This window comes from Equus caballus, chromosome 25, assembly GCF_041296265.1.
Source record: "Equus caballus isolate H_3958 breed thoroughbred chromosome 25, TB-T2T, whole genome shotgun sequence".
NCBI lineage: Eukaryota > Metazoa > Chordata > Mammalia > Perissodactyla > Equidae > Equus > Equus caballus.
Window position 1 is genome coordinate 11,680,666 of NC_091708.1, and position 102,359 is coordinate 11,783,024.

Here is a 102,359-nt window from a genome sequence, read left to right on the forward strand (position 1 = left end):
AAAACAAATGGCCTTAAGATAAAGGTGCAATTTCCCCCACATTAGCATTTCCTTGGGGATAAGCATCTCTCCCTAAGCCAGGAACAACTGCTGTGCTCACCTGTGACCACCCAGCTGGAGACAACAGACCTGCTTCCTGCTGTGCCCATAGAAACAGCAGACCTACTACCTGCTGTGTCCATCAATTGCTGTGCCAACAAGCAACCTTGTGAGTATTTCAATCGTGTGATACATGCTCTTTGATGCTATATAACCACCCTGTACACCCCAACTTTGGAGTGCTCTGTTCCTTTGTGGAAGGTCTCTCCTGGGCTATATGATCCTCACATTTTGGCTCAGAATAAACTCACTCTAATTTTGATTTATAGATTGTTTATAGATTATTTGCATTGACACAGTTATGATAAGAGCTCTCACAATTTTTTTTTCTAATTTAGAAGTTTTTCCAATTTAAACCATCCATTGTCTAGTCACATTGACTAGTAGGATCTTAACAGCAATTCATACTGATAAGCTTAACCATGGATTCAAGAAGCATCCCCAAAATAGATCCAGAAAGTTCATTCCCAAAAATAGTCTAAGAAAGCAAAGGCCATCGTATCATGGGAGAGACCTGGAAAAACTGAGTAACTCCTTTGTTCTTTTTTCTGTGAGCCATGGAGAAGATGCATGATGGCCTGTGAAAGAGGAAGGAAAAGGACGAGTTTCAAGTAAAGAGACATTTGCAAGGTGAAGACTGAGGGGGAAGATATGATGTTGAGGTGCAGGAAGAAGAGGTCAAATGCTTGGCTTCACTCGTTGCATTCCAGGTTTCTCAACTCCTGCCCATCAAGAGGTGGACTGACCAGGTGATCTCTAGCTGGTTAGTCTTTCCAACTATGACACTCTAGAGTTGGGAGGGCAATACAAATGTCATGAAACAGCCAAAAACAAATTTCCACATTTGATCAAAACTCAAACACAAAGACTCAGAAACTTGGAAGTTAAGGGAGGTAAATTCTCAGTGGTGAGATTATGGGTTATTTTTATCTTCTCCACTAAATTTTCTTTCTATTTTATATAATGTGTCACTCAGAACAAAACACCATACATGATATACCCATGCGTACATATTTCTATCCATGTATTTAAAAAAAAAACTTCAAAATTATAGATGTGTCAGAAACTAGAACCCACCAAGCATCTCGGCATGGAAAACACTGTTTCTGATGTAGAAGTGCCAAGCCAGCAGGGCATCCTGCGACAAGACAGATACATTAATGACTGTAAATAATTCCTGGACAATTCCTTTTTTTTTTTTTTGTATTTTACTTCAGTTATCTACACTTTTTCATTTTCCAGATAAAGTTAGTCCAATCTTTCGTTACAATATTTCACCTTGTTAATAAAACCCAGGACCAAAGAAGGAGAATAACAGGGTTTTCTAATCACCGTATCTTAATCTCTGAATCTAGTCTGGACAGAATGATCACTTCCTGGAGCAAGTTGTCATAGGGAGCATTTACCAGCCACTGGAACAGGGACCCCTGCCGAGGGGAGGGATTCTCTGAGGAGTCAGGTACCCCACATACATAGGAAACCCTCACCCAGGTTCCGCCTCCACCCAGGTGCTGCGGGGAGCATTTACCAGCCAGTGGAACAGGGACCCCTGCCGAGGGGAGGGATTCTATGAGGAGTCAGTTACCCCACATACATAGGAAACCCTCACCCAGGTTCAGCATCACCCACAAACATTTTCAGCTCTGCCCATGAGGACTCTGGCTGGGTGTGTGGGAAAGAGCCAAACTCTGGGAGAGTCAGACCAGGACACTCCGGGTATTGACGTATTTACCCAGGGAGCACTCACTGGGTCTGAATTTTGTGCAAGACACTGTGCTAAGGACAACTGAAGTTGAATAAAAGTAAGGCATACTTGACCTTCAGGAAACACCTTCCATGGGGGCTGTGAACTCCTGCATTTGACAGCAACCAACGTACAAGCTGGTTCAGAGAGGAGAGGTGATGGCACATGAGAGGAGGGGTCAACTGAGAGGATGGACACTTGTCACTGGTAGGGACTGGAAGTATGGGCGAGTTTGGGATGTGTGGAGACAGAAGGATCCCAGCAGAAGAGCAGGATGAGGAGGGGCAGGGGCAGGAGGCATATGCAGGGAGAGCGGGGAGTTTGCTGAAGCAGGAGAGTCAGGTGTGAACCAATGTGGGGGTCTCTGGGGTCCTGGAGGGACTGTGGATTGGACCTGGTAGGGGCTGCAGAGTCGGGGAGGGGCTTTTGGGCAGGAGAGTGGCTAGGTCAGAGTTGTATTTGGGGGGGTTATGTGTCAATGGTGGGTTGGATGAATGCAGCTCATTGTTATAACTCCATTCAAGCCTTGAGGCCTGAACTGAGCCCTTCAACCTCTTTTCATCTGAGGAAGAGACAGCTTCCAGCTTCTCACTCCTCGATATCCTGACGGATCCTAACTCCACAGGGTAGAGAAGGCATTCAATGTTGCAGCAGATCAGAACTAGACATCTCCCTCTCCCCTTGCTTCTCGGTGGGTGGCTGGGTTTTGGGTTTCCCTCTCCATACCTGCTCAAAGATTTCACGAACATAGAAATGTTGGCTGAGGGTGGAGCTGTAGGAGTTGAGCTCTTTCAGTATGATCACCGCGTACTCCATCACTTCCTTTGTCAGGAGGACGTGAAAACATTCATACCTGGGAGGTAGGCAGGGGAGACCACTGTCTAAGGGGGCTCTGCTGAGCGTGGGAGACCCCAGGCAAGAGCCGCACCCCAGACCCCTGGAGGTGGGCTGGAATCTGCATTTAGCTCTGCACAGAGCTGCTGTGTACATTTCTTTTCACAACAGTCCTTGGTTTGTTTTGCTATTTCATCTGAGGAAGATTTGGCCTCTTTTAGAGACGCTGTCTGCTCCTTTCTACAGCCAGGCACTACTCTGTGCTACTTCCAGCAGAGGTTGGTTTTAACCCAGGCAAAGAGAGGATGGATTTTCTCGACCACAGTGGCTCAGAGCTACATCCCCTGTCCCCTCCTAGTTTTCAGAATATTTAGAGCGCTGCTCTGGATGCTTCTGACTCCTGACGTATCCCCTTGCAGAGAGGAGAAACTGCCACCGGGAAAGGGTTGACTAGTTTCGCTGCTCCATGCCCGACCCGGTTGCTCAGGTTGCCAAGGGCAACCCCCTCCCTCCGCGGGAAGGAAGCGAGGGCGGGGCCGCGGGGCTCCCTCCCCTCGAGTTGCCTTGGAGACCAAGTGTGTCCTGTTGCAGTTGAGGCTGGACAGGCCTTGAGTGACTTGCTTGGTGCTTTCGGCAGGTGCGGGCCCGGGCGGTCCCCTGCGCGCAGGGCCTCCCGGCGCTTGACGGGGCTTCGATGGGATGTCCAGCGGCTGTCCCGCTCCTTGGTGGGCTGGGGGAGAGGGCGCACGAGGGAAACTTGCCAGGTCTTCTTAGCACAGAGTAGGTGCCTAATTTGCGTGGCTACAGTCAGTCTTCTCCCTTCCTCTACTTCCCCCTCACTGTGTCCAGTGGCGGGTGGGAGGTGAGGGGGGTCCTTGAACCGTGTTCAGCATCAGATTGGGGGTCCAACGCCGGAGTCGAAATCCCCCCAGCTGACACCTTGGGCGGGTCGGCTTTTCCCAGAAGAGGCTGGGAGAGTGAAGCACAAAACAATAACCATTTATTGTTGTTCACCCCAAAGTCCCTCTCGGATCTGCGTGCGCCCTGCGCGGCTGGCAGAGCCCGCCTTCTCCAGGAGTTCGGTTCTTGCTTCAGGTTTGTTTCTTTTTTGCTTTTTCGTCCTCTCCGTTGTTCTTTTTGTTTAAAATAAAATTCCTGAGGCCAGAGAGGCGCCCCGATGCTTTCTCCCGGAGCAGAGGGTCTCAGCCTGGTTTCTCAACCTCCAGGTCACAACAGAGACCAAACCCAGACATGATTCCTGGACAACGGCTTCCTGGCAGGGGCGTCCAGCCGGCGGCCATGGTGTCCTCAGTGGGGAAGGTGACTCAGGTCCCCAGCGGGAATGTCTACCAGCAGATCTTCGAGGCTGAGGTAGGCCTGCCCCTCTGTCCCCCTCTTTCTGCTTCCCGATTCCCTCTGCTCCCCAAACTTCCCTCCCTCTGAAGGCCCCTTACCTGGGACTCTAATGAAATAGGGCTTTGAAATTGCTTTGATTTTAAAAATAATTCTTACTGGTTCTTAAAATGTAGGAATACAAAATTAGAATGCCTATTCTTGAAAGTTAGACAATTTAAATTAAAATTTTAAATTAAATTAAATTAAAATTACTCAGAAATAGCCAGAATTAACCATCGGATACCTTGGGTCTTTTTCCTATGCATTAAAGCATTTCTAATTTTTCTATTTAAAGCTGAGTTTGATTCTATACTCGTGTTTTGAAACCTGCTTTTTCCCTGTTAACAGTATCTCGTGTCACTGGGCGTTCATGTACTTCTCCACATTTGGTGGCTGCCTGGGACTTCCCATAATGTATTAAAGTGACGCCCTCTTGATAACCATATAGGTTGTTGGAATGGCCTTGTTGTCTGTAAAGAACTGCACAGACAAAATTATGTCTTAAAAGAAACACACACTCAAACCCTTCATTTGAAATTCCGTGCTGCTTATTTAAAAGGGACTTTCATTCCTACTTTGAGCCCTAAATAATGCTCTCTGTAGAAGGCTTGGAAATTATAAAAGCATAAAGAGACCAAAGAAACTGATTACTCATGTGATCCTGCTCCCTGGAAACAACACACCATTCTTAACATTTAGCAGATTTTCTCCTAGTCGTTTTTCTATACATTTTAAATTTTGAGCTCATACTGTATAATTTTAGTTATAATTTTTATTCTGTGCTTTTAATTGATACACGTGATGGTATATCATATCATAAGCATTTTCCCATGTCCTAAAAAAATCCTTCCCAAGCCTCATTTTTAGTAAATGCCTGACATTCCACTGAAGGGACATACCACGTTTACTCAACCAGTCCCCTGTTATTGGACAGTTCCATTTTTACAATTCCTTGTGATTATAAAAAATGCCTGGATGAGCATCTTGGTCTTCATTAAAATTTCTTAAAAGATGCCTTCCTGGGAGCAGCTGAATGACTGTTCTGGGCTGGAGAGCCCTCCCGCAGGGGGTGTGCCCTGGTGTTGAAGGCCTCCCTGCAAAGCGCCTTCCTGCTCGTGGTCCCCATGTGAGCTTCTGAGACTGCACAGTCAGCCTCAGGGTGCAGGGAGCCTGCAGCTCTGACCCCCCCCAACCCACATCTTCCGTGGATTCAGGTGCAGCTGGTCCGCTCCCTGGCAGCCACCAGGAAGCGGGCTCTGGAGTGTTCCATGACCCCGAAGAATGGCAGGAAGCCCTTGATGAAGAAGACGGATATTCCCGAAGGGGAGATGATATCTCCTCGGCAGCGGAAGTGGGTGCACAGCCTACCCAATGACTGGGTCACGGAAAACCCTGTTCTCTACAGGTAGGTCCTGCTGTCCAGACCACGTCCCCACACACTGGGGGTGCGTTAGAGTCTTCAAAAACTCTTAAAGAGCTCATACAAGCTGAGTGCCAGGTAGGAATGAAGTCCCAGTGTCCTCCCCTGAAAGAGGGAGGTCATACACCGACCGTGCAGGACCACGCAGGATCGTCTGCTTCTCCCTCCTGTCCTCCCCTCCCCCCCAGTAGCTATTGACTGAGGGCCTAGAGCCAGCACCGGGCATGGGGATCCCACCCTCCTGGAACTTGAGGCCTTGATAGTAAATAAATAAGCACGTCCCCGCAAAGATGGAAAGGCTCTGACACAGAGGGCGGGGCGGTGGGACAGAAGTCAGGGAAGCTCTCTGAGGAGAGGCCTCAGCTGAGACCAGAGGATGAGGGGAGGGAAGCATGGGCAAGGCTCGGAGGGACAGGCTTGGTCCACTCCAGAAGGCCGAAGAGTCGGTGGGCTTGGGGAGAAGGGCGGGACATGAGGTGAGGAGAAGCTTGCAGGCAATAGGCAGTATTTTGGACTTTATTGAAGTGAAAAGCTGATCCTCGCTTTCAAGGCCTTCAGGCTGCTGAGTATGGGATGTGGGAGCTGCATGGAGGCAGGGAGGCCAGCAAGGAGGCCACTGCAGTCCATGTGAGCTTGGGGGGCTGCAGAGGGAGAGTGAGGGGTTCAGGTGTATTTTGGAGGCAGAAGCCACGAGACTGGGTGACAGATTGGGTGGGAGGAGAGGGCTCCTGAGGGTCCTGGGTCTCTGGTCTGAGCGCTCAGGTGCAGAGCAGAGGCACCCTTCCCTGAGATGGGGCAGATGGGGTGGGGCAGAGAGGTGAGGAATTCCTTCTGACTTCCAAGTTTAGAAGTTAACTTGAGATTCCTGAGCATGCCATTTCAGCTCCCTGAGCTCAGACTCCTCAAGTAGGGAAAAAGGAAAGGAAAGAAAAATGAGGGGTCCCATCCTTTGGAGCGCCTGGGAGAATGGAGCTGGAGCTGGGGTTCCCTTTGGCTCTTTGCGCCCTGCACAAGCCAGGAACCCCTCTCTGGTCCAGGACTCTGGGATGGGGAGTCAGTCCTCCTCTGCCTGCTTTTCCCACCCTTCCTCCTCCTTTGGGGCAGGGATTGACCCCATGCTGGGTAAAGGTCTCTGCCCTGCCCTGCCCTTTGACTTTTCCCAGGGAAAGCTCCCCTGAGACTCTGACCTTCAGTGCCCTTAACTACCTACAGGTGGGAAAACCCACTGGCCACCCTAGCCCAGACTGGAGGTCAGCGTTCTCCAGTCCATGTCCCTGATGCCCGATGCAGGGATCCAAGGGCAGCTGGGGCCTGTCCATGCCACCCCACCGCCCAGGAGGACGGTCTCACAGCCTGGCTGTGGCTCTGGCTCCCACAAGAGTCCCAGCCTCCTCTCAGCTGACCTGTTCTCATTCAGGCCCCTGGTCCCCCGACATCTCCCTGTGCCTCCCGAGGGTCCCCTCTTCCCCAGGGTTTAGCATCTGAGACAGCATCAGCCAGGAGCTCTTGGCACGCACAGCACAGTGTTTTGGGAAAGGCACTTCTCATGGAAGGTTCTGGCATTGTGCTGTGCTGGCTTCCTGGGACAGACAGACAAGGCCAGCTCTGTGCTGGACACAGATCCAGAACATAGCTCCCTATGGCCTGTGGCAGGAACAGAGATGTGTTTGTAACCTGCCAGGCCCTGCCACCCTCAAAATGACTAAGGTCACTAATCAGCATCGGTGTCTCTCTGGGGTACCTTGTCCCCTCTTGAACTTGGCCAGCCAAAGGCAGTCAACTTGCGCATTAATTCAAGCAGGGCAGGGCCTCTGGGTGGAGGAAGAGGAGCCCAGGGCAGGGATGGATCACCACTAGCATAAGCCAAGTCCCCATGTCCCCAGAGCAAGTGGCCGAGAAGCCAGAGCCGACAGCAGCTCCTGTGGTCCGGGCACCTGGGTTCCAGTGGGACTGCCTCTTAGTCCAGGGACATTTGGTTGACAAGGCTGAAGCCCCATGTCTGGAGAGCCAGCCCGGGCCCATCAACTGCAGCCCGGGCCCTGCGGTCTTCCTCGCTGCCAGGTCTGCAGCGAGCACTACATAAGAACATGTCTGGAAAGGGCTGCGCGCCCGGGGGCCCCCAGGAATGGCAGGCGTCCCTGAGAACTGCTGCGTTTCTGCGGTGCTTGCTCTGCAGATGGTGCATTCAGGGATTTTTTCCTCCAAAGCTACGCTCATGCTCACCCACCCTGGTCCTCCCTGCTGAGATAGTTTGGGATCTCTCTCCTCCCACACCCAAACCCCATGGACCGTGCACCTTGGCATCACGTGTGGGTCTGGGAGGCCCTACTCTGCTTTGTACTGTGACTTCTCCAAGCCCCCTTCCCCTGTCCTAGACAATGGGGTGACCCCAGCTGCCTCATAGGATGGGTGGCTGAAGGAGCAAATAAAGAGCATACCGAATGCTTAGCACTGGTCTGGCTTTCCCGGGCTGCTCACGCCCCTTCTGGTCCTCAGTTTCCACATGGGGAAAATGGCTCCTGCTCACATCCACACTTGGTTTGCCGCCAGAGCAGAAGCAAGCTCCCTGAGGCAGCCCCGGGTTCTCCTCTAGGGACCATAGTATCTGCTGGCACCAGACACCTGGGCAGTGTTGGTTGAGAGACAGCCATAGCCTGGGGGCTCTCGGGAATCAGGTGGGCCGGGCTATTGCCAATGCCCAGGGTCCCTCTGGAGACTCCTCCTGTGCCAGAGCTGCCCTGGGGGAGTGAGGGGGCTGGAGGTTTATTGTTTTCCTCTGTGTGTGCCTCAGGGAAAAGGAAAAAACCAAGAAGGAAAAATCTCTAGAGAGTGAGAGCACCATTGCTGCCCGAGAAGTCCGGGGCCTCATGGATGCCATCGGTGAGCCTCCATTCAGCCATGAGGGCAGGCCTGGGCTGGGCCAGAAACTGAGCCCTGGGGACACAATCTGGGAGGTCTGATGTAGGAGCAGCTGAGGCTCCCACTGTGTCCCTATGCTCAGCCACATAGGGGACCCTCTCCCCTTGGCCTTATCCACTCACCCTTTTTGCCAGGACATCTCCCTGGGACCTTCTCCCCTGCGCTTCCCCTCAGCCTTCACCATGGAGCCTTCTCCCCTCGGCTTTCTCGCTCAGCTTTGGCCCATCGGCCTTCTCGCCTTGTCCTTCTCCCCTGGATCTAATCCGCGGGACCTTCTCCCCTGGACCTTCTCCACTTGGCCTTCTCCCCTCGGCCTTCTCCCCTGGAACTTCTCCTTTCAGCCTTATCCCCTCAGCATTGTCCCCTTGGTCTTCTCCCATGAAACTTCTCCCCTGGATCTTCTCCCCTGGCCCTCTTCCCTTGGCCTTCTCCCGTGAACCTTCTCCCCTCGGCCTTCTCCCATTGGCCTTTTCCCCTATGCCTTCTCCCCACAGTTTTCTTTTCAGTGCCTGTTGCTGGAGGAGGAGGAAGGGGCTAACTGCACAGTTGGCATTTACTCAGGAACACCGGTTGATAAAGGATAGAGGATTTCTCAGTGTATATTTTCTTCCTCTCTGTTACATTGTCCTCATTTTTCTTCATCCTAGTACAGACGCTCTTTTTCTTTATGTTAATAAAGTAGAACATGCTCACATAAAGAAATCACGTTAGGAGATAAGCAGAAAGTGATAACTCCCCTCAACAATAGCACCCCTTCTCCTCCCTGGAGTGTCCCCCCGCCCCAGCTTCTCACAGAGATTCAGGGGACGTCAGAGCACAGGGAGAGATCACAGACCCTGGAGCAGAGGGCCCACGTCCACAGCCCTCTCAGCCGCTGACTGCCTTTGCTCCTCAGGCCCCATGCCTGAGTGTCCTCACTTGTAAAAAGGGCCTGAGCACAGAAGCTGCCTCCGGGCCCATCCTGAGGAGGGATGGAGCTAGAACAGCACCTGGTACACGGTCAGTGCTGTGTGAGGGTTGGTTATTCTTATTTGCGCAGGTATTTGCTTCTACAAAACTTAAAAAACCATAAATGGTCCCATTCTATACATTAGCATTTCGGAACCTTTTTCCAGCATTTAACTGTATATGTGAGACTTCGTTCCCTATGGCATTTATGCATCACCTTCATCTTTTCTCTTTTTCCTTAAGCCCCTGACACTGCTGGCCCGCTTTGGGGGTCCATCTCCTGAACCAAGGCACTTTCTGCCTGTTCTGCCTTTTCCCAGGGGCTCCCCTGTCGCCCTGGAGCTCGAGGACACCCTCCTCACCTCTGTTGTTCTCCCCCAGTTCCTGAGAGGACCAGCGCCATCACCCTTCAGGGGCGAAGAGACCATAAGAGGAAGGGCTGGCAGAGCACTGTGGGGAGCTTCAAGGAGGAGATCGCTCAGATTGGCATGGTGAGAATCCTCCTCCTCTCTCCCCTTCTGTTCCTGGGCCATTCTGAAGGTGGGCTCATCACTGCACTGGAGGTCCAGTGGCTCACCAGGGTGTAGACAGAACCGTCGTAGCCATGTTTGGGTGGCTTGTTATGAGTGCCTGTTAGGAGCATAGCCCTGTTACCACCCCCATTTTACAGGTGAGGCCGAGAAAGTCTCGCCTGACTTGGCACATAAGGGGCCAAGTGGGAGCTGGGCTCTGGGTGTGATGCCAAAGCCCAGCCTCTGATCTCCCTGCTCAGTCCTACTCGTGAGGGGCCAAACGGCCTGGCCCTGAGGCACCACCCTCACTTGGCTCCCTGTTTCTCTCCAGAGACCTCATCTCCAACCCCACTGGTCCCTGGAATGTCCCTAAATGAGACCCTTCTTTGACCTTCTGGGTCCTCCCTTAGCCCCAGCTTGCACTCATGGCTTTCTCCAGGGTCTTCTCTGACTCAGCTGGCTCTGGACTCACAGCACCAAGGAGGCACCCCCTGCCAGCTCTCACTGTCCCAAGCCCTCCCAGCTGGACGTGCGCTCTGCTTTCCCCCATGAGCTCTGTGGCTTTGGTCACACAGCCTAACAGAGCCTCCGTCTCCTCTTCTGAAGTAAACTTGGAATTCTTTCATTGGCCACTTCTTTAACGAATATTTGTGGAGCCCCAACCTTGGGCCAGGCCTAATGTCAGCACCTACATCACAGGCTGTGATGAGGACCTAGTGCGTCTGAGGACGAGGCTCAGCAGAGAGCCGAGCGCCCAGCGCATGGCATGTGCCCAAAGTGGTGGCTGCCTGTGTGCTCCAGTTGTGAACTAATTAGTAAATCTTTTTTTTTTTTATTGAGTTAATGATAGGTTACAATATTGTGAAATTTCAGTTGTACATTCTTGTTCGTCAGTTGTGTTGTAGGTGCACCCCTTTACCCTTTGTGCCTATCCCCCACCCCCACTTTCCCCTGGTAGCCACTAATCTGTTCTCTTTGTCTACATTTTTTTTTCCAATTTTTTTTTATTGAGTTATTGATAGGTTACAATCTTGTGAAATTTCAATTGTACATTAATGTTTGTCAGTCATCTTGTAGGTTCACCACTTCACCCTTTGTGCCCACCCCTCACCCCACCTTTCCCCTGGTATCCACTAAACTGTTCTTGGTCCATAGTTTTAAATTCCTCATATGAGTGGAGTCATACACAGATTATCTTTCTCTTGCTGGCTTATTTCACTTAACATAATTCCCTCAAGGTCCATCCATGTTGTTGCAAATGGGACGATTTTGCTCTGTTTTATGGCTGAGTAGTATTCCATTGTATATATATATATATACATACCACGTCTTCTTTATCCAATCATCTGTTGATGGGCACTTAGGTTGCTTCCATGTCTTGGCTATTGTGAATAATGCTGCAATGAACATAGGAGTGCATGAGACTTTTGGAATTGCTGACTTCAAGCTCTTGGGGTAGATACCCAGTAGTAGGATAGCTGGGTTGTATGGTAGTTCTATTTTTAACTTTTTGGGGAATCTCCATACTGTTTTCCATAGTGGCTGCACCAGTTTGCATTCCCACCAGCAGTGGATGAGGGTTCCTTTTTCTCCACAACCTCTCCAACATTTGTTACTATTAGTTTTAGATATTTTTGTCATTCTAATTGGTGTAAGGTGATATCTTAGTGTGGTTATGATTTGCATTTCCCTGATGATCAGCGATGATGAACATCTTTTCATGTGCCTATTGGCCATCCGTATATCTTCTTTTGAGAAATGTCTGTTCATGTCTCCTGCCCATTTTTTGATTGAGTTGTTTGATTTTTTTGTTGTTGAGTTGCGTGAGTTCTTTATATATTATGGATATTAAGCCTTTGTCAGATGTATGACTTGCAAATATTTTTTCCCAGTTAGTGGGTTGTGTTTTTGTTTCAACCCTGTTTTCATTTGCCTTGAAGAAGCTCTTTAGTCTGATGAAGTCCCATTTGTTTATTCTTTCTATTGCTTCCCTTGTCTGAGAAGACATGGTGTCCGAAAATATCCTTTTAATATTGATGTCAAAGAGTGTACTGCCTACGTTTTCTTCTAGAAGCCTTATGGTTTCAGGTCTCAGCTTTAGGTCTTTGATCCATTTTGAGTTTATTTTGGTGAATGGTGAGAAAGAATGGTCAATTTTCATTCTTTTACATGTGGCTTTCCAGTTTTCCCAGCACCATTTGTTGAAAAGACTTTCTTTTCTCCATTGTATGCCCTCAGCTCCTTTGTCAAAGATTAGCTGTCCATAGATGTGTGGTTTTATTTCTGGGCTTTCAATTCTGTTCCATTGATCTGTGTGCCTGTTATTGTACCAGTACCATGCTGTTTTGATTACTGTAGCTTTGTAGTATGTTTTGAAGTCAGGGATTGTGATGCCTCCCATTTTGTTCTTTTTTCTCAGGATTGCTTTAGCAATTCGGGGTCTTTTGTTGCTCCATATGAATTTTAGGATTCTTTGTTCTAATTCTGTAAAGAATGTCAGTCAGATTCTGATTGGGATAGCAGTGAATCTGTAAATTGCTTTAGGTAGAACGGACATTTTAACTGTTTATTCTTCCAATCCATGTACATGGAATGTCTTTCTATCTCCTTATGTCATCGTCCAATTCTCTCAGAAAGGCCTTGTAATTTTCATTCTATAGGTCTTTCACTTCCTTAGTTAAATTCACCCTGAGGTATTTTATTCTTTTTGTAGCGATTGTGAATGGTATTGTGTTCTTGAGTTCTTTTTCTGTTAGTTCGTTATGAGAATATAGAAATGCTACTGATTTATGCAAATTAATTTTATACCCTGCAACTTTGCTGTAGTTATTGATTACTTCTAAGAGTTTTCCAATGGATTCTTTGGGGTGTTCTATATATAAGATCATGTCGTCTGCAAACAGCGAGAGTTTCACTTCTTCCCTCCCTATTTGGATTCCTTTTATTCCTTTTTCTTGCCTGATTGCTCTGGCCAGGACCTCCAGTACTATGTTAAATAAGAGTCATGATAGAGGGCATCCTTGTCTCATTCCTGATTTCAGGGGGATGGCACTCAGTTTTTGGCTATTAGTATGATGTTGGCTGTGGGTTTGTCATATATGGCCTTTATTATGTTGAGGTAGCTCCCTTCTATCCCCATTTTGTTCAGTTTTTATTATAAATGGCTGTTGAATCTTGTCAAATGCTTTCTCTGCATCTTTTGAGATGATCACGTGGTTTTTATTCCTCAGTTTGTTGATGTGGTGTATCACGTTTATTGATTTGCGGAAGTTGAACCATCCCTGTGTCCCTGGTATGAATCTCACTTGATCATAATGTATGATCCTTTTGATGAATTGCTGAATTCTGGTTGCCAAAATTTTGTTTAGAATTTTTGCATCTATGTTCATCAGTGATATTGGCCTATAGTTCTCTTTTTTCATGGTGTCCTTGTCAGGCTTTGGTATCAGAGTGATGTTGGCCTTGTAGAATGTGTTAGGAAGTGTTCCATCCTCCCTAATTTTTTTGGAATAGCTTGAAAAGTATAGATATTAAATCCTCTCTGAAAGTTTGGTAGAATTCCCCGGGAAAGCCATCTGGTCCTGGGGTTTTATTCTTTGGGATGTTTTTGATTGCTCTTTCAATCCCTTTCCTTGTGATTGGTCAGTTCAAATTGTTTGCTTCTTCTTGAGTGAGCTTTGGGAGATTGTAGGAGTCCGAGAATTTATCCATTTCCTGTAGGTTATGCATTTTGTTGGCATGTGATTTTTTGTCGTATTCTCTTATAATCCGTTTTATTTCTGCAGAGTCTGTTATTTCTCCTCTTTCATTTCTGATTTTGTTTATTTGAGCTTTCTCCTTTTTTTTCTTTGTAAGTCTGGCTAGTGGTTTGTCAATTTTATTTATCTTCTCAAAGAACCAGCTCTTGGTTTCATTGATCCTTTCTACTGCCTTTTTCATTTCAGTCACATTTATTTCTGCTCTGATTTTTATTATTTCTCTCCTTCTGCTGACTTTGGGCTTTGTTTGTTCTTCTTTCTCTAATTCGGTTAGGTGTAGTTTAAGATTGCTTATTTGGGATTTTTCTTGTTTGTTATGATGTGTCTGTATTGTGATGAATTTTCCTCTTAATACAGCTTTTGTTGTATCCCATATGAGTTAGTATGGCATGTTATCATTTTCATTTGTCTCCAGGTATTTTTTGATTTCTCCTTTAATTTATTCAATGATCCATTGCTTGTTCAGTAGCGTATTGTTTAGTCTCCACATCTTTGTGCCTGTCTAAGCTTTTTTCTTGTAATTAATTTCTAGCCTTATAGCATTATGATTGGAGAAGATGCTTGTTATTATTTCAATTTTTAAAAATTTGTAGAGGCTTGCCTTGTTTCCTAACATATGGTCTATCCTTGAGAATGTTCCATGCATGCTTGAGAAGAATGTGTATTCTGCTGTTTTTGGATCAAGTGTTCTATATATGTCTATTAAGTCCAACTGTTTTAGTTTTCGTTTAGCTCCACTATTTCCTTGTTGATTTTCTGTCTGGATGATCTGTCCCTAGATGTGAATGGAGTGTTGAGGTCCCCTACTATTATTATGTTGTTTCTAACATCTTCCTTTAGGTCTGTTAATAGTTGCTTTATGAACTTTGGTGCTCCTGTGTTGGGTGCATAGATATTTATAAGCACTATTTCTTCTTGATGAAGTGTCCCTTTGATCATTATATATTGTCCCTCTGTGTCTCTCTTTACCTGCCTTATTTTGAAATCCGTTTTGTCTGATATAAGTACTGCAACACCTTCTTTCTTTTGCTTTCTATTAGCTTGAAATATTGTCTTCCACCCCTTCACTCTGAGCCTGTGTTTGTCCTTGGGGCTTAGCTGTGTTTCCTGGAGGCAACAAATTGTTGAGTCTTGTTCTTTAATCCATTTTGCCACTCTTTGTCTTTTTATTGGAGAGTTCAATCCGTTTACATTGAGGGTGATTATTGATACATGTTGGCTAAATGCTGTCATTCTGTCGCTCGTTATCTGGTTTTTCTGCATTATCTTTGTTTCTCGTCCTGTGTGTTTTAGCCTACCCATGGACTTCTGCAATTTCTTATGCTGAGTTTCTTAGATTTTTCCTTATTTATATTTTGTGGCTCTGTTCTGTTTTTTAGTTTAGTGGCTACCCTGAAATTTGTATTTAGAGTCTCGTGTATAATATAGTCTATTCTCTGGTCGTCTCTTACTTACTTGGCCTAGACTGATTTAGTCCCTTTGCTCTTCCCCTCCTAAATTATTATTTTCATCTCTTATTCCAACTCGTGTTATGTGTTTGTAGTTAGAGTGATAAGATCGTCTTTACTTTGGTGGTTTCCTTACCTTTGTCCTAATGCTATAGTTGAATATTTGCTATCCTAATCTGGTTCTATCTATCTGTCTCCCTACTCTGTGGTTTGTGACCCCTTTCTCCCTTTTTTTCTTTTTTCAGGTATGAGAGCCTTCTTGAGGATTTCTTGTAGTGGAGGACTTTCGGTTACAAATTCCCTTAACTTTTGCTTGTCTGGAAAAGATTTAATTTCTCCCTCATATCTGAAAGATATTTTTGCTGGATAGAGTATTCTTGGCTGAAGATTTTTATCTTTTAAAGTTTTGAATATGTCACTCCATTCTCTCCTAGCTTGTAAGGTTTCTGTAGAGAAATCTGCTGAAAGTCTGATAGGAGTTCCTTTGTAGGTTATTTTCTTCTGTCTTGCTGCCCTGAGTATTCTTTCTTTGTGTTTCATTTTTGCCATTTTTACTACTATAGGCCTTGCAGCAGGTCTTTTTACATTGACAGATCTAGGAGATCTGAAAGCTTCCTCCACACACATTTCTCCCTCAGTCCCTAGATTTGGGAAGTTCTCTTCTATAATTTCATTAAGCACACTTTCTGCTCCATTTTCCTTTTCCACGTTCTCAGGAATTCCTATGATCCTTAAATTCTTTTTCCTCATTGAATCCGCTATTTCTCTGATATTTTCCTCATTCTTTTTAATCCTTAGTTATGTTTCTTCCTCTGTCTGGAGCCATGCAGCCTGTCTATCTTCGATTATGCTAATTTGCTCCTCTATGGTGTCTACACAGGCATTCAGGGAATCCACATTCTGTTTTATCTGGCCCATTGTATTTTTCATCTCTAGTATTTCTGATTGATTCTTCGTTATAATTTCAATCTCTTTTATGAAGTAACTCCAGCACTCATTGACTTGTTTCTCTATCTTTCCCTCTACCTCACTGAGTTTTTTGATGATAGATACTCTGAACTCATTTTCACTTAGTTTACCCATTTCCAAGTCCTCAGGACTTAATTCTGTGTTTTTATTGTTTTCTTTCTGGCCTGGAGCTTTTATAAATTGCTGCATGGTAGAGGAGCGGTTTTTGCGCATGATGGTAGTATTCGGTTGCAGCTACAGCCTGTCGCCACTAGATGGGGGTCGAGAGCCACGCGTTCTGAGCTCTCCACCTTCAGGCAAGATGGCGGCACCCAGCACGGGTTGGGGAGGAGGGGCAGTTTCTCTCACATGCCGATCTGGATTCCGATCAGCTCTCGCTCTCTGGTCTCCTGGGGCCCTGGCTTGATGGGGTCCCCGCACATGGAAGCTTTCCCTCATCAGCGGGTTTCCACTGCACCGCCGGCAGGAGTCCTAGATGATCCCCGGGTCATGCAGCCCCTCCCCAGCTCCTTCCCTCACCTGTGGCAGCAATCCCAGTCTCTAGGGGAGGGAGCGAAGTTCTCTCTTACCCTGTTCCAGCTCCTCCGAGGCTGGCTGCAGCCTCTCCATCCTCCATGGTCTTGTTTCTGTAGTTTTCTGACAGTCTGGCATTAGGATTATTGGCTGAAATTCAGTTTTTCCAATCCTTTCTTGTAGTTTGGAGGGGAGAGAGTCACGGGTCAGCTCACCCCGCCGTTTTGCTCCTGCACCATCCCTTCTAATTAGTAAATCTTAAATAATAATGTTTATTATTTCTGAGACAGGACCACACTGGCACTTCCTCATACAGGGGGGCTCCCTCCTGCCCCAGCAGTGTTCATACCATAGCTGTCGCCCTCCTGGCCTGTTTTAGGAAATGGAACCTCTCATCTTGGAGCCAGGAGCACTTCTTCTTAAACAGCTGGCCGAATCTGACAAAGACATCAACAGTCTCTTCAGAAAGGTGGAAAATGACGACAACCTCGAAGACTACACCATCCAAGTAGGGGCCCCTCGTGGCCAGGCCTGCCCCACCGGGTCCTGCTCCTTCTCTCCCTGCCATCCGTTCTCCCAGCCTGACCCAGGCTTCTCACACAGACCCTGTTGGAGCTGTGGGATCAGGTGGCCGAGAAGTTCCTCCTCCAGAAGCAGGGGATTAAGAAGCTGGATGAGACCCTGCTCTCACTTGAGTTCTCCCGAGCAGGCAAGGCAAGTCGGCCTGCAGATGGGCTGTTGGTGATTTTCACTTGTGCGATTTGTGAGGCCTCATGTGTCTCCTTTTAGTTTTCCAGGAAAAGAGTGAGTCACTCACTACGGTGCCCTCTTATTTCTAGCTAAAAAGCGTGTTGAAGAAATACGTGGAAATCATAGAGAAAACTTCCTGTCTCATGCAGTCCGATGTGTACAGGCTGATAAATAAAGAAGCCATGGTGAGTAGTTTTCATATGCAGTGGATCAGCCCACGGGAGAGGGAGCCTGGACCCCAAGACACCCCAGAGCCTGGTGACTCAGGAATGATGAGCTTTCCACCTGCATCGTCTTGCAGCTGTCGTGGACTCAGGGCAGTTTGCGCCCTCCTAAGTGAGCCCCGCCTGGTCTGTTTGTCTATTTTTCTGGTCGTTCTTGTCTCTGCTCCTGCTGCCTGTCAGTACCTGTTGCTGAACCATGCCTGCCCCTTAGCTCTGTCCCTACTACTTCCCTGTCCACACCCCAGCCTCCCCCAGCTGCTTTCTTTGGGATAAAAACCAAGAAATTCAAGGTTGTTTGTGATGTCTCCAAAGTCAGAGTTAAGCCTGACTCCTCTGTTGCATGAAAGGATGCTTCTTTGGCTCCTCAGAGGCACGTTTTGCTTGCATGGACTTCCAGGTCCTGTGTGGAAAGTTGGGCTTGTCAGACTGTGGGCCTCCTGGCAGCACATGGAGTGAAAGTGGGTCCCGTGTTCAGCACCACAGCTGGGCTCCAGCCCAGGTGTGTGCCTTGGGCTCCTGGACAGAGCACGGACAGGGAGTGAGCACAGACTCCCTCTTCTCTGCCCAGAGAGGAAGCCTCCTGAGCTAACTCAGCCCTGCACCTGGAGCTCCCTGTCCCTGAAGTGGAGACGATGATACTTAGGGGCCAGGACTTGTTGGGAGGATGACAAAAGAGGGCTCAGCAGTGGGAGCTATAAGCTTGAGACAAGCTAGAGTCACTGACTTTTATCCATTTGATCCACTCAGGGACCAGAGTTAGTCGGTGTCCTGTTATGAGTGGTTGGTTGATGTTCCTATGCTTATTTCACCTGTTGTGACAACTGGCACTTGCTACTTGCTCCATGTGCCTTTATCTCATTTCATTTCACAAAATCCATCTGCTGTAAACAGCATTGTCTTCGTCTTATGGCTGCAGAATTGGAGGTTCAGGAAATACTTGCCAATGCCCCCTCACAGCCATGCCAGTCGTGCCCAGGAGAGGACCACTGGGAGGACAGCCAAAGAAAGTTCTAGCTCTGACCTCATTTGGTAATTGGGTCCCAGTTCTCATCACAACCATATGTGGCTGGTCCCTGACAGCATGAGCACCCTGCTTTTGGAACAAATTTATATATATTAAAAAAACAGTTAGCATGATGTCAGCATCATGGCAGAGTGAACTTGCCCGGGACTCTCTCCCCTCTGACATGCAACAAAAAAGGAGCAACCATACTTCAACAGAAAATATCCTAACAACACAAAAACCTTGGAGATACATGCAGCCACACAACAGAGGGCAGAGAGGCTGGAGCCCCGCTCAGAGGAGCTGGAACAGGGTAAGAGAGAACTTCGCTCCCTCACCTAAAGTCTGTGGTCACTGCCGTGGGAGGATCCATGAGGGAAGGAGCAGGGGAGGGGTCACGCATCTGTGGGATCATCCAGGACTCCCATGGGCCCTTGCAGCCTAGAGGGAAGACCTCTAATGAGGCGAAAGCTTTCATGCGGGGTGACCTCATCAAGCCAAGACCCCAGGAGACCAGATAGAGAGAACTGATCGAAAAACCCTAGACTGTGCACAGGAGAAAGTGCCCCTCCCCCGACCCGCTCCTTGCCATACTGGCTGAAGGCAGAGGGCTCGGAATATGTGGCTCTCAACCCCCACCCAGTGGTGATAGGCTGTAACTGCAATCGAACAATATCAGAATGAGGACGAGCTGACTTTCCAACATCAGACACTACATCAAATCTCCAGACCAGAGAGAAAATGACAAGCACCCAGAACTCAGTCCTGAAGACACAGAAATATGTAAGCTAAACAACAATGAATTCAAAATAGCTATCATCAAAAACTCAATGAGGGGCTGGCCTGGTGGCGCAGCGGTTAAGTTCGCATGTTCTGCTTTGGCAGCCCAGGGTTTGTTGGATCAGATCCCAGGTGCGGACATGGCACTGCATGGCAAGCCATGCTGTGGTAGGCATCCTACGTATAAAGTAGAGGAAGATGGGCATGGATGTTAGCTCAAGGCCAGTCTTCCTCAGCAAAAAGAGGAGGATTGGCAGCAGATGTTAGCTCAGGGCTAATCTTCGTCAGAAAAAAAAAAGAACTCAATGAGGTAAAAGAGAATATAGAGAAACAATTCAGAGAATTCAGGAGGTACTTCACAAAATTATAAAGAAGAATCAATCAGAAATATTAGAGATGAAAGACACAATGGAAGAGATAAAACAAAATATGGATTCCCTGAATGCTCGTGCAGACATCACAGAGGAGCAAATCAGCATAATTGAAGATGGACATGTTGAAATGCTCCAGACAGAGAAGGAGAGAGAACTAAGACTAAAAAGAAATGAAGGAAGTCTCCAAGAAATATCCTACTCAATGAGGAAATGCAACATAAGAATTATAGGTATTCAAGAAGCTGAAGAGAAGGAGAATGGAGCAGAAAGCATGTTCAAAGAAATAATAGCAGAGAACTTGCCAAACCTAGGGAAAGAGAAGGAAATATGTGTGGAGGAAGCTTCCAGATCTCCTAGATATGTCAATGTAAAAAGACCTACTGCAAGGCACATAGTAGTAAAACTGGCAAAAATGAATGACAAAGCAAGAATACTCAGCGTAGCAAGGCAGAAGAAAATAACCTACGAAGGAACCTCTATCAGGCTTTCAGCAGATTTCTCTGCAGAAACCTTACAAGCTAGGAGAGAATGGAATGACGTGTTCAAAACTTTAAAAGATAAAAATCTTCAGCCAAGAATACTCTATCCAGCAAAAATATCCTTCAGATATGAGGGAGAAATTAAATCTTTCCCAGACAAACAAAAGCTAAGGGAATTCATAGCCACAAGACCCCGCCTACAAGAAATCCTCAAGAAGGCCCTCATACATGAAAAAAGAAAAAAAGGTAGAAAGGGGTCACAAAACACAGAGTAAGGAGATAAATAGATAGACAGAATCAGAATAGGATAGCAGATATTCAACTATAGCATTAGGCTAAAGGGAAGGAAATCCAACAATTTTCTGCCTTCAGGAAACACATCTCAACTCCAATGACAAACACAGGCTCACAGTGAAGGGATGGAAGATGATACTTCAAGCTAATTGCAAACAAAAGAAAGCAGGTGTTGCAATACTTATATCAGACAAAAGAGACTTCAAGATAAGGCAATTAAAGAGAGACAAAGAGGGGCAGTATATAATGATCACAGGGACACTCCACCAAGAAGCAATAACACTTATAAATATCTATGCACCCAACAGAGGAGGACCAAATTTCATAAAGCAACTATTAACAAACCTAAAAGAAGATATTAATAATGACACAATAATAGTAGGGGACCTCAATACTCCACTCATATCAATGGATAGATCATACAGACAGAAAATCAACAAGGAAACAGTGGAATTAAATGGAAAGCTAAACCAGTTGGACTTAATACACATATATAGAGTACTCCATCCAAAAACAGCAGGATACACATTCTTCTCAAGTGCGCATGGAACATTCTCAAGGATAGATCATATGTTCAGAAACAAGGCAAGCCTCTATAAATTTTAAAAAATTGAAATAATAACAAGCATCTTTTCTGATCATAATGTTATAAAGCTAGAAATTCATTACAAGAAAAAAGCTGAGAAAGAGACAAAGATGTGGAGACTAAACAATACGCTATTGAACAAGCAATGGATCATTGAAGAAATTAAAGGGGAAATCAAAAACTATCTGGAAACAAATGAAAATGATAACATACCATACCAACTCATATGGGATGCAGCAAAAGCCATATTAAGAGGGAAATTCATCGCAATATAGGCACACTTTAACAAACAAGAAAAGTCCCAAATAAGCAATCTCAAATTACACCTAACTGAATTAGAAAAAGAAGAACAAACAAAGCCCAAGTCAGCAGAAGGAGAGAAATAATAAAAATCAGAGCAGAAATAAATCCTATTGAAACAAAAAAGGCACTAGAAAGGATCAAAGAAACAAAGAGCTGGTTCTTTGAGAAGACAAATAAAATTGAAAACCCCCTAGCAAGACTTACAAAGAAAAGAAGAGAGAAAGCTCAAATAAATAATATTAGAAATGAAAGAGGAGAAATAACAACAGACTCCACAGAAATACAATGGATCATAAGAGAATACTAAGAAAAACTATACGCCAACAAAACAGATAATGTAGAGGGAATGGATAAATTCTTAGACTCTTACAACCTCCCAAAGCTGAGTCAAGAAGAAGCAGACAATCTGAATAGACCAATCACAAGGAAAGAGATTGAAACAGCAATCAAAAGCATCCCAAAGAATAAAACCCCAGGGCTAGATGGCTTTCCTGGGGAATTCTACCAAACTTTCAGAGAGGATTTAATACCTATCCTTTTCAAACGATTCCAAAAAATTAGGGAGGATGGAACACTTCCTAACACATTCTACAAGGCCAACACTGATACCAAAGCCTGACAAGGACAGCACGAAAAAGGAGAACTACAGGCCAATATTGCTGATGAACGTAGATGCAAAAATTCTCAACAAAATTTTGGCAACCAGAATTTAGCAATACATCAAAAGGATCATACATTACAATCAAGTGGGATTCATACCAGGGACACAGGGATGGTTCAACTTCCGCAAATCAATAAACGTGATACACCACATCAACAAATTGAGGAATAAAAACCACATGATCATCTCAATAGATGCAGAGGAAGCAGTTGACAAGATCCAACAGCTATTTATGATAAAAACTCTTAACAAAATGGGGATAGAAGGGAGCTACCTCAACATAATAAAGGCCATATATGACAAACCCACATCCAACATCATACTCAATGGGCAAAAACTGAGCACCATCCCCCTGAGAACAGGAACAAGACAAGGATGCCCACTATCACCACTCTTATTCAATATCGTACTGGAGGTTTTGGCCAGAGCAATTAGGCAAGAGAAAGGAATAAAAGGAATCCAAATAGGGAGTGAAGAAGTGAAGCTCTTGCTGTTTGCAGATGACATGATCTTACATATAGAAAACCCCAAAAAATCCATCGGAAAACTAATAGAAATAATTAACAACTACAGTAAAGTTTCAGAGTGCAGAATCAACTTACAAAAATCAGTTGCTTTTCTATACTCTAATAATGAACTCACAGGAAGAGAACTTAAGAATACAATTCCATTTACAATTGCAACTAAAAGAATAAAGTACCTAGGACTAAATTTAACCAAGGAGATGAAGGACTTATACAAAGAAAACTATAAGACATTACTGAGAGAAATTGATAATTAAAGAAATGGGAAGAGATTCCTTGCGTCTGGATTGGAAAAATAAACATAGTTAAAATGTCCATACTACCCAAAGCAATCTACAGATTCAATGCAATCTCTATCAGAATCCGAATGACATTCTTCACAGAAATAGAGCAAAGAATCCTAACATTCATGTGGGGAAACCAAAGACCCTGAATTGCTAAGGCAGTCCTGAGAAAAAAGAACAAAGTTGGAGGTATCACAATCCCTGACTTCAAAATGTACTACAAAGCCATAGTGACCAAAACGGCATGGTACTGATACAAAAACAGGCACACAGATCAATGGAACAGAATTGAAAGCCCAGAAATAAAACCACACATCTATGGACAGCTAATCTTTGACAAAGGAGCTGAGGGCATACAATGGAGAAAAGAAAGTCTTTTCAACAAATGGTGCTGGGAAAACTGGAAAGCCACATGTAAAAGAATGAAAATTGACCATTCTTTCTCACCATTCACCAAAATAAACTCAAAATGGATCAAAGACCTAAAGCTGAGACCTGAAACCATAAGGCTTCTAGAAGAAAACGTAGGCAGTACACTCTTTGACATCAATATTAAAAGGATATTTTCGGACACCATGTCTTCTCAGACAAGGGAAGCAATAGAAAGAATAAACAAATGGGACTTCATCAGACTAAAGAGCTTCTTCAAGGCAAATGAAAACAGGGTTGAAACAAAAACACAACCCACTAACTGGGAAAAAATATTTGCAAGTCATACATCTGACAAAGGCTTAATATCCATAATATATAAAGAACTCACGCAACTCAACAACAAAAAAATCAAACAACTCAATCAAAAAATGGGCAGGAGACATGAACAGACATTTCTCAAAAGAAGATATACGGATGGCCAATAGGCACATGAAAAGATGTTCATCATCACTGATCATCAGGGAAATGCAAATCATAACCACACTAAGATATCACCTTACACCAATTAGAATGACAAAAATATCTAAAACTAATAGTAACAAATGTTGGAGAGGTTGTGGAGAAAAAGGAACCCTCATCCACTGCTGGTGGGAATGCAAACTGGTGCAGCCACTATGGAAAACAGTATGGAGATTCCTCAAAAAGTTAAAAATAGAACTACCATACAACCCAGCTATCCTACTACTGGGTATCTACCCAAAGAGCTTGAAGTCAGCAATTCCAAAAGTCCTATGCACCCCAATGTTCATTGCAGCATTATTTACAATACCCAACATGTGGAAGCAACCTAAGTGCCCATCAATGGATGATTGGATAAAGAAGATGTGATATATATATACAATGGAATACTACTCAGCCATAAAACAGAACAAAATCGTCCCATTTGCAACAACATGGATGGACCTTGAGGGAATTATGTTAAGTGAAATAAGTCAGACATAGAGGGACAATCTCTGTATGACTCCACTCATATGAAGAATTTAAAAATGCAGACAAAGAGAACAGATTAGTGCCTACCAGGGGAAAGATGGGGTGGGGAGTAGGCACAAAGGGTGAAGGGGTGCACTTACAACACGACTGACAAACAATAATGCACAACTGAAATTTCACAAGATTGTAACCTATCATTAACTCAATAAAAATTTAAAAGAAAACAAAAAACAGGCACACAGATCAATGGAACAGAACTGAAAGCCCAGAAATAAAACCACACACCTACGGACAGCTAATCTTCGACAAAGGTGCTAAGAACATACAGCGGAGAAAAGATAGTCTCTTCAATAAATGGTGTTGGGAAAACTGGACAGCCACATGCAAAAGAATGAAGGTAGACCGCTATCTCACACCATACACAAAAATAAACTCAAAATGAATAAAAGACTTGAAGATATGTCCTGAAACAATAAAACTCCTGGAAGATAATATTGGTAGTACACTCTGACATTGAACTAAAAAGAATCTTTTCAAATACATGGCCTCTCAGACAAGGGAGACAAAAGAAAAAATGAATAAGTGGGAATTCATCAGACTAAAGAGCTTCTGCAAGGCAGAAGAAACTAGATCAAAACAAAGAGACAACCTACCAATTGGGAGAAAATATTTGCAAATCATATATTTGACAAGGGGTTAATCGCCATATCATATAAGGAACTCACACAGCTGAACAATAAGAAAGCAAACAACCTGATCAAAAAGTGGGCAGAGGATATGAACAGACATTTTTCCAAAGAAGATATACAGATGGCCAATAAACACATGAAAAGATGTTCAACATCACTAATCATCAGGGAAATGCAAGTCAAAACTGCACTAAGATACCACCTTATGCCTGTTAAAATGGCTATAATCACTAAGACTAAAAATAACAAATGTTGGAGAGAGTGGAGAGAAGGGAACCCTCACATGCTGCTGGTGGGAATGCAAACTGGTGCAGCCACTATGGAAAACAGTATGGAGATTCCACAAAAACTAAAAATAGAATTACCATAAGACCCAGCTATCCCACTACTGGGTATTTACCCGAACAACTTGAAATCAACAATCCAAAGTGACATATGCACCCCTATGTTCATTGCAGCACTATTCACAATAGCCAAGACATGGAAACTATCCAAGTGCCCACTGACTGATGATTAGATAAAGAAGATGTGGTGTATATATATACAATGGAAGACTACTCAGCCAGAAAAAAAGACAAATTCATCCCATTTGCAATAACATGGATGGACCTAGAGGGAATTATGCTAAGTGAAATAAGCCAGACTGAGAAAGACAAACATCAGATGATTTCACTCATATGTGGAATATAAACAAGTACATGGACAAAGAAAACGGTTCAGTGGTTACCAGGGGAAGGGGGTTGGAGGATAGGGGGTGGGCACAGGGGGTGAAGGGGAGCATTTATGTGGTGACAGTCAAGAAATAATGTACCACTGAAATCTCATATCAATGTAAACTATTATAAACTCAATAAAATAAATTTTTTAATAAAAAACCCAGTTAAACCCTCAGAGCCCACCAGAGTGCTGAACTCCAGGGAACTCAAACCCCTTCTCCAACAAACAACCTGATGCGGCTGTGGAGCTGAGCTGAAGCTCACGTGGTCGGGGTTTATGGTTAAGCCTTTAGGAGAGACTTGTCACTGTCTGTGGCTGCTGAGCCCCAATGACCCCTTAGTACTCCTCAGATGCTGTCACTGCCCTGCTCGGCCACGGCCCTGCTGGGCCCCAGGCCCTCGACCCGCACCTCACCTGGGCCCTCTCCAGCCTCCCACTGCCCCGCTCCACCTGAACCTTGTTCTGATGTCCGGGAGCTCCCATCTCATCTAAAGCCTGCCTGCCTGTGACCACAGGTCATAAACCACGCCCTGCTGGGCAACCGGAGGGCCATCGCCCAGCTGTTTGTCAATCTGATGGAGGCCACGCTACAGCAGGAGCTCGAGAGCCGCTGCCGCTGGCAGGGCCTGGTTGATGCCTGGAAGGCCCTCAAGAAGGAGGCCCTAGTGCAGAATTTCAGGTCAGTGGCTGCCCACACTGCCGACAGCAGAAGGATGACATCCTCCTTCTCTTTTTTGTCATTACTTTAAAATGCCATTGTTTTTCTGGTGGTTAAAGTAATGTGTGCTCCTTTTTAAAAGTTAAAATAGATAAAAGTTTAAAGAAGAAATTAAAAATCACCACTAATCCCTCACCACAATGAGAAGCACAGCTGATATGTTGGTATATTTTCTCCCAGGCTTTTTTAGACCCAGACTGCATATGTACATTTGTATCTTATTTTCTTCATAAACATTATGGCATAAGCATTTTCTGAGAACCGTACAAGTTGTATGAAACATTAGTCTGATTATCTGCCCAATTTCCATTCTTTACAATAGAAGAAAACATACAACCCTGTGTTACTGGGCCAAGGCACACAGCTGTCCCTCAGGCGTGGACACTCGCCTCCCTCCAGGAGCAACTTCCACCCACGGAAGGGACTGAAGAGAGGGCCCACCCCCACGCTTCCCCCGCCAGGGGGCACTTTTGTTAATACTGACACAAGGGTCCTGGAACTTTTGGCCAACAAGTAAGACTTTCTTTAGCTAAGAAAGCGATGCCTTGGGCCAAGATGTCTGAGGACACTAAAGAGTGTCTGTCTGTCTACACTGCGGGTCTGTGGGTAGGAGGCCAGCCTGTGCATCTGCATTTCTGGATGGAGAGCACCAGAGTCTGACACTGGGGATGAAGGAAAGTGTGCCGGGACCTGGCCCCACCTCTGCTTTCCCTGTGGCCTTGATCAAGCGCTTGAACATTCGGAGCCTTCCTCTCCCAGTGTAAAAGGGGTACCGTAAGGGACCAGTGATGGGTTTCCATGATGACCCAGAGGACGCTGTATGGAAAGTGCTGGGTCTGGGTCTGGACCTGGGGGGTTGTTACAAACGTCAGTAATCATCCACAGCGATGGCAGGAGCCGACATTTACTGGGCGTTTCCCACAAGCCAGTTACGGCGCTAAGGGTTTTGCTTGTAATGTCTTGCTGAGTCCTCACAGGGACCAGATGAGGAAGGTACTAGCATTAGCTCCATTACAGAAGAGGAAACCGAGCTTCAGAGGAGGAGAGTGACTTGCCCAAGGTCACAGAGCCACAGGTGGCAGTCAGGACCCACACCTGCTCTTAGTGCCAGAGCCTCACTGGCAGTCCCTCGCTTCTTCTCTCCCCACTTCTCCCTCCCTCCCTCCCTCCCTCCCTTCCCTCCTTTCCTGTGTGTCCCAGAGGCCCAGGATGGGGAGGAAGGGCTGGGAGTGGTGTGAGGGTGCTGGGGTTCTGAACATTCTTACCATGGGTCTCACCTCTGCTCTCCCACCTGCCCTGCCCCTCCTCTCCTCTCCTCTCCATGGCGCCACCGTGTGTGGACACCAGTGAGTTCATGGCCAGTGAGAGGATCCAGGCTCCTCCAGCCGTGAAGAACGAGCTGGAGAGCATGCTGAAGAACCAGGAGGCCCTGCAGCGCAAGCGGCTGGAGCATCTCTGCGCCATCTGGTACAACGGGAGGGGTTGCTGGCGAGGGCACCTTTGGGGGGCCCTGGGGGTGGCACAGTCCTCAGCACTGACCTTTCTCCTGATGTGTCCCCCAGACCAGGCCATCTCCTGGTTCTCTCGTCTGGGGCTGACCACCTGGGCCCATGTTCTGGTTCTCTGGTCTTGGGCTGACCACCTGGGCCCACATTCCAGCCCCAATGACAACAAAGAACGTGACACCTTTGCTACAGAAAGAAGGTGAAGGTGACTGTGCCAAACTTGGAAGGAGGCAATGGCAAGGGGCAAGGTGGGGGCATTGGGGGAGGGAGGGTACTTCCTCCTGAGGGCAGCAGAGTGGCTCCCTCAGCTGTGCAGTTTGCAGGGTGTGTTAGAAGGGTCTGAGGCTGGAGGCTGGAGGTCAGTGAGGAGGCGGCTGCCGTCAGACAGGGGACCTGTTAGAGGCTCTGGACACTCCCCTCAGACCTGGGGCCACCTGGCTCTGATCCCATAATAAGCTCTTTGGCAGGGGGCACACTAAATGTTCTAGACCCTGGAAGCCCACTGCCTGGGGACCCTGTAGCATCCGCTCTGAGCAGCAGGATGGAGCCTGCGTGGTCCTGCAAGGCGGAGATGCTTCCCGTGCTGGGAGATACTCCTCCTCTTCCTGTGCCCCTCGCTGGCCCCTCCCACCCTGGTAACCCTGGGGTGCAGGTTCTTCTTGTCCCCCCACCACAGAGCCTAAGTTCTCCTGGGATACAAATGACAATTAGAGCTCCACAGGGTCTCCCCCACGGTGGGTGCCTCCTGCCCCGTGTGCACCCACGTTTTCATGCAGGCGTAAAATTAACAAGGTGGATAAAAATCTCAGCACCAGGAAAAGTACTTTTGTTGTTTTCTGTAACTCCACTTATTTCTGACTCTGAGCCCCTGATTGTCTTTCTTGGGGCCCCATCCATTGAGGGAAAGTTATGGAGTCTCACTGGATGCTGGGCCTGGTGGTAGGAGTCTGGTCGTCAGTGTTTGGTCCATCCGGGTGCATCTGGGCAACTTCTGCTGCCTCCAAACAGCTGGACTCGGGAATCTTGAGGAGGCTGCTCTGAGCGCCTGCGTGCCCCTGACCAGGCAGCAGTTTCCCTACTGGCTCTTGCAGCTGCTCCCATGATGCCACCAGGAAGCAGGACCCGGCTGCTGCTGCCAGGCATCCGCCATCCTGCTCTGTCCACGCCTCCCCCCAGCCCCTTTCTATTGACAAGGGGAAAGCCCTGGTCCCCAGGATCGTTCTCCTCCCCATGGCTCTCAGCCCACTCCCACAATCGCCTTCTCCTTACCAATGCTCTAGGCTCTCCTAAGAACTTAGACTTTGAAAACAAAAGCCAGAGAGATTTCTAGGCTGCTGTCTTTTCTGCCCCACCACACCCCCTGCCCAGGCAGTGAACGTGGAGCTGGCTGGCTACCTGCCTGATGGAGGGAGAGACAGGGCTGAACACAGGGGGAAAATGCAGGCATCGACGCTCTGGCCACAGCTGGGAGACACTGTGCGGTGGCAGTGTCTGCAGGCAGAGCGTGGAGCTAGTGGGTGATGTGCGCTGGCCTGGAGAAAGGTGGGGCGGCTCTGTGAAATCAGAGGCATGAGTGCATGTTTACAGGACCCAGTAGCTCCTTACGTGGGAGTACGTAAAGGGTGAGGTCAGGGCACAATTCTAGCTTCCAGAGGTGCATACTGTGAACACAAGGCTTGAACGTGCAACTTAAAGGTCAAGTTGCAAAGCCTTGATCATAGAATTCCCATGAGCGTCAAGAATGAAGCTTTGCGTTTGTGGTTTGTTTGTGCAAGGAGGTCTTGACAGAGTCGCAAAACACACTGTGTAGACACCCACCTATTTCTCCTGGACCTGTCAGGCAGCCAGGGAGCCTTCTAACCAAGCCCAGGAGCTGTCCCAGGAAACTGCCCCACGTGGGATCACAGGGAGTCCCTCCTCCGGAAAGCCCAGAGCCCTGGACCGGCGGGGGCCTTGCTTCTGCTCATGCACAGGCCCTGCTGCAGGCTTGTGGGCGATGATGGCAGAGGGCTGGGGAGTCTTGCTAAGATTCCCAGGGCCCGAGAGGGCATTATCCAAAGGCCGGGGAGAATCCCCATGGATTTTCTCGGACCCAGCAAGTATAAATGCATATAATTTTAAAATAAATTTTAAAAATACAATTTGTATTTTGGAGTGATGTTAGATTTACAGAAAAATTACAAAAATAGCACAAAGAATTCCTGTATACCCCTCACCCAATTTCCTCTAAAGTTGTGATCTTCCATTATCACTGGACATTTGTCAAAACTAAGAAGTTAACTTTGATGCATTCCCATTAAATAAATATCAGACTTTTTCTGATTTTACCAGTTTTTCCACTAATGTCCTTTTCCTGTTCCAGGACCCGGTCCAGGATACCACACTGCATTTAGTACTACACAGTGTTGCTCTTTACTGTCCCACCATAAGTAGGGTGCCCAAGACCATCCTGGGGTGCACGTCTTGTCCTGGCATAATCATTAATAGCCCCTGCACTTTCACTGTCAAAAACGCCCTGGTTTGGATAATAAACTACACGGTCCCCCTAGCCTTACACATCTTTCCACATCGTTAAACACTACCCAAAACATGGGGGCTTAAAACACATTTCCTGTTTCTCCTGATTCTGTGGGCCAGCTGGGCAGTCCCCCTGGTCTGGGCGGGCTTGGCTGGGGCTGGGTGGCCCAGGACGGCCTCACGCCCCTGTCTGGAGCCGGGACTGGGGCAGCTGGGGCTTCTCTGCACTCGCTCTCAGCCTCCAGGAGCTCACCCAGCTCACAGGCACGGGGACGGCAGAAGAGCTCCCGGCGGCAAACCAGGGTGAATGGGATGCCTGAGCCCCTCCGAGCCTCCGCTGGGTCACGTTGCTGATGTCCCATCAGCCAAGGCCAGTGTCACAGCCAAGCCCAGATCCGGGGATGAGAAACAGACCCCACCTCGCAGTGGGAGGAGCTAATGATACGTGACCATTTTCCGTCTGCCACACTGTGTAGTTTATTTAGACAATTCCCTATTGTTGGATATGAGGTTGTTTATGTATTCTGTGTGTGTGTTTATAAACAGTGCTAAGTGACCGACTTAATGCATAAACTTCATATGCGTTTTATATTGTTTTCTCAGATTGGGTTCCCAGAAGGGGTTTCCTTGTTCGTGACGTGAACCGTTTGTTTTTTCCCTTGAGAAAAATTCAGTTTTATTTCCTAAGTACCAGACTCATGGATATTAAATAGGCCTTTCCATGGGGCATGTTTTTCAACACCAGGAAACCCCCAGCGAGTCACTGTGTATCTTCGGTATTTGGGTCGATCCGACTCTGGAGCCGTGTTCCTCGAAGGTGCTGCCAGTTCGGGTAGTGAACGGTTATTCAAGCTTGGTGACTTGTCACATCTTCCCTCCCCAGTGACCTTCTGCCTCCCGGTTACAGCAGAGCTCAGCTGGCCGAATGGCGTTCCTCTCTCAACTCCCTGAACAAGCACCTCGGTGAGTGAGGTCTGGGGCTCCCATTCGGGTCTCTCCAGCTCTGTTCGCTTGGGAGCTTTGTAGCAGCGCCAGCAGCCAGTCAGCTGGTTACGTGAGCGTCTGTTGTGAACACGGGAGTGGGTGGCAAGGCTGTCCTGGGGAAGCAGGGAGGCATGTAGACGGAGAGTGAGCCCAGGGGGTTCACATCCACCCTCCAGGACTCGGCCTGGCAGAGCTCCTCCTCCCTCCCACCACCTCGCAGTCATTGCCCAGCCGGCAGCCCCGCCAGCCACACACTCTGACCCCTGACTCTTGACCCAGCATGGAGCCAGAGGGACAGTTCCAATGACCCTTTGTGAGGACAGGTGAGGGGCCAGGCCCTGGGCATGTGAGGTTAAAGTCTTACAGTCAGGGAGAGGTGGGTGTGACGCCCAGCTCTGTGCTGTCCCAGCTCTGCGACCTTGGGGAAGTCGCAGCTTCTCATGGCCTCGAACTCCTCCTCTGTACAATAGGGATTTCAAGAGGAACAATAAAGGTACCTACCCTGTGGGGTTCATGTGAGAATTACATGCAATCCTGCGATCCAGGCATAATTCAGTGCCTGGCTTACACAGAGAGCGCTCAGTAATAAATGGTAGTGTTTAAAAATGCTCTAAGTCAAGGGTTCTCAAACTCCTGTCCCTGGGCCAATGCCTGTTTGCAAGTTAGTTCCACTGGAACATGGCTATGCTCATTTGTTACATGTTGTTTCTGGCTGCTTCTGCTCTACAACAGCAGAAATGAGGAGTGGTGGCAGAGACATTATGGCCTGCAAAGCTGGAAATATTTGCTATCTAGCCCTTTATAGAAAAAGTTTTCCAAGCCTTGCTGTAGAAGGTATATAATATTTCTATCTCCTTTGAGGCTCACAGCAACCTAGTGAGGTCAGTGGTGTCATTGTCCCCCTGTGATAGAGAAGGACTCGGAAGCACAGAGAGTTGAAGCACCCTGCCCAAGGTCACATAGCTAGTGAAGTGTCACGGCTGGACTTGAGCTGAGTAGCTCAGTTAGTAGTACTCACCATTGCTCCGGGGCTCTCAGGTTTATCATTCCAAAGGTATTACAGTTATATTATATTATAATATCCAGGGCAAGAGCCCCGAGACCCTAAATGATAGCAGTGGCCGCCATTCACCAGGTACCCCCTAGGGCCAGGTGTGGCACTGGGCCCTGGTAACCAGCAGGGAGGATTGCCCCTTGGGTGCTTCCAGGCCGGAGCAGAAGTCAGACCATGCAGGACGTTACAGCAGGAGTGGGCAGGTGACCCGCATGTATTTGGGGACACAGGTTAAGGCACACAAGACCTTGCCAAGGAAGTGATCATCCAGCTGAAACCGACAAGGCAAGTAGGAGTTAGCCAAGCCCAGGGGTCAGGGGACCTGTTCAAGCAGAAAGACCAGCACGTGGGGAGGCTCAGAGGCAAGACAGCTGGGCCTTCGGGGAAAGGAGAAGGTGGCAGGGAGGCCAGAAGATGCTGAGGGCCAGGCTGTGCCGGCCGCGTGGCCATGTGGAGGAGGCTGCACTTTATCCTGAGGGCACTGGGGACCCAGTGGAAGGTGCTGAGCTGGGAGTGATGAGGTTAGAGGGGGACAATCAGAGGGGCACAGGAGGGAAGCACAGACACCCCAGGGGCGTCCATCACAGCGACTTCACTGGAAGGATGGGGGTGTGCTGGCCTATGAAGCGGCCCTGGAGATGGGAGAAAGCAGCTTCAGCGCTGCTCCTTGCCAGTGCCACTGCCTGTCTAACCTCCCGCACGTCCCCACTGCCGTTCACCCTGCCTTCCTCCCCAGCCCTTGTCCAAGAACAACTACCACAATCTCTGTGTGGTCTTCCAGTTTCCAGAACTTATTGTAGACACCAAGGGTCACACTAGTTGATCATAACTGGGAAACAATAGGGAGAGGGAAGAGGAGAAATCAGTCAATGCATCCACGAGCTTCTGCGTGTTCTGCTAGTCCAGTCGCTTCTTAAGGAATTAACCGCAGAATGACCTGTAAACGCTCGTTCAGTTTGCACACTTGCCACTGTTGTACGACTTGGTCCAACTCTCCAAAGAGAATCTCACCAGCCTTGAATCTGAGCCAAGAATCAAGTCAGAGTGGATTTGTAACAGCTGAAGATGACTCCCCATTTGAGGGCCTTATCTTGGGGTGTCGGGGCCCCCTGTGAGGAGGGAGCCCTGATCTGAGTGGGGACCATCTCACTTAAGTACCACGCTGCTGAGGCGCCTTGCTGGGGAGAAGCTCTTCCCTCAGCACCGGGGAAGCTCCTCCTGCTGGTGCGCCCTCTTCCTGCTGGAAGAGCAACTGACATGTCTGTTTCTGCCCATGAGACGCCTACCACGTGGACTGTATGATGCGTGTCCGCCTGCAGTATGAGAAGACGTGGCAGGAGTGCCTGGCCCACATGCAGAAGTGCAAGGTGGGTGCCCCTCCTGGCGGCCAGAGAAGAGGGTCAAAGGGCAGCGGCCTGGTGTCCCGTCCCTGGCCTGCCCCTGCCCCTCTCCAGCCTGGATCCTCTCCTTCCTCACGTGCCCTGGCCCTCACTGGCCCCTGGGCATCCTGAAGCTGTCCCTCTGCCGGGACCCCTTCCTCCCCAGCTATTCCCACCCATCCCTCGGGTTGTAGCCCCACATGGCCTCCTCCAAGAAGCCTTCCCTGATCCCACAGAGGAAGGTATACACTCTCTGATCACCTCAGAATTCCCCTTTACTCTCTGTTTCACTCACAGCACTTGACATTATTTGCTCAGAGGAGGTCGTGTCATGGGGGTTGTTTAGGCACCCCCCGCCCCCGCCACGCCCCGCCCCCCTGTCTACCCCCCTGCCGCCTCTGCGCCGAGACCGCGAGTTCACTCCCAAACCCCTCTACGGAGTGCCTGGTTTTCTGGGGCTCAAGGAAATATTGTGTCAAACTGCCACTCCCCAGCTCCTTGTTCAGATGAAAAACCCAGAGAAGCCTAACCCTTCTGGGGACGGTTTGACCCGCGCCCTGGCCCCGGGAGTCGGGGACTCGGCGGCCCTCAGCCGCCCTCGGCCGGCTCCGCCCCGCTGGGCTCTGGGGCGCAGGTTGTGCCAGCCGCGGGCTCGCGCTCCCAGGGACCTAGGATGTTCTCGGACTTGGGGGCCGGCCCCGCCTGGGGACGAGACGACCACGTTTGCAGAAGGCCGGGGGCTGCCATTTGCCCTGAGCCTCTCGGTCAGCTCTTGGGGGCGTCAGACCTCAGCGGTAGAGCCCGGAAGGAGGGGAGGGAACCGCCCGGGGGCCTCCCCAGGACCCCGCCCCGGGCTCCCCGCCCCTCCTGCGCTGCCCGGGCTCCCCCTGTGCTGCCGCCTGAGCTGGACTCGCTGCCCTTTGTGGGGCACAGGCGGGGACGGTGCTGAGGTCGTCCCGTACCCAGGGGCGCAGGAAGCCTGACCCAGGGCACCTGGTCCTCCTGTTGGGCAGCACTGGAAGTACACAGCTGTAGACACGTCTTTAATTTGGGGGAGGTTGGTTTATGTGAGATGTTGGTGCATAAACCAAGGCTTTCCTAATAAAGAGAGCCCGCTTTCCAGTTGGCATAACTCACAGTTACAGGGAAGGGGAGCCCTGTCTGACTGACAGCAGCCCCGAGACCGTCTAGGATGGCGGTTTATGCTGTAGGCTCTGCAGTGGGAGCCCTCTGAGTTCAGATCCAGGCCCCACCACTTGCCAGGTGTGTGGCCTCCAGCAAGTCCCTTCACTTCTCTGAGCCTGGGTTTCCTTCCTTGTCAAACGGGGCTAATGAGAACACTGCTGGGGGATTCAGTGAGACAAGGGGGCAGCACGCAGCAGCTGGACACGGTGGATGCACCACAAAGCTGGACCCTCTCGGCTGCTGTGAGGGTTTCCTCTGAGGCTCTCAGGGATGGGTGGGAGGCAGATCTCGGGGCAGCACCAGGCCCTGAGGTGAAGCCCCACCGGCCCTAAGCCAGTCTCTGCCTTGTCCCCCTCCAGAAGCAGCTACTGGACTGGAAAGCCTTCACGGAGGAGGAGGCAGAGAGCCTGGTGAGCCCGTCCTTCTTGCAGATGGTGGGAGCGCTCCAGAGCAAGGTGGAGGAGGAGCTGGAAGGCCTGGATGTGCGTAGCCGGGGACCCACACAGCTAGGGAGCAGGGCAGGCGTCCCCCGGGCACTGGGCTATGAGGAGAATAGGAGTCTGGGTGCCTCCAACTTTCCTGTCACTAGTGCGTTCATCTCCCTCATCGTGGCCAGCCCCTCTGGAGCAGTCCCTCTGTGCCAGGCACTCCAGGCTCACCCCTGACTCCCCTGCCACACGCTGACACCGGTGCTGAGCAGGAGTCCACGTGAGCAGTCTCGGGCCGTGAGTGCTCCCCGAGCCCTTGCTGAGTCTGAGTTTTTTTCTTTCCTTATTATGTGGAGAATTTTCATCTTTTCACTTAAAGGAAGCACGAAGCACTTTACGGCTTCTCTTTGGCATATCTGAATTTCCAGCGTCACTCCTCTTGCACTTTGGGGCCATTATTAAGTAAACTAAGGGTGACTTGAACACAAGCACTGCGATACCACGACAGTCGATCTGATAACGGAGATGGCTGCTGAGTGACTAATCCGCGAGTGGCGGGTGGTGGGGAGCGTATTCACGTGGCTCCGCTGCGCTGGACCAAGGGACGATGTACTTCCCGGGAGGGACGGAGCGGGAGGGCGTGGGATTTCATCATGCTGCTCAGAATGGTGCACAGTTTGAAACTTATGAGTTGTTTATTTCTGGAACTTTCCATTTAATAAGTTCGGACCATGGTTGACTGTGGGTAACTGAAACCGCAGGAAGTGAAACTGAGGATAAGAGGGGACTACTGTATCTTCTTTCGATTTTTTTAGCCATTTAAAAATGTAAAATCTGTGCTCATTTGGCAGGGCCAAGCCAAAAAGGGCAGAGGGCCACATTTAGCCCACAGGTCAAGTTCGCCAACCCCGACCCCATGAGAGCATAAAACACGTAGATAAAAGGGGAGAGGTGAGGATTTAACAGCAGAGGGTGGTGTTTGGCTCAGATGCTGAACGTCAGGAGCTCCAAAGAAGGAAAGATGCCCCAGGCCGAGATAGTATGGCCACCTGCGTGCCAGGCTGAAGCCTAGGGTTGGTCCTTCCTTCTTCTAGGCCCCAAACTCCTGTCAGTGATTCCAGCGGACATGAGACAGGTCTCGAGATGGGACTTCAGAGTCAGCCAGACCAAAGAGATGACCCTGGGCAGACTAGAAATGCTGCCGCAGAGGTGGGAAGGCCATGAGCTGAGGTGTGGCTGAGAAGATGATCTTGAGGGATGGTGCCCAGGCAGTGACAGCCAGTCCTTGGAGACATGAGGCCTCCACTGGCTGGCGAGGGAGCCCCGTGAGTGGGGCCCTCCTCTTCGCCCTGGGCCAGACGGCTCTCAGGCCCCTTCTCTGGGTTCTGCCTCTGCAGAAATGCTTCGAGGCCCTGGCTAAGCAGACAGAGCAGCAGAGCGCAGACCTCTTCAGCTACTTCCAGGAGGCCGTGCAGCTGTGGGAGGCACATCAGAGCATGCTGTCGGTGCAGGAGCTGGAGCTGGAGAAGAGGATGGAGCAGCAGCGGCAGAAGCACAGCCTGGAGAACCAGGTGTGGCCTCCAGCACCCAGGTAGCCCCCACAGGGGATGAGGGAGGGGCCACAGCCAGACTGTCAGCAGCCCAATGATTCTGCCTGGTGGCCTGTGAACTCAGCCAGCACTCAGATGCAAAATAAATAAGAACTTTGATCAGTACTTCACACCATAAACAAAAATTAACCCCAAATGTATCCTAGACTCAAAGGTAAAACCTCAAGCTGTAAAACTCGAACAGGTGGGGAAATTGAGGCTCACCTTGGTCACGGGGCCGGATGGGAGTAGAAGAAATCTGCCTGAGTCAGACCTGGGCTCTGTGATGGGTCCCTGGATCCAAATGTGTTGTCTGTAAGAGAGTGTGCATGAGAGGCAGACAGACTCGGGGCTCTGGAGCATCTGCCTCTGGCAGTCACCCTGCCCCCACAGGAGATGAGCTGGGCCCCCAGCCACCTGCCTCCACACAGTCCAGGGAGTGGAGGGGGCAAGCTCAGCATCTGATTTCAAGTGTGACTGGTGCGAAGGAGGACAAGGAGCAGGTGCCACGGGAAGGTGTGGCAGGGCCTGCCCAGGGCAGGTGGGTGTAAGGGATGTGTCCCTGAGGAGCCCCATCTGAGCCGGGTCTCCGGAGATGTAAAGTAGACAGAGAAGAACATTGCAGGCAGAGAGAAGAGCCCGGAGGCCCGGAGCAGTGAGAGTCAGGAGGTGGCACACTTGGTGCCCTTGGTAGAGGAGAGTCCTGGGCTTGCCCGGTACCTGCACCTCAGCTCCAGGGGCAGGGTCTCTGCACGTCACTTACACCTGTCAGCTCTGGTAACTCACGTCTGCGTCCTCCTGTTGTGGGGGACTGCCAGGCCCAGGAGGCCCACCTTGACAAGCTCTTGGACCAACTGAGGCAGCAAAGCCATGAGGAAACACTGAAGCTTCACCTGGAAAAGGCCAAAGATTTTCTGGAGAATATGAAATGCAGGTAGGCAGACCAGACCCCAAAAGACAGAAGGGTTGTCCTGGAATCCATATTCAAGGTCAGAGGCGGCCTGCTGAGCAGCCCAGGGGTTGCCCAGCAAGCTCAAGATGCAAATATTGCCTCTAACTTTGGAGGACGTTGGGTCTTTTGCAGCTCTGCTCTCAGCCAGCATAGAAGCTTCTGGGGAGAACTTTGATCTGATAAGTATGTGGAGGGAGGTTTCAAGGCTGTGTAGTTCAGAGGCCAAGAGCATGGGCCCTCCCTCCACCTTTTTAAATTTTAAAACGTACATGCCCTTTGTTAAAGAAAAAAAAGTTAATACAAATGTAGAAATTTTCCCTCACTCCTGCCCAACTCTTCCTTTTTATGGACATATACATTTATATATGTGGATGTGTACACATATATAGGTTTTTAAAATAAAGTTTGGGTCATACTACGCAAATTGTTCTATAACAGCAGATAGATTTCCATTTTTAAATGACGATGTAGAATTCATTAATATGGATGTTTCATAGTGACTAAAACATCCCCTGATTGATTAGCTTTCTAAGATTGGTTTCAATTTCTCCATATTAAAAACAGTTCTCTGTGAACTATCTTGTATCTTTGTGCCTTCGTACAACTGATTCTGTAGGGACCCTTTGCAGACATGGAATTGCACTGCCGGTTGACTGCAGCGCTTAGATTCAAAAGTATAACTTGAGGCAAATAAGTAACCCCTGCACCTTGGTCTTCTTACCTAGGACACAGGTAGAAGTCTGGGCCTTGGGGCATCGGAGGGTCCGACGGGGTGATGGAGGTAAATTCAGAGGACAGGGTAGGACGGTGGACAGGAAATGGGAGCCCATGTTACAACGAGCAGAAAATTCTCTCATGTGTGTTTTCTAAATGTTCTACAAAGAGTATGTGTTCTTTGTATGATCAGAAAAATAGCAAAACAAACCAAGCACTGTTGTGAAGAGAAATGTACACAGCAGCTCTGTGCAGAGCTAAATGCAGATTCCAGCCTGTCTCTGTGAGGTCGGGGGTGCGGCTCTTGGCTGGGGTCTCCCACGCTCAGCAGAACCCCCTTAGACAGTGGTCTCCCCTGCCTACCTCCCAGGTATGAATGTTTTCACGTCCTCCTGACAAAGGAAGTGATGGAGTACGCGGTGATCATACTGAAAGAGCTCAACTCCTACAGCTCCACCCTCAGCCAACATTTCTATGTTCGTGAAATCTTTGAGCAGGTATGGAGAGGGAAACCCAAAACCCAGCCACCCACCGAGAAGCAAGGGGAGAGGGAGATGTCTAGTTCTGATCTGCTGCAACATTGAATGCCTTCTCTACCCTGTGGAGTTAGGATCCGTCAGGATATCGAGGAGTGAGAAGCTGGAAGCTGTCTCTTCCTCAGATGAAAAGAGGTTGAAGGGCTCAGTTCAGGCCTCAAGCTTGAATGGAGTTATAACAATGAGCTGCATTCATCCAACCCACCATTGACACATAACCCCCCCAAATACAACTCTGACCTAGCCACTCTCCTGCTCAAAAGCCCCTCCCCGACTCTGCAGCCCCTACCAGGTCCAACCCACAGTCCCTCCAGGACCCCAGAGGCCCCCACATTGGTTCCTACCTGACTCTCCTGCTTCAGCAAACTCCCTGCTCTCCCTGCATATGCCTCCTGCCCCTGCCGCTCCTCATCCTGCTCCTCTGCTGGGATCCTTCTGTCTCTACACATCCCAAACTCACCCATACTTCCAGTCCCTACCAGTGACAAGTGTTCCATCCTCTCAGCCTGACCCCTCCTCTCATGTGCCTGTCACCTCTCCTCTCTGAACCAGCTTGTACGTTGGTTGCTGTCAAATGCAGGAGTTCACAGCCCCCATGGAAGGTGTTTCCTGAAGGTCAAGTATGCCTTACTTTTATTCAACTTCAGTTGTCCTTAGCACAGCGTCTTGCACAAAATTCAGACCCAGTGAGTGCTCCCTGGGTAAATGCGTGAATACCCAGAGTGTCCTGGTCTGACTCTTCCAGAGTTTGGCTCTTTCCCACACACCCAGCCAGAGTCCTCATGGGCAGAGCTGAAGATGCTTGTGGGTGACGCTGAACCTGGCCAAGGCTTTCCCACATATGTGGGGTCCCCGGCTCCTCATAGAATCCCTCCCCTTGGCAGGGGTCCCTGTTCCAGTGGCTGGTAAATGCTCCCCGTGGCACGTGGGTGGAGGCGGAGCCCAGGCTGTAGGAGAGTGAGCTGCCATCTGCCCTTTGAGCTCAGTCTGGTTGCCTGGGTTAAAGGATCAACGTTGTTATGATCCCCTCGTCACAAAGGAGGACACTGAGCCCCACAGGGTTTAAGGGGCTAGCCCAAGATCACCCAGCTTATAAGGAGCTGGGATTTGATCCCAGACCTGCAAACTCCACAGCCCATGCTGTTATCCATGACACACTACACCCACAATTTCAACCAGAGCCTGTGAAACAGGGAATTTGTAGAGTTAACAAGGGGCCTTTCGGATCGTGTAAATCATGTTCATTCCGTATGTTCGCATCCAGCACTGGGTGCAGCAGACTCCTGCCCCTTTGTTTGCATCCCTCAAATTACACTTTCTTGCTCTTTGCCCCAGATCCCTACCCCAAATGTGCCAGAATGAGATCTTATTCTGTCAACGTCCGCTATGTGATGAAAGGGTTTGGTAGTTTTCTTGGGATTAAGGAACACTGACTCCCTGGATTGGGAACAGTGATCACCCCAGTGAAATAAAGATGAAGAGCCACTTAAGATGTCGAAGGGGAGGGGCGGGTCCTTTTACCTAAAAGAAGAGGTGCCCTTAGGAGCGGCACTCTGGAGGAAGGCAGCACTGCTCACTCAGCGTCCGTGTGTTTCCTTGTAGAACTTGGATGGGGAAGTCATCTTCAAGGTCAGGGAACCAGGTAATACTTTCACAATTCAGGTCTGCTTCTCCCTGATTTCACTCTTGTGCACTGGTGGGCTGGGGAGGCCCCATCTGGGTTCCATTGCTAACCTGCTTTTCCTTGTGCTTTGGGGTTCGTCATCAACAGAAGCACATGAGAAGCGCTTCCAGGAGAGAAGGAGAAAACAAAGGGCTAATGTAGAAATGAGCAAAAGCGGGAAAAGCGCCAGTGGAGGGACAAGTTCCCCCAGGCCAGCAGAAGAGATGGAAGACGAAGAAGATCAAGAAATCGAGTCCTCCACAGCTGAAGAGGTGGCAGCGAGCCAGCAGGAAGAGTCTGTCCTGAGCGCCGAGATGCATGAGTCTAGAGAGGACTCTCCTCTGGGACTGGAAGAAATGCAGCTTGAAAGAGACAGCTACTTAAAGCCCTCCCTGAACCTGGAAAATGGGATGGTTCAAGAAGAGGAGGAGGAGGAGGAGGACAGGGTGGAGGAGGAGAGGGCGAGGGAGGAGGAAGAGGAAGAGTCAGAGGAAAAGGAAGAACGCGAGAGTTTATCTGTGGATGAGGTAGGCCAGCAATGGGTTCATCCCTGGGTGCGGGGAAAGCGTGCTGTGTTGACTGTGTGAACCCTGACACAAGCTGCAGTCCCCACTGGGCTGCATGTAAAGAGTCACAGACGTGTGCACATCTTCTATTCTCGTCAGCAGGGATCCAGTTCCTCTCTCATAGCAGTGCTTTTAAGATTCACCTTCCTCTCCCCACATCCCATCCTGCGCCCTGCTCTGAAGTCATCCCCCAGCTGTGTGGCCTTCCTTGTCCTTCCTGGTCCATGCTCTTTCCCAGCTCCTCTTTATTGTACGGATCAACTCAGCCTCTCCGTTCCTTCTCTCTGCCCATTCTCGGGTTGTGTGACACAAAAGATCCATTTATGAGCTCTCCTTAGAAGGCAGGGATGTGACTCGTGTATTAATAAATCTTGTCCTCAAAACACAAACCCACAGAACAGTAGCTTGAATTCCACACTCATGAATTGCAAAAGTCCCTTTCCCTGTATTGCTGTGGAAGAACTGACATGGGAGACTTCTCTGCCACCAACTCAAGTGCCCACAGGCACATGACAGAAAAGAGGACTGGGGACCAAGTGTAAAACAGTGACAAGTGGTGCAGATGTTGTCTTGGTCCGTTTGGGATGCTGCAACAAAATGCCGCAGACCGGGTGGCTCACAAACAACAGAAATTTACTTGTCATGGTTCTGGAGGCTGGGAAGTCCGAGATCAGGGTGCCAGCAGATTCAGCACCTGGTGAGGGCCCACTTCCTAGTTCATAGACCGCCTGCCTCTGAGCAGGCAGCCTCTGACCTTGAATATGGATTCCAGGCCATCCCCTGGGTCCCTTTTGTAAGAGCACTAATCCCGTTCCTAAGGGCTCTGCCTTATGACCTAATTGCCTAGAAAAGGCCGCGCCTCTAAATACCAACACACTGGGGATATGGATTTTGGAGAGACACCAACGTTCAGTGTATGGAAACTGTGCAGCTGTTACTCAGTTCCAGCCAACAATGCCATGTGGGAATGTAGGCTCAGAATTACCAGATTTTCTGATTTTTAAGAGAAACCAGAAATCCCAGTTTAAAATTTTCTAATTTAAAAGCACAATATGGGCAAAAAACAGTTTTAGGCAAGATTTGGCCCACAGGTTTACAACCTCTGATGTCAAGGAACCTGTGGTTGGGATCCCCGGGTCTGTTTGATGATGTCAAGTGTAAAGTCTTATTTTCTGCTCAGGCTGAAGCCCGGGAAGAGAGTCTGGGGGAGGTCTCCCATGAGAACATAGAGTCCTTCACAACCTCCAGTGGAAACACTTATTTTGTCTTCCTACCCCTGGAACAAGAAGAAGAGAGCTGCAAGAGGCCCCAGTCCAACCTTTCTGCCGTTCTCATCAACGACACTTCCAATGCCAAGTTCCTGGAACAAGTGATCATTCCATCCAGGCTGGTTTCAGAAATTAAGAAACAGTGAGTGGAAACCTTTTCTATATGCGTGCTCTTATCCTGTGTTTTATTAACAAGGTGAAACATTGCAACAAAAGATTGGACTCGTTTCAGCTGGAGAAAGAAAGCCTGTAGGTAACTGAGGGTAGAGATGAGATGCACCATAAAAAAGAACAAATGTCCAGGGATTATTTTCAGTCACAGTGACCCCCCTCCGCCTGTCCCAGGATGCCTTGCTGAGTTAGGCCTCATGCATAAGAAATAATGTTTTCCCTGCAAGATGTTTCTGGGTTCCACATCCTGGCACACCTGTAATTTTAGGGGTTCTTCTTTTTTTTCTTTTAATTATATATATATAAATCATAGGTATGAATATATCAGTATGGTATTCAGCTCTGATTATGTGACACATTTATTGCAGAAAATTAAAATTGAAAAGAGTACAATGAAGAATATAGAAATGACCCATAATTCTACCACTGAGAATTTACCTCCCCTAACTCCCAAGTTTCTGGGCCTTTGTGCTTGAATTTGGACCAAAGGTGGAAATGTGGCCTTGGGATAGCAATTCCATTGCCCTCCTGACTCTACAGTGTCATAGCTAGGGCTAACCAGCTAGAGATCACCTGGTTAGTCTACCTCCCATGAGCAGGGATTAAAGGAGTAAAGTCAGGCCTTTGGACTCTTTTCCTTCACGTCACTATCATCTCACTTTGAAAATGTCTCTTGATTGAACCTCATCCTTCTCCCTCCTCTTCTACAGGCCATTGTCCATCTTCTCCACGGCCCATAGAACAAAGAAAAGCCAGGACCACCCAAGAGCTAACATTTACTGAGAGGATTCAATCCCTTTAGTAACTGTGAGAGGGGTACCATAGTTCATCCATTTTACAGATGGAGAAACCGAAGCTCAGAGAGTTAGTAACGTAGATAAGACCTCTGAGATAGGAAGTGGTTAGATCCAGGATATGAATCTAGACCCTGTAACTCCAGAGTCTTGAAAGAAACACTGTGCCATCTGGCCTTGGGACTAGCTAGAAAAATAGTTCTGTGTTCAACTGATTGGATTTGCATGTTGAAGGATAGTACACATACCGAAAAGCATTGAAATCGTGAGTGTATTGCTCAATGAATTATCCAAAGGGAACACACCTGGTAATCAGGATCCACAAGACACAGACCTTAGCAACTCTCCAGGAGCCCCCCATGTACCCAGCCCACGTCACTGCCCCCTCTTCCCCAAGGATAACAAATATTCTAACTTCTGAGTTAGTTTTGCTTGTTTTTGAACTTTATTTAAATGCAATAGGACAGAATGTGCTCTTTTCTGTCAGGCATCTTTCATTATATTTGTAAGATTCATTTATATTTTTAAATGTGGCTGTAGCTCATTTTTATTTCTGTATAGTATTTCATTAGAGAAAATACAGCCCACTTTATTTATGCATTCTACTACTGATGCACATTCGGGTTGTTTCCCCTCTGGGAATATGCCAACAATGCTGCTCTGAACTTTCTTGGACAAGTTCTTTGGCAAACATATGTATACATTTCTATTAGTACATTTCTGTTAGTTAGATGTATAACTAGGAGTGGAATTGTTGGGACATAGAATTATATGTGTGTCCATCTTGAGGAGATACAACCAAAAGATTCTACCAAAGAGTTTCCAAAAGTGGTTTTGTTTGAACAGTTTACAACAGTGCGTGAGAGTTCCAGTTGCTCCACATCCTCATCAACACTTGGTATTGTCAGCAGTTTATATTTTAGCCATTCTGGTGTATATGTAGCAGTGTTTCATTGTGGTTTTAAGTTGCGTTTTCTCAGTGAGTAATGATGTTGTGCAGCTTTTCATATACTTGCTGGCCATTTGGTTATCTTTCTGTGATGCCTGGTCAAATCTTTGCCCATGTTTTTTCTGCAGACTGTCTGCCCTTTTTCTTATTAATTTATGTGAGTTAGTTACCTATCCCAGGTATGAGGTTTTTGTCAGGTAAATACATGGAAAAATGTTCATCCCGCTCTGTGCTTGCCTGTTTTACTCCCTTAAAGTTAACTTTTGATGAACAGAAATTCTTATTTGTAATAAGATCCTATTCATCAATTTTTAAATTAGGGTTAGTATACTTTCTATCTTATCTAAGTGATCTTTTCTTGCCCCTAGGTCATGAAAATATTATCCTTATTATCTACTACAAACTTCATTGTTTTAAACTTCCACATTTAGATGTAAAATCCACCTAGAATTTCTTTTTGTTTATGCACGAGATGAGTCAGAGTCATTTCTTTCCCTTGTGGATAACCAGTTGACCCCAGGCCATTTGAGAGGACTTTCCTCTCCCTACTGCTCTGCTGGGCCTCTTTTCTATTTCTCTCTGTGTCTGTCCTTGCACCACCACCTCACCCTGCTTGGTCACTGTCACTTTATACTAAGTCTCAACATCTGGTAGTGTAAGTCCACCAACTTTTCTTCTCCAAGACTGTCTTGATTATCCTTGGCCCTTTGTATTTCTATATAAATTTGAAATCATCTTGTCAGTTTCCATAAGAAGGCATCTGCTGAGGTTTTTTTTTTATCATTATTGCATGGAATTTATAGATAAGTCTGTGGACAACTGACATCTTAACAATACATAGCCATCTTAATGGTACATAAATTTTTAAAAAGAAGGGATAAACTAGGAAAACTATTTGCAACTCACATCACATTCAAAGGACCTCATCTTCCCAATATCTAAAGAACTCCTATATAAAGAAATTGATAAGAAAAAAAGCAGCTACACGAAAGAGAAATAGGAGAAGGATATTGATGGACAGTACCAGAAAAAGAAATTAAATAGTCTTAAACACATGAAAATATACCCAGTCTCAGTCATAACATGACAAAATTGTCAAATTCAAAAGTTTGACAATACACTCTGAGGCTTTGGAGAAATAGGAGCTATGATTCATTGAGGATGTGAGTTCGAGTTGCCTTGCGATGGAAGCAGTTTGGCCACATCTTCAGGAACCGCACATGAGTTTTAGCCTTTGATTCAACAGTTCCACTTCAGGGAATTTATCCTGTAGAAGTGCTTCCACACTTGGCATGTGTACAAGGGTGTTCACTGCAGCCTTCTTTGTAACAAATGATTGGAAACCACCCAGTGTGCTCCAGCAGGGGTCTGGATAAATGAGTGATGGTCCACCCAGACAAGGAAATACAGAGTAATTGGGAAGTAAAATAAAGAAGAAGGAGTGAAAGGGGGAAGCATTTTATGTGTCAGTATGGAAAGATCCTCCCTGGTCGTGATTGCTGGCAGGACTGACCCTTGCTGATCTGTCTCTCAGACTTCGAGCTGGCTTTTTTGAGCACCTAGAGAAGTGGTTTGACCAATGTGTCCTCAATGCCCGGGTCATTGTGGCCACCAAGATTGATGAGCTGGATTCAGAACTGGAGCTGCGTCTGCACCTGCACCAGCCAAGAGCCCAGCACATTGAAAAGGACATCCACAACGTGAGAGCAGGTAGAGACCCTGCCTGGGGAGGCCACCCTGCCCCACATCCTGTGTCTGTGCCACCGCAGCTCCAAGTTCATTAAAGTTTGCACCAAACATTTAGCATATTGTCATCACATGACGAAAGACATGTGTGAGGGTTCGCACCTCCCAGGCTGGCAGAGAAGGTAGTACTCAGAATCCTCGTCTGAAATTGTTTTAATTGTTTTTTAAAAACAGGGTGTTAGATGCTGAAAAGAAGAGTATTGCCCTGTTTTAGCTGTGTGGATCCCAGATCCACTCACACCTCTGTTGGATCCATACCTGCACGGCGGATGCTCCAGAGGCCAGTCTGTAGCTCAGGAGTCAGCTGTCAGACGCAAGCTCTCTAGCTGTGACTCTGGCAGGTCACCTGACTTCTCTGATCCCTCCCTCACAGGCAGAAGCAATGTCAGTGGGGTAATTGACTCTCCTTGAAATGTTGCAGTGAGGAATCCTGAGCACCTGGTATAAGCCACAGCCTCCAAAAGTGGTAGCCCTTATTTTCAGCTTAGAGCACTCAAAAAGAGGTGCCATTTCTCTCTTAGGAACCTAATGGGGGACACACTTTTAGTTGGATCCTTCCATGGCCCCTGTCGGGCTTTCACACGTGTTGCGCTTCGAGATCCATCACAGACCTTTAGAGCTCTCAGAGCCTCCGCGTGGTCCCACCCAGCCTCCCGCTGCCTGGGGCAGTGACGGAGCTGTGGAGTCAGACAGCCTGGTTGAGAGTCCCAGTGCCTGTGGCCGTGGGAGATCTACGTGACTTTTGGAACCTCACTGTCTTCATCTGGAAAATGTGCGCGTTAAATATAAATACAAATAAAGATGCGCCTGAAGGCTGGTTTCGTCCCCTTCCCTGGATCTCTGGCCCAGTGCACAGTGTGGAAACTGAGGCCGGAGAAACACTGTCCCAGAGCCACGCACTTCATTCTTGGCAGAGCTGGGACCACAGCGCTTTCACCACTGCAGTCAGTGTTTGGGGAGGGGGGGGCCGGCGGGTGCTCTGGGGCTGTCTGCTGGCTCTGAAGGCCTAGGATGGAGCTCCTGAAGCCCAGTCCTGGTTCTTTTTACTGAGAAGTCCAGTGGAATTCAGGATCATTGAAATGAATACCCACTGATATAAAGGGGCAAACCCGACTGCCCAGTTTTGTGCCGGTTGTTTTCTCCCAGACCCTCTTTCCAAGACCCCTCCCTCCCCAGCACCCTCCACCCGTCCCGCATGCTCCCCAGTTGCTCCCCAGGACTCTCCATCTTGCAGGCTCTATTCCTGTCTGCTGCAGGCAGGGACCTCCCTGCTCACAGCCTTGCACTTTGAGACCCTGGGGCAGTCTCAGATTGGCCTCTCTGAGATCTGGACCCATCCCCAGGCCAAGCCCTGGTGAGGGCACAGGATGAGGACCTTGACCTGCATGGCCCCTGCTCTGCGGCTGGCCTGGGAGAGGCAGCTGTCACAGCCAGGAAGGAATGTCCTGAGGTGACTCGGGATCCCAGAGGGCCTCAGCTCCCCTCGTCCTTTTCCAGCGGAGCTCCTGCTCCATCAAGAGCGGCTGGACAGCCACTGTGCTGGGGTGGTCGAAGCGCTGAAGAAGGAGAGGCTGATGTTCCAGCAGTTCCAAGAAGAGCAAAACGCGAGGAGCAGAAACTTCCGCCGCAAGATTTACGACATGGAGCACGTCTTCTTGAACGCCACACAGAGCCAGAGGTGAGGGCCCTGGGAGCCTCCACCCCGGCCTTATGGTCCTAGAATCCCCGCCAGGTGGCTGCTCTCTAAGAAGTGGTCTCTGCCTGGTGGATAAGAGGAGGGTTTTCCAGGCCCTGCATCAACCTTCTCTTTTCAGTTCACCTCTTCACAAGAGTCAGAGTCCAACCATGTGAGACATCTGGCTGGCGGCTGGGGCTGGGGACTGGGGGCTGCGCTGGGACTGGGGGCTAGGGCTGGGGGCTGGCCTCTGGGGGCTGGGTTGAGACTGGGGGCTTGGGTTGGGACTGCAGGCTGGGGCTGGGGTCTGGGCTCTGTGGCTGGGCCTGGGAATGGAAGCTGGGACTGGGGGCTGGGGCTGAGAATAGGAGTTGGGTCTGAGGGCTGGGGTTGGGACTGGAGGCTGGGGGCTGGGAGTGGGTGAGCAGCCAGACACAGAAAATGGTGCACATGTTCAGAGTGTAGGGGTGCAAAGGATGTGCCCCCAAATGTCCATGGTGGGAAAGGCCACTTCCATCAGGGGAAACCAGGAGGAGCTTCCTGCAGGAGGTCTCTGGGCCTGGAGTGGAGGAAGGTGGGGAGGGGACAGAATTCTCCCATCAGAGAAGGAGCCCTGGCTGGGCACACCTGGAGGTGGGGATGTGCTCGGGCAGAGCAAGGGGTTCCAAGGAGGCCATCCAGCATGGGATGGAGACTCTTGGATGCCTGGAGAGGCCTCAGTCAGGTGACAGGGGAGGAGCCCTCACAGGTGTCTGCACAGCAGTCAGATGCACAAGAGGCAGCTGGTTAGAGTGGACTCAGATATAAAGATGAAACTTGCAGTGCACAGGAGCCACGTTGCTGTTAGAGTTAGAGAGAGAAAGCGTGCTGGAGCCAAGGAGACCCAGTAGGACCCGGGGACTCTTATCAGTTTGGTGGCAAGGCCAGAGAGGAGAGGGGCGCCCTCCGATCCAGCACACTGAGAGTTCCACATTGTGTCTTGTGCATAGGGGCATTTTGAACTTCCTTCTAATGCCCCTTTTTCTACCCAGACAGGATGGGCAGTGGTCCTGGTGGCCTCACAGCCGGGCACAGCATGTGGAGCTCCAGCAGCCTCCCAGGCTGCCAGCTCACATCCAGGTTACCCCTCTGTCCTCCCATGTACCCTAGGCTGGTCACCCTCAGCAGCACACTGCACCAGGAGCTGCTCAGCCACGTTGATGTCATCCAGGTGTCCCTGCGCAGCTTCCGCCAGTACTTGGAGGAGAGCCTGGGCAAGCTCCGCTACACCAACATTGAGTTCATCAAGCACTGCAGGTGGGAGCCACCATCTGGGCTTTCTCTACTGAGGGGTGGTCTTGTTTCCTGCTTAATTTTTTATTGTGACAAAATATACATAACATAAAGTTGTCCATTTTAATCATTTTTGGTGTCCAGTTCAGTGGCATTAAGTACATTCACATGGTTGTGCTACCATCACCATCACCATCTCCACAATTTTTTCATCTTCACGAACTGAAACTCTGAACCCCTTAAACACTAACTCCCCATTCTCCTCTCCCCTGGCCCCTGGAAGCCACCATTCTGCTTTCTGTCTCTATGAATTTGACTACTGTAGGCACCTCATATAAGTGAATCATGCACTGTTTGTCCTTTTGTGTCTGTCTTCTTTCACTTCACATAACGTCTTCAAGATTCATCCAGGTTGTAGCATGTGTCAACATTTCATTCATTCTTAAGGCTGAATAATATTCTATTCTGTGTATATACTGCATTTTGCTTATCCATTCATCCATGAATGGATATTTGGGTTGTTTCCCTTCTTCTTTCCTTGAACTACCTGCATTCATTTTACCATGATCTTGAACATTTAATCTAAAGCCTTGTCAACCACAGAATTTGGGATGAGTGGAAAGTTTCAGGTCTGATCCATGGCTTTCATTTCTCCCAAATTATTTTCAGATTGTTTTCAGAGGGAGGCAACTTTTCTTCTGAAGAAATTGACTCACTGTGTCATCGACTGGAGAAGGAAACTGCCCGGATAGAGTTTGTTGAAAATTTAATCATGATCAACATGGAGAAGATGGAGAGCGAGTACCTGGACCAGGTGAGTGAGCCTGGCCCCGCCCTCCAGCCAGGCTCCCAGGGCCCCCGGCTACAAGGCAGGCGCCTGGCTCATCGTCTGATGGGCTGGTCAAGCCCCCTCTCCAACCATTAATTGAGCCTTTCCCTCTGCTTCCAAAGCCCAAAAGTTCCAAATTAAGCCCCCCTCCTTTATTTCTTATATTCCTTTACAGGCCAATGATGTCATCAATAAGTTTGACAGTAAATTCCATAACCTGTCTGTGGACCTTATTTTTGTAGAGAAAATCCAGCATTTGCTGACAAATCTGCAGGTGAACATCAAGTGTGAGGTAGGACGGATGTGTTCTTCCTCTGGGAGATGTTTATCTCACACAGCTGCACTCCAGGCACTGTCCAAGGTGCTGGGATCCCGGTGTGGGCTCTGCGGGTGGGACCTGCACTCCAGCCAGGACAACAGAGGTTAAATCGTAATAGCCTCTGACACTCACTGAGTTATTATGCACCATGCACCCTGCTATCCGACTTATTTTGATTAGCTGTGTTAGTCCTCACAAGGCTGTGTGAAGCAAGTACTGTTTTTATCCCCGTTTTAGAGAGAAAGAAACTGAAGCAGAGTAATTTAGTGGCTTAGGCGAGAACACAGAGCTCCTCCACGGTGGAGCCACAATGTGAAGCCAGGTCTGACTGACACCAGAACTTACGGCCTCCACCACGAACAGGCCACCTGGGCCACAAAAGGGGAAGAGGGCCATGTGAGGGGTGTGGGGTGGAGAGGAGAGGACTGAACCTGGGCTGGGAAAGTGGTGCTTCCCAAGGCTGGATGGGGAAGTAGGAGCCAGCCAGGCAGGAGGGGAGGGAGCAATGTCCTGAGAGATCATGCAAAATCCTGGTGGGGCAGAGCCGAGAGGAGAGAGCTGGAGCGAGAGAAAGTGGGGAGCCGTGAGGTTGGAGAGGCGGCTGGGCCAGTGATCAGGGCCAGGCCAGCCGGGCTCCTGGCGCTGAAATGACAGTCATGGCAGTGGGCACTGGGGAAGGAGGCTCTTCGTACAATTTTTTAAGCTGGATAATCTTTAAAGATTCTTCAAAAACACCAACTGATGGCTTCCCTCTCCTGGAAGTGTTGACGTTTTTACTTAGCCATCCCTTTTTGGAGGAAGATTTGGTGGATGTCACTTATTATTATACCAATGGGGTGATAAATACGCGTGCACAGGAGACTGATTATGGCCGTAGGAGATGTCCCAGAGCTGGAATTGCCGGCTTAGGGCGTGAACATTTTGAGGCTCTTTGTGCTTTCCAGGTGGCTTCTACAGACATCCCCTCACCAGCAGGGCCTGAGCATGTCCTCCTAACTCCTCACCAGGACTGTGGGTCACTAATCTTAGGTTTAAACCTTATCTATTTGATGGCAAAAAAAAAAAAAACTTTTAATTTTGCTTTGGTCTCGTTTCTGATAAGATTGTGTATTTTCTCCCTGATTTCATTTTTCCAGTACTTAATCCGTCTCTCAGATAATATGTTTTGCTGAACATTTTCTTGATCAAAATAAGTATTCTGGAAACAAATATTAGAACCTCTGTTCTTTCTAGGTGGCAAAATCCAATTCGCAATCAGATGGATTAAATTCTTCTCTGGAACAGCTTCAAAGCCAGGTGGAAATGTGTCGAAACTCAAGGGGAGAGAAGACAGTAAGTGCTCAGTGGGTGCTCAGCTACAGAGGGCCCTCGGGACCGTATTTCCGTGCAGATGTCTGTACACCTCCCCTGGGGGGCAGGGAAACGAAGTTAGTCTGCTGTGACCCTTTCCGCAGGCCCTTGGGGGACAGCCCTGCCCCTCCGGAGCAGAAACGTTTGCTCTCCCACGTTTCCTTGCCTCCCAGCTCCCTCCTGTCCTCTCCTGGTGGTGCCAGGGTGTGGGGCAGGCTCTGGGGGCTTGCACAGCCTCCTGGCCAGGTGGGGACATGAGCCCGGGTGGGCAGGCAGTCTTGTGCCACTGGAGGACACTGCTGGGCCACCTCTGCAGAGCAGTGATTGTGATTGGCCTCGATCATTGGATTCAGGGTGAAGGCCGTGGGGACCAGGGACGGTGTGAACAGGGCTGTGTGCTCAGTGCCTCACTGAGGAGGGCCTCCTGCTGCTGGGGGCAGAAAGGCAGGGAGGGAGGTGGAGCGAGGCAGGATGTCAAGACTGAGGCGGACAGAATAGTGCCTGGACAAGGTGCCAGCAGGGCATGTTCCACTGAGTGGCAGAGCTGAGTGGCAGGGGATGGGCGGGACTCAGAGTGCAGTGGAGATGAAGGAAACACTAGAGGCCGACGCGCCTCCTGGCTGGGTCATCTACCAGGTCAGCGAGCCCCTCAGGGAACAGTGTGTGAGGACTGCTAAGTGGCGTGTATGAAGGTGAGCGTCCTCTCGGCTGCTTCCCTGAGCGCCTGTGGGGCACGGTCTGTGGGACTGCTGCTCGGGGGCCGGGCGGGGGGCAGTGTATGTGCATTGTCATGGGGATGGCCAGATCACCCCCAAGAAACACTGTGGCCATTTCACTCCTACACACTTGCCATCTTGGACCAAACATTTCCTTCTAAACGTAGAGTGCTGGAGCTAGAAGAGCCCCCTGGAAAAGTTCCGTGTCCCCATCACACAGCACTCCTGGTGCCCCGTCAGTGAAGGATCTGCTGTCCCAGAGCAGCTGCCCGAGAGCCAGCCCAGTGTCCCCCTCCCCCAGGGCCCTCCCTGCAAGTGAGGGGCCCCCATCGAACCAAGAGATGTTCTGATCAGGCAGCCCCCATCCCTGTGGTGCAGATGGAACCAGCCTGCCCTCCCGCAGCCTGCTTCCTGGGGCTTTCTCCTCCGTGTTCTGCCAGATGGTGACCACGGAAGACCTCCTTGGGTTTGTCCAAACTTGGAAAGAAAAACTGAGCCAGAGGATTCGGTACCTCAACTGCAGGCTGGACACAGTGTCTGTGACTCAAGTGGTCTTCACTGTAAGGAGGGGATGGGGCGGTGGGGAAGGGTGGGGGAGCTGTTTGGTCTGGGCTCCTAGGAGACCCACGGGGCTCAGCAGAGCCTGAGGGAAGAGGGGGCTCCCAGGCCCCTGCTGGACATCAGGCCTACTGGGATGCCTTGGAACAGCCACAGGCTGTGGAGCCAGATCTGAGTTCAAATCCCAGATGGGCCACTTCCCTGCACTGGTCTCTTAGGAGACCCTCTTACCTCTTGGCACCAACTCCTCACCCCCATCGGGACCCTCAGCTCACCTCGCCCAACCACAGCCCCACCTCTCAGCCTCTTCCTGCTCACTAGCACCAGTGAGCAGCCACTGGCCTCTCTCCAACCCACCCCCACTGCCTCGTCCAAGCCTACCCCCCCATCCTATCTCTTGCCCACCTGGCTGCCCTTATCCTGTCACTTCTCTCCATGATCCATTCCCTGAGCTGCAGCCAGACCTAACGCTGGAAAAGGCCAGCCTAACTGTGTCACTCTCCTGCCCTGAGGGTAAAATCAAACCCTTTAACTGGACCTACACCGCAGCCTGTGCTGTCCATCCTCCGTGGCCTCTTTATGTCTCTCCACTGCCCCCCCACCCCCACCCCAGACATCACTTCCCCCTGGGCCTTCTCCCACCTCCTGGTCTGGTCAGGACCTCTTGGTCCCCATAGCTCCTCCCACTTCCCCGTGAGCTCAGAGACCACGCAGTGAGGTCTCCATTTTAGGGGCTGTCCCCCTAGACTGTGTGCCCCAGGAGGGCAGACTGTGCCACCCTCGCCTCATCCTCAGCCTCTCACACAAGGCTTTGAACCCCAGAGGCGCTCAACCAACCTCTAGGGGGTGGTCATAGAGCCAAGGGCAGTGTAGTGGACACCCCCCAAGTTCTGCTCTGGCCACTCTTCAGGCCCTGCCTCTCACTGCCGTTTTGGAACCGGCCCTTCCTTCTACGGGGAGGCTCTCCCACGATTCTCCCGACACTGAGCCTCCATTGCCCCACCAGCACTGCACCCACAAGACAGACCAGGAGTCCAGCTGGGCCCTTGCTTCTTACTGTCCACTGCTGAGACGAGACTCAGAGTGACATGAGGACCAGCCTCGCTAAACGCTCGTTGTGGGCTCCACTCCAACCCTTTCTCTAAGGCCCGAGGGACCTTGAGGGGGAGAAGGTCAGTCCCTCGTTCACACGTTCACTCATTCATCTGTCCATTTGGTCAGATCTACCACCCAGCCTTACAGGTCTGTGACCCTCAGTCTCATAGAAAACGCTGGAACTTTTCCTTCACAGCTCTGGTCCCAATTTTGGCCAAACATTTATTTGCAAAAGTGCATATTAAATGTCTGTCTCTCTGACTAGACTGTAAGCCCCATGAGGACAAGGGTCGCGTGTGGCCTCTTCTCCCTGTGTCCCAGGGCCCAGGCAGAACCCTGCAGAGAGCAGGCGCTCAGGGAACATTTTCAAAGGCCAGCATGCACGCATGAATGAATGGCCCTCTAACGTAGATATGATCATTCCCACTTTTCAGGTGAGAGAGTAGAGGCTCAAAGAGGTCAGGCGGCTGGCCTCCAACACCGCACCAGGGCAAGGCGGTGCTGGAATGTGAACCCAGCCTGCCTGCCTCCCTGGTACCTAGGCTGGGCCCACACACTTGGGCCCTTCTCCCTGGCCTGCAGGACAACATTTTGACTGACCTGGAGGTGGAGAGTGACATCCAAGTGTCTTCAGAAGCCCTTGAAGAGGAGGCCAGGGTAGACATGGTCGCCCCTGAGGCCTTTGCCCAGCCCAGCCGCATGGGGAAGTCCATGATTGAAGACCCAGCCACGGAGGTGATCAAGAAGATCCTGCAGTGAGTGGCACAGTGGGGTGCACAAGGGCGCCCTGCCATCGTGGCCTACGGCCCTGAACCTTCGGGGATGCTCTTGAGGTCCCATGTGAGCCCATCCCTGATAGCCTGTGACCTTGCACAAGGGGCTTCTCCTCTCAGAGCCTTAGTTTCCTCCTCTGAAATGGGGTTCATAATAGGATGGACTTATGTGGTGGTGTGAGCGAACTGGGATGGTGCCCAATGCCTGGCCTGAGCTGTCCTCATGGTCACTGGGGAAAAGTTCGCATCTGTTCCTTTGGTTTCAGATGTCCTGACTCAAAATTCTCAACCCAGCAGTGTGACAATGTTCGGTCCCAGACAGGTACAGACAAACAGGCCTGTGGGTGTCAGGGCACTGACAGTGGGGAAGCCAGTGGTGCCACCTGCCCCATCCTCACCTCGGGTCCTCTGCTCTTCTCCTGCATGATTGTCACCCAAAGGCTTGAAGCGACACCGGAACTGGGGAGAACATTCTGCGAAGGCCTTGTCCAGTGCCAGTGCCACCTCAGCAGGGAGGTAGGGATGCTGGGCTGCCCGGGATCTCCCCTTCCCAGGCCCCTAACTGTCCCCCTAAATGGAGGCCAGAGACCACCTTGTTGCTTTACCAGACTCTGTCCTCAGAACGCGCAGCCTGTGCTCACAGCTCTGAGACTCCAAGGGACCCAGTGAGGGCCTGGCTCTGATGCTGGCTTTGGTCAGATCTGCTGGCTGACTCGGCTCACACGGGCCTCCACTGTGAGAAGCTGTCTGAGTTCAGTGGTTTTCCATGGTGACAGCTGGTGGAGCCGAGCCCTGCTACCTCCCCATACACATCGTCCTGGTCAGAAACAGGCACATTGGAGATGCTTTTCCTTGGGTGGCATCACGGAGCTGCAGGAGGAGTCCTGGGCCTCTGCATCCTGGCCACTGCTCTGCCCACTGTGCCCTATGGGGTCATTAGACTCATAGCTCAGTGAGTGTGGGCCCTGGCTGACCGCTGACTCTGATGTTATAGAAGATGGATGACAGAAGCCACATGGCTGAGCCAACTTTCTGGGTCCTCTGTGGGCCCACAGTGACATGGCTTGATTCCTGGTTTTGAGGAGGTGGCAGTGAGGAAATTCCTACTTTGTAAATCTCCAGAAGGTTAATTGTTTAGGGTACCTATTCGGCCTTCTCTGGTTGGTCCTAAGTTGGAAGCAGGGACAAAACTTAGGGAAGCTGTCAGTTCTTAATCAAGTCTTGGCCATTTGGGGCCGATTGTTATAGAAGTTATTGTTTAGCTTTCTGGACTATCACTAGAGGTGACAATCTGGCTTCCTGCGAGTCTGCCTTCCGGCAGGCTGGCTTCCCAAACTGTTTACTGTAATAAGGAGCTCGCTTCCTGGGCGGTTGCTGCAGATTATGGGTCAGAGTTCTATATTCATCTGTGGTCCAGCCCTTGTCCACTTGCAGATTCAGTCTCTCAGCGGTTACAGAATGAAGTCCGTGTTGCTAGAGCTGCCAGATAAAACTTCAGGATGCCCAGTTAAATGTGAATTTCAGATAAACAACACATAATATTTTTAGTACAAATGTGTCCCAAATATTGCATGGGACATACTTAAGACCAAAAATTGCTCGTTGCCTTTGTGAAATTCAAATTTAACTGGGCGTGTTGTATTTTTATTTGAAAAACTGGTAGCCCTACAGGTGGCTCGCCGTGTTTTCTTTGGGTCCTCACCACAGGGAAGCAGGGATACAGATTCCTGGCCCCTTGCCCCCTCAGCGGCCTTGGGTGGGTTTAGCGTAAAGGCTTCATCCCACGGCAAGGTTGTCTTCAGGGCTGTCGAGGAGCAGGGGGGCATCTCGAAGGGCTCGGCCCCAGACCCGGGAGTCAGGTTGCCCCACGGCAGGCCCAGTGCCTGTAGCAACCCAGGGAGGGCTCCCACAGGCTCAGACCTGCCTGTGTCTGTCCCCAGCCTCCAGAGCACTGACCCACCTTTGTTCCCCAGCATCACTCGGTACTCCAAGCCCAACCGGACAGACAGAAAGTACCAGGTGCTCGGGGACAAGCCACCTCCTCCGGCTGGGTAAGTGACAACGCCTTTGTCCGTTAACTCCATTTTACCTGTTGTCTCTGTCGGGAGCGGCTCAACCTGACTCAGCTGATGGGAAAATAAGAAGTGGGGGCAGAGAAGGAGGGGTCGGGAGGGGATGGGCAAGGGTCAAAGTCAGTTTGTCTCAACCCATTTCACTTAAATTGGTTGAGAGATTTTCACCAACTTTTCACATTTTCCAAGCTAAGCATTTTGTGGCAGGAGGGCAGCGTGCCGCTTTGAGGTTTGGGGTTTTTTTGCAATTTTTTTTCATGCTTCCCGCTCCGCCGTTCCCCTTTTTCTTTACTTTAATTTCAGTGATTAAAACAAAATCTGTTCCACTTAATATGGCTACATCTCAGCAAACAAGCAAAATGTCACCTTCAACCAAAAGCACTCCAAGAAGGTTGAGGTCTACAATGGGCCCCGTCCCTCAGTCAGGAAGCCCACTGTCACAGCACCCCCACTCACCAGTCGTTTTGTCCACGGCTCTCGCCTCTGGGGTTCTGTGCACCGTGCAGAGAAGGGCGGCTTTTGCATTAGGCGGCCCTAGTTGCATATAAGTCAGCAAGTGGACGCTCCCTCGTCCCACGCTCCAAAAGACACTTTTCGTCATTGAAACCTTGACTCTCTCCCCTTTTTATAGTTCTGTCATTTGATCACAGGTTTTGATTTTTGTAACTGTCACCACAATCAGGAAACAGAACTGTTCCTCCACCCCTGAGTCCCCTTCACAGCCACGCCCACCCCGTCTCTCTCGCCATCCCTAACCCTGAGCAACCACTAACCAGTCTTCCACCCTACAACTGTGTCACTTCAAGAATGTCGGATAGCTGGTCTCATACAGTATACGATCTTTTCAGAGTGGCTTTTTGCGCTCCACGTAATGCCCCTGAGAGCCATCCGAGTTGTCACGTGTATCAATAGTTCCTTCTTTTGTGTGACTGAGTAGTAATCCATGGTATGGAAGCACCACAGGTTTTTGTGATTAAAAAAAAAATCATAGGCTAAACCCCAAAACTCAAGCATTTATTGAGTCTCTGAAAGGGAAGACTTTCCTGGCATGGCACAGTGGTTATTCCTCAGGAATAGAATCAGACCGGTCATGTTTTACCCCCACATGGAATCTGGCTAAGCGACTTCTCCCCAGGCCTCAGTCTTCCCCTCTGCACAGTGGGGAGAAGAGACCCCTCCTCTCAGAGCTGCAGAGAGGAGCCAGCGAGTCACCTGCTGGCCTCCTTTGAGCAATACAGGATTGTCACACCGAGAAGCCCTGGATGAAACAACAAGGGAAACATGGAAAATGTCGGCAAATAAATTTTTAAACTCCTCTGGGTTAAAGTTCGATTAAAAGTTAGATAACAATCAGCCAGGAAACAACAGCGGTAAACAGGCCAACATGAGAAAAGGCCTTTAAAAACTGGCTGCCTCCCCCTGTCCCCCAGCAAATTGCTGAGGAAACCTTGAGAGCTCAGGAGGGTCAGGGAAGAGGGGAGAATTTGAAGAGATCATACCCGAAGGAGGAAATAAAATTAGAACAGACACGTGGGGGAAACACTCTCATTAGAATGCAGAGAAATGAAAGTGGAACAGGTCTGTTCCATATTTCGCCAGAGACTCACCAGTATATCAATAGGTTTTAGTGGAAGATCCCAGTTTATCAAGGGAGGGTGGAGGGGGTCCCTCCCAGGCACTGCAGGTGGGAGGTGTTAAAGAAAACATTATTCTGGCACTTGTTCAAACAGTAAGGAAGACTTTCTATGGGGCTATTGCAATAGGTGTCAAGACTGTCATAATAGGAGAGAGAGATGGGGCTCAACTCCAAATACAACAAGGACAAGCGGGGTCTACAGCCAACGTGCAGACGGAGGGGGCAGTGGATAGAAAGAAGGTTCAGGGGTTGTAGAATTCTTGCTGCAGGCAGGCCAGGGTGAGCAGACATCAAGGGCAGAGGACTGTCTCTAAACTGACTTAGCAGGATTCTTGCTAAAATAGGACCCAGCAGGCCAAAGACAGTGCCCAGCGAAGAGGCCTAGTCAAAAAGCGGGCTCAGAGGAGCCTGTCTAAAGTTTGGTCAAGGAGACAGTCTCTGTCAGTCCTCTTAAGTCTCTGTCCCCTCTTCTCTGACCCTCCTGAGCTCTCAAGGTTTTCTTAGCAATTTGTCAGTCCTCTTCCTGTTCAAGGAAGGAAGAGACATTCTTCTTTCCTTTGAACAATGTAAGTTTGTTTCCCCTTCAATCGCCCTTTGTTCATTGAGGACAAGCTGAACCATCTGCTGAGACGTGGTGGCACGGCAGCCAGTCAAGATTTCCAGATGTTGGGCCTGAAGCATCGTGAGTGGCCCACACAGCAGCAGCTCCAGGCATTCAGGTTGCCCTTCGTGCAGCTCAGCTTGCAGGGCTTCTTTAGATCTGGGGGAAAGCCAGCCACAAAGCAGCCTAATGTCCCAATAAGGATCTGCATAGTCAAGTTTTAGTTCTCAGTGGGATCAAGTCAGGAGGACGGGAGAAGAATTGGAAATGTCAATTTGAAGACTTGCAGCCAGATATTGAAGGAAACTAGAAGAATTGAGAATTTGGCAAGGATTGACAGAAGGTATAAGATGGCAAGATCCAGTCCAGTTTACAGGCTGGTAACAAAACCTCAAAGACAGGGAATAGGGGTAGACTCCAGTAATCCACAGGAATGTGCTATCGTTTTACACAGAAACACAAAGTTTCTGTCACCCCTTCTTTTTGATTCTTGTTTGCAAATTAAATCTAGTCTCATTAGATTTGTCCTGATTATTTACATAAGTGCAGTGAGAATGATAATTGACCACACAGACCTTTTTAAGTTTGTGTTGCTGGAACTTTTCATAAGGAATCTCAGATTGGACTTTTAAAAGCCTCCTGAAGCTGGGACCCCAAGCCAGATTCACTGGTGACACCTATAGATTTGGGTGAATTCCTCTCTTCTTGAGGTCCCCACAATATCCTAAGTTTCCTGGGCCTGCCAGGAAGTGGCCTTCCTCACTCACCTATGAGGCTGGGAACCCTGTAAGCCAGGTATCAGACTGGTTTTCCCAAGAGGGCTTTGTAAGTATTGGTTCCATCAAGTCAACTTTAGCTCCTTAAAACTCTTTGGTCAAATCTGATTCTCTGCATCATTCTCCTTATGACATTCCAGTCAAAGCCTTGGTTATGTATCAAAGTTTCCAATTATGTCCCCTTACAAGGAAGACAGATTCTTATTGAGCTCATGTAAGTAATTATATTGCCATGATAATAAGTACACTCAGTAAGAGCTTTTGAATTCTGGAGTGCGTTAGAGTGGATAAAATATCCAGCCTGTTTCCAAGTAGCCCGTTTTCCTGTTCAGCCTCAGGCAGCTGCTTTCATCAGTTCCTCAGTTCCTTGAGAGCCTGGCTGGGGACAGGAGGCCTGAAGTCCAAGTGACTGCAGGGAGCTGAGGGCTGGAGTGGGAGGGCGACAGTCTGGCAGGGGTGGACAGAGGGATGGAAGAGCGGACGTATCGAAGGATCAAGGGGACTGAAGGCTAGACCGAAGGTGGTAGGAGGAGGACGGAGGAGCAGGGGTGACGGGAAGGGAGAGGTCTTACCTGAGCCAGTTTGGGAGATCTTAAGTTTTCCAAAGAAACCAATGGGGTTCCAAATTATCCTTGGTAACATCATGCCAGTGGCATGGATCCCACAGTGGAAGATTGTTTGGGAAGGTATAGTGAAAGCATACAAAGGAGCTGTCCAATGCTTGGTCAAGGAGACCGTTTTTGTCAAGGTCAACAGCAAACTGTCTTTCCAGAAAGCGTTTTGGGAAGGTAGAGTGAAAGCCATAGAATTATGCCTTTTGTGCAACTCCTCAGGTCTCTTTCCCAAGGAAATCATCCTATCAAGAAGAAAAGACTTACACAAAAATATACCACACAATACTTTTCATCACAGCTAAAAATGAGAAAAAACCTAAAGGTCCAAAAATAGGGGATTGTAAACCGTGGTGCCTACATACCCAATGGTGTCACACAGCCATTTAAAACGGTATTGTGATGTGGGGACACTTACCAGTGAGCAGAATACAAAACACTCATGAACCTAATTCCAAACCGATTTTAAAATCAGCAAAAGGAAATAAAATAAAATGTTTGTATTCATTTTTCCTTCTTGTTTTTCAGTATATTTCTAATTTTCTTAATTATGATGAATGAATTTTAAAATGAAAGATCGAGTGACTTATACACATATGTTTAGAAATTGGCCGACAATGATGTGTGTATACAGCAGTCACTGTGTCACTTTACTGACATTGTGGAAAAGTAAGTGTCCTCAGCTGCATGCAGTTCTAATACGTCTGTGCCTCATCTCACTCTCTCTATTGAGATGGCTGACCTAACCTAGACAGGACTACCCACTGGATCCAGGCAAATTTGTTTAGTAAAGCCCAGGTGTGCACACAGTCAGCCTAAAGGCCAGGGGTACCAGAAGGGGGATGTCCAGTCCTACAGGAAGTCCTGCTCGTCTGATTAACACTGTAAGAAATCATTCCTTCTTTCACCCAGTACTGAGGCACTGATTGATGCAGGCCCTGCTCTGGGGCTGGGGATTCCAAGATGAACAAAAGCACACGCCCACAGTCTGTGTCCTGGTGGACTTTACCATCTGCTGGGAGAGGTGGAGATCAATCAGCCAGTCACACAAATCAATCCCAAGTCCCCCTATGGGGAGCACTATAGGGCCGAGAGCCACTCTGAGAGCATTGGAACGAGGTGAGCAGGAATTGCCACCAAGCCAGGATCTGAGGAAGAGCAGGAACAAATATGACCAAGAGGAAAGTTAGCAGTGTTCTCTGGAGAGAACTCAGTGTGTGCAAACGTCCTGGGGTGGGAGTGAGGAATTACAAGGAGTGATGAAGCCAAAAGAGAACTGAGATGCTTGGAAGGGGCTAAGTCCAGCTTGTCACATACAAGAGGCATTAAACTCGACAAACAGAAATATTAGGTGGGAACATGCTTGGGCATCACATGAACCATCCAACTCCAATTCTGGCTGGGCTGCTGAGTCCTCGGAATGTCCTATCCATGTGGTTTTGTCCACACCGTTTGGTGTGATTAGACAAGGCCCCTGAAGGATCTGTCTCGTGTATGTTGCAGGGATTTTAAAGGAATCATCCTGACCCTCCTCTGGGAGAGCAACGAGCATCTGCTGACCATCGTGGAGGTGAGGGCGCTGCCCACAGGCCCCTGCCTGCCCCTCTGCCAGCCGCTGGCCACATGTCCTCAGCTGCCTCTGCCTCCTGCATTCTGCTGATAATGGCCTTGTTGGTGAAACTGAGGAAAAGGAGATTCCAGCCCCCATGACATGGCCGCCCAGCTAAACCTCATTCATTCATTTACCCATTTATTCAGCCACCAGACATTTTTTGAACACTGTATATCAGATACTGGGTGACATACTGACCAAGAGGAACAAGCCCCATCTCTGTCCCTGAGAGGCCAGCGCCCAGCAGAAGGGCAAACATGGCGGTACCACAGGGAGATGGGTGGGGCCGTGCGAGCAGGCGCCTTGGGGGCCCCCAATAGGAGCTCTCCAGATCCCTGAGCCAGCACACCCCACGCGGGGATGTCTGTGCATCTTCCTGTCTGCCGCCCACCAGGCTGTGAGCCCTTCAGAGCAGGGGCTCCGGGCCATCCATATTTGGGGCCTGGAGCCTTGTCCCAGCTCTCAACCTCGTCACTGAGATGAGATTCCATTTTGGTCTTGAAGGATAAGTAGAATGTTGCCATGCGCTCACTTGTGCCTCACTTAGCCCGGGATAGTGACAGTGGTGGAAAGGACAGATAGGAACTGTTGCCAGCCTAGGGGACATCAGGAGAAAAGGCTAGGAGGTGTCGAGAGCAGGGTGCGGGATGCCAGGAGTGTGGGCCACAGTCCCATGGTGAGGGTGCTTGCCCACATGCCGTCAACCCTCTCTTGCAGGAGTTTTACCGCAAAGAGAAGCGCTCAGTCACTAGGCCCGACTGCATGTACGAAACCTTTGACCAGTGCGCAGAGAACATTTGCAAGAAGATCCTGGAGTACCAGAGCCAGACAGACAAGTACCACAACTCCTGCCTCATAGGTGGGTCTGGGCGGCAGGCGGGTGGGTCAAGGGTGTTGCAGGAAGCCACGGATTGAGCCAGGCCTGGGCCTCCCTCCTGGCCTGGATGATGCCCTCCTGACCTGGAGTCACTAGGGGAGGCATAGGAGCCGCCTGGAGGAGCTGGCATCTCAGAATTAGGTAAAAACTTGACCAGATCTAAGCATGGAGAAACAACAACGCCAAAAAAACCACTAACTTTTCTTGAGAAATATGATGATTTGTATCACTAAAAGCGTTTTGTTCATTGCACGGATATTTTTTACAGGTTTATTGATACTCACATACCATACAATTCACCCATGAGAAGTGCACACTTCAGTGGATTTTAGCATATTCATGGAGTTGTGCATCCATCACCACTGTCAATTTTAGAACCCCATGTCCCTCCATCACTTCCCCAGCCCTAAGCAACCTCTACTCTACTTTGTGTCTCTACAGATTTTCCTGTTCAGGGCTTTCATATAAATGGAATCATGCGGTGTGTATTTTGTGACTGGCTTCTTTCATTTTGCATGATGTTTTCAAGGTTCACCTATGTTATAGCATGGATCAGTACCTCATTCCTTTTTATGGTTGAATCATATTCCATTGAATGCATGTACCACAGTTTGTTTAGCTATTCATTCATGGGTAGAAGAGGGAGAGCATAGAGGATAGCCACACCTGGGCTCAGGAGCCAGCACTGCCGTCTCCCAGCTATATGACCTTGACCAAGTCACCTCACCTCTGTGAGCTTTGGTTTCTTTGTCTGTAAACGGGAGATAAAGACAATACCCACCACGCAAGGCTTTTCTGAGGACTAAGCCCCTCATGTAGACCAGCCATACACAGGGAGAATAGTCAGTGGTGGCTCTCATTGCTGTGGTTGTGGAATGACTGAAATGGAAAGTCTGGGCAGCATTTTGATTGTCTAGCTCAGAATTTCACCCAGTGAACTCTGTGCGATCCCATCCTGTAAGATCTTCCTCGAAAGAAAGTTCCGTGTTTGAATGGGTTTGGGGACTGCTGCAGGTTGCATCCCTCTCTGGAATGGAGATTTCCTCTTCCTACAGTTTGGGAATCCCGTATCCTGACCAACTCTGAAAACATGCAAAGATGCTGGATGTAATTACTTTTGTCATGAACTCTTTTAAATGCTTTGATGAGCTAGCTGTAAAATAAGAAACACACAAAGCCCCCAAATTAAGTGAAAATAGGCACTCTGAGAAATGAATTGAGCAGTACCTCTGGCTATTGACCTAAGGGCTTTGCTAACTCCCAGGTGAACTTGAGCCTCTGTTTTCCTGGCTTCCAGGGTATTGGGAACAGGAGCCAGAGTGCCAGATCACCCGTGGGGGGAAAGGACACAAGCTGAGTAAAATGGAACTCTGCAGGGCTCCGTCTGCGGAGTAAGGGGAATGAGACAGAAACCAAGCCCCACGCAATGAGAGGAAGGAGACATTCGTATTAAAAGCCTTGGCACTGGGTAAACAAGAAGAAAAGCTCCAATGAGAATCCCTGACTACGAGCCAGTCTTCACGTGGGTTTTAAGCCTGAAACCGCACTTCGATAAACCTGAATTCAACTTGGTTTTTGCGGATCATCCAAAAGCCTCCAGCTGATACTTTAGCTTAAAATGATCCTGAGTTAGGCCCAGGTGCGTGTTTAGTAGAGACACTACGGATTCTCTCTAGAAAAACCCACCTTCAATTCAGGCCTCCAAGGATTCCCACAGATAAAATGCCCAGAATAAGAGTTCCCAGTAAAATCAACAAAGAAAATATACACACAAACACAAGGAAAAAGCACCTTGAGCGTGAGGCAGCAGAATGAGACAAGTAAATACGTGAGACATTGAGTGACTGAGACAGAATATAAAATAATGTATTCATTAGAGTTAAATAAAAGAGGAAACTGGAACCATGAATAAGGAGCAAGGGACTATTAAAGTCACCAAGTAGATATGAAAGAGAACCAAATAGCACTTCTATACTGGAAAAATAAATCGTTAAAATTTAAAAATTATGAATGGCTTTATGACCAGATTATTCATAGCTGGAGGTGAAATCAGTGAACTGGAAGGTAGACCCCCAAAAATATGCAAAATGCAACATAGAAAAACAAAGAGGTGAAAATGTGGGGGAGAGGTGAAGAGATATGGATGAAAGCGTAGGTCTAACATATAGCTATTTAGAGGTCCACAGGGAGAGGAAGGAGACTAGGGTCAAAGCAATATTTGAAAAGATAATGGATGAGACAGAACTGCTGGAAGACGCAGGCATTTTAAAAGAGCTGAAAAGTCCTGTGGGGTATGGAAGAGAAGTCCTTTGAACTTGTTTAAGCCAGTGTTTTCTATACCGGTTTGACCACGGGACCCCTTTTGATGAAAGAGCTGCTAGCACACTGCAGACCAAGTCTTTCTCTTTGGGAAACTGCTTTGGGCCTTTGTTGGAGAGATCACCTCAGCAACTTGGCTCTGCTCTGTCTCTCCCCTGGTCCCCCACCCCCAATTCCTACAGAATTACGGGCCCAGATGAAGAGATTTGAGGAGCTTCTGCCCCAGGTATGCTGGCTGGTGATGGAGAATTTCAAGGAGCACCACTGGAAAAGATTTTGCGACTCCACCAAAGAGATTCGGGAGCAGTTCTGGGAATATCAGAAGCAGCTGGAGAAAAGGAAGGTGGGGGCCCCAAGACCAGCCCTTCCTCGCCAGGACCACGGGCCCTGGCATTTCAGAAATGGAGGCCAGGCATAGGTAGAATGGAGTCCCAGAGAAGGAGGTGGGCCAGGCTTGTGATTATTGGATGGGGGCTGAGGGACATTAGGCATCGGAGAAATGAGAACTGAGCCCACAGCTTCTTCATAGATGGCGTTCAGTAAACTCCCTGTTGGATTTAATGGGTGGGTCAGCTGGGTTCTATGGGGCCATGGTCACTGAGATCAGCAATGGTTGTCCACTTGGTCTTTGGAGACGTGAGACATGGATGCTGTTGATTTTATTGAACTAAAGCCCTAATTGTGCTGGGGCAGACGCTCAGCTCGCCCTTTCCCTAACCCTCACAGTCAGCTCCAGCCATGCCCCTATCTTGCCTCCTCGGCCACTCTGCCCATCCATGGCCCTTCACACACCCTGGTCAGAGCACAGATCAGGCTGGCCATGGCCATAATTAGCAGAGGACATAGGCCAGTGACTGAATTCAAGACCAGATCAAAATCCACACTGATTTCTGGATTGTTTGATTGAAGGATGAAAATGCCCAGAAGCTTCATCCATATCTCGGACACCCTGCACATTTCCAAGAAATGGAGTCTTTATGTCAAGTGGAAGAGAAAAGGCAGGAAGATTTGGACACCATGATTACAACAACCAGGGAGAAGCTGGAGGTCAGTGGTGCTGTTGACTCCCAAGTCCAGGTGATAAGGGCTGCACTGCCCTCCAGAGAGATTTCTCCAATTGACAGCCCACCAACGGCGCCAAGCATGGTCCTTTGCTGACCCCCTGGCCAAAGCAGGGCATGAGAACAGGCAGGTTTTATAGGTTGGAGATGGTCATTATTGTCCATTTTAACTTGCATTTTTTAATTTCTAAATTAATTAATTACACAATTACTAATGAGAGCCTTTTTTTAAGACCCACCTCTAGTTTTATTTCCTCTTTGGTGAATTGTCTGTGTGCATCCCTTGGCCATTTCTGACTCATTTCCTTCAAGCCAAGTTACCTCTTGGGAGAGCCCTCCTGGCCGAGGACCAGATGCCAGTTAACTGGGACAGCACTGACGTGCGGCTCTGGTCTTTCTCGCCCGCTGGCTCCCCAAAGCCCCCCTCAGCCTGCCTTTGGAGGCAAGTTCCTCTCCGGGCAGCACCAGGCTCCTCCCGTTTCCTCCAGGAATTCACCAGGAAGTTCAGCCAGTCCTTCATAGGCAGCCTGGCCACTTTCACCGAGAAGTTCCTGCTGCAATTGGATGAAATGGTCACCATCGATGATGTCCAGGGTGCAAGTAAGTGGCAGCCCTGGCCTTGTGCCCTGGCCCCAGGCGTTTGGTGAGGCGTAGGATGGTGGGCCTGGGGGGCTCTGCTTTTCCCCAACTGCGCCAACTCCACTAGAACGAAAACAAATTCTCCATCAAGGGGACTAATGAATTTTTGTTTGTTCTCATTAAAAGTAACTTGTTTTTAGTAAAAAAGCAAATCCCAAATGGGTCAAAGATTGTATGTAAAAAATGAACCCTTAATAGTACATATTTCCATAATCTTGAGGTAGGAACAGCTTTCGTAAGTATGAGATGAGAACCAGAAGCCATAAAGGAAACAGCGGGCACTTCTCTGTGGCCAAAACAAAAACAAGGAAAAATGTCGAACAATGGAAAGCCAGACCACAAAGTGGAAAATATTCCTAGTAACCTAGAGGTCGGAGAAAGGCCTGAGATGCCCGTGGTAGAAAGAACTCTAACAGGTCAGAATTGTAAGGTGGGACAAAGGACAAACTCGCAATTGAAAAGAGAAGCAACGTGTGTGGCCAGTGAATGTCAAAGATGCTGGACTTCACTGATGATGGGAAATGCAAAGATAAACGTTAAGATACCATTTTCCACCAACAGCCTTGCAAGGCTTTAAGTTTGGCGACAACCAGCCTGGGTGAGAACGTCAGAAAGCCCAAGTGCTGCGGGCACCCTTGGAGAAGTATATGTCAATAGCGCCCTCCCGGAGGGCCCTCTGTCAGGACCTCTCAGATCCTGGATGTGTTTACTGCTGACCTAGCAGTTCTCACCCAGAATTTATCAGACAGACATACTTGCAGCTTTTCACAGATATATTTTCGAGCATATTTACAACACTGTTTGAAATTGCAAAGAATTGGAAACAACTCTAATATCCATGTATAGGGGATTGAATAAATAGGTTATGGTCCGGATATACAAGTGAATACTGTGCAGCTGTTAAAGTGGGAGAAGTAGGTCCATCTGTGCCCATGTGGAGGGGCATGAAGGAAAACCATTACGGGAAGAAACAAGTTGATAATCAGTACTTGTCTACAATAGCATTTTTAAAAAACACATATGTAAACATGCGTACTCACATGTGTGTAAATGACCCATGTGAGAGACAGAGACAGAGAGACACAGAGAACGAGCGAGACAGAGCGTGAGAGACAGGGACCAGACTGTTGACAATGATCCCCTCTGGTGGGTGGGACGGTGAGAGATTCTAAAATCTTTTCTTTTCCCCTGTTAGGTGATGTTTAAACTTTTTATAATGTGCATAATTACTTTTAAAACTATACAAAGATTCAAATCATATATTAAATATTATCCATTTGTCACTAATCTATTGAGTAATTAAAATATATCAGTTTTATTTTTAAAAGTTTTTATTACAAAGGCGATAAATATTTATTATAGTAAAGCAAGAAATTCAATATAAATTACGAAGAAAGTGAAGAACGCAGTCCTCCCACCCAGAAATAAGTGCCCTTGACATTGACTGTCCATCCTTCCAGTCCTTTCCCTTTGGACACAGGGCTGGGGGCAGTCAGAGGGCATGTGCTCTTTTATAACCTGATTTACCCTCAGGTGGCCTTGGGCCAAGCCAGGCAATCATCTTCTTGAGGATTTTCAGTTACTGGGCATTATAATTTACTAAGCGTCGTAACTCACTAATTAGTCCCCTGCTGTTGAACACTGGGCCATTTCCAGTGTTTCACTCCTGTAATCGTGCTGAAGGGAACATCTGCATCCATGTATCTCAGTTTTGGGGCAACAGATTCCTAGAAGTGGACTTTCTGGGTCAAAAGTTTATGCATTTGCGGTATTGGTGACTTTTCAATATCGGAGGTCTCTGTCAAACGTGAGCCTTGTTTGGGAGAGTGGGGCCCATGGAGACGCTGGGGTTGGGAGCTGAGGGAGAACAGGCAGAGGAGCCAGCGGCGAAGGCGATCTCAGTATCCTGGAGGGAACCGCCGAGCCAGGAGGATCCCCTGCACCAGGCCCAAGGGGGCCTCTCCTGCTCTGGACCTGGGTTTCTGAGCCAAGCGGCCTGGCCCGCCATCCACGCAGACTAGGTGCAGGGCAGGGCTGCAGCTGCGTGCTCACCCCCCTCCACAGGTGGAATCCAGTCAGGAAAGCACAGCAAAGGACAGGTGAGTGAGCACGCAGTAGAGGGACAGCCTTGAATGTGTTCGTTCCAGGGGTAATTCTTAGTCCAGAACCCACTGGAGCTAGTATAAGTCAAAGAGGGCTCTAGGAAGTATGTTCAGGGGCTCACGGAAGCTGTGAGGTCAGAGCATCACGCTCCAGGCTTTGGAGCTGGGAACAGCGCCCAAATCACACCTCACATCCTCCGGCAATGGCCCCCTGCCACCGCCACTGCCCCCAGCCTACACATCTGGTGCATGCAGCTTCTCTAGGGGGGCAGGGGGCATGCTACCTCCAAGTGGAGACTCCAAGTGGGGATTAAGGGAGCAAGCCCTCATTTCTCTCACCGTAAGGTTGGGGGAGGTCCCCTTGATCTCAGGCTGTGGGTGAGGCCATGGTCAGTAACCTGTGTCTTGCCTGCCAGGGATGGAGCCCCCCAAACAGAAAACATCAGTCCTCATCCGGAGGAAACTCGCCGGGCTCTCCCTGGAGGAAGAGACTGAGAAGCCACTGATTGAACGAGGCAGCAGGTGAGAGCTGAGAGCAGCGAAGAAGACCATGAATGGCAGTGTTTGCTGGGGGCTGTGCAGGGCAATGGTTAGGGCACGGGTTCTGAAGTCAGACAGGCCTGGGAACCTTGGAAAGGCGTGATGGTCTAAGCCTCAGTTTCCTCATCTGTGAATTGGGCACGGCTGCCTACCTTCCCGGGTGTTGTCAAGAGAAAGTTAAATGAGACTGTGCTTGGAGTGCCCCTGGCACAAACTAAGAACCCAGCAGCGATTAGTTCACATGATGAGGACCGATGAGGGGACCACAAAGAAAGGAGGCCTGTCCCAGGGTGGGGCACAGTCTTAGGTTGCTGGTAGCACTGTGAACCACCAGTGTCCATCACATGTAAGGAGAGCCATCAGCCTGCTGTCCCCTGTGCCCAAGACTGACTGGGAGAAGCAGCGAGGCCGCGATGTGCCCAGCTGAGCTCTCAGTAGTGGCTTTTACGGCACAGCAGGAAAATGGGCCAGGACCCGTGACTGCTCCCTGGCTGGCCGACCGATGAGAGAACCGAGGCCAGAAGAGGGAAGCGGCTAGAGGTGTGGCCTTCCCCTCCCCAGGCAGAGCCCAAGACTGTCTGTGCACACAGATTTAAACAGTATGAAAATACAGAAAAGAACTTGAAGAAGCTTAACCTTAGAAGCTCACTAGGGTTTTTCTTTAAGACGTTTAAAGCGTGATTTTTTTTTAAGAAACGTTAAACTCTTTCAATAGCACTGGAGGCTGCACTGTGATTGTCAGAGACAAGCCTGTAGGGCTTTCACAAACGTGTTTGTTTGTAGGAAATGGTCCGGAATCAGACCCACAAAAGTCACCATCCAAAACAAGATTCTCCTCCAGCAAACGTCGTCCATCACCACCATCAAAACCACCCTGGGCCACCAGGCGGCCGTGGAGGCCCGAGACGCTGTCTACCTGGTGAGTGGAGAGACAGGTGGGGCGGGCGCATCCCGGGGCATGCAGGCAGCTCAGTTCGGCTGCCTTGGGGAGGAGGGAGCTTCTCATCACAGGGTGTCCTGACGTTTGGCCCATGGAGCAGATGACACACATTAGAGTGCCCCAGGGTGCAGTGTCACACTTAGGACAGTCACGTTCTCAGGCACAAGGACTTGAGCCAAGGGTCCTGTTCAGTCCCAATGATAGCGGGGGTCTGATGGCATGAGCCCCAGTGCTGGGGAACCCACCTGAGGGACACCCCACCCAGACTGGGGGATGAAGGTAGGCTTTCCAGAGGAACAGTAGAGTCAGAGCGAGGGGACAGAGTAGTCGGAGGGATGGAGGCCATGGGAGCAGACGGTGGCAGTGGTGGAACAGCCGACAGTTACTGAACACCTGCTGCAGCTTCTCTTCAACATGAGGCATCCCACTGGACCCTCCTGACAGCCCCATGAGGAAGGTAGAATTGTCCCCATGTCACTGATGAGGACACTGAGGTGACATGTGCCTTCCTCTCTGCCACCACAGAGTGGCAGAGCCAGGATTTGAACCCAGTGCCTGTTAGATCCCCGTGGGCCTGCCTGAAGAGGAGGCCGCACCTGGATGCCACCTGTGGGACCTCCAAGCCCTGGAGATAAGGGGACCTTTGGTCCTGGTGCCAGAGAGAAACCTCGTCCTGCCCGGAGATAGGCCGATCGCAGTACTGGGAGAGCCCACAGTGCCCTGGGCCGGCACCTTCCCTGGCCACCGTGCGAAGCCCCTGGCAGAGGGGCAGCTCTGCCTGCTGAGTTCATTGAAGGCTCGAGGCCTGGAGGGCTCGGCCTCCCAGCAAGCCAGGAGCTCAGAGCTCCAGGGAGGCCGCAGCGCGGGACGGCGATTAGGGAGGAATGCAGAGTCCAGGGTCCGGTAGACCAGGGTCCTAGTCCCTGCTCAGCCTCCTTCTAGCTGGGTGACCCCAGGCAAGGCTCTGAGCCTCAATTTCTCCATCTGTAAAGTGAGGAAAACAATCAGACCTGCCTGATCAGTTGTTGGGCAAATGACTTGTGGAGCTCTTGCCTGTGCCTGGAGTAGATGAAAAGCTGCCTGCCAGCAGGTTAGAGCCTTCCTCCAGGGCACAGAGTCCAGGACCCTCCTCATGGGGCCTCCTGCTGCCTTACTCCCAGAAATATTTAGCATCATTTGGAGAGGAGCTGAAGAAGATCCAGGATGACCACACATCGCAAATGAGGGAGGCTCAGCGCTGGAAGGATAGCTGGAAGAGCTCCGTGCGTACTATCCAGGGCCTGTACTTATGACACCCTCAACCCAGCCGAATAAAGGCTCATTTTGTATGGACTCCTTCTCTATTCATCCATCCATCCGTCCGTCCATCTGTCCATCCACCCATTCGTCCACCCATCCACCCACCCATCCATCCATCCGTCTTTCCCTGCTCTGTGCCCAGCACTGAGCTTCATCAGTGACCAGGATGCGATGTGGTCCCTGCCCACGTGGCCATCACTGTCAATGGGGAAGACTGGTGTGAAAGGGGAGTCCCCCATGGTTGGCAAGGACGGTGGGGAACTGGGATGGGTCACTTAAAATGGAGACCACTACTTCAAAGGAAGTAACTTCCAGAAGGCATGCTTGGCTCTTCATCTTGGGAAATGAAATAATTAAGACTTAGGGGAAAGAGTATATTTTACATTTAATTAAATGTGGGTTATAATTGCAACTATGCATTGGTTTCTAGAACCAACAAAGAATTAATCCTGTGTTGATTGGGTGTCTCTCTGGCAATCTGCCTGACCAAATTATAGCATTTTGGCAAAACCTTCTAGGCCTCCTTAATTTTCCTAAGGTCCTCTTTAATGCTGTGAGACTCAGCTCATTCTCTTTGGAAACCTCCATCTCCCCGTCTTCCTTGTCAGTTGTCTCTTGTTTGGTTAAGGGGCCCGACCATGCCAGGTCTCCCTTGTCAGTAGCTTTCTATGTCATTTGGACAGGCTGCTTACATTCCTTCCTGGACTCGTGAACACGGTTTGCATTCTGACTTTGCATCGATTTCCATTTTCATGCGCTTCACCTCTTCCAGTGACTCGATGCGGTGGGCTTTTGCCCCGATTTTACAGGAGTGGAAACTCGAGTCCAGAAGGTGGAGATGACCTGCTCCCATCACACAGCCAGTGTAGAGCCTCAGCAGAGTCTTGGGTTCCCCGAAATGAGACAAGGGCTTGAGGGCAAGTCGTTTGTTCGGAGATGCTCCCAAGAAGCGCGAGTGAGGACATGTGGAAAGGGAGTCTGGAAGGAGAAGAGCCACTGAAGGGGCCTTGAGAAGTGGCTGCTGCTGTGGGTGACCAGGCTCAGTCTTGCTGGAAAATGGCCTCCCACCTGGCCTGACTGTGTTCGCGCTGGTGGGGAGCTGCCCCTGGCATTAACACTCCCACTCTGCCCGCTTGTGCCAGCTTGCCGGACAGGAACCTCCCGTGGCGCCAGAGAGAGCCCTCAGGCAGGAGGGGTTGGAAGGGGATGCTCTCGGCCTGCTGGAGCCCAGCTTCCCAGACACAGCTGAACACGGGTGGGCCAAGGGGGTATGAGCGCAGCACCAGCAGCGTCAGCACCCCAGGTTTCCCAAATCCAAGGGCAGGACTTGGCCGCACCGCTCTGCCGCGCCGCCCTCCTTCCTCAGCGCAGCAAGTCACGTCTGCAGGGCCCTTCCAGCTTGCAGCGTGCTCTGCAAGGCCACGATCTCATCCAGTCCTGCCTGGGAGGGGTGGCAGTCACCTACTTTGTAGATCAGGTAACCAAGTCTCAGAGAAATGAAATGAAGAAGTCTCCGAAGTCACTCAGTGGGAGAGTGATGCAGCCATGGTTCCTGCCCAGCTCTGGCTGCCCCGTTGGTGCGTCTGCCCCCGAAACTCCACCTGGAGGTACGGAGTAAGTAGGAAAGCACCCAGCAAAACGAGGGGTGCTACATCTCCCCTCTGCCACCCCCAGAGTCTCTGCACCTTTCACACCCTCCTGCCAGGCACTGGGCAGTGTGCACAGAGAGCAGGACGCAGACATGGACACGGGACAGCCTGTGGCCAGTCACTCTCCACCTCCTTCATCTGGGAAAGGCCCTGGTGGGTACAGGAGGCTGGAGGAAGCAGGCCTGCTGTGGCAGGAACAGCTGGGTGAGGAGGGTACCTAGTGACATAACCTGAGAGCCTGGCCCAGCTCAGAGCAGCTGGCAGCAGTGGGGTCACCATGTCGTGTGGCCAGGCCCTGAGAACGGGGTAGGAGTCATCCACTAACTACTGTTAGTGTGAGCTGGGGGCTTGTGGGCAAACCTTGATTCGTCAGGAGCCTCAGGAGATGGGCCTATGGCTCCCCCATGCTCCAGAGGGGAAATTGAGGCACCAAGATCTCTCATGGCCAGTAAGCAGCAGAGCTGAGGTTAAAGCCAAGTCAGCCTGGTCCAAAGGCACCGGGCTTTGCCCAGTCTCCTGCCTCTTCCTCTGCCCTCGGCTGGCTCAGCCTCCCCACCAGGGGACATGGAGCCCTGTGCACAGATGCCAGGGGCCCAGGAGGCACCTGCATAGTTGCTCTGGGAGAACTTAGCCTCCCTCCTGGCCTCTCTCCCCGACACCAGGCACATCCTGTCCTACTCACCTGTCTCCTGCCCTGTATCGCCTGTCCCCTAGCCTGTCCCTGGCCTGTCTCCTGGCCTGTGCCCCTTTGATCCCAGCCCAGCTCTCTGCTGCCCATCTCAGAGGTGCTTTGGTACCTGCCTTCTGGGCCCTCCTTGACTCTGAGGGGGATGTAAAGACTGGGACAGGCCCACCACAGCCCGGACAGAGCCTACAAACAATGGCAGTGCCAGGAAGCAGAAGGAGCCGCAGAATTGGGAGGTCTGGGCCAGCCCCTCACTGCCGTGTGACCGCTGAGCCCAGTTCCCTCACCTGTCCACTGGGTATGCAAACCCCACTCTACTGGCCGCTGTACCCAGGGAGGCCCTGCTTGATTAGCTTCTCTCTCTCTCTCCGTCGTGTCTCTGGATCTGGGGAAGCAAGCACCCATGTTTTGAGCTGCCCTATGTAGAGGCCCCCAGAGGAGAGAAGTGAAGGAGTGCCTGGGCCAACAGACAGACAGGAAGTCAGGCTCTAAGTCCAGACTGGATCCTGACGATACCCACGTGAGTGAGCTTGGGAGCAGATACTCCCACAGTCGAGCCTCAGTTGAGATGCAGCCCCAGCTTCAGAGAGACCTCGAGGCAGAGGCACCTAGCTAAGCTGTGCCCAGACTCCTGGCCCACACAAATTGTGAGATGCTCAATATTTGTAATTTTATAAAGGTGCTAAATTGCGGGGCAGTGTTGTCAGAGAGGAACAGATAACCAACACGGTCTACCAGGCCCCAGGATCTGGTCCTGCCCTCCTCCTCCCTGCCGTTCTCTCTCCTCCCAGGCTCCCCCAGCCATGCAGCCACCTTTCTAACCTCCTCTGGCCAGACTCACTTTGGCCTGCCCGTCCCTGCACCACTGGGGCCTTCTCCTGACACACGGTTCCCAGACTTGTGCAGGCTTATCATTCTGGTCCCAGCAAATGTCACCTCAGGGAGGCCTTTCAGACCCTCCTGTCCAGTGACCGCCAGCCGTCCCTCACAGCCCCCGGCTTTATTTTAGGTACAGCACCTGCTCTTTTCTTTCTCCTGGCTTTGCTTTCATGCTTTCGTCCACCTCCCCTCCAGACTGTGAGCTCCTGGCAGGCAGGGACCACTCAGTCGTTTTCAGCACCGCATGTGGCCCACCAGGGCATCTGGCTCAGGTGAGTGCTTGGCGCACAGCTGGTGAGTGAATACACGGGAGGGTCTTAGAGCCCCTTTTCCTGACTTTGACCAGCTCGGTCTGTGGAGATGGACGCTAGTAACAGGAGGCACAAGTTGGTTCTGAGGAGGGGGCAGCCAGGACGACCTCTACATGACCCTTCCTGCTCCAACTGCTCCAGCAAAGAAAGCTCCTGGCCCCTGCTGACTCTGGAGGCTGTCTGCCCCCTGGTGGCCAGAACCAGCACTGCAGCCCAGGCAGGAGCACCGTGAAACAAAACCAGCACCTCTATTTGGGTGACCTCAAGGCAGTGGCTCTCAGAGTCCCGGATGAGCAAAGGAGCAGGACCTGCAGGCTTCCAGGGCTGTGCAAAGGACCTTGGAAGCCTCCCTCGCCCCCTTCTTTCTGTCCACCCTGGGGTGTCCTCTTCAGTCATGAGGCATCGTCACTCCAGGACAGTGATGCCCCTACTTCTAAATGAGGACCCCAAGGGTCCAACAGGAGCTGGTCTTGTCCCTGGACCCTGGACTCCATGTATGATGCTCTGTCACGTTCTTCCCAATCTCAAGTCCTCATCCACAAGCTCCTGTCTGCTCTAAAGGACCTCTGGGAATGGAAAGCATTTTCCCGGGGTCTCAAAGCACAGTGGGTCACCGACGGAGAACCAAGGCCCACAGACACTCTGTGAACATGTGGAGCCCTCGGGGCACCCACTCCAAGCACCCAGATTTACACAGGAAAAAAACGAGGCCTTCTCTCCTTAGCCACTGTCCACACTAGGGGCTGTGGGCTTGTCACAGTCCAGGTGCCCACAGACATGGACTGCAGGACCCCAGTCCTGTCCTCTTGAGACTACCCTTGGGACCCTAGGAATTCCCCTGCCCGTCTCTGGGCCCCTGGGCAGGTAGTTAGGGGAATGGATGCCACTGCCCCGTGACAGAGCTGCCTCCAACCTCTTGTCTCCCTCTTATAAATTCCCCTTCCCTGATCACACTGCCATAGTCCCCAACCGAGAAGTCAGTGGGAGTGAGTGTGCCTATGCACATGTGGGGATACGAGAGGAAAGTGACCCCATATGGAAAAGGGGTAATGGGCAGGGGTCCCCCCAGGATCTTAGAGGCTCTCATTCCCAAAGAAACTTCTTATGGAGGCGTTGAGCCCTGACCTAGGGGACTGAAGCCCTCCCTATCCTCTGGACTCTGTTCACCTCCTGTGCCCTGGGCCAGTCCCTGCCTCTTTCTGGGCCTCAGTTTCCCAATTGTGCAATGAGAGATTGGATGCAGAGCTGCATAAGCGGATGCTCAGTGAAATCAGGCTCCATCAAAACAGGTTGGGATGTTGGCGTGGAGTGACTTAGGTGTGCACAGGTGCAGAAGCCTTCCTAACACAGGTGGGCCCTGGGGGACCCCACGCATCACAGCCAAGCTTCGTGTCCTTGGCCAGGTGCACACGAGGGGCTCTGTGGGAGACCCAAGAAGAGTGCATATATGTGAGCACTCACATTGCTGTATGCACATGTGCAATGCACACGAGGTTCATCTCCTGCAACCAGCTCTGTGAGCCCCGCAGCTGCTGGGGGTTGGGTCGCGTGTTCGCCATCAGACCCGGGAAGTGGTGTCAGTCTCACTTAACCACTAGGACTCAGGGTAGGGAAGGGGCAGTTCCCCAAAGAAAAACTCATGTGCTGTTCCCAAGAGAAGAGGGCATGGATGTCGGCCAGGCAAAAGTACCAGATCTCAGAGTCATACAAGCCACCTCCACATCTGCCTCAGCCACTGTGCACAAGGGGCCATGTCCCAGAGAAGGGATCTGTCTTGTCCAAGGTCACATAGTGATTCAATGAAGCTCATACTTTGGTTAGGATTAGATTTGGCTACATATATTAGAAAACACCAAATAATGGTGGCATAAACAAGAGAGACTTACATCTTTCTCAAAAAAAGGAACCTTAGAGGTGGGCAGTCCATGCTAATCCTGGACTGCTCATCGCGGAAGATCACAGACCATCTGTCCTTCTGCTCCAGCATCTTGGTATGTGGTTTCCATCATCAAGGCTGTCCCTGGTCCAGGATGGCTGCTGGGGCTCTGGCCTGGACCAGCCACCACATCTGCATTTCAGATGGCAGCAGGAGAAAACAATGAGGGCAAAGGGGACCCTCCCAGCTGTCTGGGTTCCATCTGACCAGCCTCCCCAAAGTCCCATACCATGGGACTGGTCACATGTCACTGGCCTGAACTTCGTCTGGTCATTCTTAGATGCAAGAGAGGTTAGGAACTCTAGTCCTTCAGCTGGGTGAATTGTTGCCCTGATTAAAACTGTCTCTGCAAAGGGAGAATGAAAACCGTGGCAACCACCAGTGCTCTTTCTCTACCAGAACTCCAAGACCAAGAGGAGGAGGCAGGGTTATTTTCAGAAGCGTAGAGCATTTGTTGCCAACCACAGCGCCTCTTTTCTTGGTTTTGTTCATTCACAGAGAAAACAAAGTCTTGGTTCCAAACCACGATACACGAGTGGGACCTCTGCTTTTAGTTCCCAGCAGAATTATTGGAACCACTGTGTTGGCTTTCATCTGCTTGTACCTTGTGAGTAGATCTGAGCAAATCCTTTTCTATTTCATAAATGGGGTGGGGTAGGGGTAGGGGTCATGAAGACTTTTAAGCAAGCAGCATGTTCCTAAAAAGCTGAATCAAAATTATCTCTGTAAATCAAAGCATAGAATGCATTGACCCGATTTTTGACCCTCATGGTGACTATGATAGTAAAAATAATCCACATAAAATAAAATTGATAGTGGTTAAAACTGCTCATGGTAAAATGTATCACTGACATAAATTAATGGAAGAAAAAATATATTTGAAAAGACTTTGATATGCATAATTTGACCCCAGAAGAGCGACTTGGTAGAAATAATAATCCCTAAAATTTACAATAGCAGAATCTATAGTCAGTAAATTATGATATGGACCTAAATCAGGTAATTTATATAAAAAAATAATTGATCCTGATAAAAATAGTTTTAGCAAACTAAGAATAAAAGGTGATAAATTAGAATTGATTTCTGTGCTGTATGTTTTTTTCTCCAATATTATCTCATTTACTTTTTTAATGCTTAATAGACTTCATATTTGAGAGCAGTTTTAGGTTTTATAGAAAAATAGAGCAGATAGTACAGAGTTCCCATATATCCTCCCCCCCACCTCAAGTTTCCTCTATTTTAAACATCTTGCGATAGTGTGGCTCCTTTGTTAACATGGACCAATGGAGGTACGTTATTAATAACTAAAGCCCGTAGTTTACATCGAGCTTCCTCTTTGTGTTACACAGTTCTATGAGTTTTGACAAATGCGTGGTGTTGTTTCTCCACCATGACAATGTCATACAGAACAGCTTTGCCCCCCTAGAATCCCGTGCTCCACCGCGGCTTTCCTCTCTCCCTCCCCACAAACCACCCACAGCTACTGATCTTTTACTCTCTCCATAGTTGTGCCCTTTCCAGAATGTCAAATAGTTGAAAACCATACAGTTCGTGGCCTTTTCGTGCTGGCTTCTTTCACTTAGCAACATGTATTTAAAGTTCCTTCTTGTCTTTTTGTGGTTGGATAGTTCATCTTTTTTCACTGCTGAATAGTATTCCATTGTATGGATGTACCAAAGTTTGTTTAGGACATCTTGTTTTCTTCCAGTTTGGGGCAATTATGAATAAAGCTGTTAAATATTTGTTTGCTGGTTTTTGTGTAGACATAAGTTTTCAACTCTTTTTGGAAAAATATCTAGGAACACGATTGCTGGCCATATGGTAGTACTATGTTTAACTTTGTAAGAAACTGCCAAACTGTCTTCCAAAGTGGCCAGACCGTTTTTGCATTCCCACCAGCAATGTTGTCCGACACCCTCACTAGCATTTTTATTGTCAGCTCTCGGCATTTAGCCCTTCTAGTAGGTGTGTGGTGGTATCTATTGTTGTTTTAACTTGCAGTTCCCTGATGACATGTGATGTTGAACATCTTTTCATATGCTTATTGCCATCTGCTTATCTTCTTTGATGAGATATCTGTTCAGATCTATTGCTCATTTTGAATGTTTGAGTTTTTGTTTCTTGAGTTTGTTTTGTTTGTTGAGATATTGTTGAGTTTTAGGAGTTCTTTGCATATTTTGGATATGCTTATTTGCCATCTTTATATCTTCTTTCCTAAGGTGTCTGTTCAGATCTTTTGCCCATTTTTAAATTGGATGATTAATTGCTTGTTTTCTTAGTGTTGAGTTTGAAGAGTTCTTTCTATATTTTGGACATCAGCCCTTTATCAGATATGTGTTTTGCAAGTATTTTCTCCCAGTCTGTGGCTTTTCTTTTCATTTCCTGACAATATCTTTTGCAGAGCAGAAGTTTTTAATTTCAATGAAGTTCAACTTATAAATTTTTTTTTTCATGGATCATGCTTTTGGTGTTTTATCTAAAAAGTTACTGACAAACCCAAGGTCACCTAAATTTTCTTCTATGTTATCTTCTAGGAGTTGTATGGTTTTGCATTTTACATCTAGGTCTATGAACCATTTTGAGTTTTGTGAAAGGCCTACATTAAGGTTCATTTTTTGCATGTGGATGTCTAGTTGTTCCAGCACCATTTATTGAAAAGACGATCTTTTCTCCAATAAGTTGCCTTTACTCCTTTGTTAAAGATCACTTGACTATATTTGTGTAGGTCTGTTTCTGGGATCTCTATTCTGTTTCATTGATCTATCTGTCTATTCTCTCACCAGTGCCACACTGTCTTGATTACTGTAGCTTTATAGTAAGTCTTGAAGTTGAGTAGTGTCAGTACTCCAACTTTCTTTTTCTCTTTCAATATTGTGTTGGCTATTGTGGGTTTTTTGCCTTTCCAAATAAACTTTAGAATAAGTTTGTTGATATTCACAAAATAACTTGCTGGGATTTTGATTGGAATTGCATTGTATCTATAGACCAAGTTGGGAAGAACTGACATCTTGACAATATTGAGTCTTCCTATCCATGAACATGAAATATCTCCATTTATTTAGCTCTTCTATGGTTTCTTTCATCGGAGTTGTAGTTTTCCTCATAAAGATCTTACGTGTATTTGTTAGATCTTTTTTTCTTTTTAAATCTCAGGTGGCAATAGCAAGGTACTCTGTCTGTAATAGCATATATTCTGTGGGGTTAATGCCATTTCCTGACCCATTCAATTCAACACACATTCCTTGGGCACCTGCATAGTCCTGGCTGTGGGTAGGGAGAGAAAAGGTGAGTCAGAAGCAGCCCTAGCCAGTGCCCTTGAGGGACCTTCATTGTGGAAGGAGAAACACAGGCTCAGATAAGACATCATATGTCCTGAGCCCACAGGGCCATATGCCAAGGGTGGTAGTGACCCAGAGGAGGAAGTGACTATCCCAGGGCAGGGCACAACTGCTTACCAGAGGAGTTGATATTTGAACTAGACCTGGCAGGCTGAGTAGGAGGTCAATGGGAAGAAAGATGAAGTTATGCCACGCAGAAGAAAAAGCATAAGTAAATGTGCCAAGGCAGGAGACTGCATGGCCTTTGGGTGGGGAGCTTAAAGGGTGGACTGCAGGGAGGGGTATGTGGGGCTAGAACATGAAGGTCCTTGGGTGAGCACCAGCTCCCTCCAGCTGCAGGCTACCTCAGAGTGAGCCTGTGTGACATGGTGATCATGTACAAGTCTGTGTTGCCTGTCACCCACGACCAGAGCCTGGAGATGCTCAAAGGGCTGGGCATCCTAAACTTATAACAATCTGCTTTGAATTGATACCAACTTAGCTTCAACAGCATACAAATCTGTGCTTCTATACCGCGCATTCTCCCCCCCCCCCCCGCAACCTTTATGTTGCTGTTGTCACAAACTACACTTTTTACATTGTGTGCCCATCTACATAGATTTATGATTATTTTTCGTGTATTTGCTTTTTAAACCATATAGGAAATAAGAAGAGTTACCAGTGAAAAATACACTACTCTTGGTTGTTATATTAACCTATGTAGTTACCTTTACTGGAAATCTTTATTTCTTCACATGGCTTCAAGTTTCCATCTAATGTTCTCTCATTTCAGTCTGAAGGACGCCCTTTATAATCTCTTGTAGGGAAAGTCTACTGGCAACAAACTTTCTCAGCTTTTGTTTATTTGGAAATGTCTGAATTTATCCTTCATTTTTGAAACACAGTTTTGCTAGATAGAGAATTCCTCCTTGAGTTTTTTCTTTCAGCATTTTAAATATGTGATCCCACTGTCTTCTGGCCTCTGTGATTTCTCATGAGAAATCAGCTGTTAGTCTTGTTGAGGAGCCCTAGTATGTGATGAATCACTTCTCTCTTCCTGCCTGCAAGATTCTCTCTCTGTCCTTGGCTTTTGACAGTTTGCTTATAATGTGTCTAGGTGTTGATCTCTTTGAAATTACAGTAGTTGGAGTTTGTTGAGCTTTTTGGATCTATAGATTCACGACTTTCATCAAATTGGGGAAGTGTTCACCCATTATTCTTCAGATATTCTTTCTGCCCATTTCTCTCTGTCTCTTCTCCTTCTGAAATGTGAATAATGTATGTTGATCCTCTTAACAGTGTCCCACAGGTCCCTTAGGCTCTGTTTGCTTTTCCTCATTCTTTTTTCCTTCTGCTTCTCAGACTGAATAATTTCAATTACGCTATCTTCAAGGTCACAGATCCTTTCTTCCATCTGCTCAGATCTGCTGTTGACCCCTCCAATGAGTTTTTCATTTCAGTTATTATACATTTAAGCTCCAGAATTTCAGTTTGGTTCTTTTTTATATAATTTCTATCTCTTTATTAATATTCTCACATTGTTCATATAACATTTTCCTGATTTCCTTTAGTTCTCTGTCCATGGTTTCCTTTATCCTACTGAACATATCTAAGACAGTTGATTTAAAATCTTTGACTAATAATTCCAATATCTGGGCTTTCCCAGGAATGATATCTGTCAAATTCTTTTTTTTCCTGTGGATGGGCCATAGTTTCCAGTTACTCAGTATGTTTTGTAATTCTCTGTTGAGAACTGGACATTTTAAGTATTGTGCTGTAGTAACTGTAAATCTAACTCTCCCACTCCTCATGAATTTCTGAGTCTTACTTTCTGAGAACTGGAGCCTTCCATTTGTGACTTTTACAACCTATTTTTGCAAAGTGTGCATTCCTTATTGTGTGTGGTCACTGAAGTTTCTGTTCCACTGTCTCTGCAGTCAGCCAGTGACCTGACAAAGATTCTTAAATATCTGGCTCACGAAAGGCAGAAGGTACTGCTCTTTAAATCCCCTGGATGACATGTCAGCCATGGGGTTGAAACAATGGCTGCCAACCTCTGTGCTGGCCCTTCAGTAATCAAAAGCAGCAATCAGGCAATCAGCACTCAGAACACATGACCCACTATTCAGAGGACAATGTCCTTATCACCCATTCTGGCTCCAGCAAGTCACACCAGGGACATGGATCACCATTCTTAAGGCTGCCTGTCACAGGGATGGAGGTTGGGGGATTGTAGCTATACTATGAGAAATTTGCTCCAATTCACCAAAATTTGCCAGCCTCCTCATCAAGCTCTCTCCTGCATGCTGCAAGTGTTGGACTGGCTCCAGAGCTCCACAATAGTTACTTCAGATGGTTACTGCTAGTTCCGTAGTTGTTCAGGTGGAGGGACAGACTCCTGGAGCTTCCTCCTCCACCACCTTCCATGACGTCCCTCTCATTACTTTTTGTGGCTGAGGATGTCCCACTGTTCGGATATACCAGCTCTTGTTTATCCACACATCAGATAGTGTAAATTTGGTTTGTTTGCTCTTTTTGGCTATTATGAATAATGCTACTATGAACATTCGTGTACAAGTGTTGGTGTGAAAGGCTTAACTTATTGTTGTCTTATTACTCAAACGTGTACACACAAAAAGCCCTATGTGAATGTCCCTTATACAACCCTAAAAAGCAAAATAAGTTTACGAATTAAATTTCACTCGACAAATATTTATTATTTACTGTGTACTCTATGTCCTGGGGGTTCAGCCTTGTACAAGAATGGACAAGGTTCCTGCCCTCTCCTGGCTTGCACTGGGGTTTGGGATAATCAGTAAACAAGTAAACAAACGGGCACCTTTAGGAGATGATATGCTAACAAGAAAACAGCATGGTGGGAAATGGGATAGAGATCCACTGGACACATGTGTGTCGATAAGACGATCCTCACTGGGCTGAGGATGAGCCGGAAAATTGAACTACAGAAGTAATAGTTTGTTAAAAAAATAAATCTACAAAGCAAGTAAAGTTATCTGCATTTTCACTTACAGTTGGCCTGATTTGATTTTCTTCTTGGTGAACCATCATTTGAGTCACTGTCATCACAACTTTCATTATTTTTCTCCTTGAACAAGAAGACTCTTTTTGACAACTGATGTATTATTTTTATGGACTGACCAACTTCATAACACACCCCAAAATACGGCATTGGAAAAAATGCCATTACAAGTTCTTCACTGACTGTTTAACACCTACTTCCTGTTAGTTAACAGTTCACAGTTGACGCGTGGAGGACAGAAGCTATGTGAACAGCCACTGGCAAAACTGAGCAGAGATTTACTACTATTCAGTGCTCATTTGAACCGTTTGTGCTCATATTATCATAGGGCCATGTGGTTGCTTAATTTTCTCACCAAGTTTCTATTCTGGCTACTATAAAATGTTCATTTATACTTTATGCCAAGTCACTATTTGGGCTTCATTTGGTGTAAATGCATCATTAATGTATTAATTCTTTTTAAAAACATATTAATTTTGCCTCTACCATTAGCCCACAATAAATTAGTATGTTACTCCCTTGCAGTATATCATTTTATGATATATTTATGATGGTATTTAATAGATTAAATAACTTTAAAAGTATAGGACTTTTTCTGTGAATATGACTTCAACTATGAATTATCTCTGCAAAGAGATTTTCTCTTCATTGCTGATAAAATATTTCATCATAAGCAAATAGTCAGTTTCTGAGAGACTGTTGTAATTTTGACGTTAGTATACACTAAACCAAGGACAGCCAGACATGCTCACCAGAATATTAAAATGTAAATGCTACCACTTTAGGTAAATATGTGGAGCTTTGCCATCGTAAACATAAAAGCTAATTCCAGCGCTGAACTACCGTGGCGATACTTTGTTATAAAGTTGTCATCAAGAAGATGCAAAATGCGGCCATGCTTATTTAGATGATCACCTAAACGAAAATGCAAATATTTTACATTCTTGTCACGAACTCTGAGACCCCTGAGAGTAAATCCAAGGACAGTAGTTTGCCCAACACTGGCCTGGACTCTGCTTCTCCTCTATCTCATCAGTACCACGGTCCTAAACAGGCTGCTGCTGATGTTGTGAACATCGAACACAAGCTGTACAATCGGCTTCCCAGCAATAGGGTTTCTGCAACATGCAATAATGCCTGGCCACAAGCCTTGGAGTTTCAAATGAGGCCCATTGGCCGTTCCAGACACTACAAGAGCAGGATTGAGAGAGGGTCACTGGGAATCACTCAGCCATGCTTTTCTTGACTTTAGCAGTATAGGCTCCAAATAACCCCAGGGAAAGATCCGGACCAAATAGTCACTAATTCTGCTATTTAGAACATCCAGCCATTGTCTGACTGAGCTACAAATAACTTCTCAATGGGTCTTGTTTATTTGCAAGGAAATGACCAACTGGAATTTAGAACTTTGTTTTGGGAGCCACTTTCAAGAAAGACTGTGATTAAAGCTTGCTTAGAGGAGGGAAGTGTGACATTTTGCCAAGAGAAGACATTAGGAAGGTTGCGACAGTATTCTCCAATTGTCAAACAAGCCTCCCTCCATAGTGAGGATTCCACTCCTTCTCTTTAGCCCACAGGTAGAACTAGGGCCCATGGTAGACACGCCAGAGAGGGAGCTCTTACATCAAAACGTCATTTTTGACACTCAGAGCTGCCTGCCCAATACGCCCAGGGCTCTCACACAAGGGAAGTTCTCCACTGATACAGAGTGGGCCACGCAGAGGAGCGATTGGAAATAATCCAGACGGGCTCTCTGTCTAGTTATTGGCCTGTTGACGACAACAGGCATCTGGCAAAACAGCAGGTCACACTCCTCCAGCCTGCCGTTCACCTTCCCTCCCAGGATCCCCCAGGCTTGGAGGTGAACAGACTGCTCGTCCAGCTTCCCCAGGAAGGAAAGGATGCAGACAAGGAAACGGAAAGAACTGGTAGGAAACTTTTGAAGATCTGTCTGAAAAGCAAGAGTCTATGGATATAGAGTCACAAAGTGAAGACCAAGGAGCTTTCTGAACAATTGTCAGCCCACAAATCAGTACCTGGTTTGGTGCAGCTGTTTGCTATCTTATATTATACAGGTCTATGGCTCCCCGTAGAGGTTTTGAAAGGGGAAAGAAGTTTTACTCTGTTTTTATGCTTTTTATACATTTTCCTTGGTTTGCTTCCTAAGTCTCTATTTCATTCATCAGGTAGCCAAAGAGGCAGCTTGGCATTATAGAAAGAGGATGGACTTGAGTCCTTCCCCCATTTATTCATTCATTGAATAAATATTTACTACAAGCCTGTATGTGCCAAGCACTGGAACACTGCAGTCGTCATGATTAGGGATTTTACACATACGACATATAGTATATAATATAGTATAGTAGACATATCTACTTTGTAAATAGAGTGCCCATAAGAAAAGTGATATTTACAAGTGGGTTTATAGTTCAACCTTCAAACTCATTTTCAGGGACACGTATTGTACAAAGAGAGGGAAGTGCCGTGTTAGTGCTGATGTGTCGTGTCGCTCTCAGATTAGGAACCACTTTCCTCGAGGAAATCTCCCCCAGTGGCTCACCCTGGCCAGCAGTTTGCTGGCTCCTTCCTACGCAACAGCTAGCCCCCAGGTGTTATAATTTTCTAGGTGCACATATAAAACATCCTGTTTTAAGGAAGTTGCTGAGAGCAAGGGCTCCAGTTTTAAATGAAAAAGACTAAGTGTGAGGGGCGAGAAGAGAACCAGGAGGAAGACCATCTCTTCCCCTTATAGCAGGAGATCTGACTTTGGGCTAAGTGAACTCCAGGAAAAACCCCAAAAAGTGTGGTTTTAATTTCCTCAACTGGCTGTGCGTGCCCGCGAAAATCAGGCAAGTTGGTAATCGGTGATGCAGATTCTCATACAGACAAGTACCTGTTTCCACCCCTGTGTCTGTTGGGCTAAACAGGAATGGCCTGCTCAGCTTCCCTCTGGGTGGGATTAGCTGTTGGGGGATTTCTAGAAGCAACACTCAGCCCTGTCTGACCCAGCACCCCTCTTTTGTAACAATAGTTGTATTTACTCTCCTGAAGTGAAATTCACAGATAAATAACCCAGAACATTCACTGTATAGTAAAAATTGAAAAAGGTATTTGTGTTTATATGTAAAGCAGAGGTTTGTCATCTGCATGAGTGACTGGCTAAGTACTCCCATGCTGGTTGGGACCAGGGAAATTTCTCTGATGTGGGGAGCTGTTCTGTACGTGGCAGGACAACAAGCATCCAGCCCTGCCCACACACAGACCCCGAGGAAGGTTCTGTTGCTACTCAATGGGTTGACTTTGCCACGTAAGGGAACTCAAGTCTAGAATCAGACCGAAGGGCTCCTATTTAACAAAAGATCAATCCCCAAATGATTTATCCAAGGCCAAACAACTAAGGGGCAATTGTCCTCTCTGAACAGTACACTTTGCATCTGAACTCACTCTTTGGACACTGTCTGTCTTTGATTTCAGGGTCCACTAACCTATACCTTGCGCCTCCTATGTACTTCTGTGGTTTCTTCCCACCGCCTCCTCCCTTCCTCACCCCAGCATCTAGTGCAGTAGAGCTTTTGCACCAGCTGGTTTATTGCCTCTTACAGACTCAGTAATACTGTAGTCGGTTGCCCTGCTTCAAGTATTAGTTACCCCACCTCCACGCCCCGCCCCACGACTGGGCGCCTGAGCCAGCCGACAACTCGGTATCTACACCGTGGGGATCACCCTTCTATCTGGGCCTTGGCCAAGGCTGAGCTGTGTGAACGGCCCACAGCTCGAGATGGGGCAGAGGCGCTCTCTTAGCCAAGACCCTCCGCTGTCGGTTCTACGACCTTTCTCTACACGACGTCGCTTTAAGCTTTCGTTGTCCCCTGTTCTCCAGCGTCCTGTGGCTGTGTGGCCTCTGCAGCTTTGGGGGTCAGTCCCTCCCGGGGATTAGCCCCTTTCAGCTGACTCACCTTGGCGGCCTTTGTGGGCAGATTAGGGCGTTTGGCTCCGTCAGCACATCCTCAGCTGTACACGGCCTGGATTCAGCAGGGCTCCGGCCAGCTCTCCCTGCTGTTCTTTGTCTTGTTTTGTTTCTCCTTACTCAGTTAAAACAAATGCAATTGTCTAGAAATTTCTCTGCACTTGTTGTGAGGCTGATGGCAGAGGGAGTGACCATGATGTTAACGATTAACGAAAAGCAGATCTGCCCACAGATTCCTCTTGTCATGGATCTGTCTTCCTGACCTCATGGAAGCAGAAAGCACCCAAGAGGCTGGGTTTCGCCCACATACATACATTTGAACATGTTGTTTGGCTTCAAAAAGGAGTAAAATTACTATTGCTAATTATTTGCAGTTAAATAACTCAGAGAAAAAAGATGAATAAGATCTAAACTCTTTTCAGGTTGTTTGCAAGGGAGATGAGACAGAATCACTTCCCACAGTCCTCTCCTCTGTGAACACTGTTGAGGAACAAATTAGGTGCGCTAGGAGCTCAGCCGAAGGAGCAATCGCTTTCAGGTGGGCGGCAAGGAAGACGTCCCGGGAGAGGAATTACTCAAAACACTGAATAATGCCCCAACCAAGCCCCTGCGGCTCATTCGCTGGTTCACAAAGTGACAGAAAGGAGAGTTTGGGTTTTGGTTTTATTTTTGGAAACAATGTAGAGAAGAAACAGACGAGTTCAGATAGGAAGTGGGATGCGAGCTACGAAGGTCTCTAAAATTCCCTCTCTGAAATGTGGAGGGTGGAGGAGATGTTTGCAGAGCTGCCTACGGGAGAGGCTCTGAGAGGGAGGACGAGGACTGTCTCTTTCCTGGGCTGCATCAAAAACACCAAAAAGCCCATCGGGTGAGATGAAAACAAAGTGAGCTCCAGATGTGTCCTTGGAATGCGGTTGCCGTCTCCCCTTCAGTCCAAATGGTGCTTGCTGAACTCAGAGAAGGGAGGGACAGAGGGACAGAGGTTCCCCTCAGCCAGTAGCTTTGGTCCCTCCTGCCTCGTCCAGGGGTTTCGGTGTGTCCAGTGTGGCTCTCTCCAAACATGCGGGCTCCCCAGGTGTGGACAAAAACGCATGAAGGGCTGTAGACAGAGGTTTCGCACTGGAAATACTTCTACCTTCCTCAGCCCAGGATGAGCTGGCAACAGACCCGTCTTCCTTCCTCACACCTGGGCCTTGATTGGCACTCCCTTTCCGCGGGAACCTCTCTCCTGTGAAGGATCTGGGCAGGCACGGAGTCCCTGCCAGGCTGCTGCCTCCTGGCCAGTTATGCCTGATCCCCCATCCAACTTGCCTCCCCCAAAAGCCACCTGAGCAGAGCACCGAGGCCCTCTCGACAGCATAGGGGATGGGAAACGTGTCTGCCTCTCCTGAAAGAGAGACTCAGATGCTCCTGCCCCCACCCTGTCGTCCAAAGATGAGCTGGGGTTGGTAAGGGAGAATGCCCTCCACCTGAGTCTCGTCCATTCTGAAAACTCTGCTCTTTGGCCTCAGGACATACGCCTCCGTCTAAGGCAGCTTTAGCACAGTTCACAGTGGAGCTTCAGGGACCCCAAAATCTTCTCTGAAATTGTATGTCAAACTTGGTATTTATGTGTTGCTTTCACATATTCTGACCTCCTTCCCCCAAAAGAGGTAAGAAGCATTGTGCCTAAAGAGTAACGAATTTGTGTCATCCCTGATGTCCCTTAATTCCCCTGAAATTCAATTACGTCCAGGGCATGGAGGTTGATTCTCGAACTCTCTTGGGCCTTGGACCATTCCCAAAGACAACAAACACAACTTCCTAACCTGTCCTTGCTATGTCAGCTACCCAGGGATTTCTGAGACCCTCCTGATACATCTTAGCCAAAAACCTACCTGTAGAAAGGACACTTCACCCAAGAACACATATGAAGGACCAACAAGCATGTGAAAAGATGCTCAACATCATTAGTCATGGGGAAACGCAAATTAAACTTCAATATGATATCTCCAGATAGCCCCTGGAATGGCTGAAATTAGAAAGACTGACAACACCAAGTATTAGAGAGGATTTGGAGAAAGTAGAACTCTTATACATTGCAGGGGAGTCCAAAATGGTGCAGCCACTTTAGAAAGCAGTTCGATAGTTTTCTGTCAAAAAAAGTGTAAGTGTGGACACACCCCTATCCTACAGCCAGCAATTCTACTCCTAAATCTTTACACAAGAACAACATACAACCACACAAAGCCCTGCATGTGACTGTTTATAGCAGCTTTATTCAGAATAGCCCCAAACTGGAAACCACACAAACGGGTACCAAATGCAAATGGATAAACAAATTGTGACATAGCCACACATATGATGGCAACAAAAAGAAACAGACCACTGATAGACACAACAACATGGCTGACTCTGAAAAGCATCATGCTGAGTGAAAGAAGCCGGACCCAAAAGACAACATACTGTATGATTCCATTTATATGACATTCTGGAAAAGGCAAAGCAATGGACAGAAATCAGATCAGTGGCCGCCGGGGGCTGGAGGTAGGGGGAGGAAATGGACTATAAAAGGGCACAGGGGACATTTTGGAATGATAAACTACTTCTATATCTTGATTGCAGTGGTGGACATGTGATTGAACCCATTTGTCAAAATTCATCAAACCATACATTTAAAAGATGGGTTATATGTAAACTATTCATCAATAAAGCTGGCTTTGAAAAACCTAGCTGCAGAGCATCATTTTTGTTTATATGTAGGACAGCCCAACCCTGGAATCCCTTTGCAAGGATAAAGGATCTCAGGCTTGGGGTCAACTCCCATTGTTTTATGATTTATTTTGCATGTTGGACTCTGGAGTTTTTCCCTAATTTCCTACTCCGACTGGCACTCTTTCAGCTGGGAGCTGCTTTGTTTATCGTTCCCATCTTAAACGTGGAGCCAGAGGGTGTTACGAGCACTGCGAGTCCAAACCGGGTCTCGCTGTATTCTAGGGCTATTAAATGCGCTGCAGCGTTGGAGCAGACTCGAGGGGAGAGAAGGGAGAAAGAGATCTGAAATAGACTGAAACACAGCAGCAGGGATTCAGAGAAGTGCAGGGAGAGACATCTGGGCAGACTCAGCCAGGGACGAGATGCGGGAGTGCAAAAGAGAACAGCGTTCAAAGAAGACTGAACAGTTCCCATTGCCTTTGGGGAAGAGCCCGAACTCCTGAGCACGGGCTGCGGGCCTTCCATGATCTGCTCCCAGTCCACCTTTTCACTACCCACTACAGCCTTTCACGGAATCAACAGCCCTCAAGCACAGGCATGTGCCTTAACATAGCAGGCGCTCCATAAAAGTGTGTTATTTAACGGCAGGGGTTCAATATATACTGTTTGATTCACCACCCCCCCCCATGAACATTCATGTTGTTTCCAATTTTGGCTGTGACAAAGAAAGCTGCTGTGAATATTCCTGTCCAGGTCTTCGTGTGGACACGTGCTTTCTCTGGGGAGAACCTGGGAATGGAATTGCTGCGTCCTATGGTAGGTTTAGCACATCCATACCATGGAATACTGCTCAGCAATAAAAAGCCATGGACCACCAGTACACACGACACGGACGAATCCAACAGACACACTGAGTGAAAGACGGCACATACTGCATGACGCCATTTACATAAAATTCATGAAAAAGCAAACTAATTTACAACGACAGAAAGCAGATCAGTGGGTGAGGGAGCAAGGGACCGGGAGGCACAAGAGGCGAGGGTTACAGAGGGGTAGGAGGAAGCTCCCTGGGGCGGTGGAGATGTTCATTATTTTTATAGCACTGATAGTTTCACAGCTCTACTCACATGTCATAACTTAAATTGTACATTTTAAATGTGCAGTTTATAGTATGTCAATTATACCTCAATAAAGCTGTAAAAAGGCTGGTTGAACAAACAGCAGGCTCTCAGTAAATGCACACGGGATGGATTCAGAGAAGGGTTCAGTGTTGGCTTAAAGAATACAAAGCAGGTGCTCAATAAATATTGGTAGAATTAATGTGCAGAATAAATTAGTGAATAAATATTAGGTGCCCAACAATTTTATAACGAGTGACTGACAAGTATTTATGTCACGTTCATCACATGCCAGGCGCTGTCCTAGGCTCTGGGAACAGATTAGGGACTAGAACAAAGATCCGTGCGCTCATGGAGCTGGACTTCGGGGAGGACGGCAGTCAATGAGGTGAGTGAGAGGCACGCACGTGGCGCACTGCACGGTCGCTAAGGAGGGTGCAGCTGAGACGGAGACGGGAACGCCAGGGGAGGGGGCTGATGCGTCTGAGCGGGGCCACCATCTTGAAAGGATGACGCTTGAGACAAGACCTCAAGGAAATGAGCGGACCAGGAGGCAGACATCCAGGAGAACAAAAAGTGACTGTTCCAGAACGGCAGAAGGAGCGGGAGCCGAACGAAGCATCTGCGGGCGGAAAAACGCAGCAGCACGAGGACTGTGAGTGACTTTTTGCCTGCTAGTTAGGTGAGGGATCTTGGAGGAGATCCAGTAGCTTTCTTACCAAGCTTGCCATTTCGTAAGTATGTTAATAAGGCAAGTAAGAAAATCTGGGAAAGTTCTGATATTTCAAATTTAATGCTGTACTAGAAATTTCTCCAATATTCCAATGCTTGTATCATTGTACTCTTACCCACTTAATGCAAATATTTATAAGTAGTTTCCCTTCCATGCCATGCTTCTAGGAAAATGGTTATTAACTAATTACTGAATGCCAAGTATTGTGGTAAACACATATAACTCTACTTTTAACACTTGTTCAGAAAGAGAGGCAAGCAAAGGAGGAGGAGAAAGAGTGAGAAGGGAGGAGGTGAAAGTCAGGTGCCGTTTGTTGTGATCTGTGGTGGCCAGTTTCTTCCTCCGGGACTAAGGTCTTCGCTGGCTGACCTTGGTCAGTTTTCAAAATCAAAACTACTCTGATTAAATAATTCCCCAGACCCACCTCCGTGTTACTCTGCTGTTTAGGATTCTTATTCAGCTCAACAGCCCCCATATTGTCTAGGAAACACTTCAGAATTTTAACCTGAGAACCTGTGGTCTAAAACAGAGATGGCCAACCTCCTGTCTCCCAACCTAACCTAACTTATATAAGGTCAGCAGCGCCTGCATAAAATTCTCAAACTACGAGTAATTTGAGTTCTCTTAAACTCAATATATTTATCATAATACTTTTAGAGAGTAGAAATAAGGGGGAAGAGAGTTGGAACATCAAAATGGTTACTTTAAAAATTTGGGGAGCCACTTTAGAGAAACTTCCAAATTAATTTAATTAATTTTTGCTGGGGGAAAATGCCTAAAAGTTTGCTGTTGAGACACTCATAGTTGAAATTCCCATGATAAACTTCCTTTCGTGCTTCTAATGGATGACGTCCAAGATATTAAACTTGATTTCTGTAGTTAGAGGAAAGGATTCTTATATACTTTCTTCAAAAGTTCTTGAGTATAATTGCCATCTTCAGAAAATCTCAAAAAATGCCATAACCAAGGAATCAAAATTTAGAGCATTTTAAAGCAACAGAGTAGATTAAAAATAGTGATGATTTTTGAAGCTTTAGTTGTAACTTTCTTTTTGTTCCGTGCCTAAAGCCATATTGTTAACGTGGGAAGTGCACAGCAGACTGGAAGGAATGGACAAGTCTGAGCATAAGACATGTTTCTGAACAAGATGTACAATCACATTTGCCCTTCCAGGTCTTACTGCGTTGAGCTGCTTCTCAGCAGCTTTGAGAGGCCCAGTCTTACAGTCCCTCCAAAAAGTTGTTCGCAAGTAGGGAATTACAGTATTCCATGAGATAGCAGCCTTTAAAAAGGCGGGAGGGGAAGGGGGAAGCCTTAATTCAGATTGCAGCTGTGCGCTCAAGCATTGCTTCCCGGTCCTCTCAAGTACCGTATTTAGCTTTTTAAAAACTTTGTGAAACGTCGCACACCAGCAGTTGCGTTTCTGTTGACCGTTGGTTGGTGGCGTCTCACCACCAGAAGCTGTTGGGAATTCAGCGTCGCTTTGTGTCTGTGAAGCCCAGCAGTGTCTGTGCACCGAGACTTTTCCAGCGCTCAGGCGGTGCCTGCTGCTCCTCGGGATGCGTGGCCTTCCTGCAGGAACGCCATGGCCCTGACCTGGGCCTGCTCACTGAGAACGCTGGCTCGGAGTGGAGAGGCCCAGAAGGTATCCACCTGATGGCTCTCGACCACAGCTTGGTGGTACAGTTGGCTGTCGCGGTCAGTTTATTACAATCACTAAAATTTGCAAATAATTTTTTAATAAATTAAAGATTATTCCTTTAATAGCTCACATGCCTTGTGCTGTATTTTAGTGAGTAGGAGAGAAAAGGAGTGGTGTTAACTAGCTGGAGAATTTCTCATTCACCCCTTCAGTATTGACTGAGCTCTTGTGTGGGCATAGGCACTCAGCAGTGAGCAAAACCTTGCAAATCCCTGCTCTCACGCAGCTTACATTCCAGGCAAGGAGACAGACGGGAAAACTAAAGAAAAGAATATTGGGTGGTGACAAGTGCTCAGGAGTAAATGAGGCAGAGGGGGTACAGGGAGTACTGGGCGGCTGGCATACCAGTTCTGATTTTGAGTGGGGTGGCCAGGGAAGGCCCTACTGAGAAGTTGACATCTGAGCAAGTACCTGAAGGAGGTGAGGCAGGGAGCTGTGTGGACCCGGGGTAGGGACTTCCCAGATGGAGGAAAGGGCAAGTGCAAAAGCCCTGCTGCGAGGCTGCCCAGGCCCTTTCAAGGAAAAGCAGGGCGGCCGGCCTGGTGGAGTGGAGCAAGAGAAAGGAAGGGAAGGAGGAATTGAGCTCCGAGAACTTGTGGGGGGGGGGGGGGTTGGTGCGCGTCTTGTAGGGCGCTTTTGACTGCTGCGAAGACTCTGGCCTTTTGTCTGAGTGAGACAGGAAGCCCTTAGAGGGTTTTGAGCAGAGGAATGACGTGATAGGATTTGTGATATAAAAGGATGTTACAACAACTAGAGAGGCACTCACAACTAAAATACACAACTGTGTACTGGGGGGCTTTGGGGAGAAAAAGAAGAAAAAAAGGATATTGCATTATGGATATAGAAATATAAAAGGATATTATATTATTATGATATAAAGGGGTCACTCCAGCTGTTACGGGGAGAATAGCCTCTAGGAGGGGAAGTGGAAGCGAGAGCAGCTAGGAGGCAGTTGCCCCATCCAGGGAAAAGATGTTGGTGGCGTGGACGAGGGCGATCACCATGGAGGGGGTGAGGAGTGGAGGCCTCGTGGGCGTCAGCCTGTGCATCTTCGGGTACCCCCCCCCCCAAAAATTAAGTGTTCTGTTTGAAGATCTCTGCTGGCAGTGATCCTATAGTTTCTCCTCTCACAAATTAAACTTGGCCTCTGTCATGGTTTTTCCTATGCAAGGAAATAACTGTCTAGTAAAAGGTAAGTGATCTTTGACCTTTCAGTCATGAACCATTGCAGATCAAAGCATCTTTCTCCTCTCCTCTCTTCCCTGCTCCCTGGCATACTCAGAGTGTGGGTGGACGTCACGGGTGACGGAGGGGCCCCCGCTCTACCGCTTTCATCTTTCTCTGCCATGCAGTTTCTCTTTAGTCTGTAGAGCGCCTGTCTCCAGCTTCCCTGACTCGGAATCCATACCATCCCTGCAAGTAGGCTGAGTCTACTGTTGATTTCACATCCCTGTTTCTTTCTCTTCACCTTGCTTACTGTCTTTCTTGACAGTCTTGTCTCCTGTTGTTAATTCTTCAGAGTTTGCCTTTTGTTTCTGTTTTTTTCAGTACCAGAAGGCAGAGTGATATGACAGAAAGAATGTGGGCTTTGGCGTCAGACAGACCAGGACTAAAATCCTGCTTCCATACATCCTGTGATATGTGGTTTATTTGACTTCTCTGAGCCTTGGTTTTCTCATCTATAGAATGAGAATAACGTTTTCTTTCCAGAATTATTATGGATATTAAATTTTGGGGAAATACAATTCTCAGAATTTACAAAAGAAAAAGAAAAACATATGTCTACCTAAAGACACGTACTGTTCAAAGCAGCTTTATTTATAATACCTCCAAATTGGAAGCAGCCCGGATGTGTATCAGCATTTGAATGGATCAGCAAGTTGTGGTATATCCACACAGTGAAATACTACTCCTCAGTAAAAAGGAATGAACTGCTGATAAATGTGATAACATGGACGAAACTCAAGAACACTGGGCAAAACTAATTTATAGTGACAGAAAGCAGAGCGGTAGTTGCTGGGAGCCAGGACAGTGTAGTGTGTGAGGGGGAAAGAGTTGACTGCAAAGGAAGACAACTCGAAGAAACTTTCTTTTCCCAGTTTTATTGAAGATATATTTTACATACAGTAAAAGCCACCCTTTTATGATTTACAGATCTTTGAATTTTGTCAAACTATGTAGTATATCTGTCACCATAGTCAAGATATAGAATATTTCCATCACCCCAGGATTGCCTTGTGCCCTCTCTGTAGTCATCCCCTTGCCACACTCCCAGCCCTTGGCAACCGCTGATCTAATTTCTGTGCCCATAGTTGTGCCTTTTCCAGAATGTTACATAAGCAGAATCATACAGTATATAGTCTTTTGTGTCTGACTTCTTTCACTGAGCATAATGTGAGAGTGATCCCCATGGATTTATGGATCAATACTTTGTTCCTTGTTATTGCTGAGTAGCGCTCCGCTGTGTTGGGTATACCACGTTTGTTTATTCCTTCACCTGTTGATAGACATTTGGATTGTTTCCAGTTTGGGGGCAATTAGGAATAAAGCTACTCTAAACATTTCAAGTACAGGTTTTTCTGTGGACATAGGTCATATTTCCCTGGAGTAATTACCTAGGAGCAGGTTTGCTGGATTGTATGATAAGTGTATGATTTAGTTCCTAAGAAACACCCAAACGATTTTTCGGAGTATCATTTTGCGTGCCCACCAGAAATGTCTGAGAATTCCAGTTGCTCTGCGTTCTCATCAGCACTTCATACTGTCAGCTTTTTAAAAAATTTAAGCTATTCTAATAGATGTGTAGTGATATATCCTTGTGGATTTAATTTGCATTTCCCTCATGAATAATGCTGTTGAGCATCTTTTCGTGTGTTTTTTGCCATCTGTGTCTCTACTTTAGTGAAGTGTGTATTCAGATCTTTTGCACATTTTTAACTGGGCTCTTTTTTTTCTTATTATTGAGTTGAGTGTTTTTATATATGCTGGTTACCAGGCCTCTACCAGGTGTGTTATGAAAATATTTTCTCTCAGTCTGTGGCTTGTCTTTTCATTTTCTTAACAGCCTTTAGAAGAGCAGAAATTTTAATGAGATCCAATTTGTCAGTTTTTTCTCCTATGATTCTAAAAAGTCTTTGCCTATCCCAAGGTCACAAAGATTTACCCCTTTGTTTTTTCTACAAGTTTTACAGTATTAGCTTTTTCATTTAGGACTGAAATGATCCATTTTGAGTTAATTTTTGTGTATGGAATGAGGTTAACTTTTTGCATGTGGATGAGTAGTATTCTAGCACTATTTGTTGAACTTTCTCCATTGAATTTCCTTGATATCTTTGTTGAAAATCAGTTGACCGTATATGTGTGGGTCTATTTCTGGATTATATTTCTGTTCCATTGATGTGACTGTCCTTTTGACAATACTACAGTATTTTGATTAATATGCTTTTACAGTAAGTCTCGAAACCAGCCTTATTGTGCTGGCTGGGACCTGCAGTGTGATAAAGACTAGGAGTGAAGAGAGGAGACATTCTTGCCCTGTTCCCAGTCTTAGGAAGAAAGTATTCACTCTTTCACTGTTACATATGATGTTAGCTGTGGGTTTTTTACGGATGCTCTTTATCAGGTTAAGGAGGTTCCCTTCTATTCTTACTTTCTGAGAATTTTTATCATAAATGATTTTGAACTTTGTCAAATGTCTTTTCTTCACCTGTTGATATCATGTGGTTTTTCTCATTTAGTTTGCTGATAGAGTCAGTTATGTTGACTGACTCATGAATGTTGAACCAACCTTGTATTCTTAGAGTAAACCATAGTTGATTGTGATGTGTTATCTGTCTTATCTGTGTTATTGTTGGATTTGATTTGCTAATATTTTGCTAGGAATATTTGCATTTATGTTTATGAGGGATATTGGTCTGTGCTGTTCTTTTCTTGTAGTGTTTTTGTCTGGTTTTGGTATCAGCAGCATGCTAGTCTCGTAAAATGACTTCAAAAGTGTTCCCTTCCCCTATGTTTTCTGGAAGAGTTTATGTAGAAGTGGTTAATTTTTCTTTAAGTGTTTGGTAAAATTTGCCGGTAAAGCCCTCTGGTTTTTCTGGTGTGGTTTTTAACTACAAATTCAATTTCTCTGATAGATATAGGGATATTGAGATTATCTATTCTTGAGCAAGCTTTGGAATTTGTGTCTTTCAATGAATTTATCCATTTCATCTAATTTACCAAATTTATTGGCATAATAACTTCTTTTAATGTCTGTAGGAACTGTATTGGTGGCCCCTTCTTCAATCCCATTGTTAATAAGTTGTGTATTCTCTTTTTTTCCCTTGATTAATCTAGCTGAAAGTTTATCAATTTTATTGATGATTTTGAACAATGAGTTTTGCTTTCCTGATTTTTTTCTCTACTTATTTTTTGATCTAACTGATCTATTTCATCATTTCAATATTGATTTTGTTCTCATCATTATTATTTCCTTCTACTTAGTTTTGGAATAATTTTCTCTCTTTTTTCTAAAGGTGGTAGATTAGATTACTGATTTGGATCTTTCTTTTTCAACATAAATATATAATGTTGTAATTTCTCTCTAAATATTGCTTTAACTGCATCCAGCAAATGTTTATATATTGTATTTTCGTTTATTTAGAATTATATTTTGCTTTTTTAGCGAGGAGGTCATCTCTTTTTTCTTTGCTGAGGAAGATTAGCCCTGAGCTGACATCTGTTGCCAATCTTCCTCTTTTTTTACTAGAGGAAAATTAGTCCTGAGCTAACATCTGTGCCAGTCTTCTTCCACTTTTTATGTGGGTCACCACCACAGCATGACTAATCGGTGTTTTAGGTCCACACCCAGGATCCAAACCCACGAACCCAGGCCACCAAAGCAGAGCACACCAAACTTAACCACTATGCCATGGGGGGGCCTTCCTGTTTCAGTTTTTTTTTTTTAATTTTATTGAGGTCATAATAGTTTATAACATTGTGGAATTTCAGTTGTACATTACTATTTGTCAGTCACCATATAAATTTGCCCCTTTATCCCTTATCCCCACGCCCCAATCCTCTTCCCCTCTGGTAACCGTTAAACTGTTCATGTTGTCCATGTGTTAGGTTATTCTCGACATATGAGTGAAATCATGCGGTGTTTGTCCTTCTCTGTCTGGCTTATTTCACTTAACATAATATCCTCAAGGTCCATCCATGGTGTTGCAAATGGGATGATTTGATCTTTTTTATTGCTAAGTACTGTTCCATTGTGTTTGTGTGTATATATATATATATATACCTAATCTTATTTATCCATTCATCAGTTGATGGGCACTTGGGTTGCTTCCACATCTTGGTTATTGTGAATAATGCTACATTGAACATAGGGGTGCATAAGTCCCTGAATTCTTGATTTTAAGTTCTTTGGATAAATACCCACTAGTGGGATAGCTGGGTCATATGGTATTTCTATTTTTAATTTTTTGAGAAATCTTCATACTGTTTTCCATAGTGGCTGCATCAGCTTGCATTCCCACCAGCAGTGTATGAGGGTTCCCTTTTCTCCACATCCTTTCCAGCATTTGTTTTTTTTTGTCTTGGTGATTATAGCCATTCTAACGGGTATGAGGTTGTATCTCATTGTACTTTTGACTTGCATTTCTCTAATGATTAGTGATGTTGAACATCTTTTCATGTGCCTGTTGGCCATCTGTATATCTTCTTTGGAAAAATGTCTGTTGATATCCTCTGCCCATTTTTTTATTGAGGTGTTTGTTTTTTTATTGTTGAGTTGTATGAGTTCTTTATATATTTTGTAGAGTAACCCCTTGTCAGACATATGATTTTCAAATATTTTCTCCCAGCTGCTGGGTCATCTTGTCGTTTTGTTCCTGGTTTCCTTTGCCTTGCAGAAGCTTTTTAGTTTGATGTAGTCCCATTTATTAGTTTTTTCTTTTGTTTCCCTTGCCTTAGGAGACATGGTGTTTGAAAGGATGCTGCTATGACCGATGTCAAAGGGTGTACCACCTGTGTTTTCTTCTAGGAGTTAATGGTTTAGGTCTTACATTCAAATCTTTAATCCACTTTGAGTTAATTTTTGTGTGTGGTGAGACAATGGTCTACTTTCATTCTTTTGCATGTGGCTGTCGAGTTTTCCCAGCACCGTTTAGTTTATTGAAGAGACTTTCCTTTCTCCATTGTATCTTCTTGTCTCCTTTGTTGAAAATTAGCTGTCCATAAATGTGTGGTTTTATTTCTGGGCTTTCAGCTCTGTTCCATTGATCTGTGAAATGCCACTTTTATCATCTCCTAAGGTATAGTGTAAATTGAGTGTTTCTAAGCTCTCTACCGTTTTACTTATCTGTCCAACTATTTTAAATGTTGTAACTTTATAACGCATTTCAATATCTAGTGATGCAAGTCCTTCATTTTTCAGTTATATTCCAAAATTTCCCTATGTTCAACTCTTTATTCTTTGCATGATTTTCTTTGTTTTGTGTTGCTAGTCCCTTAAAAGTGATTAATTGGAAATCTGACTTCCAAGTTCTTTAAAGTCCTAGTTTAAATTTAGCTTTTACTGCACTTTTTTCTGGGTGAATATTAAACATGAAAGCTGACCAGGTATCATTTTAATTTTTGCTCATTTTGAAATCTTTTAATGACTTGTTTTGCTGTTCAGTGCCACAGAGACTTTAAATGAAAAGTACAGTGTTTAAAACTTGGTATAGACTTTGCTATTTGAATTTTAATTTACTTTTTTTAGATACCTTAGGATTAGCCCAAAGGCATCCCTTCCACCACTTTTCAGATGCATCTCTCAAGAACTTGTACTAAGGAAATAAGCGGTATTTTTTTTCTTAAAAATACTACTTATTTTATTTATTTTTTAATTTTTAAAATTTTTTTTAATTGCAGTAACATTGGGTTAAATATTGTATAGCTTTCAGATGTACAGCGTAATATATTTTGAATTCTGTGTAGATTTCATCATGTTCACCATCCAAAAACTAATTATAGTCCATCCCCTCTCATATGAGCCTAATCACCCCTTTTGCTCTCCCCCCCTTCCCCTCTGGTAACCACCAATCCAATTTCTGTTGCTATGTGTTTGTTTGTCATTGTTTTTATCTTCTACTTATGAGTGAGATCATATGGTATTTGACTTTCTCCTTCTGACTTGTTTCACTTAGTATAATACCCTCAAGTTCCATCCATGTTGTCACAAAGGGCCGGATTTCATCATTTCTTATGGCTGAGTAGTATTCCATCATGTATATATACCATGTCTTCTTGATTCATTTGTCCCTTGATGGGCACCTAGGTTGCTTCCAAGACTATAATGCTGCATGAACATAGGGGTGCATGTATCTTTGTGCATTTGTGTTTTCAAGTTCTTTGGATAAATACCCAGCAGTGGGATAGCTGATTATCTTCATGATACATTTTGGCTTCTGGGGCCTCAGAACCCTAAGAAAAATGTCTGCTGATGGCTTTTGACATTGCTGTCATCTTCTCCTACTTGGAGTATATCCCTCAACCTCTCTTTCTTGATTTCTTTAAGTTATGAATTGAAGTGACTAAAGAGAAAATAATACCTCCCAGGATGTCGTTATCCCCTGGCTTGAGGCTTCCCTCACACCAAACCTCTTCTGTTTTACTTCCATGTGTCACTTGCAGAGATACTTGTGCCCCCTGTCACCCTCTCACTCATTAGAGGGTATAATTTAAAGTACATAAATATGGGACTTCAACTCATAAAATAGTTTCAGATTTTATGCCATTTAAAAACTGGGACCCTGGGGCTGGCCCAGTGGCATAGTGGTTAAGTTTGCACGCTCCACTTCGGCAACCCGGGTTCACAGGTTTGGATCCCAGATGCAGACCTAGCACCACTCATCAAGCCATGCTGTGGAAGCATCCCACATAAAATAGAGGAAGATTAGCACAGATGTTAGCTCAGCAACAGTCTTCCTTAAGCAAAAAGAGGAAAATTGACAAGAAATGTTAGCTCAGGGCCAATCTTCCGCACACAAAAAAGCTAGGAACCTAAACTGTGTGCAATGACCAGTAAGCATTCAAATATGAATATAAATGATTCCTCAGGTTATAAAATCCAAAATAGCTGTTAAGAAAATAATAGGAGACATAATAAAGTCAAAGAATCTGAAGATTAGAAAGGTACCCACTCATCATCTTGTCTCCTCCAACCAAAGTGTAAATCCTGGCTCACAGACCCACTGAGGGACACAGTGTTTTCAGAATTAGTGCTTATGTTGCATGAAATTTAAATGTGATTTTAAATGATTTGCTCTACTTTTTTGGTGAGGGAGATTAGCCCTGAGCTAACATCTGTTGCTAATCCTCCTC

At 47.7% G+C, this 102,359-nt stretch overlaps 1 protein-coding gene across 15 annotated transcripts; it reads left to right on the forward strand.

The window, feature by feature from the left end:
- The first annotated feature begins 3,184 nt into the window (after window positions 1-3,184).
- LOC100066059 (coiled-coil domain-containing protein 180) lies at window positions 3,185-83,914 on the forward strand. 15 transcript variants are annotated; one of them, XM_070251124.1, is made up of 40 exons: window positions 3,255-3,457; window positions 3,699-3,772; window positions 3,904-4,048; window positions 5,287-5,477; window positions 8,284-8,372; window positions 9,741-9,850; window positions 16,939-17,067; window positions 17,163-17,273; window positions 17,399-17,494; window positions 26,105-26,268; window positions 27,655-27,774; window positions 31,213-31,292; window positions 33,646-33,734; window positions 35,291-35,413; window positions 36,757-36,930; window positions 37,767-37,882; window positions 38,985-39,111; window positions 40,753-40,792; window positions 40,922-41,340; window positions 42,560-42,789; window positions 46,096-46,271; window positions 47,805-47,985; window positions 49,132-49,278; window positions 49,924-50,068; window positions 50,259-50,375; window positions 51,636-51,734; window positions 52,909-53,028; window positions 54,704-54,876; window positions 55,161-55,216; window positions 55,335-55,410; window positions 56,868-56,945; window positions 62,094-62,160; window positions 62,920-63,061; window positions 65,581-65,741; window positions 66,308-66,445; window positions 66,948-67,059; window positions 69,617-69,722; window positions 70,524-70,659; window positions 77,938-78,046; window positions 83,789-83,914. In XM_070251124.1, exons 3-40 carry the CDS (start codon window positions 3,929-3,931, stop codon window positions 83,800-83,802), a joined length of 4,881 nt encoding a protein of 1,626 aa, XP_070107225.1. In that variant the 5' UTR covers window positions 3,255-3,457; window positions 3,699-3,772; window positions 3,904-3,928; the 3' UTR covers window positions 83,803-83,914. The 15 variants fall into 15 exon arrangements, 10 of the variants coding, with proteins under 10 accessions (XP_070107224.1, XP_070107229.1, XP_070107231.1 ...); XR_011432506.1 differs by lacking the exons at window positions 77,938-78,046; window positions 83,789-83,914 and adding an exon at window positions 71,841-72,012 and having other exon boundaries at window positions 3,185-3,314; window positions 54,556-54,876; XM_070251123.1 differs by lacking the exons at window positions 77,938-78,046; window positions 83,789-83,914 and adding an exon at window positions 71,841-72,012 and having other exon boundaries at window positions 3,185-3,314.
- Window positions 83,915-102,359: the final 18,445 nt, after the last annotated feature.

Coding starts and splice junctions, on each gene's coding strand:
- LOC100066059 (XM_070251123.1), top strand. CDS start 3,929: ATGATTCCTGGACAACGGCTTCCTGGCAGGGGCGTCCAGCCGGCGGCC. Junction 26,269..27,654: donor GCCCTAGTGCAGAATTTCAG/GTCAGTGGCTGC, acceptor TGTGGACACCAG/TGAGTTCATGGCCAGTGAGA. Junction 35,414..36,756: donor AGGAGCTGGAAGGCCTGGAT/GTGCGTAGCCGG, acceptor CTGCCTCTGCAG/AAATGCTTCGAGGCCCTGGC.